This window comes from Emys orbicularis, chromosome 20 (assembly GCF_028017835.1).
Source record: "Emys orbicularis isolate rEmyOrb1 chromosome 20, rEmyOrb1.hap1, whole genome shotgun sequence".
NCBI classification, from domain to species: Eukaryota; Metazoa; Chordata; order Testudines; family Emydidae; genus Emys; species Emys orbicularis.
The window spans coordinates 16,822,642-16,938,386 of NC_088702.1; the positions used below are offsets into that span (position 1 = coordinate 16,822,642).

The 115,745-nt window shown below is 60.3% G+C and overlaps 3 protein-coding genes across 4 annotated transcripts; 2 read left to right on the forward strand and 1 right to left on the reverse strand.

Moving 5' to 3' along the window:
- The first annotated feature begins 29,315 nt into the window (after positions 1–29,315).
- On the forward strand, positions 29,316–70,098 carry LOC135892199 (alpha-tectorin-like). The gene is made up of 20 exons (XM_065419911.1): positions 29,316–29,475; positions 29,926–30,524; positions 31,321–31,885; positions 32,093–32,691; positions 34,230–34,794; positions 35,846–36,045; positions 37,303–37,695; positions 43,687–43,973; positions 45,257–45,545; positions 46,396–46,498; positions 47,078–47,262; positions 48,060–48,223; positions 49,811–50,059; positions 50,334–50,496; positions 51,100–51,260; positions 66,831–66,898; positions 67,402–67,425; positions 68,926–69,000; positions 69,741–69,779; positions 70,085–70,098. Exons 1-20 carry the CDS (start codon positions 29,316–29,318, stop codon positions 70,096–70,098), a joined length of 4,902 nt encoding a protein of 1,633 aa, XP_065275983.1.
- Positions 70,099–74,310: 4,212 nt separating this feature from the next.
- Positions 74,311–82,820, reverse strand: LOC135892771 (leucine-rich glioma-inactivated protein 1-like). 2 transcript variants are annotated; one of them, XM_065420568.1, is made up of 9 exons: positions 82,633–82,820; positions 80,248–80,319; positions 79,526–79,597; positions 79,332–79,403; positions 78,695–78,766; positions 78,297–78,466; positions 77,618–77,782; positions 75,217–75,728; positions 74,311–74,616 (listed from the first exon to the last, which is right to left on the reverse strand). In XM_065420568.1, the coding sequence occupies exons 1-9, from the start codon at positions 82,818–82,820 to the stop codon at positions 74,311–74,313; spliced, it is 1,629 nt and encodes a 542-aa protein (XP_065276640.1). The 2 variants fall into 2 exon arrangements, with proteins under 2 accessions (XP_065276640.1, XP_065276639.1); XM_065420567.1 differs by having other exon boundaries at positions 78,183–78,466.
- A 4,580-nt stretch (positions 82,821–87,400) lies between these two features.
- On the forward strand, positions 87,401–98,916 carry FXYD1 (FXYD domain containing ion transport regulator 1). Its single transcript, XM_065420583.1, has 8 exons — positions 87,401–87,487; positions 91,668–91,732; positions 93,680–93,712; positions 94,016–94,090; positions 94,698–94,734; positions 94,925–94,974; positions 96,947–96,985; positions 97,523–98,916. The coding sequence occupies exons 2-7, from the start codon at positions 91,675–91,677 to the stop codon at positions 96,967–96,969; spliced, it is 276 nt and encodes a 91-aa protein (XP_065276655.1). The 5' UTR covers positions 87,401–87,487; positions 91,668–91,674; the 3' UTR covers positions 96,970–96,985; positions 97,523–98,916.
- Positions 98,917–115,745: the final 16,829 nt, after the last annotated feature.

A 115,745-nucleotide genomic window follows, 5' to 3' on the forward strand; every position in this document is an offset into this window, starting at 1 on the left:
ATCCCTCCCCCATATAGTCCAGTTTCCTAACTTTAGATACAAAAATGATACATGCATACAAGTAGGCTAATCATATTCAGTAACTCAGAACCTTTCCAATGATATCTCACAAGACCCATCTTGCATAAAATACATCTTAGATCTGCTATAATCATATTATAACAATATTTCTATGAAGAATATGGGGCGTAGTGTCACAATCATCTCTGGTTATAAAAAGGAACAAAGGGCCTGATCCTGTCCTCAGTAACCCTGTTACAGTCAATGCAGTGACACTGATGTAAAATCAGTCCACCTGAGGTCAGAGCGAGGCCCAGGGAACGTGGGGTAGGGGCTGGTGTAATGATCCTTCACCACTGTAAAATCCCCCTGCACTGGGGTGATTCTCTTGAGACCATCTGCACTGACTGATGGGCCATTTTGTGGCACAAATACAGTGCCGCCCAGGATCCAGTTACTCTGTATTTCCTAGCGGTGTCATTGTTACGGGGCTCTGAATGGGTTTGGAGTTCAGGGCCAGCACAGAGATCTGTCAAACACAATTTCATACACTATCGCCACGTGTTGGACGAAGATTCACAAACCCCTCAGTGCTTAGCTGATGCAGCAGCAGGTACCAGCTTAGAGAAGCAAAGTGCCTAACTGGGTAGGAAACGAATTTTGCCTTTATGTCTCAGGTTAATGGGCTACGGACTCGCTTACCAGCACATCTGGGCACTGTTGCCAAAGTCCTGAGACTGAAGAACCAGCTAACAGTGAGAGCAAAGGGCAGCCTGGAGATCCAGTTTAATGGTGCCAGTAGCTTGTTTGTCCGTGTGGGCCCGGAGTATCGGAAGCAGCTATGTGGGATGTGTGGGAATTTCAATGGCAATCCCATGGATGATAAGGTCCTGCCCAGCGGAGAGAGAGCCGGGAACAACACACAGTTCGGGAATGCCTGGATTTCTGACACCAGCCCTCCCGGGTATGTTTGTTTATCCCCTAGCCACTTTTTCTACAGAAAGGGAAAATACCAGCATCCTGGCAGAGACCTGAAGGGTTCCTGGAGGGGTTGGAAAATCTAAGGCTTTGTCTTCACTACCCGCCGATCCGGCGGGTAGCAATCGGTTTTTCGGGGATCGACTTACCGCGTCTAGTGAAGCCGCGGTAAAATCGATCCCTGATCGCTCTGCCGTCGACTCCGGAAATCCACCTCGGCAAGAGGCGGCAGCGGAGTCAGCGGCAGCGCGGCAGCGGTCGACTTTCCCGCGTCCTCACCGCCAGGTAAGCCGACCTAAAATACGCAACTTCAGCTACGGTATTCACGTAGCTGAAGTTGCGTATCTTAGGTCGGACCCCCGCTGCAGTGTAGACCTAGCCTCAGAATAGCTCAGCAAGCTGAGATTTGGTATTCGGGGCTAGGAGCTGGGGATGGGGCTGGACCAGAGCTGGGGGCAGAGCGGGGCTGGGTGGTGCTCCCTCCCTTCCCCCCATGAGGGCTGGACTGGGTCCCGCTGCACCCCCCTGAACATTCCTCCGCGCCCCCTAGGGGGTGTGACCCACAGTTTGGGGACCACTGGTCTAACTAGACAAGATAGACACAGGGCAGAGGAAAGGGGTCGAACACACAAGCAGAGGAGAAAATGTGATGTTAGCAAACAGCCTGTTAGTTTCATGATATTCTTGGGGGTATGGAGGTGGGTTTAGTTAGGAGGGGATTAGCTAAAAATGAAAGGAAGAGAGTGAGAGGGACAGGGCAGGGGAGGAGAAGTAGGAGGGGCAGGTGTGGAGTGAAGCTGAGGTGAAGAGACCTTGAGGGTGTGGGAGGGTTGGACCAAACAGCCCATCAGCATAGAGCACAAAATGTGGAGGCAAAGCTGTAGACAGTTCTGAGTGTCCACATGACCAGATGTCCCTGCTTTGGATGCTTCTGGTGCTGCTTCTCCTACTGGCTGGAGTCTCCGGCCTACAAGTGGCCTGTTCCCTCGGGCTTCTGGGAACACAGTTTCCATATTTCCCTCCTGTTGTTTGTAGAGCACAAGGAGAGTGTGGGCCCCATTACACTGGATCATGACCCAAAACCCAGGCACCAGAATATTTCAAAGGCTTGTGTGGTGGCTCTGGCCCATTGGAGCTGCCTGAGCTCAGCTCCATGCTCTGTGCACTACAGCCTAGGGGTCACAGCTCTGGTAAGGTTTGCCAGGGTGCACTGAGGAGGGGCTGGCTGGCTCACATTTGTCGGAGTCGTGCCCTGACCTGGTGTGTGTGGGCACTGCACCACTCTTTGAGACATGACATGACAGAGGGGCGGCTGGGCCAAACCTGAGTGGTGGCGCAACCCCAGAAGTCACAAAGCCCGGAGTAGAGAGTCCAGCTCAGACAGCCCCATTGGACTGGAGGAGTTGGTGCTGCAGTGTCAGTGTGGGGGGAGGGGCTAAAAACCCCCACAGGGCCTCCCCCTACATCCCTGGAGGGGAAGAACCCAGCTTCCCCTCCACAGCCTGTTTACTGGATTGTGATAGGCCATCAACATTTACACATGAGTCTGGAGCCCCAAAAGGTTGAGAACCACAGCTGTGGAATTCATGAGCTGGTTGCTTGTAAGAACAGCCACACTGGGTCAGACCAATGGTCCATGTAGCCCAGCATCCTATTTTCCAACAGTTCAATGCCAGATGCTTCTGAGGGAATGAGCAGAAGAGGCAACCATTGAGTGATCCATCCCATCGTCCACTCCCAGTATCTGGCACTCAGAGGCTTAGCCATCTTGGCTAATAGCCATTGATGGACCTATCCTCCAATGAAAGTGGAAGAAGGTTCCTTTGGTTCCATGTCAATGGGCAGAACTCCCAGGAATTCAGTGGTGCAGGGTCAGGCCCTTGGTTATGTTAGGTTCCCTTTGCTTCAAGAGGCAGAGGATTAGAGTTCAGACTTCCCAGGGTCCCTGCAGCATCTGGCAAAATCTGAGGCACTCGCCCTGCAGGTGAATTTCACACTGGACTCTACTATTCACAATGTCAGTTTCTGATGAACAGCGAAAATCAAATGAATGAAGAACTCACTAAAAATGTGAATGCGGAATGCATCAACCTTCTATATCAGGGACTGGCCTGTGCGCCCGGGTGCATCCTGACTCTTTAGCAAGATGAGAGGAAAAGCCTAGTAACCATTATTCACATGACTCTTCCAGGTGTACGAATGACACCGGCAACCTTGTGCCTTGTCCAAAATTACACGTGTTCCAGCAGCTGTGTGGGATCCTAACGAACCGCTCGGGACCTTTCTCTGAATGTCACTGGCACGAGAGCCCAGCCCCTTACTACGAGTCCTGTGTCTACGACCTTTGTCAGTATGGCCTGGGCAATCGCATGCTGTGCACAGCTATCGAATCTTATGATGAGATGTGCACCATTGTCGGTGTGAAAATGGCAAACTGGAGACGGCGGATGGGATGCAGTAAGTGATAAGGGCCTTGGCTTTTATTTAAAATGGCTATTCCCGGTCTATGATATCCCAGCTCTACAATGACCTATTTACTGTGTGAAATTGATAGTGTTCTCTAAAGTCAGGTCCCTGACACACCAGCAGTGCAAAACACAAGCAGCATTTCCACAATGTGCACGTGCAACACAATTGTCACAGCTTCCCCCATTCCAACGTAAAGAGCAGGGAAGGAACAATGCCAGACTACGTCAGTCATTCCCACAGGCGGATACACTTTCTTGTCTGATACCAAATCCAAAGGTTTACTTCTCATGGGACTAGGAAGTGGGTGCAGAAGATGGGATCAGAACTGTCCCTTTTCCACTCTAGGTATTCCATCCATGCCACTTCTCTCTGTTTTCTTGCCTGATAGTCATACAAATATATTTGAAGAGTAATACTCCCCAGAGGGCAGATTCTGTTTGTAGTGAATCCACAAGTGCGGACGGTTTCTCTTGCTCTGATTTTAGCCCTGGCTGGGACTCAAGTGAAGATGAACAACACTTTCAGATGAAAAATGGGGAAAAGATAGTTAGGGCTTGTGCATCAGCCCGGGGCTCTTTCTGAAGTGCTGGCAAGGAATTCATGCACAGGTCTCTCTTGATTCTTCTAGGTTTCACTTGCCCAGCCAAGAATTATTTTGATTTCTGTGGCCCTGCCTGCCCTGCCACTTGTGCCAACCTTAGTGCACCCCTGCTCTGCAAAAAGCCCTGCGTGGCGGGGTGCTTCTGTAGGGAAGGGTATGTGCTGGACGCTGGACGCTGTGTGCCTGTGAGCCGGTGCGGTTGCACGTTGAATGGTCAGTATCACCAGCTGGGAGAGGAGGTGATCCTGACAGGCACCTGCAGCAGGAAATGCAGCTGCCAGCAGCCTGCCCATCCCATGCAGTGCCAGGATCATGCCTGTGGGGCTCTGGAGACATGCAGCGTTGTGGATGGTGTCCGAGGCTGTTACCCTGTGACGTTCGGCACTTGCTGGGTGTTCGGCCACTCCCACTACACCACGTTTGATGGAGTCATATTTGATTATCAAGGAGCCTGCAAATACACCCTAAGCAAGTACTGTGGCCCCCCTGGGAACCTCCCAGACTTCGCTGTCAACGTGAAGAATGAGCACAAAGGATCCATCGCTGTGTCCTGGACGCGCCTGGTGGAGCTAGATGTCTATGGAGAGCATATCACTATAGTGGCGGGACAGTATGGTCAAGTGCAGGTAAGAGCATTTCACAGATTTGAAGAAATTGATCTCATCTGTGCTGAACAGAGTTAGGGGAGGAAATGTAGGTCCAGGAAAATCATGACTGGGAGAAGCCTTAAATATGCTCCTCTTCCATGTAAGTAGGTGTCAAGAACCTGCTACCAAGGTAAGCCAGTGGTTCAGTCTTGCTCTAAATTTTGTCAGGTTGTCTTCGGAACCTCATTTACTAATGACCTGGAGGAACAAACTGCCAAGCTGGCCATAGTTCTGGTTTGCAAAGGGGATGGAATATAGAGCAGGGCAGAAAAACAAATACCCAAAACGTACATAACGATTCTAGGATACAGACAATAAAAGTGATGTGAAATTGCTAGAAATGCGGGCTGCCTGTAGGCATGACAATGAATGCACCAGGCTTGGGGCGAGGGGATTAATTCACACACTTGTCTCGCTTTCTCCCTAGGTGAACGGATCCCTGGTCAATCTGCCCATGGTCCTTGCATCAGGCAAACTCTACGCCTATTTCAGCGGCTCGTCTGCTGTGCTTCAGACGGATTTTGGCCTCTCTGTGTCCTACGACTGGTCCCACTCTGTGTCGGTTTCTGTTTCTGAGATCTACTTTGGGTCACTGTGTGGACTCGGTGGGGATTTCAATGGGAACCAGAGCGATGATTTCCGGACCCCAAACGGTTCTGTGGTTCCTGATGCCGTCCCCTTTGGCAACAGCTGGAAGGATGCTGACTCCCCTTTTCACTGCACGGCTGTTGGGCTCCCAGCCCAATGTAACGAAGTGGAACTAGCCCAGTACAGATCTCAGCGCTACTGCGGGGACATTGCAGACACTGCTGGGCCTTTTAAAGAGTGTAACCAGGCGGTTGCTGCTCAGATCCATTTGGAGAGCTGCGTGAGGGATGTATGTGTGACTCGGGGCAGCCGCGAGACCCTGTGTCAAGTGCTTCGCAGTTATGCCCAGCGGTGCCAAAGTCGTGGCATTGCCATTGAGCCATGGAGACAGCGGGCTGCGTGCGGTAAGCAGACGAGTCCTAATATATGGAGAGTGTTACCTCAGACTCCCCAGGTCTTCTTTGTTTCCTTGGTCTGATCCACAGTCCACTGAAATCAAGGGAGTTTTTCCACTGATTTCAATCAGATTTGGCTCCAGCCCCATTGAATCACAGGAGCATGTTGGGCCAACGCCCATGAGCAGTGGGTATAAGAGGATTGGGGAGGCTAACCTCCAAAGGGAGGTGCACCACATCTGGCATTTCTTGCCCCGTTTGGGGACGCTTAGACCCACCGCATTTGGAGTGCCGCTGCCAGAAGCTACCAAGAAGTTGGGGTCTACTGGCACCCGGACTATGGCCCGACCCATGCTCCATCGCAAAACCCTGCCCCTGCTTGGCCTCTTCTCCCCTTTTCCCCGCCCCCGCTCTACTTCTTCCCGCCCTCGCTGCACCTCTTCCCCCGAACCCCTCCCATCTGCCGCTCATTCCTCTCCTCCCCCGCCCCATCTTTCACCCTTACGGCAGGAGGGGGCAGAAAGGAATGAGCAGCAGGTGGATGGGGAGGGTCTTGGGGGCGCAGAGGAGCAAGCAGCAGACAGGGGAGTCTCGGGGGAGGGGGCAAAGTGGAGCAGGTGAGGGGGCCTCGGGGGAAGGGGCAAAGCAGAGCGGGTGGGAGATGCCTTGGGGCTCGGGGGGGGGGGGGGGGGGACATGGTCCGGGCGCCGGTTGCCCCTCCCACTTCTATGGTTCTTCCAACACTCGTAGCCAGCCTCCCCAAACGCAAGAGTCATGTGCCGCCTATGGCGACGCCGCTTCCTGTTTCTGCAACCAATCTCTTTGTAAGAGTGAAAGGGGGTGAGTGTTATGAAGCTGCTTTGGTGCCAGTGAGAATTTTAAAGCTGAAATGAAACAAACTAGATTTGCCAATTGGATAAGTGTTGTAATCAGAATTGGAATTGGAAATGAATTAGGGTAACCCCTTTTTATTGAGTCCAGAGAGCATTAGTCTACTAGCATTTACCCTCGGTTCCTTTCTTACCAGCTTGTACCTTGAACAGTATTTCTCAGGTCACGATGCTCAGGTTATTCTTAACCAATCAACAAGTGACTGATTCACCCAGAACCACTTCAGTATGCAGTCAGCAGTTCACCAATCAAGGGTAGACACAACCAATGTTCTGAATCCACCACTTCAGCCTTACAAGCAATTGTCATAGACCAGGGGTTCTCAAACTGGGGGTCGGGACCCCTCAGGGGGTCACGAAGTTATTACTGGGGGGTCGTGAGCTGTCAGCCTCCACCCCAAACCCCGCTTTGCCTCCAGCATTTATAATGGTGTTCAATATATAAAAAAGTGTTTTTAATTTATAAGGGGGGTCACATTCAGAGGCTTGCTATGTGAAAGGGGTCACCAGTACAAAAGTTTGAGAACCACTGTCATAGACTACGGTTGAGGCCAAATCACCAAGGTTTCTTATTAAATGTACTTATGATCATCAATTGTTTAGTACTTTTAATACATTTATTACACTTCTAGTGCCTCTCCAAGGAGCAAGGATACACATGTCTTAAAGGCACTTTCAGGAGTGTGGTCCCTGCTATTTGAATGGTTTGGTGCGAAAAGGACAACTTTAAAGTATCAAAAGTAATTTCTTAAAGTTATTGTTTTAAATATATTTAAGCCAGTTTGCTTGGACTTATCAAGGAGAGCTGGCATATAGCATTAGTCAGTTAAAATCCAAAAGAGGGTTCCTCGGTGTCTCACTGAAGTCTCGACTCATTCTAGACTTCACTCATTTCTATTAAAGAATAGAAGGAGAAATCCAATCTTTGAAATGAAATCTCACTGCTTCTTCTTGTCCTCTTAACCCTGGACTAAGAGAGACTCCTTTCCACATGGCTGCAAAACTGCACTTCTGGATTCAGCTGCTTATTTGGGGGTTCAGTCAGCTCTTCTTGGCCTTCTGACCCAATCTGGACAAGAGGAGATGTTGTCCACAGGGGTTCAGCAAGCTCTGGGGTCAAAGGTGCCGACTTCATGGGTGTTCTGGGGCTGGAGCACTCATGGGGAAAAAAATAATAGGTGCTCAGCACCCACCAGCCACAGCGGTTTGTCAGCGCTGCCGCCGATCAGCTGTTTGGCGGCGCCCCTGATGAGCTAATCAGGGGTGGAAAGGATGAGCTAATCGGGGCGCCACCAAATATCTGTTCTGCGACACCACCAAACAGCTGATTTGCGGCTGGGTGGGAGGGTGGAGAGCAGCGAGCGGCGGGCAGGCGGGGGCCTACAGGAGAGGGTGGAGTGGGGGTGGGAAGAGGCAGAACAAGGGCAAGGCCTCGGGGGAGGGGTCGGAGCCGGGGCAGGAAGATGCGGAGCGAGGGTGGTGTTAGGGGGCTTATTCCTTCACCCTCTGACTTCCCTGGTCCTTCTCGCATGAACAGAGAGCAACAATACCCGAAGTTCAAAGGCGCAAACAATTCGATGTTTATTGGGGTGAACTTCCAGCAAGCATGATTTCCTTCCTCAGTGTCCCCCTTCCCAGCTCTGACACCACAGAGCCTTGCCTGTCTCCCTGTTTCCATTCCCTGTTCCCATCCCCCCCACCCTTAGCAAAACATGATTCCAGTTCCCCCACCCCCAGTTCCTGTTCCCATTCTCCCCCCCCCACTTCCTGATTGACTGCAGACTATATAGTAAAACTTGAGTTCTGCTTAGCTATACCTCAACCAATTATTTTACTGAAATTTAACTAACCAATCCTGACACATTGTAACACGGTTATTTAACCAATTATATCCCACCACCTTAATTGGTTTACACCCAACAAAATTAATTATACAGCAGACAGAAACAATCACAGAACCAGACAGAGACCATGCAAATAAACATACAAAACAATACAGAAGCGAGGATTTCACAAATACATCTATACAGACTTAAGGGTTTTCCAGCTGTGTCTATTGATAAGTGCGTTCTTGCCAGACAGGATGCTATTAAACTAAGTTTCCTTTTACATCTTCTAGGCTCTTCCCTTTCTCTGGAGGTGACAGGAATATCAGGACAGGATTGTATTCCTAACAGCCCAATAACACCTTGTTTTAATGTGACTAGTTTGGAATGTGAGGATGTGACCGTTCACTTCTCAGCTTATGGCTACCTTTGCTGCTTAGCCTAAGAACAGAGCCTCAGACTGTCACAGTACGAGAAGGCCCTTACACAGACAAACAGTGATTTTAATTCTTTCTTTTATACCTCTATAACTAGCTAAGTGATAAGAATACATGTAAATTCTTAAAAGTATAGGCCTTTACAGACAGGCCTGAATATCTATATCCTAACAGGTGGGACTTTGGGGGAAGGGGTGGTGTGGGGTTAGGGCCTCAGGGTGGAGCGGGGGGTGGAGCACTCTAGGGAAAACTAGACATCGGCACCTATGTCTGGGGTCACAGACGGTGGGCAGTGGCCTCAGGGTTGTATGCTCTTTTAATTGAAGTTAGCGGGAGGGTTGCCACCCTGCGGATTCTATTGGCCATAATTGCTCTCAGCTTTCAGCTCCCAGTCTCTCTGCTACTTCCATTGGAATCCAGTAGATGGCGGGGGGGGTGTAATGTATTTCGTCAATGCTTCCTTTAGTTGGAGCATTTGAGTCATTTCATGGACTGTATTTTAGTATTTGCCCCAACTATGAATTGGGATCACCCCTTTTTAAGACACTTCTCTTAATATTCCAGAGTTATACCCTGGTTAGGTGCTAATATCATTCAACATTCTTTTTTTCCTTCCACTACTATACAATTCCTATCACTTCTACAGTGTAATAATTTACAAAAAAACCCAAACAAAATCCCTTAATGTCTTCTAAATCTAGTGGACATGCTTCATGTGTTCTTGGACTATACCTAATACTTTTCACATCACATCTTTCAAGCTTATTGTAGGATAGAAGACATTACATTGGAAGAATAAAACAGCTTATTCATGAGGAGAGTTGTAACACTGATTCCCGAGGTAGACAAATAGCATTAGTCAGTGCTGTCTCACTGAAGAACATACGCTCAATAAGCTAACCCTCATTTATTCATAGAATTATAGAACCACCGGGTTAGATGGGACCACAAGGGTCATCTAGGCTAGCCCCCTGTCAAAATGCAGGATTTGTTGTGTCTAAACCATCCCAGACAGATGGCTCCAACCTCCTTTTGAAAACCTCCAGTGAATGAGGTTCCCCAACCTCCCAAGGCCATTCCATTGTCCTACTGTTCTTCCAAGTAGGAAGTTTTTCCTGAGATTTAATGTAAATCTCTATGCTGTAGTTTGAATCCATTGCCTGTTGCCCTGCCCTCTGTGGCAAAAGAGCACTTTTCTCCATCCTTTTTATAGCAGCCTTTTGAGTATTTAAAGACCGCTATCATGTCCCCTCTAATCGCCTCGTTTCCAAACTAAACATACCCAGTTCCTTCAGCCTTTGCTCCTGTGACTTGCATCCCTTTGATCATCTTTGTCACTCACCTCTGGACCCTTTCCAGTTTCTCTATGTCCTTTCCAGGGGTGGAAGTAAGATAAAAGACTTACTGGTATGGGGGCCGCGGAGCCCACTTTCACCTCTGATCCTTTCTATACATTGGTGACCAAAATTGGACACAGTACTCCAGCTGAGGCCAGCCAGCACTGAGCAGAGAGGTACTATCACCTCCCCTGACTTGCATGCTATGCCTCTGGTAATGCAACCTAAAATTGCATTTGCTTCTTTTGCAACCGCATGGCATTACTGACTCATGTTGAGGTTGTGATCCACCACAACTCCCAGATCCTTCTCAGCGGTGCTGCTGCCAAGCCAGTTATCCCCCATTCCATATTTGTGCATTTTAGCACCTTACATTTGTCTTTGTTGAATTTCATTTTGTTGTCTAGAGCCCAGTTCTCCAATTTATCGAGATCCCTCTGAATTTTAGCTCTATCCCTCCATAGTGTTGGCAACCCCCTCTAGATTTCTGTCATCTGCAAATTGGATCAATCTGCTCTCTAGTACTACATCTAAGTCATTAATAAAGGTGGGGGGATAGCTCAGTGGTTTGAGCATTGGCCTGCTAAACCCAGGGTTGTGAGTTCAATCCTTGAGGGGGCCACTTAGGGATCTGGGGCAAAAATCAGTACTTGGTCCTGCTAGTGAAGGCAGGGGGCGGGACTTGATGACCTTTCAAGGTCCCTTCCAGTTCTAGGAGATAGGATATCTTCATTCATTAATTAATTTAAATTTTTATGTTAAACAACACCAGATCCAGAACAGATCCCTGTGGGAGCCCACTTGAGACCTCCCTCCAATCCGACATCATTCCATTCATAGTGACTCTTTGTTTGTGGTTGTTTAACCAGTTATGTGTCCACGTAATGGTAGTTCCGCCAAGCCCACATTTCTCCAGCTTACCTATGAGAATGTCAGGTGGGACTGTGTCAAAAGCCTCGCTGAAGTCCAGGTATATTATGTCCGCCGCATTCCCCCCATCCACCAAACCAGTTACCCTATCAAAGAAGGAAATCAAGCTGGTTTGGCATGATTTGTTCTTGATAAATCCATGCTGGCTGCTAGTGATCACCCCTTCATCCCCCAGGTATTCGCAAATAGAATGTTTCCTACATTGCTCTAGTATCTTCCCGGGTATTGAGGTCAGGGTGACTGGTCTATAGTTCCCTGATGTCACGGTGTCACCGGGCGATGCTCTGGAACTACTCTATACGAAGCCAGTCAGGACTCTGGGGGAGCCTCCTCTCTCGGAGCATTCTGTCTCCAGGGCAAGAAGCTTCCACAGCTTCCACCTTCCTGGGTCTGACCTTGGAGCATTCAGCATCCCCTTCCACACCATGCACTTCCTGCAGTGAGTCTGCCCAGGCAAGGCTCTTGGGGAAGCCAGAGGGCCCTGCACCCCAACTCCTGCAGTCATCAGTGACTCTCAGCCAGCCGGTAAAACAAGGTTTATTAATTGACAGGAACACAGCGTAGAACAGAGCTTGCTATCACAGAAATAAGTGACTTTCAGCCAAGTCCATTTTGGGAAGTCCTGGGCCGGACGGCTTGGACTCCCCCTCTTCCAGTCCCCCAAACAGACTGCCAGCTTCTAGCGACCCGACCTCAGACACCCCTGTTGCTCCTCCTCCTCCTCCTCTCTGTCCTGCTTCCACCGCAAAAGGTGTCACCTGGTCGCACCCCCCTTCTGGGTCTCAGGTTACGAAGGGCACGGCCATAGCATACGTGCAGACCCTGACCACTGGGCAACCTCACCAGCCCCGAGGGCCTCAGCAAAAATCACACACCCCATTCCCACCACCGAAATATTGGTGCAGTACACAGAGAAACGGAGGTACACATAGTATTAGTATAGACAGTAAGACTCACATGCAACATAACCAGATGAATAAAGCCCCACTTTGTTACACCTGGCTTCTCCTTTTTCCCTTTTTTAAAGATGGGCACTGCATTAGCCCTTCTCCAGTGTTCCAGGACCTCTCCTGTCATCCATGAGTCTGCAAATATTATTGCCAGTGGCTAGGAGATTTCTTCAGCTAATTCCTTCACCACCCTCGGGCGAATAGCATCTGTCCCCACTAATTTGAATTCATTCAAATTGGTCAGAAGATCTGACATGTTCTTTACTTATTCTGATCCGCATCCCTTCCCCTTACTGACTGTGGTAACTTTGCTAGTTGTCCAGTCACATGTTATATTTTGGGCAAAGACTGAAGCAACATAAGCATTGAGCAGCTCTGCCGTCCTCTCATCTGCTGTTACCAGCTCACCTTCTCCATTAAGCACACCATCCTCGATCCTTCTTTTTGTCTGACATTTTAAAGAACCCCTTCTTGATGTCTCTTTTCTATATTAGCGAATAGAAGGCGCAATCTAATCTTTGAAATGAAATCTCACTGCTTCTTTTTATACCCTTAACCATGCAATAAGGGAGACTCCTGGCCACACTGCTGGTCCTTGCATCAGTTGCACTTCTGGATTCAGCAGCTTATTTGGAGGGTTCCGTCAGCTCTTCTGGGCCTTGTGACCTGACCTGGACAAGGGGAGAGGTTGTCCACGCGGGTTCAGCAATCTCTGGGGTCACAGACGGTGTGCAGTGGCCTGAGGTGTATATACTCTGGTTTGAGGTTAGCTGGAGGGTGGCTACTCTGTTTCTGTTGGCCATTTGCAGCTTCTGGTTTCTCTGCTATTTCCATCAGTGTCCAGTAGATGGGGGTGGTATATAGCAAATTTCTTCGATGCGTCCTTAGTTGGAGCATTTCAGTCATTTCCTGGATTATATTTTACCGTACGTCTACACTTGAAAAGCTGCATCAGCACAGCTACACCGAAGTAATTCTGTAGTGTAGACCTGCCCTTAGCATCTGCCCCAACGGTAAACTGGCATCCCCCGTTTTTAAGGCAATGTGTATACTACGGCTTATATCCGCATAACTTCTGTCCCTCAGGGGTGTGAATAAACCAACACTGACATAACTGCTGGTGTGGACAGCACAATGTTGGCAGGAGAGTTTCTCCCACTGACACAGCTATTGCCTCTTGCAGAGGTGATTTTATTATGCTGACGGGAGAGCTCTCTCCCATTGGCATAGAGCGTCTCAGCCAGACGTGGGGCAGCTGTGCTGCTATAGCGCTTCTAGTGTAGACAAGCCCTCACACATTTCTCTTAATATTCCAGCGTTATACCCTGGCTTGGTGCTTGTATCATTCAACATTCTTTTTTTCCTTCTAGTGCCATACAATTCCTATCGCTTCTACGGGGCAACAATAATTTATATAGAAAGCAAACAAAATTCCTTGTCTTCTAAATCTAGCGGACATGCTCCATACATTCTTGCACTATATCTAATACTTTTCACATCCCATCTTCCAGGCTTATCATAGGATAGGAGACATTACACTGGAAGAACAAGGCCGATTATTCATGAGGAGAGTTGCAAATCTGATTCCCAAGGCAGACAAATGTACAATTTGGGGTGGAGGCCAGATGGTTTGGATTTCTTGGGGTAACAGTTTGCTCCATTTGACCTTCAGTTTTCTGAGTCTCACAGCAAGCTATTTCTAACTTACATTTTCTACACTTATCTCTGGTTCATAGTTAACATATTTGAGCCAACAGGGTCCTCTGCACAGGAAAAAAGAAAGTTATTCTTCTTTCTGGCCTGGCAGGGGTTCTCTTGGGGCTTTGTCTACACTGGATTTTCGTCCATTCAGGGGTGTGGCAAAAAAAACACACACACGCAAACGACAAAATGTTTACTGACGAAAAGCACCGGCGTGAACAGCGCTTTATTGGCGGGAGAGCTCTCCTGCTGACAAAGCTACAGCCTCTCGTTGGGGGTGGAATTTTTTGTCAGCGGGAGAGCTTTCTCCCACCGACAAAGAGCAGCTACATTGCGCACCTTTTAGTGGCACGGCTGTAGCGGGACAGCTGTGTCGCTAAAAGCTGCATAGTGTAGACATAGCCTTAGACTAAGGGCTTGTCTACACTTACAGTGCTGCAGCAGCACTGTAGCGCCTAATGAAGATGCTACCTACACCAGCTGGAGAGCGTCTCCCGTTGGCTTAGGTACTCCACCTCTCTGAGAGGTGGTAGCAGTGTCTTCCATTGACTTAGCACTGTCTACAGCAGGAGTTCAGTCACTATAACGGTGTCTCTCGGGTATGGATTTTCCACACCCCCAAGCGACATAGTTATACCCGAATAAATTTGTACTGTAGACCAGAGCTAAGAGAGGTGGAGGTTGACAGTATGGTCTGATCTACACTATAGATTCACGTCAGTATAACGACACCGCTCAGGGCGAATCCACCCCCCTGAGCGGAGCAGTTATACCAACCTAACCCCAGGTGTAGACAGTGCTATGTCTGTTGATGTAGCTACCGCCTCTCGGGGAGGTGGATTCGCTATGCCAGCAGGAGAGATCTCTACCGTCAGCATAGGATTGTCTTCATTAAAGCTCTACAGACAGCAGCATTTTAAGTGTAGACCTCCCCTATGTAAACTATGCAGGGCCGGCTCTGGCTTTTTTGCCACCCCAGGCAAAAAAGCCTCCCGCCGCCCCCGGCGGGGAGCGCAGCAGGGGAGGGCACCAAGCCCGGCCGCGGCCCCGCTCTCCCCGACCGGCCGGAGCGCTGGGGGAGGGCGGCCCCGCTCTCCCCAGCCAGCCGGAGCGCCAGGGGGAGCGGGGCGGCGAGCCCGCCGCGGCCCCGCTCTCCCCGGCCGGCCAGAGCGCTGGGGGAGGGCGGCCCCACTCTTCCCTGCCGGCCGGAGCGCCGGGGGGAGGGCGGCGAGCCCGGCCGGGGCCCCGCTCTCCCCGACTGGCCGGAGCGCCGGGGGAGGGTGGCCCCGCTCTTCCCTGCCGGCCGGAGCGCCGGGGGGAGGGCGGCGAGCCCGGCCGCGGCTCCGCTCTCCCCAGCCGGCCAGAGCGCCGGGGGAGGGCGGCCCCGCTCTTCCCTGCCGGCCGGAGCGCCGGGGGAGGGCGGCGAGCCCGCCACCCGGCCCCGCTCTCCCCAGGTGAGCGCCGCCCCCCTCCAGGTGCAGCCCCAAGCACATGCTTGGAGGGCTGGTGCCTGGAGCCGGCCCTGAAACTATGGGAGACTTTGGTATGAGATGTTAACAACAGTTGGAAGATTCCTTATCAGGCATCTCCTTCCTTATCAGGCATCTCCCTTCTTATCAGGCTTTCCTTTCCTGGGAACTGTGTATTTTAACTTGAGCTTAGTTAATATCCCCAGACAAAATGCCCCACCGGTTGTGATGGGCAATAGATTCTCATTGTCTTTAGCTTTGAGAAGAAGCTAAACGTTTCAAATAAGCATAAGGGTGATTGTGACCGGCTAGTTAAAAGGACAGAGGGAGAAGAATTACATTAACTGTACGGTGTGTACAGGTTAAAATATACTTTGAAAATATATAAACTACAGTTACCAGCTCTCTGAAGCAGGATCTCAAGGTCTATCTTTCTCGTCCACCTTCCATTCCTGGTCTCACAAAGTGTCACACAATGCAAGGAGTTAAATACCAGCCCGACAGGATTCCACATGCAAATAGAGAGCACTAAAAATAGATAACAAACCAGATCCAGATTTCACTGAGCAACCTAATCGCAGCTAGGATGTTTGTTTCTCTCTCACTCTTAGGACCTTTTAGTGCTAAGGCCAGTCTGTCACCTTAATGGGTGCGCTGGGAAATGGTACTTAGTGCAGCATCCCTCCCTAGGACTGTCTGCAGGGTCATCCTTGTGTATGAATCCAGGGGAGGGGAGGGACTTTGACGGGTATCTTTCTGGCCCAGAGTAGAAGCCACTGCTGGTGCTGTAGTGACATACTGATATTTATTGGCTAGGCTGTTAGCTGTGCCTGGAACTCCCGCCTAAGAGAAGAGTGTTGCTTGTAAGGAGAAACCCTAGATTTTTAGCATGAAAATTATTTCTTAGGAAATGACGGATTTGTCCTGCTCTTTGTATATTAAGTTTTTCCTGTGATCTCCATTTTCATTCTTTGTCCTGGATTTTCTGTCTGGGAGGATTCCCTGGAGCGTTCCTTCTGTATTTAACACTGCTCTTCACGTCCCTTTCAGAGCTAACCTGCCCCGCCAACAGCCACTATGAGCTCTGTGGACCTTCCTGCCCGGCCTCTTGTGCCCACCCAGCTGTGCCCTCCCGCTGCCGGACTGCGTGTGAAGAAGGGTGCCAGTGTGACCCTGGCTTTGTGCTGAGTGGCACCGACTGTGTGCCTCGGGAGCAGTGCGGCTGCACCCACAATGGCAGATACCACCTGGCAGGGGAAAGCTTCTGGGAAGGAGAAAATTGCCAGAGATTGTGCAGATGTGACGGCTCCTCCCACGCTGTCCAGTGCTCCCGCTCTGCCTGTGCCCCGGGGGAATTCTGTGGCACTCGAAAGGGGGTTTATGGATGCCACGAACGAACCAACGGCATCTGCTGGGCTTCTGGGCTGCCCCATTACACTACGTTTGATGGGAAGCGATACAATTCCCAGGGCACCTGCAGATATGTCTTTGCTGAACTGTGTGGGGCATCACAGTCCTTACCCTTCTTCAGAGTGGATGTGAAGAACAGAAACCTGCCCCATGCTCCTGTGGCTGTGACCTCGGAGGTGTTTGTCCTTGTGAACAGGACTGAGATCCATCTGCAGAGAGGGCAGCACGGGACAGTCAAGGTAATTCCCTGGCACTAGCGCTCTCTGGGAAAGCACTTAACTGAAGAAATGAAATTGGGGAAAAAGTCATTTCCCAGTAGTGGTTGGTTTTTGCCCACTTTCCCGAATACACCAGACACTGCCTAAGTTCCCTCTAAGCTGCGAAGGCTGTCAAGGACTGCGCAAGCAGGGAGAGGTGCCCCTAACCCGGCCCAGCCCAGCTGGAGCTGCCACAGCCAGGGAAAGCCACCCTTCCCCAAGCCCGGCCCAGCTGGACCTGCCGTGGCTGGAGAGAGGTGTCCCTCCCCCAGTCCGGCCCAGCCAGAGCTGCCCTGGCCGGGGATTGGAGCCCCTCCCCTGGCCTGGCCCCGAGCTGCTGTGGCAAGGGAGGGCTTGGGGGAGTCCTCTCTCCCCACCACAGCCCCAGGACAGCCTGCACCCCAAACCCCTCATCCCCGGCCCCACCCCAGAGCCCGCACCCCCAGCCGGAGCCCTCACCGCCCTGCACCCCAACCCTCTGCCCCAGCCCTGAGCCCCCTCCTGCACCCCAAACCTCTTATCCCTGGCCCCACTCCAGAGCTCGCACCCCCGGCAAGAGCCCTTACCGCCCTGCACCCCAACCCTCTGCCCCACCCTGAGCCCCCTCCCACACTCCAAACCCCTCGGCCCCACATCACCTCCATATTGGTGCACATACAATTAATTCTGCACATGCATGTAAAAAATTAGAGGGAACAGTGCCATTATTTCCCCTACAGCAGACTGTTCAGCACTTTGTGACTAAGCCATAATACCCAGGACAGGTTTAGGTTTAGCTCAGATCTCATGTGCACACTAGTTATTGTTTGTGTGCATGTTGGTGCTGGATGCAAGGTAATCTCAACCTAGTCAGCTTATCAAAGGAAAGGTTAAGCACTGTCTTGATCAGGTCTGTAAGTAGGTAGAAGAGAACTGATTTTAGAGGTTCTTCAGCTAGCAGAGAAAGGAATAACAGTGGCTGAAAGTTGGGAGTTAGGATAATTCAAATTGCAGACAAGAGGAAACGTTTTCACAGCGAGTAATGAACCAAGTCGTTTTCCCAGAGAAGTGGTTCACTCATCCTCACGTGGAATATTCAAATTGAGATTGTCGTCTTCTTACAAGACGTGCTGTAGTTCAACCACAAGGTGTCATGGATTCTCAGGGTCTGTGTGATCGCCCCGGCCTGTATAGCCTCTTTGGAAAGCACCCTTAGCTTTCCCAGGGCTGTGGGTTTAGCTTTTTCACAAGAAACAGCTGCGTGGCTTCCTGAGACCAGACTCCTCCTCAGAGAGCAGTGCAACCAGAAAAATATCTGCATTGCTGCAGGGCAGCCTTTTCAAAGCCAGGCAACATTTACTAGTCATCAGGACTACAGCATCAGAGAGACATTAGGTCAGCATGGAGAAGCAAACCTTCAGTCAGAGTCCATCTGTCCTGCTTCCCAGAGACTCCTCCAGTCTGTCTCCATCTCTGTTTCCTTGTCCCATTGGGAGCCTCCTTTGGGTGTGCTCAGTTCTGCTGTTCTCCTGCTGGGACTTTTAGTCCCCTCCCCTGCTGAGAGTTGGGGATGGGGAATTAACTTGCTCTGGGCCCGCAGTTGTTAGGTGTGAATGTCCTGGTCCTTGGCTCTTCCATTGTCAATGCAGGGCCCTCTATTCAGACCTGCTGACCCCATTCAGTTCTTGATAGCACATCTGGATCCAACTCAGGCAGCCTGACCCAAATAGCCCATCCCGCCCCCTCTTCCATGGAAAGCAATTTAACTCCTATACACGAATACAGGCAGTGTGTAAACTGAGATACAGATATGGATCATAAACATATTACCAAAAATTCCCACATTCATCACATTGGGTATTGGGCTCGCTGGTCTCATTCATGCAGTAGAGAAGAATTATTCCCTCCAGTGCAGGAATTACTGAGTGAAGTTTTCTGGCCGGGGTCATGCAAGGGCCTCCGAGTAAATGACCAGAATGGTCCCTATCTCTGACTGCATAAATTCCTGCCTTGATCTCTTTGGTGCTATTTTCCCTCACTCAGATTGATGGGGTGACTCTGACTCTCCCGGTGCGTCTCCAGAGAAGAGGAATCGTCGTTTATCGGGATGGGTTTCATACCGTTGTGCAAGCCGACTCTGGGCTGAGTGTGAGCTACGACCTGGCCCACAGCCTCTTTGTCAGCCTCCCCCCTGAGTACCGAGGCCACACCTGTGGGCTGTGCGTGAACCTCAATGGAGCGGCTGAGGATGATTTTGTGATGCAGAACGTCTCCCATGGGAAGGACGCCTTCCACTTGGCTTTGGCTGGGAAGTCGGAGGATGTCCCTGGCTGTGACGATGGCTGCCCTGATTCCTGCCCTTTGTGTGAAGAGGAGGAAAGTCTGGTGCAGTCCAAGTCCCGGTGCTGGGTGATCCAGGACCCTGATGGGCCGTTCTCCGCTTGCCACTCCCAGATTGACCCAGGCCACTATCTGTCTGATTGCATCTTTGACCTGTGTGTGTCAGGAGGGGAGAGCCGTGCCCTGTGCGAGTCCATTCAGACATACGCAGCCGCCTGCCAGAGAGCGAATGTCTCCATCTCACCTTGGAGGAACGAGTCTTTCTGTGGTAAGGCAGCACTGTGTAACTGTGCTATTGGACTGTGTGCACCGCGGTGGTGGTCTGGCTTTCCTTACGTGATACTCTGAGGTAAAATGATAGTCCACCAACACTGGCAAAAGCTGCTCACCTTTGGCTGAAACCTAGGCTCTCAAAATCATCTGCCAAAGGGATCCCAGACCCCTCAGAGAAACCATCCTCTCTGTCTTCTGTGGTAGGTTTTCCAGATCTACCCAGCACAAGGACATCCTGAGCACTGTAGAAGGGCTGCAGACCCATCAGTGCCCAGTTCTCCTCATGATTCACAGTGGGCGTGCTGATCTTCTGGCATCAGGTCAGGAGAACCGGAATCTTAATTTATAAACCAATTGTTCAGATCAGCTAATAATCGGGGCTGGTGGAAAATGTTCCATCCAAACTGGTTAGAGATGGAAAATGGGGTTGTCACCAAAATGAAATTTTTCATGAAAAGTGTTTGGTTTGCACAGAACAATTTTTCATTTTAATTAAACAGAATATGTCAATTTAGAAACGCTGCTGGACCCCCTCTCTCCTGGACCCCCTCTCTCCTCATGTACCATTTCCAGGCAATCCATAATGCACTATTCCTCCCCTGCCCCCAGAAAGGGAAGAGATTGCATCATGGGTGATGTAGTCTGACCAGTGAGCCCGACCAATAGAGGAGAATGGGAGCAGGAGGTACCTGAAGTACAATTCCCATGAGGCACTGAAATATTTTTGAATTCCTGCCAAAAAGAATTGGATTTTTCCACAGAATGAAACCCCATTTTTCTTCCAGTTCTCTGGATAAATAACGCTGCTCAGAGAGACAGCCTGAAAAGCCCAGTCTGTGGAACAAATGGAGACAGACGGAGCTCAGACTTCCATCGTGTTGTTGGGGCTAGTGGCCCTCCTGTCGCTCACTGCTTTAAAAGCTTGTTTGTCAACTTGATCGCCATAGTTGGGATCTTTCCCAGTGCTTCAATTGGCAAGAGATTGGGTGTTTGTTATGCTTCCTCTAATGGATAGAGTAGGGATCTGCCGCCTGCTATTGGTTCAGTCTCTCTAGGGGTCCCAGCTTTCTCCTGAGTGGTCCACTTCAATTCATCTGCAATTAGACCACTGTAGGTGGTTTCTGTGGTATAGTGGTTATTATGTTTATCTAACATGCAGAAGGTATCTGGTTCAAAACCAGTCAGGTGCATTGGTGCTTCTTGACACTAAACTGGGAGGAGTGGTAGATACGCTGGAGGGTAGGGATCGGATACAGAGGGACCTAGACAAATTAGAGGATTGGGCCAAAAGAAACCTGATGAGGTTCAATAAGGACAAGTGCAGAGTCCTGCACTTAGGACGGAAGAATCCCATCACTGCTACAGACTAGGGACCGAATGGCTAGGAAGCAGTTCTGCAGAAAAGGACCTAGGGGTTACAGTGGACGAGAAGCTGGATATGAGTCAACAGTGTGCCCTTGTTGCCAAGAAGGCTAACGGCATTTTGGGCTGTATAAGTAGGGGCATTGCCAGCAGATCGAGGGACGTGATCATTCCCCTCTATTCGACATTGGTGAGGCCTCATCTGGAGTACTGTGTCCAGTTTTGGGCCCCACACTACAAGAAGGATGTGGAAAAATTGGAAAGAGTTCAGCGGAGGGCAACAAAAATGTTTAGGGGGCTGGAGCACATGACTTATGAGGAGAGGCTGAGGGAACTGGGATTCTTTAGTCTGCAGAAGAGAAGAATGAGGCGGGATTTGATAGCTGCTTTCAACTACCTGAAAGGGGGTTCCAAAGAGGATGGATCTAGACTGTTCTCAGTGGTACCAGATGACAGAACAAGGAGTAATGGTCTCAAGTAGCAGTGGGGGAGATTTAGGTTGGATATTAGGAAAAACTTTTTCACTAGGAGGCTGGTGAAGCACTGGAATGGGTTCCCTAGGGAGGTGTTGGAATCTCCTTCCTTAGAGATTTTTAAGGTCAGGCTTGACAAAGCCTTGGCTGGGATGATTTAGTTGGGAATTGGCCCTGCTTTGAGCAGGGGGTTGGACTAGATGACCTCCTGAGGTCCCTTCCAACCCTGAGATTCTATGATTCTATGATAAGTTATATTGAGTGTGAGGGTTTATCAGCCCAGGGCTTGGAGTCTCCTTTTGTCTCCCTGCTGGTTTCTCAGAGGCAGCCTGGCTTGGGGCCATTGCCCCTCTGCTATCCCAGGCCGTTCTGCCTCCCCTTCTCTCTCCATTCCCCTGCTTTAGAGCTGGGCTTGTTTTCTCGCTTGGTCCCAGCTGTGGGTGCCCGTGTCCATGACTGGCAGTACTGGCAGCTGCAGAGGGTGTGATCAGCCTGCTTCCCTGTAAGCAGGGAAGATTCTCCTCTCCATTGTGCCCATGCTCTGTAGGGGGTTTGTCAACCCTGTTACCGGATCATGCAAGTGTATCTAATGTGGCCGATTAACTGGGCCTGTAGGGCACGGGTACGAGAGGGTCTCAGTCTTTTCCCTCTGGTGTCTTGGGCCTGCTGATCTCTGCAGAATGCCCTGTCCAATCCTCCAACCTTCTAACTAAGAGCTAAGCATTTTAAACTGAGGCTGAGTTAAACATCCAAGACGGGTTTCAGAGTAGCAGCCGTGTTAGTCTGTATCCGCAAAAAGAACAGGAGTCCTTGTGGCACCTTAGAGACTAACACATTTATTTGAGCATAAGCTTTCAAGATGGGTGCCATGGGCCTGCTGCTCAGGGGGTCAAGGGCAATTTCAATCCCCATGTGTGTTTCCATTTTATTGATACTAGAACTCCCTCCTCTTTCACAGACCCTGGGTGCCCAGTGAATAGCCACTACAAGCTGTGTGAGCGTCCCTGCCAGGACCTGTGTGCCAGCTCCTGGCCTCCGCATCTGTGCAGCTCCCTGTGCTCCGAAGGGTGTTTCTGTAATGACGGGTACCTGTGGAGCGGGGATCAGTGTGTCCTGCCAGAGCACTGCGGCTGTGAGCACGACGGACACTACTACGGGGTGAGTTGCAACTTCATTCTCTGGACAATGCTGAGGAAACATGGCTGGATGGGCAAGTATAGACTCATTTTTCCCACTCAAGGAGCAAAGAGTCTCCTTTGTATCTAACTCTCGGGCCCTGCAGTGTGTGTTTCCACTTGAGGAGTCAAGCTTCTGCTTTCTTTCCCTCCCTCTCGCTTTCTTTTTATTATTGTTGTTCTTCTTTGTATTCTGATAGCACCCGGAGCCTAGTCACACAATAGGGCACCCTTGAAATAGGCACAGAACAAAGAGATGGTCCCTGGCCAAAACAGCTTACACCTTATATATAACGCAAGAGTCAACAAGGAGAGACAGACCAGGGAACACAAAGAAATAATCAGACAATTCTGTTTGCATAAGTGCCCTCCTCCTGCCTAAGCATGTTTTCTGGACTCAGGGCATGTCCCAGAGCTAAAGAGCCCTGATAAATCTCGCATTTCCTTCTGTGTGTCTCTATCCCATTTGCTCGAGTGGTTTGTTTTTGTGACATTTTGCTGATGATGACCATTTCCCTCTCTCTCTCTCTCTCTCCATCCCAGGTTGGGGACTTTCTCTGGCTCTCTGATTGCACCCAAAGGTGCAGCTGTGACGCCTCTTCTACTTTCTGGTGTGTCCCCGCCAGCTGTCACCCCGGCCAGCAGTGTGCTGTGAAGGACGGGAAGTTGGGCTGCCAGAGCCAGCTGACCACCTGCACGGTGACAGGCGACCCTCACTACTTCACCTTCGATGGGGCTGTGGCCCATTTCCAGGGCACGTGCGCCTACGAGATCTCACACACCTGCAACTCCTCCCTCGACTTCTCCTTCCGGGTGGTGGCCGCAAACAGGAATTTCCGGAATCCCCGGGTCTCCTTCATTTACCGAGTGGAACTTTGGCTCAGAACTGGCCACTTTAATTCCCACGTCGTTCTGGAGCGAGGCAAAGACGTTCTGGTGAGTTGAGCACTTTGACCCATTAGCAGAAAGGACAAAGGAGAAACAGCCACAACTATCCATCTCTCATAGGTGTTTATCTGGCTCCCATCGCCATAGGATCCGAGCGCCTCCTGTTCTTGAAATCATTTAACCTCACAACCCTCCTGTGAGGCATGGAAGTGCTATTATCCCCATTTCACAGATGGGGAAACTGAGGTGCAGATTTCAAGATCTTCTATGATTTCTGTAGGAGTTAGGTACCTACGTACCTTTGAGTATCAGCACTAGAGAGACTAAGCTGCTAATAGCTGCCCAATGGGTTTTTCAGAGCACCAAGGCACTTATGAAAACCCCATTAGTGTCTATCTGCTTCTTTAGGGGCTGACATACCTTTTGAAAATCTGGCCTTAAGGGACTTGCCCAAGGTCACACACTGTCTGTGGCAGACCCAGGACTTGAACCCTGGCCTCCTAGCAGCCAGCCCATTCAATTTCTACCCTACCACAAGGCAAATAATGGGAGACATTTTTGTTAAGGTCATTTGTCCAAGGGGAAGCAGGGCTTCGGTTGGGATTGTCCTGAGAGCGCCTCTCCCTCTAGCCGTGCGCTGGGACTCACCTTGGATAACCACCTGCCCCCTCTGGATTTATTGGCCTTCAGCTTCTGCTCTTTGTCAGCTTTGTGCCTGGACTCAGCGCCTCCTCCCTGGGGAGAGGTCATTTCACCTTGGTGATTTACAAAGGCATGAGGCAGCCCTGTGCTTCCCGGTGCAGACTGTCTGCATCGGAGGTGGGGAGGTCACAGCATGGCTGGGGAGAGCAGGCTCTGGAGATGCTACCCCATCCCAGCGCGTACAGGCAGGCAGGGGTGAGGAATGGGTGTAGCCTTGACAGCGCTCCCAGCGCACTGGCCAGGAGAGCTAAGCTGTACAGAGAGATGACGGGTATAGACTGACAGCGGATTGCTTCCCCCTTTGCTCCCGGCAGTAGATCAGTTGTGCCTCTGAGAGTCACCAGCCACTGCGTGGTCAGTCCCCGTACTGGCATAGCCCCTTACTCTGGCCAGACTGTGAGATTCCAGTCCTTGTAAAAAGTTACAGCACACGGACTTTGTCTGCTGCTTGCCTCTTCTTGTGTCCTTTTGAGATCGATATTTGATAGATCTAGCGCCTCAGATACCAGGGCTGCCACTGTCCAGCAACTTCCATGTGGTTTTATGGCTGGAAATATTCTTTATCGTGCTGCAATGGAAAATCCCCTCTGTAATTCCTTGGGAATCGTTCTGTTACCTAGTCAGGAGCATACTCCCCAGTCCCAGCCCACCTCCCGTCCTGTTTCAGGTTGATGGCACAAAGACCCCTTTACCGGCCCAGCTGGGACCCGTGGCCAACATCACCAGGGTGAAAAACATGGTGACTCTGAAAGCAGGCGCCAACGTGGAGATCCAGTTTAATGGCCGCCATGCCTTGTTTGTCCGTGTGGGCCCGGAGTATCGGGAGCAGCTGTGCGGGATGTGTGGGAACTTCAATGGGGATCGCAGGGATGATATAATCCTGCCCAATGGGGAGAGAGCTTCGAACGACGCAGAGTTTGGGAATGCCTGGACCTCTGACATCAGCCCACCAAGGTGTGTTTGTTATCTGTTGATCTTCCCTGCTTTGTTGGTGACTGCCTGTTTCCATGGCCACATCTGTTCTTCTCCCTACGCTTTGTTGCTCTAGATTATCGTCTCTTTCTCTGTTCAGTATATTGTCATGGCAGCATCTCCCCTTCCATTCCCATCTGGCAAGCATAGAACACATGCCTTTGTCAATAAATTATTGATCTCTGTTTCTTTATACTCTACTCATTGTTCTTTACTCAGGGAGAAAATATCTTTACCTGAGAAAGGTTTAAAGGGTCCCTATTGAAGCTGAGATGGTTAAATGTTACCCTGGAAAAGGTCCAGAGAAGGGCAATGAAAAAGATTAGGGCTGTTCCCATATGAGGGGAGATTAAAACCAGGGATTGTTCCACTTAGAAAAGAGACGGCTAAAGGGGAATATGAAAATCATGAATGGTATGGAGAAAATGAATAGGGACCTGTTATTTATCCCTTCACATAACAAGAACTAGGGTTCACCTGATGAAATTAATGTGTCAGGTTTAAAAAAAAAAAAAAAAAGGAGGTACTTTTTCACACAACACGCAGGGTTTGTTGTGAAGGCCAGAAGTATAACTGGATTGAAAAATTAATTAGATAAGTTCCTGGAGGATAAGTCAGCAAGTTAAAGAAGTATGAATTGGATGAATGGACAATAGGGTGAATAGAAAGCTGGCTAGATCGCTGGGCTCAACAGGTAGTGATCAACGGCTCGATGTCTAGTTGGCAGCCGGTATCAAGCAGAGTGCCCCAAGGGTCGGTCCTGGGGCCGGTTTTGTTCAACATCTTCATTAATGATCTGGATGTTGGGATGGATTACACCCTCAGCAAGTTCGTGGATGACACTAAAATGGGGAATAGGTAGATATGCTGGAGGGTAGGGATAAGGTCCAGGTTAACCTAGACAAATTGGAGGATTGGACCAAAATAAATCTGATGAGGTTCAACAAGGACAAGTGCAGAGTCCTCCACTTAGGAAGGAAGAATCCCAGACACTGCTACAGGCTGGGGACCCAGACACTGCTACAGAATCCCAGACACTGCTACAGGCTGGGGACCGACTGGCTAAGCGGCAGTTCTGCAGAAAAGGACCTAGGGGTTACAGTGGACGAGAAGCTGGCTATGAGTCAGCAGTGTGCCCTTGTTGCCAAGAAGGCCAACGGCATATTGGGCTGCATTAGTAGGAGCATTGCCAGCAGATCGAGGGAAGAGAAGGATGTGGAAAAATTGGAAAAAGTCCAGCAGAGGGCAACAAAAATGCTTAGGGGGCTGGAGCACATTATTTATGAGGAGAGGCTGAGGGAACTGGGCTTATTTAGTCTGCAGAAGAGAAGAGTGAGGGGGGATTTGATAGCAGCTTTCAACTGTCTGAAGGGAGGTTCCAAAGAGGATGGAGCTCGGCTGTTCTCAGTGGTGGCAGATGACAGAACAAGGAGCAATGGTCTCAAGTTGCAGTGGGGGAGGTTTAGGTTGGATATTAGGAAAAACTATTTCACTACGAGGGTGGTGAAGCACTGGAATGGGTTATCTAGGGAGGTGGTGGAATCTCCATCCTTAGATGTTTTTAAGGCCCGGCTTGAAAAAGCCCTGGCTGGGATGATTTAGTTGAGATCGGTCCTGCTTTGAGGAGGGGGTTGGACTAGATACCTCCTGAGGTCTCTTCCAACCCTGATATTCTATGATTCTATAATAAATCCATCCATGGCTAATAACCAAGATAGTTAGGGATGCAACCCCATGCTCTGGGTGTCCCTCAACCTCCAACTGTCAGATGCTGGTACTGGACGACCGGGGATCACTCGATAATTGCCCTGTTCTGTTCACTCCCTCTGAAGCATCTGTCACTGGCCCCTGTCAGAAAGGATCCTTGGCTAGATGGACCATTGGTCTGACCCATTATGGCCGTTCTACAGGACAATACTTGGTGCTCCGGATTATAAGTGCATATCTCACCTACCCTCCGCCATCCCTGTCTGCTCCCCTCTTGTGTCAGGCACAGCATTACTCTACAGACGAATGCTGCTCTCACAAAACTTCAGAGAACAGCATTTGTTCCTATTCTCATGTCTTGGCTGTTTATGATGGTGAAGCAAAGGAAAGGTCTCTTGTTCTGCAAGATTCCCCCTCACTGCAAGAGGACTTCCAATGTCCCCTGCAAGATATCACAGGCTTCCACCAGTTCCCCCTGCAGGGGAATTGCACTTTTGTGGCAGGAACCCCCGTTTCCCTTTAAGAGCCCAATTCAGAAATGAGCCCTGTCAGCTGGTTGAAAAGAGCAGGTCTGTGGATCAGGAACAGCTTGTATTAGGGAAACTCCCATAGATTCATAGATTCTAGGACTGGAAGGGACCTCGAGAGGTCATCGAGTCCAGTCCCCTGCCCTCATGGCAGGACCAAATACTGTCTAGACCATCCCTGACAGACATTTATCTAACCTACTCTTAAATATCTCCAGAGATGCAGATTCCACAACCTCCCTAGGCAGTTTATTCCAGTGTTTAACCACCCTGACTGTTAGGAACTTTTTCCTAATGTCCAACCTAAACCTCCCTTGCTGCAATTTAAGCCCATTGCTTCTTGTTCTATCCTTAGAGGCTAAGATGAACAAGTTTTCTCCCTCCTCCTTATGACACCCTTTTAGATACCTGAAAACTGCTATCATGTCCCCTCTCAGTCTTCTCTTCTCCAGACTAAACAAACCCAATTCTTTCAGCCTTCCTTCATAGGTCATGTTCTCTAGACGTTTAATCATTCTTGTTGCTCTTCTCTGGACCCTCTCCAATTTCTCCACATCTTTCTTGAAATGCGGTGCCCAGAACTGGACACAATACTCCAGTTGAGGCCTAACCAGCACAGAGTAGAGCGGAAGAATGACTTCTCGTGTCTTGCTCACAACACACCTGTTAATGCATCCCAGAATGATTGCTTTTTTTGCAACAGGATCACATTGTTGACTCATATTTAGCTTGTGGCACAGTTCTCCTTTTCCTTCCCCCCTGAACCGAATCTGCTCCCCCACATCACAGGTGGGAGCCACAGAGAGAGGAACTGATGCAGTAAGACAAGGACAATTGTCAGGAATTTGCCTCTGTGCATGTCCTGACTCTTTAGCAAAATGCCTCTTGATAAACTGCCGTGTAACTGTTATTGATGTGACACTTCCAGGTGTAAGAATGACACTGGCTTCACTGAGCCCTGTCCAGAATTGTACGAGGTTGAGCAAGTGTGTGGGATCCTAACGAACCGCACCGGCCCGTTTGCTGAGTGTCACTGGCACGAGAGCCCAGCCCCTTACTACGAGGCCTGTGTCTACGACCTCTGCCAGTACGGATGGGGCAATCGCATGCTGTGCGCAGCCGTCGACTCCTATGAAGAGACGTGCGCTATTCACGGCGTGAAGACAGGTCCCTGGGGAGAAGCGACTGGATGTGGTAAGCAATAAGGGGCTTTGCTTGTATTCAGCATTAGTTACACTCTTCCGAACAGCCTGGAACAGACAAGATCTAGAATGAGCTACTTATTCTATCCATGCAATGCAGGGGGCAGCATAATTGGTCCCCCGGTGCCTCTGCCTGAGGTTACGGGGCAGCTAATTTGAATGCCAGGATGGAGTCTGTCTTCACACCCCAACATTATGGGGCCGCAGGAGCCCAAACCGCACAACATGGAGCAGCACAAAGAGAAGCCCCACGCAGCCCGTGTGCAACGCAAATGTACTAATCCCACAATTCCGCAGATAAGAGCGTGGGGAAAAGACCTTCCCAGTCCCAAATCAGAGTTTTTATACAGAGTGAGCTAAAGAATGGCCCTGTGAGCCAGTGGCCTGGGGTAGCAGCCATTAATCTGGGGCTGTAGAGGTTGCTGTTATGCCTGGGTACGGCAGAGGCCGGCATAACACAGCAGGGCAGTGGGGGACTTGCTGCAAGTGAACAGGAGACATGGTGTGCACGGCCCCAGTATCTGGTCCTGCCATGCGGGCAGGGGACTGGACTCGATGACCTCTCGAGGTCCCTCCCAGTCCTAGAGTCTATGTGTCTATGAATCTCAGTGGTATAGAAGGGAGAGGCTCCAGCCCAGCAGAAGGGTTCTCTACGGGGCACAGGGCATAGGCAGCGGCGCTGGCTCGCTCCTTCCCTGCCCTCTCTGGGAGACGTTCACCCCCATGTGATGGACCAGCCCAAGGCCTAGACCCGACTTGTGTCCCACTGACACCTTCAAAATAGGATTTAACTCAGTGGTGCCCAAACGTTTCCTCTTGCCAGTACCGGAATGTGCCGGCGCTCCCGCAGCTCGGGAGCGGAGTCGCGGCCAGGCCGGGGGCTGCGGCCGGAGGGGCAGGGGCCAGGAGCTGGTGACCGAGCCACAGCCAAGAACAGAGCCATGGCTGCAGCTACGGTCGGCAGCTCGGGCCGAGGCCCCAGCCGAGCTGGTGGCAGAGCGTGCTGGTGGCACTCCCTCCCCGCTCCTCCGTGGGGGCTGGCCCGTGCCCCCCCGATGTTGCTCCGCACCCCGCTAGCAGGGCGCACCCTGCAGTTTGGGGACGACTGATTTAAGTGCTTGGGTGACCCCCGCACAGGGGCCAGTTTCACCCGGAGAGGACGGGGGCAAGGTGTTGGCTGCCTCCCCCTTAAAGCATCAGCATTCTGTGTCTCCTACGCCAATGACTCCGTCTTCATAGTCGGAAGGTGGAGATGCAAACCCTGCAGCCGCCTGAGCGCCCATCTCGTGTTCCTGGGTCACAGCGGCTTTTTACATCTAGAAGGCGGTTGCCAATACAGGGGTGGAAGTTCCCAAACCCTGTGCACTAGGGATTAACCCTAGCAAATGGGACAAGAGTCTTCTGCATTGTCTTCTGGTGACTCTTTTCCCTCTATCCTAGACACCACCTGCCAAGCCAGTAATTATTATGACTTCTGTGGCCCTGCCTGCCCTGCCTCTTGTGCCAACCTTAGTGCACCCCTGCTCTGCACCAAGCCCTGCGTGGCGGGATGCTTCTGTAGGGAAGGGTATGTTCTGGACGCTGGACGCTGTGTGCCTGTGAGCCAGTGCGGCTGCACGTTGAATGGTCAGTATCACCAGCTGGGAGAGGAGGTGATCCTGACAGACACCTGCAGCAGGAAATGCAGCTGCCGGCAGCCTGCCCAGCCCATGCAGTGCCAGGATCATGCCTGTGGGGCTCTGGAGATATGTAAAGTTGTGGATGGCGTCCGAGGCTGTTACCCTGTGAAGTTTGGCACCTTATGGGTGTTCGGCCACCCACACTACACCACGTTTGACGGAGTCATGTTTGATTATCAAGGAGCCTGCAAGTACACCCTGAGCAAGTACTGTGGCCCCCCGGGGAGCCTCCCCGACTTCACCATCAAAGTGGTGAACGAGCCGAAAAGCTCCATTGCAGTGTCCTGGGCGCGCCTGGTGGAGCTCAACGTCTACGGGGAGCGTATTGCTATAGCTGGGGGACAGTACGGCCAGGTGCAGGTAAGAGCATTTCATAGCTCAGCCCAGAAATGATCAGGTGAGAAAGCAAAAGCCCTGGACAGTCTTGTGGGGGGAGAAGACCCGCGCACTGTCCCCTTAGATGTGTTTGGGGGGAAAGCAGGATGTTGAGGTGTCTTACCTCCCACTGTGACTTTGAGATGCTGTCCAAGTGAAGCGGGGTCAGTGTCCCAAAGCCGTTAGTAGGGCAGCAACTTTGATCAAAGCCATATGGGGCCGCGCAGGTGAACCCTGCATCCACGCTGCCCCCCGCCACATCTCGCACGCTGCCATGAACGTCGGGCCTCATTGCCACGGGAGAGACCGGCAGGCAGTTCATGGACAGCTTGAAAGGTAAAGGCCCAGTGAGGCATCAATTCTCACTGACCCCCAGGTGTGCAGGAACACAGACCCAGATGTGATGTGACACAGTGTGTGCAGTGACTAAGGATGCCTAGAGATGTACAGCAAAATAGGAAACCTTGCACTGCCATCACCAGGGACTCTAAACCGACCCCTCGGGGACCCGGGGCGGCTGCCTAGAGAGAACCAGAGCTTCCCTGTCAGCTGCAGGCAACTTTGTGCTTTTTCAGGTAATTCCCCAGCCTACAGTCAGAGAAATTCTGAAGGTCTGAATGCCAAGCTCAGCCAGGCAAACAGTGCAGCCAAACCCCATGTCCCAGTCACACTTAGATCCAAGGGCTCAGACCACAGGCCAGCTGGGAAATAGCTCTGAGCCAGAAATGCACAGTGGGGTTTGGCATGACAGCGAATGGCCCATGTCTCGCTTTCTCCCTAGGTGAACGGATCCCTGGTCAATCTGCCTCTGGTCCTTGCATCAGGCAAACTCTACGCCTATTTCAGCGGCTCGTCTGCTGTGCTCCAGACGGATTTTGGCCTCTCTGTGTCCTACGACTGGTCCCACTCTGTGTCGGTTTCTGTTTCTGAGATCTACTTTGGGTCACTGTGTGGACTCGGTGGGGATTTCAATGGGAACCAGAGCGATGATTTCCGGACCCCAAACGGTTCTGTGGTTCCTGATGCCGTCACCTTTGGCAACAGCTGGAAGGATGCTGACTCCCCTTTTCACTGCACGGCTGTTGGGCTCCCAGCCCAATGTAATGAAGTGGAACTAGCCCAGTACAGATCTCAGCGCTACTGTGGGGTCATCACAGATACTACTGGGCCTTTTAAAGAGTGTAACCAGCCGGTTGATGCTCAGGTCCTCCTGGAGAGCTGCGTGAGGGATGTGTGTGTGACTCGGAGCAGCCGTGAGACCCTGTGTCAAGTGCTTCGCAGTTATGCCCAGCGGTGCCAAAGTCGTGGCATTGCCATTGAGCCATGGAGACAGCAGGCTGGGTGCGGTAAGTAGATGATTCCAAATACTAGGAGAATCTTTGTTAGTTTTAGCCCCCATATCTTTCTCCTTTATGTACCCACTCAAGCACTGGGCTGGGCCTTAGTGGTCTGGCCACTCTCTGTTCTTATCTTTCCTCCATTTTTATTCCTGCCTAGGAAGATCCCCTGCAGTGTTTCTCCCGTATTTCTAAACACTCCTTTCTTTCTTTCAGAGCTAACCTGCCCCGCCAACAGCCACTATGAGCTCTGTGGACCTTCCTGCCCGGCCTCTTGTGCCCACCCAGCTGTGCCCTCCCGCTGCCGGACTGCGTGTGAAGAAGGGTGCCAGTGTGACCCTGGCTTTGTGCTGAGTGGCACTGACTGTGTGCCTCGGGAGCAGTGCGGCTGCACCCACAATGGCAGATACCACCTGGCAGGGGAAAGCTTCTGGGAAGGAGAAAATTGCCAGAGATTGTGCAGATGTGATGGCTCCTCCCACGCTGTCCAGTGCTCCCGCTCTGCCTGTGCACTGGGGGAATTCTGTGGCACTCGAAAGGGGGTTTATGGATGCCACGAACGAACCAACGGCATCTGCTGGGCTTCTGGGCTGCCCCATTACACTACGTTTGATGGGAAGCGATACGATTTCCAGGGCACCTGCAGATATGTCTTTGCTGAAGTGTGTGGGGCATCCCAGTCCTTACCCTTCTTCAGAGTGGAAGTGAAGAACGGAAACCTGCCCCATGCTCCTGTGGCTGTGACCTCGGAGGTGTTTGTCCTTGTGAACAGGACTGAGATCCATCTGCAGAGAGGGCAGCACGGGACAGTCAAGGTAATTCCATGGGGCTAGCGCTCTCTGGGAAAGCACTGTATCACCATCTGTGGAGATTTAACCAGCACTATCACTCAGAACTTCCTGAAACTGTCACAATTCATGCCATGTCTACACTCGTGAGCTTACCGCGACACAGCGGTACCGATGCAACTGCTCTGTGCCGACAGGAAAGCTCTCTCCCATCGAAATAATTAAACTACCCCCAACCAGCGGCAGTAGCTATGTCGGCATGAGAAGCTCTCCCACCGACATAGCGCTGTCCTCACCAGCGCTTATGTCAGTGTAACTTATGTCAGTCTGGGAGGAGGTTTTTTCACACCCCTGAGTGAGACAAGTTTTTCCGACATAAGTGGTTGTATAGACATAGCTTCAGGCTGAGATATTCCATGCCTGTCTCTGCCGGAGGAAACTGCTGGTGTAACATTTGATCTGAAAAAGTTTAGCTATTTATTCAAACAAGAAAAATGAACCCCCCCCCCCAAGAATTTTCCTATTACAAACAGTTATTTCAGAGCTGATTTGAGCATGTCTAGTGTCAAAGCAGCTGGGGAGAGAACAGTGAAATTGACCTGGGCACTAGTCACCATTAAGGAGAATTGTCTTTGAGAGTACTGATGAAATTAGCTCTTTAGCTGTCTGAAAATCGCACCTCACCCACATTCAGTACCTGCGGGATGATTTTTGCTCCTTTATCAATGCCCCAAATGAAGGAAAGTTGTGCTGTGCATGGATCTTAGCTGTATAGCATTCAGAGGAGTGCAGTCTAAACCACTGCACACTTGCCAAGGTGCAAACAACAGTGCCACCTGCTAGGGTGCGCATGGACTGGATTGTGCTAGGTCTTCTTCAAGCAACCTCGGAAAGCAGGGCTGAGGGGGGAAAGGAAAGAGGCCAGTGCTCAGTTTGACTCACTGCACACCTGGTGTAGGAATGACTTTCATGGACCCCGTCTGGCACACAAAGGTCAGTACGCTGCGGGAGAGGATGGCCACATGTGGAGGTTCGGAAATTGAATGATGAGAAGTAGTGATTAAAGGCTGTATGAACAGGCACATGCCCGGGGGAGTGTAGTTTGGCTTGCGCATACACCCTGAAGCTTAGCACTTCCTGACATGTCAGTGCCTTGCTGTGCATGCTTCCCCACCCTCGCTGGTTTTATGCAATAGAAATTAAAGAGGGAGGGGAAAGACGTCTTCATTATTCGTCTTGCTTTGGGCCTAGAAGCCCTCGTCATGTTGTGCTCGGTGCTATACAAACACAAAACAAAAAGACGTCCAAGCTTAATTCTCCTACCTACGCCCTCCCTGCCCACACACCCCTTCAAATGCTCCGGGGTTGTTTCTTACAGCAAATTGTCCTATGCAGCTACAGGGAGAAGATGGGTTTAATAGCTCTCTGCTGGTCAGATTACAGTGGGATTTCCCCTAAACTCCTCACCCATCACCAACTCTGCCTGCCACTGCCCTGTTGTTTTACGGTGTGTGAGGGATCCACCCCCTGGATTAATCTCTTTGGTGCTGTTTTCCCCCAATCAGATCGCTGGAGTGACTGTGACCCTCCCGGTGAATGTTAAAACACTAGGAGTTGCCATTTATCAGCATGGGCTGTACACGGTGCTGCAGACTCCCTTTGGGCTCAGGGTGAGCTACGACCTGGCCCACAGCCTCTTCGTCGGCCTCCCCCCCGAGTACCGAGGCCAGACCTGTGGGCTGTGCGGGAACTTCAATGGGGCTGCTGAGGATGATTTTGTGACGCGTAACGGCTCCCTAGGGAAGGATGCCTTCCACTTCGCTGCAGACTGGAAGTCGGAGGATGTCCCTGGCTGTGACGACGGCTGCTCTGATTCCTGCCCTGGGTGTGAAGAGGAGGAAAGTCTGGTGCAGTCCAAGTCCCGGTGCTGGGTGATCCAGGACCCTGATGGGCCGTTCTCCGCTTGCCACTCCCAGATTGACCCAGGCCACTATCTGTCTGATTGCATCTTTGACCTGTGTGTGTCAGGAGGGGAGAGCAGTGCCCTGTGCGAGTCCATTCAGACATACGCAGCCGCCTGCCAGAGAGCGAATGTCTCCATCTCACCTTGGAGGAGCGAGTCTTTCTGTGGTAAGCAGAGACCATGTTTGTGTCTTGCTTTTTAAATGGAAAGTGTCTCATTTGTGACTTGAGATGTGGCCACAAACAATGGCCGGTGATGTCACCTGTCAGGAGCCACTGGCTCCTAAGAACATACAGGTCGAGTGCTTGTTCCTCAAACATCTGAGCACAGCAGTGAATGCCCAGTGGTCACCAGCTTCACATCCCAGCTTAGCTTGAACATCCGTTAACAGAACGACCCAACTTGGGTCAGTTTCACTCACCTGCTGCCTGAGAAAAATGGCACCAAAGCTATTTGCCAGGGGAGGAGGAGAGGCAGGAGCGCCCCTCGCCAAGGAGACGTGAGTTGAGGAAGAGGAGAAAGAAAAGGGTGGGGATAGCTCAGTGGTTGGAGCATTGGCTTACTAAACCCAGGGTTGTAAGCCCAATCCCTAAGGGGGCCACCTAGGGATCTGGGGCAAAAAATCAGTACTTAGTCCTGCTAATGAAGGCAGGGGGCTGCACTCAGTGACCTTTCAGGGTCCCTTCCATCTCTATGAGATAGGTATAGCTCCATATTATTTTTTATTATTAAAGAGAGGGAGCGAGAGCGCGCTCCCCTTCTCCTTTCCAGCAGTCTGCAAGGGAGGCTTCACATTTATCAGATGCCAATGGCAGCAGCTGCTACAAAAAGATGGAGCCCACAGACAGCCCCCTGGTAGGAATCCCAGCTCCCTTTCCCAGCAGGTGGGGGATGGTTTCCTACTAGGGTGTTGCCCTGGCGCCTTGCAGTGGTGGGTGGGGGGAGAATGGGATGCTTCTTTTGTACCTACAAGCTGGTTTAGCCCCCCCGGCTGGTAGGTGTCTGGCAAAGTTCTCCCGCCCTGTCCTAGTGGCTTTGCTCACTTCAGCTCCCGGAAACATCCTGAACTGGGCAGGACTGCCAAGGCCCTCTATCCCCTGCTGTGAATTCTGGGCTCGCCAGCTGGTGCCTTTTCATACCTTGTTCTGGAAATGCCAAGCGCCTCTCCCCGGGATTAACACTGGATCTTTTCCCTTCCTGCTCCTTTCTCTTTGCCAGCCCCAGGATGCCCAGCAAACAGTCACTACGAGCTCTGCGAGCCCCCCTGCCGGGACTCCTGTGCACGCCGCTTGATCCAGGCTCACTGCAGCCGTCTGTGTGCCGAAGGCTGTTTCTGCAACGACGGGTACCTGCGCAGCGGGGCCAGCTGCGTTCCAGAGAAGCAGTGCGGCTGCGTGCACAACGGGCTGCACTACCCGGTGAGTTTCCTGGCGGGCGCTTTCCTGGCTCCAGTGTACTGAGGAGACCTTTTGGCAAAACAGTTTTTTCCATCAGAAAATGCAATTTTCACCTTTTAGTGTCAAAATCAAAATGTTTTGTCGGAACATGTCGATTTCAACAAAACTGCGTTGGTTACGTCATCATTTGGTTCATTTCATTTTGACATACATTAAACTATTTCCTTGAATGTCTTCACGGTTCTAATATTGAATGTGCTATAAATATTGTGGTAAATATATTATGATGTTTTACATGATCTAAACAAAATTACCTTAGTGAAACAAAACAATTTGACATGACCTAAACAAAACATTTTGATGGCTCCAAATCCATTTTTCTGGAATCTTCATTTTGCAGGAAACTTCAGCATTTAGTTCAGTTTGGAATGAAAACTAAGTTCCAAATGTTGGACGTTCGCATGGAACGGAAATCCCGTTTTCCGACCAGCTCTGCTACTGAGCCCCGTGGGAGGTGTCCAATTGACAGGGAAAGCCACAGAGAAACCTGGATAAACTCTCTGTTACTTCACTCACCTCTGTGGCTGCTTCGGTCACATCACCAGAGCTTTTAACCAGGGGATAGATCCTACATCTGCATGGCCTAAGTGCACCCTTGTAGAGCAATGGGATTCCATGTGGATGTGCTAATCTACCCATGTCCCTGGGCCAGCCAACTCTCATGCACCCCCTCGTGGTCTAGGGTCATGCTACAGGCAGCCTGCCTCAGTTTCCCCTCTTGTTCCAATAAAACTTCCCTTCAGGTTTTTGCTTGGTCAAAAATTCCCCTCCTTGGGGACTAGGTTTATTAATGTAAAAGAACCACAAATAAAACTCAAAATCCCAAACAGAATCCACAATGCAGGGTTTCTCCTCCTCCCTCAAGGCCTTACTGCGTGGGGCCTTTGCAGGCTCTCCCCTGCTTGGTCAGGGTCTCTCCCAGACTCCCCTGGTCTCAGGGTCTTCCTGGTAGGTGCCTTTCCTCACTCTCTGCAGACTCTCTCACAGCCACGGCTGCCCTTCCTAGGGAATTACCGATTCACTCCTGGTGGGGCTCGTTCTGTCGCTAGGGCTGGCTAGCCCCAGCCCTTAAGGGGCAAGTCACCTGTCACCTGCAGCACCTTCTTGGACTGGGAACTAATCTCTGATTTAGGATTTGGGGTATTTCCCTTCTTTCCACCCCATCCTTCCTTCTACAGCTACGCTCTGCTGACTGGTTTCTGTCTGTTACCCCTGCAGGTTGGGGACCGGGTCTGGCTCTCTGGTTGCCAGGAAAGGTGCAGCTGTGACGGCCATTTCCATTTTCATTGCGTCCCCGCCAGCTGTCACCCCGGCCAGCAGTGTGCTGTGAAGGACGGGAAGTTGGGCTGCCAAAGCCAGCTGACCACCTGCACGGTGACAGGGGACCCTCACTACTTCACCTTCGATGGGGCTGTGGCCCATTTCCAGGGCACGTGCGCCTACGAGATCTCACACACCTGCAACTCCTCCCTCGACTTCTCCTTCCGGGTGGTGGCCGCAAACAGGCACCGCAGGAATCGCCGGGTCTCTTTCGTGTCTCGGGTGGACGTCTGGCTCGAGAGAGGGGAGCAGAATGCGCACGTTGTCCTAGGGGACAGCAAGGTTGCTGAGGTGAGCGTGGAGATATTTGAAATGAGCTCCAGCCCCAGAGAGCCCTCCCTGTCCGACCCCAGCACAGCCCGCTAATGAACGCTGCTCCCCAGGGGATCCCAGCCCCCCACCCCTCCGACCCCAGCACAGACCCTGCTAGTGAATGCTGCTCCCCAGGGGATCCCAGTCCCCCACCCCTCTGATCCCAGCACAGACCCTGCTAGTGAACGCTGCTCCCCAGGGGATCCCAGCCCCCCCCACCCCTCCGACCCCAGCACAGCCCCTGCTAGTGAATGCTGCTCCCCAGGGGATCCCAGCCCCCCCCCTCCGACCCCAGCACAGCCCCTACTAGTGAACGCTGCTCCCCAGGGGATCCCAGCTCCCCACCCCTCTGATCCCAGCACAGACCCTGCTAGTGAACGCTGCTCCCCAGGGGATCCCAGCCCCCCACCCCTCTGATCCCAGCACAGACACTGCTAGTGAACGCTGCTCCCCAGGGGATCCCAGCTCCCCACCCCTCTGATCCCAGCACAGCCCGCTAATGAACGCTGCTCCCCAGGGGATCCCAGCCCCCCACCCCTCTGATCCCAGCACAGACCCTGCTAGTGAACGCTGCTCCCCAGGGGATCCCAGCCCCCCACCCCTCCGACCCCAGCACAGCCCCTGCTAGTGAACGCTGCTCCCCAGGGGATCCCAGCCCCCCACCCCTCCGACCCCAGCACAGCCCCTGCTAGTGAACACTGCTCCCCAGGGGATCCCAGCCCCCCACCCCCCACCCCTCCGACCCCAGCACAGCCCCTACTAGTGAACGCTGCTCCCCAGGGGATCACAGCCCCTCACCCCTCTGATCCCAGCACAGACCCTGCTAGTGAACGCTGCTCCCCAGGGGATCCCAGCCCCCACCCCTCTGATCCCAGCACAGACCCTGCTAGTGAACGCTGCTCCCCAGGGGATCCCAGCCCCCCACCCCCCACCCCTCCGACCCCAGCACAGCCCCTACTAGTGAACGCGGCTCCCCAGGGGATCACAGCCCCTCACCCCTCTGATCCCAGCACAGACCCTGCTAGTGAACGCTGCTCCCCAGGGGATCCCAGCCCCCCCCTCACCCCTCCGACCCCAGCACAGCCCCTGCTAGTGAACGCTGCTCCCCAGGGGATCCCAGCCCCTCACCCCTCTGATCCCAGCACAGCCCCTGCTAGTGAACGCTGCTCCCCAGGGGATCCCAGCTCCCCACCCCTCTGATCCCAGCACAGCCCCTGCTAGTGAACGCTGCTCCCCAGGGGATCCCAGCCCACCCCACCCCTCCGACCCCAGCACAGCCCCTGCTAGTGAACGCTGCTCCCCAGGGGATCCCAGCCCCTCACCCCTCCGAAACCAGCACAGCCCCTACTAGTGAACGCTGCTCCCCAGGGGATCACAGCCCCTCACCCCTCTGATCCCAGCACAGACCCTGCTAGTGAACGCTGCTCCCCAGGGGATCCCAGCCCCCCACCCCTCTGATCCCAGCACAGCCCCTGCTAGTGAACGCTGCTCCCCAGGGGATCCCAGCCCCCCACCCCTCTGATCCCAGCACAGACCCTGCTAGTGAACGCTGCTCCCCAGGGGATCCCAGCCCCCCACCCCTCCGACCCCAGCACAGCCCCTGCTAGTGAACGCTGCTCCCCAGGGGATCCCAGCCCCCCCTCACCCGTCCGACCCCAGCACAGCCCCTACTAGTGAACGCTGCTCCCCAGGGGATCCCAGCTCCCCACCCCTCTGATCCCAGCACAGCCCCTGCTAGTGAACGCTGCTCCCCAGGGGATCCCAGCCCCCCACCCCTCTGATCCCAGCACAGCCCCTGCTAGTGAACGCTGCTCCCCAGGGGATCCCAGCCCCCCACCCCTCTGATCCCAGCACAGCCCCTGCTAGTGAACGCTGCTCCCCAGGGGATCCCAGCCCCCCACCCCTCCGATCCCAGCACAGCCCCTGCTAGTGAACGCTGCTCCCCAGGGGATCCCAGCACCTCACCCCTCTGATCCCAGCACAGCCCCTGCTAGTGAACGCTGCTCCCCAGGGGATCCCAGCCCCTCTCCTCTCCGACCCCAGCACAGCCCCTACTAGTGAACGCTGCTCCCCAGGGGATCCCAGCCCCCCACCCCTCTGATCCCAGCACAGCCCCTGCTAGTGAACGCTGCTCCCCAGGGGATCCCAGCCCCCCCCTCACCCCTCCGACCCCAGCACAGCCCCTGCTAGTGAACGCTGCTCCCCAGGGGATCCCAGCCCCTCACCCCTCTGATCCCAGCACAGCCCCTGCTAGTGAACGCTGCTCCCCAGGGGATCCCAGCTCCCCACCCCTCTGATCCCAGCACAGCCCCTGCTAGTGAACGCTGCTCCCCAGGGGATCCCAGCCCACCCCACCCCTCCGACCCCAGCACAGCCCCTGCTAGTGAACGCTGCTCCCCAGGGGATCCCAGCCCCTCACCCCTCCGAAACCAGCACAGCCCCTACTAGTGAACGCTGCTCCCCAGGGGATCACAGCCCCTCACCCCTCTGATCCCAGCACAGACCCTGCTAGTGAACGCTGCTCCCCAGGGGATCCCAGCCCCCCACCCCTCTGATCCCAGCACAGCCCCTGCTAGTGAACGCTGCTCCCCAGGGGATCCCAGCCCCCCACCCCTCTGATCCCAGCACAGACCCTGCTAGTGAACGCTGCTCCCCAGGGGATCCCAGCCCCCCACCCCTCCGACCCCAGCACAGCCCCTGCTAGTGAACGCTGCTCCCCAGGGGATCCCAGCCCCCCCCTCACCCGTCCGACCCCAGCACAGCCCCTACTAGTGAACGCTGCTCCCCAGGGGATCCCAGCTCCCCACCCCTCTGATCCCAGCACAGCCCCTGCTAGTGAACGCTGCTCCCCAGGGGATCCCAGCCCCCCACCCCTCTGATCCCAGCACAGCCCCTGCTAGTGAACGCTGCTCCCCAGGGGATCCCAGCCCCCCACCCCTCTGATCCCAGCACAGCCCCTGCTAGTGAACGCTGCTCCCCAGGGGATCCCAGCCCCCCACCCCTCCGATCCCAGCACAGCCCCTGCTAGTGAACGCTGCTCCCCAGGGGATCCCAGCACCTCATCCCTCTGATCCCAGCACAGCCCCTGCTAGTGAACGCTGCTCCCCAGGGGATCCCAGCCCCTCTCCTCTCCGACCCCAGCACAGCCCCTACTAGTGAACGCTGCTCCCCAGGGGATCCCAGCTCCCCACCCCTCTGATCCCAGCACAGCCCCTGCTAGTGAACGCTGCTCCCCAGGGGATCCCAGCCCCCCACCTCTCTGATCCCAGCACAGACCCTGCTAGTGAATGCTGCTCCCCAGGGGATCCCAGCCCCCCCCCCACCCCTCCGACCCCAGCACAGCCCCTGCTAGTGAACGCTGCTCCCCAGGGGATCCCAGCCCCCCCCCACCCCTCCGACCCCAGCACAGCCCCTGCTAGTGAATGCTGCTCCCCAGGGGATCCCAGCCCCCCACCCCTCCGACCCCAGCACAGCCCCTGCTAGTGAACGCTGCTCCCCAGGGGATCCCAGCCCCCCACCCCTCCGACCCCAGCACAGCCCCTGCTAGTGAACACTGCTTCCCAGGGGATCCCAGCCCCCCACCCCCCACCCCTCCGACCCCAGCACAGCCCCTACTAGTGAACGCTGCTCCCCAGGGGATCACAGCCCCTCACCCCTCTGATCCCAGCACAGACCCTGCTAGTGAACGCTGCTCCCCAGGGGATCCCAGCCCCCACCCCTCTGATCCCAGCACAGACCCTGCTAGTGAACGCTGCTCCCCAGGGGATCCCAGCCCCCCACCCCCCACCCCTCCGACCCCAGCACAGCCCCTACTAGTGAACGCGGCTCCCCAGGGGATCACAGCCCCTCACCCCTCTGATCCCAGCACAGACCCTGCTAGTGAACGCTGCTCCCCAGGGGATCCCAGCCCCCCACCCCTCCGATCCCAGCACAGCCCCTGCTAGTGAACGCTGCTCCCCAGGGGATCCCAGCCCCTCACCCCTCCGACCCCAGCACAGCCCCTGCTAGTGAACGCTGCTCCCCAGGGGATCCCAGCCCCCCACCCCTCTGATCCCAGCACAGACCCTGCTAGTGAACGCTGCTCCCCAGGGGATCCCAGCCCCTCACCCCTCCGACCCCAGCACAGCCCCTGCTAGTGAACGCTGCTCCCCAGGGGATCCCAGCCCCTCACCCCTCCGACCCCAGCATAGCCCCTGCTAGTGAACGCTGCTCCCCAGGGGATCCCAGCCCCCCACCCCTCTGATCCCAGCACAGCCCCTGCTAGTGAACGCTGCTCCCCAGGGGATCCCAGCCCCCCACCCCTCTGATCCCAGCACAGACCCTGCTAGTGAACGCTGCTCCCCAGGGGATCCCAGCCCCTCACCCCTCTGATCCCAGCACGGACCCTGCTAGTGAACGCTGCTCCCCAGGGGATCCGAGCCCCTCACCCCTCCAACCCCAGCACAGCCCCTGCTAGTGAACGCTGCTCCCCAGGGGATCCCAGCCCCCCACCCCTCTGATCCCAGCACAGCCCCTGCTAGTGAACGCTGCTCCCCAGGGGATCCCAGCCCCCCACCCCTCTGATCCCAGCACGGACCCTGCTAGTGAACACTGCCCCCTGAACCACCACCCCCGTTCCAGCGCCCCTTGTCTGTGGCGCTAAGACTTCTGGGCATGTCCCATGGCCCTTAGCCTAAGCGCTGCAATAAACTGAGCCGCTCCATGAATTCGTTCCCAGTGCACGGCAGGAGAGCGTCTGTCCTTCCTGGGCAGGGCTGGGGGGGTGTTGGGAAGGCACTGAAGTGACACTAGTTGGCATCCAGATTTCAGGGGGGTGATGAATTGTGCTCGCTCAGGGTTTGGCCTCTTCTCCCTCTCAGGCCAGGCAACATGAGGTCAAAGCCCTGCGAGCCTCGCATGCAGGGTGTGAGACCAGGACTCCAGGCGGGCGCTAGGCCAGGCCTTAGCTCTGCTGGGAAGAGACGGCTCTCAGAGCAGGGGCTGTTTGGTTGTGCGGCTGGGAAGAGACGGCTCTCAGAGCAGGGGCTGTTCGGTTGTGCGGCTGGGAAGACACGGCTCTCAGAGCAGGGGCTGTTCGGTTGTGCGGCTGGGAAGAGACGGCTCTCAGAGCAGGGGCTGTTCGGTTGTGCGGCTGGGAAGACACGGCTCTCAGAGCAGGGGCTGTTCGGTTGTGCGGCTGGGAAGAGACGGCTCTTGAGCAGGGGCTGTTCGGTTGTGCGGCTGGGAAGAGACAGCTCTCAGAGCAGGGGCTGTTCAGTTCTGCGGCTGGGATGAGACGGCTCTCAGAGCAGGGGCTGTTCGGTTGTGCGGCTGGGAAGAGACGGCTCTCAGAGCAGGGGCTGTTCGGTTGTGCGGCTGGGAAGAGACGGCTCTTGAGCAGGGGCTGTTCGGTTGTGCGGCTGGGAAGAGACGGCTCTCAGAGCAGGGGCTGTTCGGTTGTGCGGCTGGGAAGAGACGGCTCTCAGAGCAGGGGCTGTTCGGTTGTGCGGCTGGGAAGAGACGGCTCTCAGAGCAGGGGCTGTTCGGTTGTGCGGCTGGGAAGAGACGGCTCTCAGAGCAGGGGCTGTTCGGTTGTGCGGCTGGAAAGAGACGGCTCTCAGAGCAGGGGCTGTTCGGTTGTGCGGCTGGGAAGAGACGGCTCTTGAGCAGGGGCTGTTTGGTTGTGCGGCTCTGAGCGCAGTGGGGTCCTGGCCTGTGACTGGGCTCAAAGGCGCCCCTACAATATAAATAAATATTGAGGAGGGAAATCAGCTTTCGGGGCCTCAACCTAGAACCCGCTGAACATCTCTGCTTCCCAGCCCCCGCCCCCCTTCAGCTCAGCCCTGGTGGCCTGGTGCCCCCAGGGCTGTTCCAGGCCTGGGGCTCCATGATTGCGGAGGGCGAGGCTTTGGCCTCCCCCCCCGGGGGAATCGCGCCTGGCAGGTGGTGTCCCAGGCGGCGCTCACTGCCCTGCGTCCTCTGCTCTTTCAGGTTAACGGGGCGAGGGTGAGCCTGCCGCACGCCCTGGGCCCTCTGGGCAGCGTGTCCAGGATCAGAAACCTGCTGACCATCCAGACCCCAGCCAACGTGGAGATCCAGTTCAACGGGCGCCACACGTTGTTCGTCCGCGTGGGGCCGGAGTATCGGGGGCGGCTGTGCGGGATGTGCGGGAACTTCAATGGCATTCGCAGGGACGATAAAGTCCTGCCCAGCGGGGAGAGAGCCCGGAGTGACGCAGAGTTTGGGAACGCCTGGAAGGCTGAGCCCAGCCCGGCCAGGTTTGTGGGATCCTGGTGGACCAGCGGGATCCCGGTGGACCAGCGGGATCCCTGGGGATGTTTGGTAGCTGTTTACCGGAGAAATTAACCGAGGCTTTCGCGTTGGGATAGGTCATTGTAGGAGTGGAAGCTGCTGGACTGGGCTGGGAGGCAGAGCTCATAAATGAGGCTCTGGAAATTAGCAGTGATGAGACAGCTGCTTGGTGACTTGTTTGGGTCTCAGGCCTGTTCCTCGTGGTACGGCAGATGAATGGAGTGGAGGGAGGGGGGAGAGCTGGGTGAACAGATGAATGGAGCAGGTGGGGGGAGAGAGAGAAGGTGACAAACTCTTATTCCATAACTTTTTAAAAACGAATTATTTCCTGTTCACTTCACTGTAGGTTGAGGACAGGACCTGTGCACGCGCGTGTCTGTGTGTGTGCGTGTGTCTGTGTGTGTGCGTGTGTCTGTATGCACGTCTGTGTGCATTCGCCTGTCTGTGTGCGTGTCTGCACACGCGTCTGCGCGTGCGCGTCTGTGTGTGTGTGCATTCGCCTGTCTGTGTGCGTGTCTGCACACGCGTCTGTGAGTGTCTGTGTGTGTGCATGTCTGTGTGTGTGTGCATTCGCCTGTGTCTGTGTGCATGTCTGCACACGCATCTGTGTGTGTCTGTGTGCGCGCGTCTGTGCGTGTGTGCATTCGCCTGTGTCTGTGTGCGTGTCTGTGTGTGCGCGTCTGTATGTGTGTGCATTCTCCTGTGTGCATGTCTGCACACGCGTCTGTGTGTGCGCGTCTGTGCGTGTGTGCATTCGCCTGTGTCTGTGTGCGTGTCTGCACACGCGTCTGTGTGTATGTGTCTGTGTGTGCGCGTCTGTGTGTGTGTGCATTCGCCTGTGTGCATGTCTGCACACGCGTCTGTGTGTGCGCGTCTGTGCGTATGTGCATTCGCCTGTGTCTGTGTGCGTCTGCACACGTGTCTGTGTGTGTCTGTGTGTGTGCAGGCATGTTGTGACAGGCTCCTCTTTCCCCTCCCCTACCTCTCACCCGAGTCTCATCCCCTCCCCTTCCCCCGAAGCACGCTGGGCCTCATTTATTTGTGTGCATGAGAAATCACAAGCTGGAGCGGCCCTGGGAGATGTGCTGTAGGCTGGCACAATGCATGTTGCTGGGAGGCAGAGTTTAATACAGAGCTCAGAAGGGCCCCTGGTGGGAGTGTGGGGAGGGTCAGACACTCCCTAGGTGATACTAGAGAGAGCCACTCCCTTTGCCGTGCCCCAGGTACTGCTAACTTCCCTTTGTTCCAGGTGTTCGGATGACACCGACTCCCCGGAGCCCTGCAGCGACCCCCTGGAGTTTGAAGAGCTCTGCGGGACCCTGACTAGCCAATCGGGACCGTTTGCCGAGTGCCACTGGCATGTGGACCCTGCCCCATATTACTCCTCCTGCCTGTACGACATGTGCCACTACGGGACGGCCAATGGGATGCTGTGCATGGCCATCGCCTCCTACGAAGAGCTGTGCAGCCTTCAGGGGATACGCGTTGGCGCCTGGAGATCGTCTGTGCAGTGCCGTGAGCACCAGTTCCACCTGCAGGCCCGGGGACAGAGCACTGGGTTGGGGAATTTGGGAGTGTTGAGATTGAGCCTGAAATCTTGGAGGAGCCATAAAGCCAATGACCTGATCCCCCGTAGTCATTAAAACCCTTTGGGGGGCATCCGGTGTCCTAGTCACATCCCCATTTGGGTATTTACATTCTTCCTCCTCCATTCTCAAATGAGGATTCTCCTCCACTTCCTGCCACAACACACTGTGCAGTGTTCCTGTAGGCTGCGCCTCTCCCCAGGGGTGGCTGCATTTCAGCACTGTGTGAACAATCCCTCTACGGTATTTGTGTGGCTGCTAAAACAGCCGCTGGGTCCCACTCCTGAACTGGCTGCATTGCGGCACCGGCAGAGCAGTGTTGCTCTGTGACTGCTAACCTGCTGTTGGGGCCCACCCCAGAAGTGGCCACGTTTCAGCCCCACTGAGCTATTAATCTGCTGCCTGGGCCCAGCCCAGAGGCGGCCGTATTCCGGTGTGAGGTGAGGGAACGCTGTGATTTGCCAAGTGCTTTGTGTTGCATTGAACTGGAAAGGCTCGAGAAATGTACAAGTTGCCCTTAGAAATACAGGGGGTTGGGTAGCTCAGAGAACAGCCGCAGGTACAATCAGCAGGTCGGCTGGAGCAGGCCCCTCCTTGCTGCTACTAAACTCTGATTCACTCTGCAGCCGAGCGTGACCCGTGTGTCGGTCTGGCCTGCGGGGAGGACGAGTGGTGCGGCGAGCAGGCAGGGAGATGGGGCTGTTACTGCTACAGGGCTTCTGAGCCCATCCAAGTGGCTGACTATGGTAAAGAGCCATTTCTGATCCCTTCCTCTCACTCCTGGTTTCCTCTGGCACTCTAGGCACGGAAATCTATCCGTGCTTTCCACGGCAAACGGCCTCTGCTGGGCTATGTCTGCCGCGAATGCCTTGGCTCCGGGAACGGGGGGCAGCAGATTTCCCAAGGTTACGTCTCTCATCATCACACAGTGCGAGGGGCAGTGATTAGAGGCAAGGAGCTTGGCACAGGGTTATGCTGGGGAAAGAGTTGGCAACAAAGACGACTCTGGGCTCTAATTCTGGCTCAGGCACCAGCTCCCCATGTGTCTCTTAAATGTCCTGAGCCTTTATCGTGCCAGACGGAAATGTGGGTAAAAGGCTAGGCTGCTCGGGGGAGGGGAGGAGACGGGACCTCCAGATTCAGACGGGGAGCCAGCTGTCTCCCACTCCAAGCCCCCGTCATCTGCCTGCTCCCTCTCTGCCTCCAAGGCAGCTGGCTCCCAACCCCGGCCATCAGGGGTCTGGCTGCAGTGCCCAGCACGTGCGTGGCCTCTCGGCCGACAGTGGGCAAGTTCTCAGAGCTCTCGTTGAAGGAAGGGTTACCAGGCCCATGGAGTGGGCAAAGGAGCCCAGTGTCCCATGGGCTTGCAGCTCCACAGCGCCGGTGGGCTCTGCTTGCATGCCAGGAACCAGGGCACAGCCCTGCGCCTGGAGAGGCCCCATGCGACGGACTCTGTCCTCTACCAGGTCTCACTTCCCTTCCAGACTATCAGCTGACCTGCAGTGGCGGTAACAGCTCAGTGTCCCTGTCCCGCTGCCTGCTCTTCACCGACGGCTTCCCCGCAGAGGCCTTGCACCTGGCCGACCCCAGCTGCACCGGCAGCCTCCTCAGGGGGAGACTCGTCTTCTACTTCGACAGCACACGACAGAGCTGCGGGACCACGGTGAAGGTGAGGAGGAGGCTGCACCTGGCGATTGGTCGCAGCCAACGTGGCCATATCCATGCCCAACACACCCTTACCAGCGCATGGCCACGTGCGCACCCGCACACCTCTACCAGCGCACGGCCACATGCGCACCTACGCACCCCTACCAGCGCACAGCCACGTGCGCACCCACGCACCCCTACCAGCACGCCCCTACCAGCGCACAGCCACGTGCGCACCCACGCACCCCTACCAGCGCACAGCCACATGCGCACCCACGCACCCCTACCAGCGCACAGCCACGTGCGCACCCACGCACCCCTACCAGCACGCCCCTACCAGCGCACAGCCACGTGCGCACCCACGCACCCCTACCAGCGCACAGCCACATGCGCACCCGCGCACCCCTACCAGCGCACAGCCACGTGCGCACCCACGCACCCCTACCAGCACGCCCCTACCAGCGCACAGCCACGTGCGCACCCGCGCACCCCTACCAGCACGCCCCTACCAGCGCATGGCCACGTGCGCACCCGCGCACCCCTACCAGCGCATGGCCACGTGCGCACCTGTGCACCTCTTCAAACATGAGTCAACACGCTGCCCCCCCTGCTCTGGCACGCACCCCCCTGCAGGCCAATGGTCTCTCACCAGGCGGGTCTGAGCGAGAAGGGCGGTGACAAGAGACGTGTGTTCTGTGCGAAAGGAGTGGGCCAGGGCCATGGCGGGAAGGGGAGCTCTGCCCCGACAGCATTGATGTGGATCCTGGGCAGGGAGAGACTCGGCTCTCACCACCACTGCTGCTTCTGTGCCCCCCACAGGTCAACGCCACCCACGCCACTTACTCCAACCAGGTGCAGGGCCGGGTGGGCAACACCTATGGAGGGGTCATCAGCCGGGACAGGCTCCTCTTCTTGCACTTCTCCTGCGCCCAGCCACTGAGCATCAACCTGTCCATCCCAATGGCCATCCAGTCCATACAGGAGTGAGTAGGGCCCCTCCTCAGTGCCACCTGCTGCTGCTGATTTCTGGAGCCCCCTGCAGCCTTTGGGACCCCAAAGCTCCCAGAGCAGCTGGCCCTCAGTGCCCCATCTCCCTGCCCGCAGGGCTGCTTCCACTTCACAGGATTCCTTGCACAGCACCACTTCCTGTGACCCCTGGGTCCCGCCCCCTTGCGCTGCGCCGGTTCCCACGACCCCTGGGTCCCGCCCCCTTGTGCCACTTCCCACGACCTCTGGGTCCCACTCCCTTGCGCTGTGCTGGTACCCACGACCCCTGGGTCCCGCCCCCTTGCGCTGCGCCGGTTCTCAGGACCCCTGGGTCCTGCCCCCTTGTGCCACTTCCCACGACCCCTGGGTCCCACTCCCTTGCGCTGTGCCGGTACCCACGACCCCTGGGTCCCGCCCCCTTGTGCCACTTCCCACAACCCCTGGGTCCCGCTCCCTTGCGCTGTGCCGGTACCCACGACCCATGGGTCCCGTCCCCTTGCGCTGTGCTGGTTCCCACGACCCTTGGGTCCCGCTCCCTTGCGCTGCACCGGTTCCCATGACCCCTGGGTCCCACCCCCTTGTGCCAGTTCCTGCAACCCCCTAGGTCCCATCCCCCTTGCGCTGCGCCGGTTCCCACGACCCCTGGGTCCCTCCCCCTCGTGCCACTTCCCGCGACCCCTGGGTCCTGCCCCCTTGCGCTGCGCCGGTTCCCACGACCCCTGGGTCCCGCCCCCTCGTGCCAATTCCCGCGACCCCTGGGTCCTGACCCCTTGCGCTGCGCCGGTTCCCACGACCCCTGGGTCCCGCCCCCTCGTGCCAATTCCCGTTACTCCTGGGTCCCGCTCCCTTGCGCTGCGCTGGTTCCCATGACCCCTGGGTCCCGCCCCCTTGTGCCAATTCCCATGACCCCTGGGTCCCACCCCTTTGCGCTGCACTGGTTCCCACGACCCCTGGGTCCCGCCCCCCTTGCATCACGCTGGTTCCCATGACCCCTGGGTCCCGCCCCCCCTTGTGTTGCACTGGTTCCCATGACCCCTGGGTCCCACCCCCATGTGCCACTTCCTGCAACCCCCTGGGTCCCACCCCCCTTGCGTCACACTGGTTCCATGACCCCCTTGTGCTGCGCCAGTTCCCACGACCCCTGAATCCACCTGTCTTGCAGCACGCCATTCCTGTGACCTCTGGGTGCACCTGCCTTGCACTGTGCCATTCCTATGACTCTTGGTCCCACGTCCCCTTGAACCACTCTGGTTCACATGCCCCCTTGTTCCCACATCCCCTTGCTCCGCACTGGTCCCTGTGACCTCTGGTTCCCACCTCCCCTAGCACCCGGCTGATTCCCATGTACCCTTGAACCATGCTGGTTCCAGTGACCCCTTGTTCCCCTGCCCGTTTGCACCATGCTGGTTCCTGCCCCCCGTTCCTTGCGGCTCCTGGCACTTCATCAGTTCCCACAACCCCTTAAAGTCGCCTTTGCCCACTGGTGTCCCTAATGCCCCACCCCCTGCTGCAGACACATGACTTTTCTGCTCCAGCCTCCATCGAGTGTTGTGTCTCTCTTCTGTTCTCACCTTCTTCCACAGTGTCGTTAACACAACCCTCCCCTCCGGCCAAGGGAGCTACCTGACCACCATGGTCCTGTACCAAGACCCTCAATACAGCAAACTCTTCACCCAGAGCCCCATCCCACTCACTGTCAACCACAGGGTCTACGTGGGCATCAGGGTTTCGGGGTTGGACCCCAGCCACTTCGTGCTGACCTTGTCATCATGCTGGGCGACTCCGGACCGAGACCCCTCCTCCAGCATCCGATGGGATCTCATCACCAACCAGTGAGCAGCTGGTCCTTCTGCTTCACATCACCTAGGGGGGGGGGGGACAGAACAGGGGGGCTGGGCAACAGGACGCCTGGGTTCTATCCCTGGCTCTGGGTGGGGAGTGGGGCATGGTGGGTTAGAGTCGGGGGGCTGGAAGTCCGGACTCCTGGGTTCTAACACGATGCTGGACAGGGAGGCAGCTGCAGTAGCCAGGTAGAGCTGGCTAAGTGTCTAACCTGCTGCCTGCTGCTTAGTGCCATGTCTGGCTGACCCCCTGTCCCTCACCCAGGTGCCCCAGCCTGCGAGATGGCACAGTGACAATCGAGGAGGACGGCGTCTCCTCCATCAGCCGCTTCTCCTTCAATGTCTTCCTGTTCATCCCAGACTTGGAGCTGGTGTATCTGCATTGCCGCGTCCGGCTCTGCAGCCCCCAGGTGGCCACGTGCACCATGGTGAGTGAGCACGTGGGAACTGGGACCCTCCCCTTCCACACCAGGGAGGAGATCTGCTCTGAGACTCCTTGGGAAACTGGCAGCAGCCTCCCTTCCTGCTGGCTGGACATAGGGCAGCCCTGGGTGGGCAAGAGGCCGTGCTCTCAGCCAGGCCCACATGCAGCACCAAGGGACGGACCCAGGCCAGGGCCCTGTCCAGCTGTGGGGCTGCGTGTGACAGTGGAAACCCCCTCGGTGTAGGGGGGAGCAGCTCCTGCCAGGTCCTCCTTGTCTGGTAGCATGGGGCCTGCAGTGCATCCCCGTGCCTTGTGAGCCATCCCTGTGCAGCACTAGCATGCTGCAGTGCCTCAACTGCGCCACCCCAGGGCTGGCTGCATCTCAGTGCTGGGCAAACTGTCCCCAGCAGCGTTGCCATGTGGCTGTGACCTAGCTGCCCCTCCCCAGAGGTGGCTGCATTCCCACATAAATGTGCTTTGCAGTGCTGTCTGAGCCACTGGGCGGATCATACCCTGTGCCAAGCAGCCTCTTGCTACCTCCGTGCTGGGTGACTCCAGAGTGCCCCCTAGTGCTGAGCGCTGACAAGGCTCTGTCCTCCCCCTGCAGCACTGCGCCAGGCCGGGCCCTGCTGTGTGGGGCAGGAAGCCTCCGTCAGGGGTCGTGTCCGCTGGCCCTTTCCTGAAGTACGACGAAGCTGCCGACCAAGGTGATTTGCAGCTGGCGCTGGCTCTGGTGCTGCTGGATGCCATCTGGGTGGGACGCTCAGGGTCTCCCTGGGGCTGGTAGCATCCAGCTAAGTGGGCAAAGGCCAGCTGCTCAGTGAGTTTACCTGCAGTCCCAGGAAGCACCACTAGAGGGCAGGGGACACACGCTTTGGGCATCGCTGTGCCAGCTTTTCGGCCCCAATCAGAGCAGGAGCCTTGGGGTCTGCCCCAGGGCCAGGAGCCCCCATTTGTCCATGTGTCGGACCGGCCAATTGGCTGGTCTCTGCTCCGGAGAGACCCAAGTGCTGGCACCACAGAGCCTTGCTGAATGGCACCCAGACATGGAATGATGGGAGTGATCAGTCTGGGGATTGAGGGGCACCAGCGGAGCTGTGTGGGGGAGGGAGGCAGTCTGGGGCTGGGATAGCAGGGGGCTGTAGGTCAGAAGGGAGGGGCACGAGCCAAGTTGTTATGGGGAACCCCAGGGCTGGGCTAGCAGGGGGCTGCGGGTCGGGAGTGAGGGGCACCGTCTGAGCTGCTGGGGGAAACCTCGGGGCTGCGGGTCGGGAGTGAGGAGCACAAGCCGAGCTGTTGTGGGAAACCCAGGGCTGGGCTAGCAGGGGGCTGCGGGTCGGGAGTGAGGGGCACCGCCCGAGCTGCTGAGGGAAACCTCGGGGCTGTGGGTCGGGAGAGAGGGGCACAAGCCGAGCTGTTGTGGGAAACCCAGGGCTGGGTAGCAGGGGCTGCGGGTCGGGAGTGAGGTGTACCAGCCATGCTGGGTCTCGTTACCTCCCTACCCTTGGGCCAAGCGCCTTATGGGCCTGGCTTTTTTCCCCTCTCTCTGATCCACACCTCCGCCCCAGTGGGCAAGGCCTTTGCTGGGACCCCAGCCCCGGGGGGACTCTGCCCCTCACAGCGCCCCCACCTGCTGAGGTGAAATGACATCTCTGCCTCTCTCTTCGCAGGTCTGCAGCTGGCCAGCAGGAGCCCTCGCTCACCCACCTGCTCCCCACTGCTGCTACTGCTACTCAGCACCTCCTGCCTGCTCCTTGCCGGAGCCCCCTGAGCCAGGCCTGGGCAGGGGCTTCCTTGGGGATCCCGCACCCCACCTGCTGCAGAACAGGCTGCTGGGTGCAAGGCCTCAGCGAGCGCTGGGGGGGGGGTGGCCGGGGAGGCAATCAGCCAGTCAGCGCTCTGGGAAGAGGGGCTGAGCTGGGTGGCCGGAGCCTGCGATTGTGGATTCCCCCTCCTCTGCTGCTCCCCTGCCCCCCAGCACCCTCCCGGGGACACAGCGAGGCCACACCCCTAGTGGGCGGGGCATAAACTCCTAGCAGGTGAAGGGGGAGCCTGGGAGAACCAAGGGAATCCCACTGCCCCCAACCTTCCCGCTCCCGCTACGGCACCAGGCAAATAAAGTGAGTGCGGAGAATCCCTGGGCTGTGACTGAAGCCTGCCGTCGCCACAACAGGGCAGGGGTCTGGCCTGGGGGGCTGGGAGCCAGGACTCCTGGGTTCGATTTCCAGCTCTGGGAGGGGAGCGGGTCTGACGGTCAGAGCAGGGGGGGCGCTAGGACCCAGGATTCCTGGGTTCTGATCCCAGCTCTGGCTGTGACCTTGGTCATGTCCTTTCCCCTCAGTGCCTCACTGCCCCTCTGTAAAATGAGAATGATGGAACTGACCCATCTTGGGGGGGGGGCTCTGCTGCTGCTGAATTAATCCCGGCCTGTGACTGGCCGTGGGCCCCCTCTCCTGCCCTGGGAGCAGGGCTCGGCCTGTCAGTCACGCACCAGCACCCTTGTGAGCAGGGGTGGCCGGGGGCTCCACGACTGAACGTCCCTGCACTGTGTGCCCTGGCCTCAGTGCTTAGCCACCAGGCGCTCCACAACAAACCCACCTGCCAGCTGCTCTACAGTAACAAACCCGTCCCCCAACAACAACAAACCTGCCTGCCAATAGCCATACAACAACAAACCTGCCCCCTGACGGCACCCTACAATAACAAACCCCTCCCCCAGCAACAACAAACCTGCCTCCCAGCAGCCCTACAATAACAAACTCACCTGCCTCAGAAGTCCCCCACTAACAAATCGACCCACCTTGGCAACCCTATAATAGCAGACCACCTGCCAGCAACCCTACAATAACAAACCCGCATGCACAGCCCTACAATGACCAACAAGTGCAGCCTCACCATGTGTGACTGGCCCTACAATAACAAGCCAGTGCCCGTACCCCCATGCACCCAAATGACCCTACAACACACTGGTGTGTGCAGGATCTGTGTCAAGCCGCCTGCATCAACAACCCATGTGTTCAGGAGCCCCCAGCCCCAGGAACACGGCAGCAGGCCTGGCCCCCTGCTCGAGCTGGGAAATATACCAGGGTGGGGGATGGGGGGGTCATTCGGCCCAAGGCCTGTGTGTGTGAGCTGGGCCCAGAGCCCAGCCCAGAGTTCAGGCCGGGGACAGGCAAAGAGGGACACAGCTTGTGCTCGGGTGTTGAGCAAGAGCGGGGGGGCGGGGGCTGCGTCAGGACCAGCGAACCCCCCGCCCCGCAGCGGCTGTGGGAGCCGAGCAGGGTGGGGTTAGCCAGGTTGCTTGTTCCCCGGGATGGGGGGAGAGTCGACTTTCTGGTGCAGACCCCAGGTCCAGGCCCTGGTGGCACCTGCACCTCTGCTGTCCCAGTGCCCTCCCGAAAGGGCTTGATGCCCAGACACCAAGACAGCCCGTGGGCCCCGCCCACCTTGGGATCGTGGCCTTGCCTGCCCCGCGGAGCCCTGGCCAAGCTCCCAGCTCCTCCCCACGGATCCGGCTCCACCTTCCCCGCCCCCACACAGCAACCTGGCCAGCTGGAAACTATGGGAGAGTGCTGGGAAAGCACAGCTGTGCTGGTGCTCCACACTCCCAACCCGCAGCCCACCCCCACCCACCAGCTCTATCAATGCCCCACAAATCCTGCTATCCCAGCCATGGGCTTCCCCATACCCACACCCACACACACTGCCCGGCCCATGCCCCAGCACAGGGTAGGAGCTGAATACATTTGATAGATGCTAATTCAAGTCAGCTAGGAGGGGGAATCACTCACCCCACAGAGGGAAACTGAGGCACAAAGGGGCTAAGATTTGCCCAATATGGCATTGGGTCAATGTCTGTGGTGGGAAGAATCATAGAAGATCAGGGTTGGAAGAGACCTAAGGAGGTCATCTAGTCCAACCCCCTGCTCAAAGCCGGACCAATCTCCAGACAGATTTTTGCCCCAGATCCCTAAGTGGCCCCCTCAAGGATTGAGCTCACAACCCTGCGTTTAGCAGGCCAATGCTCAAACCACTGAGTTATCCCTCTCCATCTCTAAGCCACTAGACTAGACTAGACTCCCCCCCCCGGATTCTCCTCTCTCAGCCGGGGCTAGAACCCAGGAATCCTGGCTCCCAGGAGCGGCGCCAAGGTTTTTGGCGCCCTAGGCGGGGGTCCTTCCGCGCTCCCAGAGCGAGTGAAGGACCCGCCACAGAATTGCTGCCGAAGACCCGGAGCGCGGAAGGACCCCCCGCTGCCGAATTGCCGCCGACGGCGGCAAAATGCCGCCCCCCCAAATCCTGGTGCTCTAAGCAACCGCCTAGCTCGCCTAAATGGAAGCGCCGGCCCTGCTGGCTCCCAACCCCCACCAGCTCCCCCGGCTTTCCTGTGCAGTACCCACATGGCAGGAATGCCATGAGCTGCCCCCAGAGTGGGCACAGGGGGGCAAAGTGCGGGGGCAGCACAGTACCCGGTCATTGAACTCCGGGTGCCCTGGCCTCCCAGCTGGGTCCGTGGGGGGCCTGAATGGCGGCATTCCAGGCTCAGGGCTGGGCGCCTCCCCCCTGCATGGGGGCGGGGAGAACTAGGCCGGGAAGCCGCACAACCACGTCCTGTGCTCAGAGCAGCCAGCACAGTGTGCCCCCAGTGTGACCAAGAGACGGGGGGAGTCACGGGACCCCAAAGTACTGGGGGAACTGAGGCATGAGACAGGAGGGTTCTGACCCAGGTCACACAGGACAGAACCCAGGAGTCCTGACCTCCCCCCGCCCCCCACTCTAACCACTAGAGCCCACTCCCCTCAATGTGTCGTCCACCCTCAAGACACCTAACTGGCTGCCATGTCCTGTTGCCAGGAAGGTGCTGGGGCTCAGAGAGCAGAGCCCAAGGAGTGGGTGAGCTCCTCCCACACGATCTGCCCCAGCTGTGCCCTGGAGGGGCCCCTCTGGGGGGGGGGGGGGGAGCCGCCCCCCATGAACCAGCCCAGTCACTGTTAACATGGGACCCACTGAGCTCAGAGCAAAATCATGGGCCCAGCCAGGACCTGGATCAGATCCGGCACCCCCTAGAGGGGAAAGCCCCGTGCCCCACCCCCGAGCCCGCCAGGCCCCGCCCTGGCCTGTTCTCCTTGGGGCTGGTGGCTCTGTGTGGGGCAGGCGGGTCCCGGGGCAGGGAGGGGCCCCACATTGTTGCCAGGTTTTATCATCGGCTCCCAGAATTTCCTGTGGAGGCAGAACAAAGGCTGGGCCGGAGCCTCCCCTCCCCCAACCCCAGCCTGGCTTTCAATGGAGCCTTGTGCGGCCGCCAGCGCTGGACAATGGGCCTCTGTGCGCGGCTGGGCCAGGGGAGCCCCACGGGGCCGGGGTCAGCGGAAACCAGCCTGTGCCCGGGATGGGGACAGGGCAGCAGCCATGAGAGCCAGGATTCCCCACTGCCCCCCAGCCCAGCCCCCCTGCAGGGCCCCTGCCCCCTCCCCCCCCAGCCCAGTCCCCCTGCAGGGCCCCTGCCCCCTTCCTCCACAGCCCAGCCCCCCAGATGCTGATATCTGCAGACAATTTTTGCAGATCGGATGCGGATATGTATTTTCATATCCGCGCAGGGCTCTGCCAACCCGCAGCCCCCCTGCTAGCCCAGCCCTGCCCTGCCCCCCCCCCCAGCTCTGCCTGGTGCCCCCACTGCTGACCCACAGCCCCCTGCTAGCCCAGCCCTGCCCTGCCCCCCCCCCCAGCTCTGCCTGGAGCCCCCACTGCTGACCCACAGCCCCCTGCTAGCCCAGCCCTGCCCTGCCCCCCCCCAGCTCTGCCTGGAGCCCCCACTGCTGACCCACAGCCCACTGCTAGCCCTGCCCTGCCCCCCCCCAGCTCTGCCTGGAGCCCCCACTGCTGACCCACAGCCCCCTGCTAGCCCAGCCCTGCCCTGCCCCCCCCCCCAGCTCTGCCTGGAGCCCCCACTGCTGACCCACAGCCCACTGCTAGCCCAGCCCTGCCCTGCCCCCCCCCCCAGCTCTGCCTGGTGCCCCCACTGCTGACCCACAGCCCCCTGCTAGCCCAGCCCTGCCCTGCCCCCCCCCAGCTCTGCCTGGAGCCCCCACTGCTGACCCACAGCCCCCTGCTAGCCCAGCCCTGCCCTGCCCCCCCAGCTCTGCCTGGAGCCCCCACTGCTGACCCACAGCCCACTGCTAGCCCAGCCCTGCCCTGCCCCCCCCCCAGCTCTGCCTGGAGCCCCCACTGCTGACCCACAGCCCACTGCTAGCCCAGCCCTGCCCCCCCCCCAAGCTCTGCCTGGTGCCCCCACTGCTGACCCACAGCCCACTGCTAGCCCAGCCCTGCCCCCCCAGCTCTGCCCGGTGCCCCCACTGCTGACCCACAGCCCCCTGCTAGCCGAGCCCTGGGCTTCCCCCCTTCCCCAAGCTGTGCCCAGTGCCTCAGAGGAGTGCAGCCGGACAGGCAGATGGCCAAAGGGGGTCTGAGGCTCTGTGCTGCTCCTGGTTTTACAGTAAGTTGGTGAAAGGAAGCAACTGAGGGGTGAAAGTCATCCAGGTCCCAAGTGTGGGGGAGGCCGAAGGCCCAGCACAGCTCCTGCCCCCACCAGCAGGGGGTGGCGGCGCCTGGGGGGGGGGGGGTCTCCTCTGATCTCCCTGCAGGGGGCTCTGTGGGAGCTGTCAGGGCAGGACCTGTTCCGGGCTCTGCCTCTAAATGTTGAGCTGTTCCCACAGTGCAGAGCCAGGCAGGGCAGCCAGGGCTGGCACTGAACCCAGATTCCTGCCCGGGCACCACGCGAGTCCCACTGTGCTTCCCCAAGGGACTGGCACCAGCCCCACTCCCCCCGCAGCAAAGGGGCCTCAAGCAGGCAGCCAAGAGCCTCTGAGGAGGGGCAAAGCCTGGCCAGCGGCTTCCACTGAATGGCTGCATGGGCAGGGATGGCGTGCCCGGCGCTGGGATGCAGCCACCTCTGGTGGAGCAGCTGGGAAACAGCTGCACATAATGCCACAAAAGTTCAGGCCAGGAAGTGAGGAATCCAGCTGCAGCTGATGGGGATTTGCACAAGCTGCAGTTTAGACATGACACAGATACACTGCCTGGGGCAATCCGTCTTCAGTGTCCCCACAGCCCAGCGCCCCTTACTGAGCCCCTGCCCCACTCCCCGCAGCCCAGGGTCCTCTGCTGAGCCTCCACCCCACTCCCCACAGCCCAGCGCCCCTTACTGAGCCCCTGCCCCACTCCCCGCAGCCCAGTGTCCTCTGCTGAGCCCCCACCCCACTCCCCGCAGCCCAGCGCCCCTTACTGAGCCCCTGCCCCGCTCCCTGCAGCCCAGCACCCCCGTTAACCCCCTGCCCCACTCCCCGCAGCCCAGCGCCCCTTACTGAGCCCCTGCCCCACTCCCCGCAGCCCAGGGTCCTCTGCTGAGCCTCCACCCCACTCCCCGCAGCCCAGCGCCCCTTACTGAGCCCCCTGCCCCGCTCCCTGCAGCCCAGCACCCCTTACTGAGCCCCCTGCCCCGCTCCCTGCAGCCCAGCACCCCTTACTGAGCCCCCTGCCCCGCTCCCTGCAGCCCAGCACCCCCGTTAACCCCCTGCCCCACTCCCCGCAGCCCAGCGCCCCTTACTGAGCCCCCGCCCCACTCCCCGCAGCCCAGTGTCCTCTGCTGAGCCCCCACCCCACTCCCCGCAGCCCAGGGTCCTCTGCTGAGCCCCCACCCCACTCCCCGCAGCCCAGTGTCCTCTGCTGAGCCCCCACCCCACTCCCCGCAGCCCAGGGTCCTCTGCTGAGCCCCCACCCCACTCCCCGCAGCCCAGGGTCCTCTGCTGAGCCCCCACCCCACTCCCCACAGCCCAGCGCCCCTTACTGAGCCCCTGCCCCACTCCCCGCAGCCCAGCGCCCCTTACTGAGCCCCCGCCCCACTCCCCGCAGCACAGCGCCCCTTACTGAGCCCCCGCCCCACTCCCCGCAGCCCAGTGTCCTCTGCTGAGCCCCCACCCCACTCCCCACAGCCCAGCGCCCCTTACTGAGCCCCTGCCCCACTCCCCGCAGCCCAGTGTCCTCTGCTGAGCCCCCACCCCGCTCCTTGCAGCACAGCGCCCCCTGCTAACCCCGTGCCCCACTCCCCGCAGCACAGCGCCCCCTGCTAACCCCCTGCCCCGCTCCTTGCAGCCCAGCGCCCGCTGCTAACCCCCTGCCCCACTCCCCGCAGCACAGCGCCCCCTGCTGAGCCCCCGCCCCACTCCCTGCAGCCCAGCGCCCCCTGCTGAGCCCCTGCCCCGCTCCCTGCAGCCCAGCACCCCCGTTAACCCCCTGCCCCACTCCCTGCAGGCCAGCGCCCCCGTTAATCCCCTGCCCCACTCCCCGCAGCCCAGCGCCCCCTGCTAACCCCCGCCCCGCTCCCTGCAGCCCAGCACCACCTGCTAACCTCCTGCCCCGCTCCTTGCAGCCCAGCGCCCCCCGTTAACCCCCTGCCCCACTCCTTGCAGCCCAGCGCCCCCGTTAACCCCCTGCCCCCCTCCCCGCAGCCCAGCACCCCCTGCTAACCCCCTGCCCCGCTCCTTGCAGCACAGGGCCCCCTGCTAACCCCCTGCCCCACTCCCCGCAGCACAGCGCCCCCTGCTAACCTCCTGCCCCACTCCCCGCAGCACAGCGCCCCCTGCTGAACCCCCGCCCTGCTCCCTGCAGCCCAGCGCCCCCTGCTAACCCCCTGCCCCGCTCCCTGCAGCCCAGCACCACCTGCTAACCCCCTGCCCCGCTCCTTGCAGCCCAGTGCCCCCGTTAACCCCCTGCCCCGCTCCTTGCAGCCCAGCGCCCCCGTTAACCCCCTGCCCCCCTCCCCGCAGCCCAGCACCCCCTGCTAACCCCCTGCCCCGCTCCTTGCAGCACAGGGCCCCCTGCTAACCCCCTGCCCCACTCCCCGCAGCACAGCGCCCCCTGCTGAACCCCCGCCCTGCTCCCTGCAGCCCAGCACCCCCTGCTAACCCCCTGCAGCACAGCGCCCCCTGCTAACCTCCTGCCCCACTCCCCGCAGCCCAGCGCCCCTGCTAACCCCCTGCCCCGCTCCTTGCAGCCCAGGGCCCCCTGCTAACCCCCTGCCCCCCCTCCCCGCAGCCCAGCACCCCCTGCTAACCCCCTGCCCCCCTCCCCGCAGCCCAGCGCCCCCTAACCCCCTGCCCCACTCCCCGCAGCCCAGTGTCCTCTGCTGAGCCCCCGCCCCACTCCCCGCAGCACAGCGCCCCCTGCTGAGCCCCCGCCCCGCTCCCTGCAGCCCAGCGCCCCCTGCTAACCCCCTGCCCCGCTCCTTGCAGCCCAGCGCCCCCTGCCGAGCCCCCGCCCGCTCCCTGCAGCCCAGCGCCCCCTGCTAACCCCCTGCCCCGCTCCTTGCAGCCCAGCGCCCCCTGCTAACCCCCTGCCCCGCTCCTTGCAGCACAGTGCCCCCTGCTAACCCCCTGCCCCACTCCCTGCAGCTAGGGTGACCAGATGTCCTGATTTTATAGGGACAGTCCCGATTTTTGGGTCTTTTTCTTATATAGGCTCCTATTATCCCCCACCCCCGTCCCGATTTTTCACATTTGCTGTCTGGTCACCCTACCTGCAGCCCAGCGCCCCCTGCTAACCCCCGCCCCACTCCCCGCAGCACAGCGCCCCCGTTAACCCCCTGCCCCACTCCCCACAGCACAGCGCCCCCTGCTGAGCCCTCCCCGCTCCCCACAGCCCAGCGCCCCCTGCTAAGCCTGGGTTCTCCTGCCAGCTGTGGAAGGGGAGTTGGGCTCTAGTGTTTAGAGCCAGGACTCCAGCTGCCCCTGCTCTAACTACTAGGCCCCAGGGCGCTGGAATAATGTGTATCGTGGGGGAGCTGAGAGCCATTGAACCAAACTGTAAACCCTGGATAACATGGAAACCACTTCAAGCCAGGGGGTGCTGGAGCATCCCCTGCACCCCAAGTTCCACTCCCCGCCCTGAGCTGGGGAGAGACCCCAGGAGTCTGGGCTCCCAGCTGATGATCCATCCTGCCCACACCAGGTCCCGCTGTTAAAGTGAATGGAGGTCCCCAGTCCTGCTGCTGGCGCCCCCATGGCAGGGCTGGAGGTGCCCATCACCGGCTCTTTAACCTTTCCCAGCGTCAGCTGCAGCACTGCCCCCCCCCCTTTATCTCCAGGTGCCAGGCTGTGCCAGGGCTCTTGCTGCTGGGCAACGTCAGCGTCCGGGAACGGCAAATACGGAGCTGGGAGGGAATGTCCTGAACATACAGACAAGTGGGACCTGCTCCCAGCCTTGGGCTCCCTGCTGGTGCCCCTCACTCCCGACCCGCAGCCCCCGCCGGCCCCCGTCACTCCCACCCCAGAGCCTCTGCTGGCCCCCCTCACTCCCGCCCCACAGCTCCACCGGCCCAGTCCCGCCAGCCCCCCTCACTCCTACCCCGCAGCCCCTGCCAGCCCCCCTCACTCCCGCCCCACAGCTCCACCGGCCCAGCCCTGCCGGCCCCCCTCACTCCTACCCCGCAGCCCCTGCCAGCCCCCCTCACTCCCGCCCCACAGCTCCACCGGCCCAGCCCTGCCGGCCCCCCTCGCTCCCGCCCCACAGCCCCTGCCAGCCCAGCCCTGCTGGTGTCCCTCACTCCCACCTCGCAGCCCCTGCCAGCCCCCCTCACTCCCGCCCCACAGCTCCACCAGCCCAGCCCTGCCGGCCCCCCTCACTCCTACCCCGCAGCCCCTGCCAGCCCCCCTCACTCCCGCCCCACAGCTCCACCGGCCCAGCCCTGCCGGCCCCCCTCGCTCCCACCCCGGAGCCTCTGCTGGCCCCCCTCACTCCCGCCCCACCGGCCCAGTCCCGCCAGCCCCCCTCGCTCCCACCCCACAGCCTCTGCCAGCCCAGCCCTGCTGGTGTCCCTCACTCCCACCTCGCAGCCCCTGCCGGCCCCCCTCACTCCCGCCCCACAGCTCCACCAGCCCAGTCCCGCCAGCCCCCCTCGCTCCCACCCCACAGCCTCTGCCAGCCCAGCCCTGCTGGTGTCCCTCACTCCCACCCCGGAGCCTCTGCTGGCCCCCCTCACTCCCGCCCCACAGCCCCACCGGCCCAGTCCCGCCAGCCCCCCTCACTCCTACCCCGCAGCCCCTGCCAGCCCAGCCCTGCCGGCCCCCCTCGCTCCCACCCCACAGCCTCTGCCAGCTCAGCCCTGCCGGCCCCCCTCACTCCCGCCCCACAGCTCCACCAGCCCAGCCCTGCCAGCCCCCCTCGCTCCCACCCCGGAGCCCCTGCCGGCCCCCCTCACTCCTACCCCGCAGCTCCACCGGCCCAGCCCTGCCGGTGTCCCTCACTCCCACCTTGCAGCCCCTCCAGCCCAGCCCTGCCAGCCCCCCTCGCTCCCACCTCGCAGCCCCTGCCAGCCCCCCTCACAGCTCCACCAGCCCAGCCCTGCCGGCCCCCCTCACTCCCACCCCACAGCCCCTGATGGTGTCCCTCACTCCCAGCCCTCAGCCCCTGCCGGCCCAGCCCTGCCCTGCCAGCGCTCCTCACTCCCAACCTGCAGCCATTGCTTGCCCAGGAATCCCTCATTGAATGTTGACTTCTAGCACGCTGCATAATCCTGCAATTCTGTTACCCACAACCAGCCAGGAACTCAGGGCCCCCCGACCCCACTCCCCTCACAGAGCTGGGGAGAGAACCCAGGAGTCCCAGCCGCCCCTGCTCTAACCCACCAGACCCCACTCCCCTCCCAGAGCTGGGGAGAGAACCCAGGAGTCCTGGCTCCCAGCCTGCCTGCTCTAACCCACCAGACCCCACTCCCCTCACAGAGTTGGGAGAGAACCCAGGAGTCCTGGCTCCCACTCTGACACTTTGCAGCACTGACACACGAGAGGGGACCACGCAGAGACCTCCACACTCGTCTCCCTGGTGCCTGGCCCCCGAGGAGCTGCCAGATCCCTGCTGCGGTGCCCAGACTGGCTCCTTGCTGGCTGAGGCTGAGAATCTAGGCTCAACCCTTCCTCCCGCCCCCAGCCCAGGCAGCCAGACCTGTCCCCACCTGCCTGGGTGTGGTCTGGGCCCTGCCCTACTTAACCAGCTGAGCCAGGGGAGGGCTGAGTTGTGTTGCCTGTGCCTAGCTGCTCTGCCCTGGGTAAGTCGCCTGGTGCTGCCCTCACTGGGCTGGGGGATCCTGGCCCTGGTGTGGAGTTGCTACCCATAGCTGTGCTGCTGGGGGCAGATTGTCTGGGTGTGGGACAGGCTGCCTTGGGAGTGGGCGTTAGGGTGAATGCGCTGAGTGCCTGAATGCCTGGCTTCTATTCCTGGCTTGGCTGCTGGCACCCCAGGCTGGCCTTGCTCTGTGCCTCAGTTTCCCCATCTGTAAAGTGGGGAGGATAATCTGCCCTCTATCAAGTTACAATGGTACAGGATGGCTGCTGATCTCAGGGGAGGAAGTCTGTGTGGTGTCTGGTGGGGAGGGGGGCCCTGATCTGGGGGGGAGGGGTCTGTGCGGGGCCTGGCGGGGAAGAGGGGGGCCCAGGTCTGGTGGAGGGGGAGGGGTCTGTGTGGTGCCTGGTGCGGAGGAGGGGGGGCCCTGATCTGGGTGGAGGGGGAGGGGTCTGTGCGGGGCCTGGTGGGGAGGGGGGCCCTGATCTGGGTGGAGGGGGAGGGGTCTGTGCGGGGCCTGGCGGGGAGGAGGGGGGCCCAGGTCTGGTGGAGGGGGAGGGGTCTGTGTGGTGCCTGGTGCGGAGGAGGGGGGGCCCTGATCTGGGTGGAGGGGGAGGGGTCTGTGTGGTGCCTGGTGCGGAGGAGGGGGGGCCCTGATCTGGGTGGAGGGGGAGGGGTCTGTGCGGGGCCTGGTGGGGAGGGGGGCCCTGATCTGGGGAGGGAGGGGTCTGTGCGGGGCCTGGCGGGGAGGAGGGGGGCCCAGATCTGGTGGAGGGGGAGGGGTCTGTGTGGTGCCTGGTGCGGAGGAGGGGGGGGCCCTGATCTGGGTGGAGGGGGAGGGGTCTGTGCGGGGCCTGGTGGGGAGGGGGGCCCTGATCTGGGTGGAGGGGGAGGGGGGGCCCTGATCTAGGGGGAGGGGTCTGTGCGGGGCCTGGTGGGGGCCAGAGAGGGTGCAGTATTTCCCATTATGTCCTCAGAAGATCCTGGGGGCTGGGGCTGCCCCTCCCCCAAGTCAGTGGCTGTTCTGGGCAGCTCTGGGGTCCCGGTGGGCAGGCGCCTGGCACTTGGGTAACAACGCCTGGTACCGGCTGAGGGGGTCGCGCTGCAGCGTGAAAATGACCCCAGCCAGGCCCGGTTCACTGGGATTGTTACTGGAGTAATAAACACATCCCCCCCCCCCCCCCCCCCCCGCAGCTAGGGGTAACCGGTCGGTGCTCTAGGGGCTCACCTAGAAACACGATTAGCCCTCAGCCTCCCAGCTCCTGCCAGCAATGGGGAGAGAACCCAGGCGTCCTGGCTCCCAGCCAGCCTCCTGTCCTCCCCTCCCCTCCTCAGGGCAGAGCTGTGGTAGGCGGGACCCTTTGCTGCCCCAGGCATCTCTGGGGCAGGGCAGAAAGAGGGGACCCTGGGAGGTCGGTTTCTATGGGCCGCACCCTGGCCTGGCTCCCTGTGCAGCGGGCTCAGCCAGCTTTGCTGAGGCCCTAGGCTGGGGAGGCGCCCGAACCCTGGAATCCGCCCCGGGGAATCCTGCCAGCCCAGGCCTGGGCTCCCTCCCACAGCCCCAGCTGGGAGCGTTCTGGAGGGAGGGTTTAGTGGGCATGTGGTGGGGGGAGAGGGGGCTGGGAGCCAGAAGTGAGTGGGGTCAACTGGTTAGAACAGGGAGGTGCTGGGAGCCAGGACTCCTGGGTTCTATCCCTGGCTCTGGGAGGGGCGTGGGGCTGAGTGGTTGTCGGGGGGGGCTGGGAGCCAGGACTCCTGGGTTCTGTCTCTGGGAGGGCAGTGGGGCTGAGTGGTTGTGGGGGGGGGGCTGGGAGCCAGGACTCCTGGGTTTTGTCTCTGGGAGGGCAGTGGGGCTGAGTGGTTGTGGGGGGGCTGGGAGCCAGGACTCCTGGGTTCTATCCCTGGCTCTGGGAGGGGCGTGGGGCTGAGTGGTTGTCGGGGGGGCTGGGAGCCAGGACTCCTGGGTTCTATCTCTGGGAGGTCAGTGGGGCTGAGTGGTTGTCGGGGGGGCTGGGAGCCAGGACTCCTGGGTTCTATCCCTGTCTCTGGGAGGGGAGGAGATAGCTGAGCGCAGCAGGCCCCCTTGCCCAGCAGACAGAGGCTGAGCGGGAGCTGACAGCTGGTGGATGAAACCAGACAAATCCAGATTTGCCAGAGGATCCGGGAGAGGAATTCACCTTTGGCACAACGGCCCCAGGGGCGGGGTGGGTTCTCCCTCGCTTGGAGACAGGGCTGCCTAGTGGGTAGCTTGGAATGAGTCCTGGCTCTTCTCTGTGCCTCAGTTTCCCCAGTTGTACTGGGAGATCGTGATATCGGCCTTCTCAGAGCCCTACTGATGAGACGCGCTAGGTGGTGGCTGGGGGCCATCCTGACACCCAGGCTGGGCAGCTGGGGCTTGAGTCCCTGGGACGTCCTACTGGGGTGACTTGACCGGGGCAGTTTAATGGCTCCAGCTGTCCCAGCCCTGCCCGGGGGGGGGCACCCTGGCCATGCGACGCTGGTGGGGCAGGGCTCAATCCTGGCCCAGTTCAGGGGTGTTGGACTGTGTCCTCTGTTGGGGTGACCCCTGGTCCTCCCCTCTGCGCCCTATCCCAATGGTACGGACCCGACCCTGGCTGCAGCTCTGCCAGCAGGTATAGCACCCCTAGGAGAGGGGGCGAGGTTAAGGATGGGGGGCGGAGTTAAGGACATTCCAGCTCTGCCAGCTGCTATGACATCCTTGAGAGAAGGGGGTAGGTTAAGGACATCCCTCAGCCAAGCATCTCTCTTGTCCTGGAGGGGGCTGGGTGGGTGGCCTAGTCTCTGGGGCAGCAGGGCTAAGGGGCCCTGGGTGTCTGGTTTGGGGGGAGGGGCGTGTTGAGCTGGAGGAGGAGCTCCCTGTCCCATTGCCAGTACTAGCCTATTTTCCACCATGTGGCGCAGGCACTAAGCAGCCAGGGTTGGGGCTGCCACCCCTTGGACCCCCGCCTTGCTGTGATGGGGGCATGTGTGCCCTGGCCCTGCTCGGGCTTGGCACTGCCCCCCTGAGGGGAGAGACACCCCCCTGCCCCCATCTGAGCACAGGGGACATCAGCCCAAGGGCCACCCGGAGCAGAAGGGGAGGATGCTGACCAGGGACGTGCAGCAAGACAGTGGCACAACCAGGATGGAACCCAGGTGTCCTAGCTCCCCTCCCACCCTCCGCTCTAACCACTGGACCCCACTCCCCTCCCAGAGCCAGGGACAGAACCCAGGAGTCCTGATCCAGCCCTGGCTACGCTCCCCACCTCCCCACAGGCTTTGTGGACAGTCTCTGGCCAGTTGCATTGGCCCTTCAGGGAGTCCACTCGCTCTGGGCCCCCGGGGCCTCCACGCCCAGAGGGAGCAAAGCAACCCCGGTCTCTAGCCTGCAGTGACTCAGCCAGGGTAACACAGGAGGGTTTATTGAGCGTCTGAACCCAGCACAGGCAGTTCTCTGGGCCTCCGGCCTGGCCTCCCTCAGCACAGCACATCCCAGTCTCCCCTGCATCCAGGTGGGCTCTGCCTGCTCCCCCTCTCCAGCCCAGAGCCCCCCTGCTTCCCAGCTGGGCATCCGATATCCCCTCCCCCAACAGCTCCTACCCCGTCCTTTGTCCTCCATCCCAGGTGAACAGGTCACTGGGTCCCTCTCTCTTCTGTCCTTTGTTCCCCTCTGGCTGGAACCGGCTGGTCAGGTCACGGGGTCCTCTCTCCTCAGCCCATTGTCCTCCCATGGGCCGGAACCGGCTGACTGGGCTGGGCCACCTGGTCACTGGTTGCTAGGATACCCCATCTCCAGGCTGTTCTCTGGGGATCCCGGCTGCGAGGGGGCGTCCCAGGCAGGGCCCCTGTGTGCTCGGCTGACTGACCTCGGCAGGTTATGAACCCACGGCCCCAGCTGGGAACAGCCAGAGCTGACGGGGGAGAGAGCGAGCGCCCTCAACTGACAGCAAAATCTGCCTAGGGGGCACCGGCTCTGATCTGTCCCCAGGGCGGGGGCTGGCTGGGGTGGGGGCAGGGGGCAATGGGGCCTTTTACCTCTTGGGGGCACTGGTTCTGATCTGGCCCCAGGGTGGGGGCTGGCTGCTGGTTGGGGGGGTGGGGGTGGGAAATGTGACACGGGGGCCCAGGCAGGTGTTGGTTTAATGTCGGGGAGTGAGGTGTAGGGGGGACCCAGGAGTCCTGGTACTGGCCACGTCTCGGCTCTCACTGCCCTGTCTCTCTCTGTAGGGACCCGCCACCCAGTTTCAGTTCCAGGATGCAGCCAGTCACCACCGGCCTCCTGCTGCTCTTGGCAGGTGAGACGCTCCCCACAGTGCCCCCTGCTGGAAGAGGCTGGGGCTGGTGTAGTCAGGAGCTGCCCCCTCTGCCAGCTCTCCTGCCCTGCCCCCCACAGCGCCCCCTGCTGGGAGTCCAATGCTATTTTCTCTTTCAGCGGCGTTTCCTGTCCTGAAAGCTGAACACCCCATGGGTGAGTTCACCCTCCTCCGCTCTACTGCTGCCAGCATGGTCCCGAGCTGCCCTGGGAGGCGGGAGGGAGCAGAGGGGACTCACGGGGGGGGGCACTTCAGCCTGGCTGTCACTCCTCTGATGGGGTGGGAAGAGTAGAGGCCTAGGGGGAATGGAGCAGCTGGGGGAAGGATATCGGCCTGGAGTGGTCCAAGGAACCCAGGAGTCCTGACACCCAGCCCCCACTCCTGCTCTAACCCACTGGAGACCCCACTCCCCTGCCAGAGCTGGGGGTAGAATGCAGGAGTCCTGGCCTCACGGCTCTAACTCTTTCTTTTCTGCCCCACGCCAGATCCAGCAAGCCCCTTCTATTACGGTAAGTGCCACTCCTGCCATCTCCCTCCGCTGGCATCTCCCCGGGGCAGGACCCTGCCGGCGGAGCCTGGCACAGACAGGGAGGGGCTGGACCGGCCAGGCCAGTCTCCTGCCCTCTCATGGGGAGCTGGGCAGTAGCCAGGGCTGGGCTGTGGAGAGCCCGCACTGGACCAAGGGGGGAGGGAGGGAGGGAGGATGGATTGGGCTGTGGGAGGAGGATAGGGGTGGAGGGATTTGGGGATCTGGCTGGGGGTTCTGGGTGTGGGAGGACGGGGGAGTCTGGGATGGGAGGGATTCAGGGGACATGGTGTTGGGTGGGGGGGATTTGAGAGGCGTGGTGTTGGGTGGGATTTGGGGGTGGGGTCTGGGGGATGGGGAGATTCGGGGGATGTGGTGTTGGGTGGGGGGATTTGGGGAGGTCTGGGGGATTTGGGGGATGTGGGGGGGGTCTGGGGGATGGGGAGATTCGGGGGATGTGGTGTTGGGCGGGGGGATTTGGGGAGGTCTGGGGGATTTGGGGGATGTGGGGGGGGTCTGGGGGATGGGGAGATTCGGGGGATGTGGTGTTGGGCGGGGGGATTTGGGGAGGTCTGGGGGATTTGGGGGATGTGGTGTTGGGTGGGGGGGGTCTGGGGGATGGGGAGATTCGGGGGATGTGGTGTTGGGTGGGATTTGGGGGTGGGGTCTGGGGGATGGGAAGATTCAGGGAATGTGGTGTTGGGCGGGGGAATTTGGGGAGGTCTGGGGGATTTGGGGGATGGAGAGATTCGGGGGACGTGGTGTTGGGCGGGGGGGATTTGGGGAGGTCTGGGGGATTTGGGGGATGTGGTGTTGGGTGGGGGGGTCTGGGGGATTTGGGGGATGTGGGGGGATTTGGGGGACGTGGTGTTGGGCAGGGGGATTTGGGGAGGTCTGGGGGATTTGGGGGATGCGGTGTTGGGTGGGGCGGGTCTGGGGGATGGGGGATTTGGGGAGGTCTGGGGGATTTGGGGGATGTGGTGTTGGGTGGGGCGGGTCTGGGGGATGGGGGGATTTGGGGAGGTTTGGGGGATGTGGGGGGATTTGGGGGATGGAGAGATTCGGGGGATGTGGTGTTGGGCGGGGGGATTTGGGGAGGTCTGGGGGATTTGGGGATGTGGTGTTGGGTGGGGGGGTCTGGGGGATGGGGAGATTCGGGGGATGTGGTGTTGGGCGGGGGGATTTGGGGAGGTCTGGGGGATTTGGGGGATGTGGTGTTGGGTGGGGGGGGTCTGGGGGATGGGGAGATTCGGGGGATGTGGTGTTGGGCGGGGGGGATTTGGGGAGGTCTGGGGGATTTGGGGGATGGAGAGATTCAGGGGACGTGGTGTTGGGTGGGGTCTGGGGGATGTGGTGTTGGGTGGGGGGGTCGGGGGGGTGAATCTGGGAGCATGGGGGTGGGGGCATAGCCCCTCTGCAGCAGAGGGAGCTGCTTTAGAGGTCCCCTTAGGCCAGGCTCTTACGGCTCCTCTTCCCCCCCCAGACTGGCACCGCCTGCGGCTCGGAGGGCTGATCGCCGCCGGCATTCTCTGTGCCCTGGGGATCATTGTGCTACTCAGTGAGTGGGGTGGGGGCAGGGACTGGGGAGGGGGTCTCAGCACCCAGCAGGTGAGGGTTGGATGGGGGTGTCCCAGGGCCCTAGGAAGGTAGGGGCCTCAGAACTGGGAGGGTGTCCCAGTGTCTGTGAGGTGATGGGGAGGGGGTGTCCCTGTGCCCTGGGGGTGTCTCGGCAGCTGAAGGGTGGAGGTGGGGTGGGGTTGTCCTGGCACCTGAAGAGATTGGGGGTGTCTGCACTGAGCATCTGTCACTAGCTGTGGGGGGGGGGGGCAGTGATTGGGGGGGGGAGACTGTTCCCAGGCCCTGATCCCATGGGGGGGCTGGCAGCTCCTGGGTGGGGGGGATTGCTGCTCCTCCCCCAAGTTTGTGTCTAATCTTCCTCCCACCCTTTTTATTTTATTTATTTATTTATTTCCCCCCCCCCCCCAGGTGGAAAATGCAAATGCAAATTTAACCGCAAAGCCAGGTAGGGGGTGGGGTCTAGGGAGTGCAAGGGAGGGGTTATGCTACACTTTGGAAGAGGTGGGGGGGTCATGTTGTGGATGCTGGGGGCATGTGGTGTGAATTGGGGAAACAGTGGGGGTGGGGCAGTGAGGATGGGGCATGGGGTGTGTGTGTGGAGGGGGGGTCATGCTGGAGGGGGGAATGGAGGCGCAAGGCTGGCGCGGTGGGAGGTTGTGGTGTTGGACGCGGGGGGGGGTCACGTTCCCCATGCTCATAACCCTCCCTCTCCCTCCTCAGCCGGCGGCCGAATGAGCCCCCTTCACCTCGTCACCCCCGGTAAGTCCCCCAACCCCTTTCCTGGTCGGACCGGGGGGGATGCTTTGGAGTCTGGGGGGAGGGGAGGGGGGTCTCTAAACTTGTCACCCTGACCCTTGTGGGGCCCTTCTCCCTTCCCTGTGTCGCCCCCTAGTGGCTGCTGGTGGGAGAGACCTCTCAGCGCTGCAGAGGGGAAGGGACCCTATGTGGGGCTAGTGGGTTGCGTGTTGTTCCCCCCCCCCCCCCCCCCCCCCCCAGCTCCACAGATGGCTCCCATGGCTTCTCTGTAAGCGGGTCTGTTCCCTTCCCCTCTTATCTCGCCGCAGGGCACTGCCAGTAACTGCTGAACCACAATGGTCCCGGTGCCAGGTCTCGCCCAGGGCGCTGGCTCCTTGCTGGGACGTCCCGTCCCCCCCATCCCCCGATCTGGGGAAGCAGAAGGGGGAGAAGTTTTTTAACTGAACTTTCCACTCTGTGGAATAAAAGTCTCCTGACCTTGAAACTCTGAGTGAGTCATGGGTGCCTTTCCCCTCTAGGGGGCGCCAGCTCCCATCCAGCCCTGGCAGGGACAGGACTGGCTGACTTGAGGGCAAGCAGGGAATGGGACAAGGGGCCTTTCCCCTCTAGGGGGTGCCGTCTACCTCCCTGCCCTGGGCCTGGATGGGAGCTAAGTGGCCTCTCCCTCTCTAGGGGGGCGCTGGCTCTGGTGTAGGTAAGGCCACAGTGGCTGAGGGGCAGATAACCAGCAGGAGAACCCCTGGAAATGTCCTGGTTCCAGCAGAGTGCGAGGAACCTGCATTGTCCCGTGAAAACACGATGAGTTGGCCGAACTCTTAGTGAAGCCCCGGCTGGGCTGGCCAGAAGCCCGGGGGCCAGGCCCTGCGCTCAGCGAGCACCTAACCACTGGCCAAGCAAGGCCCAAGGGGCCCCTGGTTTGGGGGCTGGGCATGGGATGAACCATGGGCATCCTGCCCCCACTCAGCTGATCTGTGCCAACTCCCGCCTCAAGATGGGCCCTGCCCGCTGCTCGCAGTGCTGTTCCAGCAAGCGCTCCCCGAGCCAAGCAGCCTGCCCTCCATGTAACCCTGTGGGCAGGGCACTCCACTGGCCCTGGGGAGCCTGGGTCCAATCCCCCCGTGCCGCAGGGGAAGACGGGGTTGGGAGAGGGGTTTCCAGCTCTTGGAGGCTCTCCTCACTGCCCTCTAGCGTCCTTTTCTCGCAGCCCTGGCGAACTCGCCTGGGTCCCACTAGATGGGGCGCCAGGGGCTAGCCACCAGTGCTCTTGGGAGCCTAGCTCCCTACGCCACACAGCAGCCCGGGCTAAATGGTGGCTGCCCTGTCTCTGGGGCTGCCTGGGTTAAACTGCCCTTGCCCTGCCATCACAGCTTCCCTCACAGCTGCCCCAGATGGTCACGGCGCCTGCCCACGGATGGGTACCCAGCGGGTAGCTGGGCAACACCTGTGCACATCCTTTCTCCCTAGCTGCAGGCTGCAGGGAACCTGCTCTACCCTGGCCCAGCTGCCTGCTGGAGCCACAGGGCTGAAGGGGGGGGGGGGGGGAGACAGGCCCTGTCCTGGTGGGGGGACTGCTGGCAGAGCCGCTGGGCCAAGGGGAATGTTCTGGAACTGTAGGGAGCCTGTATGCCATAGTTTCTCTCTCTCTCTCCTTTGCATTGTTCCCTCAGGGGTGCGAAACGGTTAACGCTGCGCCAGAAGCCAAGAACCCGCGGTCTGTGTCCCAAAGCTGGGGGGCGGGAACCTGAATGGGACTAGCTGAAACCAGGCCCCTCAAGGGCGGAGTCAGAAGGCCCATGGGAGCCTGAGGGTGCCATCAAGCACCCCCCACACACAGGGGAAGGTGATTTTGTCCCCCACCTCTCAGCAAGGGGAGCAGCGCTGGCGAACAAAGGGAGCGGGACTAAGGGCTGCCCTAGGAAGAGGCACAGGGGACTCAGCCAGATGGCATCAGCCAACAGCCCCCGGGCACCGCTCTCCTTGCCAGCCGCACCCCTCTTCTCAGCACTTCCTATTGGCTACTTTAGGCTCCTCTCCACTCAGCCTGCTGGCTCTTGTGGGGCTCAGCCAGTGCCTGAGGTGCCAAACGTGCGGTCAGGGGCAGTGGGGGGGCCGCTGGCAAGGTCGGTGCTGCCGTACTCAGCATTGTAACAGCTAAATCACTTTGGCCCAGGAGTCCTGGCTCCCAGCCCTGCTCTAACCACTAGATGCTGCTCCCCTGCCAGGGATAGATCCCAGAAGTCCTGGCTCCGAGCCCTGCCTTGCTCTAACCTCTAGACCCCACCCCCTCCCCGAGCTGGAGGTAGAACTGAGGAGGCCTGGCTGTCTCCCCCCTTTCTCGTCTTTACTCTAACTCCCCCCCCCCCCCCCCCCCCCCCCCCATCACAGCAGCCCAGGGACAATATACGGTGTTATTTACAGAGCTCTGGCTGGGGTAATGGGGGCATTGGGCGTGTCTGGGGGAGGGGGACAGAGGAATGCTGATTTTTCAGCAGCTGCCTCCAACCTGTGTGCCCCCCCCCCCCCAATCCCAACATGGGCAGTAGCTCCGCAGGCACCCCCGAGGTCCCTACTGCCCCCAGGTGGGGGGGATGGGGCGCCTGTCACTGAAACTGCTGGTTATTGACCAGCAGGGGAGGCAAAGGTTAAAATTCACCAGCCCGCTGAGGTTGAGGCCTATTGGACTGTCAAGTCTTGAGTTACCCCCACCCCAGAGTGGGCCTAGCTAGCCCCATAGCCTCCCTTCCCCCGGAGCAGCCTCGGCAGCCCGGCCCCTCTCATCTGCCCCATGGGCCCATCTACCTTGGCATCCTGTTGCCCTGGTTCAGCCCCGGGGGGCCAGCAGCTAAGAATCCAGCCCATGAGCCACCTTGGGGGGGGGGCCTTGATCACAATTTTATTTTAAAAACAAAATTAAAAACCGAGGACAAATTAATTTGAAAAAAGTAAATAAAATTCCAACTTAATGGGGAAAAAGGCAAACAAAACCAAACCTCCATTCGAATGACGGGCCAGGCCAGGCCCCCGTTTGAACTGACCCCCTTAAACGGGAACTAAAACAAAGAGCAATTGGGGCGGGGGCGCCTGAATTTTCCATTTACTGTTTTTTAAAAAGGAAAGAAACAATGGAATGAAAACAGAGCAAATGTCGGTACAGAGAAAAGTGACAGAATCAAAGCAACAGGGCATTATCTGGGGGGGAGGGGTGTCAAAAGAGTAAATAAAATTAACTTGAATTTTAAAAATGAGACCAAATGACTCAGTAACTGAACCCAAACATTTAATTTATGGGCGATGGGAACAAAGGTTTAAAGGCTAAAAATGAAATGAAATAAAAAACGTGAAATGAATAAAAAAGGCAGCAAATGTTTTTCTTTAACGACTCTGTGAATGACTCATCGGTTTAAAAGCAGGACCTGACTGAAAATTGAAATTTTTTTAGTTAAGGAGGATTGTAAATGAATAAAAATTTGAAAAAGACACAATTGAAATGGAAACTCCAACGCTGAAAAAGCCACAGGACGCTGGCTCTTAACCAGAACCCTTTGTAAAGGGGTGGGGAAAAAACAAGTCTCTTAAATCCATTTTTAAAAATGTAGCAGGGGGAAATGGCTCTTAACCAACGCCAGAAACGATTTTAAAAGGTGTGTGTGTGTGGGGGGGGGGGTTTGGCATCAAAATAGGATTGAAAAGTCGGTCCCTGGTGCTGTCCCCCCCCCGGCATGCCCTCCTGCTCCCTTCCCCCTTGTCAGCATCCCATTCTGCACCCCCATTGTCGGCATCCCTGGTGGCCATGGCTGGTGCTGCACCCCCATTGTCTGTGTCCAGTTCTGTTCCCCGCCATGGCCTATGCTGCACCCCCATTGTCTGCATCCTGTTCTGCGCCCCTGGTGACCCTGGCTGGTGCTGCACCCCCTTTGTCTGAAGCCAGTTCTGCGCCCCGGTGGCTGTGGCCCAGTGTTGCACCCCCCCACTATCTGCGTCCTGGTCTGTGCCCCCAGTGGCTGTGGCCGGTACTGCACCCCCATTGTCTGTGTCCCATTCTGTGCCCCCCCCCCGGTGGCCGTGCCCAGTGCTGCACCCCCCATTGTCTGTGTCCCATTCTGTGCCCCCCCCAGTGGCCATGCCCGGTGCTGCACCCCCCATTGTGTCCCATTGTGTGCCCCCAGTGGTCGGTGCTGCACCCCCCAATGTCTGCATCCCATTCTGTGCCCCCCCAGTGGCCATGCCTGGTGCTGCACCCTGCATTGTCTGCGTCCCGTTCTGTGCCCCCAGTGGCCGGTGCTGCACCCTCCATTGTCTGCATCCCGTTCTCTGCCCCCAGTGGCTGGTGCTGCACCCCGCATTGTCTGCGTCCCGTTCTGCGCCCCCAGTGGCCGGTGCTGCACCCCGCATTGTCTGCGTCCCGTTCTCCGCCCCCAGTGGCTGGTGCTGCACCCCGCATTGTCTGCGTCCCGTTCTGTGCCCCCGGTGGCCGGTGCTGCACCCCGCATTGTCTGCGTCCCGTTCTGCGCCCCCCTCTGCCCCGGCGCGGGGCTCAAGCACTCAGGTCGATGGTGATGTGCCGGTAGATCTGCGTGTCTCCCTTGAAGCTGGCGGCGAAGACAAAGTCCCGCTGGTGGACGGCCAGGTGGGCGAAAGAGCGGGGCGCCTGGGTGTTCAGCTCCTGGAAGCGGACGAAGAGGCCCGAGCGGGCATCGTAGCGGTACACCTGGCTGAAGGAATAGTCGTTGCCCAGCACTGCATAGCGGTGGCTCCCAATGCCCAGTGGCTGGAAGACCATGGAGCCGCGTGATGGCATGTGCTGGACGTCCCGGAACATGGAGCCCTCCCAGCGCATCACCTGAGGAGGCAGAGAGGATTGTGGGTTATGCCAGAACTGCCAGCAGGGCAGAGAGGCTGCGGATTACAGTGGATGAGAAGCCTGGCTGGGATGATTGAGTTGGGGTTGGTCCTGCTTTGAGCAGGGGGTTGGACTAGATGACCTCCTGAGGTCCCTTCCAACCCTGATATTCTATGGGTAATGCCGGCCTGGAGGCAGGGGGCATCATGGGGAACAGAGAGCATGCCAAGAGAAGAGCATGATGGGAGTGGCTGAGTGGGAGCAGCACATGATGGGAGCATATTGGGGGCAGAGGCAAAGTCAAGAGTATGCTGGGAGCAGCTGAGCAGAGACAGAGAGCATTATGGGAGCAGAGCATGCTTGGACCAGTTGGAGCATGCTGGGAGCAGGGCATTCTGGGAGCACTGTTAGCAGGGTACACTAGGGGCATTTTGGGGGCACGCTGGGAGTATGCTGGATGCATGCAGGGCATGCTGGGAACAGGGGGTGCATGCCGGGTGCAGGGTATGCTGGCACTGGGGGCACGCTGGGCGTAGGGCAGGCTGGGAACAGGAGGTACATGCTGGGCGCAGGGCACGCTGGGGCACACCGGGCGCTGACCTTAGAGTCACCAATGAAGCGGGTCAGACAGACGTAGACGTCCCCGCGCAGGCGGAAGTGCTTAACGGCGTAGACGTCGTCCATGTCAGGGATATCTGTGTGGCGTAGGAAGGCGCGGCCGGGCCGGCTCCACTGGTAGACAACGGGGCGCTGGGAGCTGCTGGCCAAGATGAGGCTGGGCCGGCCGGAGAGCTCCAGGAACTCCACGTGGGTGTCGCGGTGCCAGGCGTGCAGGGCCTGGTGAGCGTAGAAGCCGCGCCCGCCCCAGCGGAAGAGCGTGGTGGCGCCCGCCTTGGAGCTGTCGGCCACGGCCAGGAACCAGTCGCCGTCCACCCGGAAGCTGGCCAGGGCGTTGGGCTTGCGGATGCGCTGCGGGCCCAGCTCCTGCAGCCGCACGAAGCGCCCCGAGGCCTCCTCCCGGCGCCACACATGGGAACCCCCGGCCAGCTGCGCCAACACCACCAGCAGCCGCCCCTCCACCACCAGCGGCTTGCAGGCCACAGGCGACGAGCCTGTGGGGGCAGGGGTGAGGGGGTAGGGATCAAGGGGCTGCCCAAGGGGGACAGACATCAGGGGGGCTGCCAAGGGGGCAGGGAGGTTGTCCAAGGGAGCAGGGATTGGGGGGGCTGCCCAAGGGGGCAGGGATCAGAGGGCTTCCCAAGGGGGTCAGAGGTTAGAAAGAAAGGGGGAGGGAAGGAGAGGGGTTCAGGGAGGCTGCACAGGGGGAGGGTTTTTGGGGGGAGGCTGTCCCTGGGGTGGGGAGATGGGTTAAGGAGTGTCAGGGGATCTGCCCAGCGGGCAGAAAAGGGGCAGCTGGGGGCTAGTCTGAAGGTAGGGGTGCCTGGGGTGGGTGATCTCGGTGGGGGGAGGGGGCTGTCTGGGGATGTGGTCTCCAGGGTGTCTGGTCTCTGGGCTGCCGGGGGTATCTGGCAGTGTGTGTGGGGTGGGGTGGGGACATCTGTCAATCACCGCTGATGGAGGTGTCAGTGGGGGCACTGGAGGTATCTCCGTGGGTGGGGTGCAGGAGGCGCTGTGGGGGCATGGTGGGGGGCAGAGCAGGGGGCTGTGCGGGTATCACCGGGGGCAGGGCTCAGGGGGGCTGTGAGGGTATCCCTGTAGGTGGGGTGCAGGGAGCACTGTGAGGGGGATGGTGGGGAGCAGAGTGGGGGGCTCTGGGGTATTCTCAGGGGCAGGGCTCAGGGGGCTTTGAGGGTATCCCCGCAGGTGGGGTGCTGGGGGGGCAGAGCACATGGTGGGGGGGAGGAGCACAGGGGGGCTCTGGGGTATCCCCGGGGGCAGGGCTCACGGGGGCTGTGAGAGTATCCCCGCAGGTGGGGTGCGGGGGCGCTGGGGGGCATGGTGGGAGGTGGAGCACAGGGGGGTATCCCTGGGGGCAGGGCTCAGGGGGCCTGTGAGGGTATCCCCGCAGGTTGGGTGCAGGGGGCGCTGGGGGGCGCAGAGCACATGGTGGGGGGGGGGAGCACAGGGGGGCTCTGGGGTATCCCCGGGGGCAGGGCTCACGGGGGCTGTGAGAGTATCCCCCCAGGTGGGGTGCAGGGGGCACTGTGAGGGGGATGGTGGGGAGCAGAGTAGGGGGGCTGTGAGGGTATCCCTGCGGATGGTGTGCAGGGGGCGCTGGGGGGCATGGTGGGAGGTGGAGCACAGGGGGGTATCCCTGGGGGCAGGGCACAGGGGGCCTGTGAGGGTATCCCCGCAGGTTGGGTGCAGGGGGCGCTGGGGGGCGCAGAGCACATGGTGGGGGGGAGGAGCACAGGGGGGCTCTGGGATATCCCCGGGGGCAGGGCTCACGGGGGCTGTGAGGGTATCCCCGCAGGTGGGGTGCAGGGGGCACTGTGAGGGGGATGGTGGGGAGCAGAGTAGGGGGGCTGTGAGGGTATCCCTGCGGATGGTGTGCAGGGGGCGCTGGGGGGCATGGTGGGAGGTGGAGCACAGGGGGGCTCCGGGGTATCCCTGGGGGCAGGGCTCACGGGGGCTGTGAGAGTATCCCCGCAGGTGGGGTGCGGGGGCGCTGGGGGGCATGGTGGGAGGTGGAGCACAGGGGGGTATCCCTGGGGGCAGGGCTCAGGGGGCCTGTGAGGGTATCCCCGCAGGTTGGGTGCAGGGGGCGCTGGGGGGCGCAGAGCACATGGTGGGGGGGAGGAGCACAGGGGGGCTCTGGGATATCCCCGGGGGCAGGGCTCACGGGGGCTGTGAGGGTATCCCCGCAGGTGGGGTGCAGGGGGCACTGTGAGGGGGATGGTGGGGAGCAGAGTAGGGGGGCTGTGAGGGTATCCCTGCGGATGGTGTGCAGGGGGCGCTGGGGGGCATGGTGGGAGGTGGAGCACAGGGGGGCTCCGGGGTATCCCTGGGGGCACGCAGGGGGGCCGGGGCCCTCGCTCACCGTTGATGGAGGCGTAGGCCCGGAAGGCCCCATCCAGGTGGTCCCACTCAAGCAGGCTGCAGCGCCCGGCGAAGGGCTGGGTGATGGCCACATGCTGCTCCCCCTGGTACCAGAACGGCTCCACCGACAGCGCCTGGAAGGGCAGCGACTGGAACAGCGCCAGCGCTGGTGGGGGGTGAAGGTTAGACCGGGGCTGGGGGGCAGCTGGGTGCTTGGATTCATCCCCAGCTCTGCCCTCACCTCTGCTTCCTATGCCAGCCTTGAGACAATAGAACCCAGGAGTCCTGGCTCCCAGCCCCCCGCCTGTTCTAACCACTAGACCTCCCTCCCTTCCTGGGTCTGGGGATAGAACCCAGGAGTCCTGAGGCTTCTCACACAGCCAGCTCCAGGGGCTGCGTATGGAGCAGTTTGTGTCTCACCAGGAATTGGGTTGAGATGTAGCGAGGGCCATGAGCTAAGAAGCATTTTCCCTTCCAATGGGTTCACCCGGCGCTGAGATGCAGCCACCTCTGGGGCGGGGCAGCTGGGGAACAGCCGCACATAATGTCACACAGGGACGGCTCACCCGGCGCTGAGATGCAGCCACTTCTGGGGTGGGGCAGCTGGGGAACAGCCGCATATAACACCGCATGGGGCTTGCTACCCGGGGCTGGGTGCGGCTGGCTCAGGGGTCCCGTACCGGTGGTAATGCAGTCAAAGTCCTGGAGCTGCAGCTGGCTCAGCCGGGTGCCGTTGAGCTCGGCTGGGCCCTGGCACTCGCCCAGCTCTGTGCTGGCATTGGTGCTGCTCAGCCACTCCACCAGCCACTTGATCCGGCAGTCGCAGTGGAAGGGGTTCCCCCGCAGGTCCCTGGTGGGAGAATCGCCCCGTGTGGGGCCGTGTGGGGCTGGGGCACATGGGGCAGGGGGGCCGGAGCCAGGCAGCAAGGCCTTCCTCTGCCCCTCCCCTGCTCCTGCCCCCTCCTCACATCTCATTTCTTCCCTCTCCTCATTTCTGCCCATCTCTACCCCCCACCCCTCCTCCCCATCACCTCCCCCACTCCTGACCCCCAGTCCCACCTCTGCCCCCCCCACTCACACATGGGTGAGGGCGTCCAGGCCCCGGAACAGGTGGCGCGGCAGCGTCTCCAGCTGGTTGTGTGCCAGGCTCCTGGAGGGGGGGAGATGTCAGAGATGGGGAGGGCCCTTGGGGAGCGCTCGCTCCCATCCGGCCACAGGGCAGGGGGCAGGGTGGTCCCAGTGTGTGTGGGGATGGGCTGGGGGGTTCCACTGGAGCGGGGCTGTCGGTGGGTTGGGATGGGTTCCCTTGGGGGTTGTCCAATTGGGGGGACTCATTTTAGGGGTGACAGGAGTGTCAGGGGGAGGGGTCCCCTTGGGGGGTCACATCAGGCTGATGTTGGGGTCTCGGGGGGGGGGTGTTAGTGCCAAGGGATTGTGACCTCTGGTGTCAGGGATCACAGGGGGATATCAGGGCTGGATGTCAGGGGGTTCCTGGGGGGGTCTGTCAGTGTTGGGGTGGGAGTGTTGTGGGGCCGAGGGGGTCAGAGTCACAGGGGTCTCTGGGGTCTGGTGTTGGGGTGCTGGGGGGGTCACTGTTGTCTGTCGGTGCTGGGGGGCTGGTGAGGTCCCCAGGGTCCATTGGTTTCCAGGGACTAGGGGGGTCACTGGGGTCTGTTGATGCTGGGGGGCCAGTGGCCATGGGGGGGGTCACTCACAGATGCACAAGTCCCTTGAGGCCCCGCAGTGCGTTCTTGGAAATGGAGCCGACTTTGTTGTTCTCGATGAACCTGTAGGGGGCGGGAGGGGAGACTCTGTCAGTGGGTCACCCCTTGTGTGCCCGCTGCTCCCCTCCCCCCACAAAGTCCCCTGTGCAGACTCCCCCTTGCACCCCCACCCCTCGCACACTCACAGATACTCCAGGTGCAGGAGTCCCACGAAGGCATCGTCCCTGATCAGCCCCAGGGTGCTGGACGTGAACAAGCTGGGGAGAGAGGGGGAGTCAGCGCCCGCCGAGAGCCCGAACTATTGACCCCCCTCAGTCCCACCCCACAGCCTCCGCTTCCCACAGACAGCCTTGTCATGGCTCCAGAAGGGGAGTGGGGCCTTATGTTTAGAGCGGGCAGGGACTGGGAACCAGGACTCCTGGGTTCTCTTGCTCGCTCCGCCACAGATCTGCTGGGTGAATCTGGGCAACTCATTTCCCTGCTCCGTGCCTCAGTTTCCCCTTGCCCCCTGTGTCTGTGTAGATGGTGAGCTCTGTAGGGCAGGGCCCGTCTCTCACTGTGTCTGGGCGGCACCCGGCCAACAGGGCCCCAATCCCAGCTGGGGACTGTGAGCATTCCTGGGATAATGGTGAGCGCCTGCCCCCCCCCCAGACTGCCCCCTCTGAGCAGCACACAGCCATTTGCACACTCACCTTCCCATGTGCACTGGCTAGAGCACATCCATGTGCACACTCATCTTCCAATGTGCACTGGCTGACACATACCCCTTTGCACACTCACCTCCCCGTGCACACTGACCAGCACACACCCATTTTCATGCGTATACTCTCCCCGCACCCATGGGCTGCCATGCACAGACGTGGCTCTCTCTTGCACACTAGTGAGTTGGGGGTGTTGGTCTCCTTACAGCAGCTGCAGGGACGGCGTCTGCAGGAAACTTCCCTCTCGGAGCTCAGTGAATCCGGATCGCACCAGGGACCTGGGGAGGGGAGACGGGGCGTGAGGGGGCTACGGGTCAGAACCGGCACCAGCACTGGTGCTGTACCCATCACCAGGACTCCCACAGAGAGAGCACAGCACCACGGGCAGCTCCAGAGCCAGGAGAGGAACCAAGTCCAGAACCAGCACCATCAGACCAGCACCAGCACCACCAGTCCAGAATCAGAACCATCAGACCAGCACCAGCACCACCAGTCCAGAACTAGCTCCATCAGACCAGCACCAGCACCAACATCAGACCAGCACCACCAGTCCAGAACTAGCTCCATCAGACCAGCACCAGCACCAACATCAGACCAGCACCACCAGTCCAGAACCAGCTCCATCAGACCAGCACCAGCACCAACATCAGACCAGCATCACCAGTCCAGAATCAGAACCATCAGACCAGCACCAGCACCACCAGTCCAGAACTAGCTCCATCAGACCAGCACCAGCACCAACATCAGACCAGCATCACCAGTCCAGAATCAGAACCATCAGACCAGCACCGGCACCACCAGTCCAGAACCAGCACCAACTTTTGACCACAACCAACACCGCCATCAGGAACAGAACCAGCACTAACAGGAGACCAGAACCGACTTCAAACCAGTCCCAACAGCAAACCCAAAGCTGATCCAGAGCCAACACCGAACCAGAACCGACCATAAACCAGAACCAGCACCAGCCTCCTGCCAAGACCCAGGTTCAACAGCACCATTGAGAGGCGGAGCCTGGAGGCCTGAGCTAAAACCAGCTGGGAGGACGATGTTAATCAGAAAAAGGTGGCTGATAATTGGACTCATTTCAGAGCCCCGGATAGACCCTGAGGCACCGGCATGTCACGGGGTGGAGGAAGGCTACGCTGGTTACAAAACCAACCCGCTTTAGAGGGGCCATGAAGGCGGGTCTATAACCTATATAGCGACTGGACGGAAGGAAGGGGATTGATGAGTATCAATCGGGGGTGGGTTTATGTTTCCCTCCACGTTGTTGGTGATAATGTTGAAGAGCATCATTTATCTTTCTCCATTGCCTTGGGGCTCCTGGGACACATAAACAGAGGAATCTCGAGTAGGGCCAGAGAGGTTACTGGACCCTGGTGTGAACACGGCTGGACTCCTGTATCCAGTTCAAGAAGGAGGTTGATAAATTGCAGCGGGGTCAGAGAAGAGCCAGGAGGATGATTAAAAGCTCAGAAAAATCCAGGAGCTCCATCACTGCACAGAGCAGGTCCAGGGGTGACGTGATCCCCAGCTAGAATAGAGAGTTAGTAACCGGCTCCTCAGTCCAGCCGAGGAAAATCTAACACGGTCCAAGGGCTGGGAGTCGAAATTAGACAATTTCAGACTAGAAACAAGGTGTAAATTGTTAATGGCGAGAGCAATTAACCATGGGAGCAATTAGCCACCAAGGGTCGGGGATTCTCCCTCGCTGGCCATGTTTAAGCCATGATTGGACATTGTCGAACAGCTCTGCTCTAGGGATAACTTGGGGCCGTTCTCCGGCCCGGGAGTCCCATGAGATGCTCACAATTGTCCCTCCTGCCTTGGAATCTGGGACTCAAGCCAGAACCAGGAGCCTCCCGGCACTGAGCCAGCACCACTATCAAAGCATGACTAGTACCAGCGCCAGCCCCAGAGCCTTCCCAAGGGGACACCATGAGCAAGGCCACCAGCACCATCCAACCCAAACCAGCCGCAGCCCAAATGCCCACCCCAGGTGCAGAGTTGTAGTGGAGCTAGTGAATGGCCCAGCACCTTAACCAGAACAGCCAGCAACCTCAAACCAGAACCAATACCTGAACCAGCACCAACATCAAATCAGAACTGCTCCCAGAACCAGAACCAGAACCAATATCAAATGAGAACCAATAACAGAACCAGAATCAGCACCAGTGTCAAACCAGAATCTCTATGAGAACCGGAACCAATACCAGAATCAGCATTAATGTCAAACCAGAACCAGCACCAACATCCAAGTGGCAGAAATACCAGCAGTGACATTGAACCAGTACCAGAACCAATGGCAGAATCGGCTTCTCACCAGGCCCCATACCAGGGCTGACACCAGTGTCCCACCCGACACAGTGCAGTCACCCGCCCCAGCCTCAGCAGCTGCCAAGCAGGTAAATAGACCAGAACTAGCCACAGCAACAGAACTGGCACCAATGACCAACAAACCCAGCGCCATTGAATCAGAACCAGAATCGAATCACAACCCCAGCTGCAAGTAACAAGGGATTGTGTGACAGGGCAGGGCGGTGAGGAGGAGGGTGCAGGGGTGGCAGAGGGCTGCTGGGGGATCTTACAGGGAGGTGATGTCGGGGGGCAGTCCTCGGGGGACCCCGTCTGTCCTGTCACATAGTGCGTTGTCCTGGGTGCAGCTGCAGACGATGGGGCATTTCCGCCTGGGGGCCCGGTGCCGCTCACCCCCCGCAGCTGCCAGCAGCAGCAGCACAAACAGGGGGGCACAGGCCCATGGTCCCCCCCAGCCCATTGTCTGGCCCAGGGGTCGTGGGCTGCTCCCCCCTATTCAGCCCTGGGACCCTCTCCACACTGGGATCCTTCTACCTATCCCTGAATTCCTGATTCTTGCTATGCAGCTCTGTGCCACCCCTGTATCTATCCCTCTATCCACCCCGTATCTCTCCCTCTATCTACCCTTCTATCCACCCCTGTATCTATCCATCTATCTACCCCTCTATCCACCCCTGTATCTATCCATCTACCCCTGTATCTATCCCTCTATCCACCCCTGTATCTATCCATCTACCCCTGTATCTATCTCTCTATCTACCCCTGTATCTATCCAGCTACCCCCCGTATCTACCCCTCTATCCACCCCTGGATCTATCCTCTATCTACCCCTGTATCTACCCCTGTATCTATCCAGCTACCCCTGTATCTATCCAGCTACCCCTGTATCTATCCTGTATCTACCCCTCTATCTGCCCTTTTATTTTTCTGTCTAACCCTGTATCTACCCCTCTATCTCTCCATCCGTCCCTGGTTCTGTCCCGCTGTCCCCCTGCGATCTGGGTCAGTCCGCCTGTCCGTGCTCCCCCGTCCCGCTGTTCCTGTGGCCGTCCCTTCCTCTGTGAGTGGCAGTGCTGCCAGCCAATAGCTAGCCGGAGATGAGGAACACTGGGGAGGGGAGTGTTGACCAGGGGCGGGGCCATAAGTAAAGAAAAGGCGGGGGGCAGCTCAGCCCAGGGGCTGGGAGGAGGGGCCGGGCACTAGGACTCCTGGGTTCTATCTCAGCTCTGGGAGGGCAGTGGGGTCTAGTGGCTGAGAGCCAGGACTCCTGGGTTCTATCCCAGCTCTGGGAGTGGGAGAGGGCCTAGCGAGTTAGAGCAGGGCTGGGCGCCAGGACTCCTGGGTTCTAGTCTGGCCATGGGAGGGCTCAGCAGCTGCCCCCTGGGCCATTCACTGTTTGTGCCAAAAAGTGAAGTACTGCGTGTCATGGAAACAAACCATGGCGCTGGAGTGAGGAGGTAGGGGTCACCCTGGGGTGAGGGTGGGGGCAGATTTGTATAATTTTTGGTGGTGCCCAGAACGGGTCAAAGTCCTGTCGTCCGTCCCCTGTCTCCCCCCCACACACACACACACCTGCCTAAGGCTCTGGGAGGGAGTTGGGGTGCAGGAGGGGTGTGGGCTCTGGGAGGGAGTTTGGGTGCTGGGTGCAGGCTCTGGGCTGAGGCAGGGGTTTGGGGTGCAGGAGGGGGTGTGGGCTCTGGGAGGGAGTTTGGGTGCGGGCTATGGGCCGGGGGTTGGGGTGTAGGAGGGAGTGCGGGGGGGCGGGCTCTGAGTGGCACGCCGCATGGAGCGAGGATGGGCAGGAAGTCGCTTTAGCCCCGCTGCGCTGCTGCTGGTGGCAGCAGAGGCCCCCGGGCCTTTTAAAATCGCCCAGGGTGGCAGGCAGGGCCGGGGGAGAGACCTGGCCCCAAACATTGGTGGAGCCAGGCCCCCGGGCCCTGAATATTCCTGGAGCCCAGGCACCATGGGCCCATATAACTCACCGCCTCTGGGGGGGGAGTTAGCTGGTGAGGCAACGTGGCCTACAGTACCCCTCGAAGAGAGTCACTCCCCCCCACCAACTAACCACATACCCCACCCAGCACCATCAAGCTACACTCACAGATACAGGCTCCACCCACAACCCCAGGTCACTGCCATTACAAAGAGCTAACGGGTGGTGTCAGTAGGGTTCAGAGTGAACATCCATGTGCTTGATGACCAGGCCCCTGTCAGGGCTGGGACTGCATGGCCCCATCCTACACCTGCTGTTAACCCTCTGCTGGCTGCAAAGCAGGATAATGATCTGCCATTGCCGCCAGTTACCAGAGTTACCCTGTACCCCCGGGACCATAGGACCCCACTCCCCTCCCAGAGCCGGGGAAAGAACCCAGGAATCCTGACTCCCAGCCTCTCCTGCTTTGATCCCTGGAGTTGCACCAGACACAAAGAAAGCCTCATAGATGGCGGGACCTGGGGGTTGCAGGATTGTCGCAACCCCTAGTGTAGACAGGGCCCGTGTCTGTCTGCCCAGAGAAGGCAGGGCTCATGGCTGGTTAACCTCCCCCGGCCCACATCCCATCCCCTGCTCCAGGCAGGGAATAGGACATGGGCCTTTCCCCTCTAGGGGGCACCAGCTCTGGGAGGGCAGTTGGGGCTTGTTGTTAGAACGGGGAGGGGCACAGGGAGCCAGGACTCCTGGGTTCTATCCCTGGCTCTGGGAGGAGAGTGGGGTCTAGTGTTTGGTGTGGGGCTGGGAGTCAGGACTCCTGGGTTCTTTCCCCAACTCTGCCTTCCCCCTCCCAGGCTGGTTCCTAATCTTCCTGGTATTACAGCTGCGCCCCCTCACCCAGAAATGCCTGCTCAGATGCTCAGCGCCAGGGGTGGATTGGGGGGAGCCGGGGGACAATGGGCCCAGCTGTCTGGCTGCCCGCCAGTCCCTGGGAGTGGGATCCCAGCCCGGAGCTGGCATTTCCCCTCACACAGGGGCCTTTGTCCTGTGATGTGTGTGTGTGTGTGAGGGGGGAATCTGGGGGGTGGAAACACTCCCTGCAGGGAGATGCCGGGGGCACTGGGGGGTGAGGGGGAAGGAGGCTGCAGCTGGGCAGGGGGATTGGAGGTGTGAGCATGGTTGGGGGGATGGGCCCTGACAATGGGACCCACAGCTGGATGGGCGGGGCAGGCTGGAGTGAGGCTGAAACAGTGTGTGTGTGTGTGTGTGTGTGTTTGTGTCCCTGCTGCCCCCTGCTGGAGGGGACAAGCCCTGCTGGGCAGGGGTGGGGGAGGTGGCACCCTGTGCTTTCTTCCTGAGTGGGGTTGAGATCAGTAACCAAGAGTCCTGACTCCCAGCCCCCCCTGCTGTAACCACTAGACCCCACTCCCCTCCCAGAGTCTGAGCTCACATGTAACTTGGCTGTGCTAAGCTAGTCAGTGACTCTGTGTGTGCGTGTGTGTGTAGGAATGGCAGGAATCTTGTTAGGTTTAATGACCACCTGACTCCTCTCCTTCCTGATCAGGATCCCAGAGCTCCAGGACATTAACATTATAACATCGTCCGTCCCCCTGCCCCAGAAACACGACCTCTCCCCTCCTTGGAAACTGCTGGATTTTGTGCTTTGAATGGATTTATGATTCCACATACGCAGCCACCTCTGGAGCAGGGCAGCTGGGGAAAAGACACACATAACGCTGCATGGGGATGGCTCGTCCGCCCTGAGATGCAGCCACCGCTGAGTCGGGGCAGCTGGGGAACAGCCATTTAGGACAGGAAGTCCTAACCAAGCTGTGTCAACCAGGAGCTAGAACAGAGGCAGTGTGAACTGGGCTCTGACCCAGACGCTGGGGTTCACACTGCAGCTTGGCCTATCAAACTGCCGTCATGCCTTGGGATCTTTACTGGCCATGAAGGGGCAGCGTTCAGCATCTGTCCCAGCCCTGGAGGGGGGTTCATGGAATAGGAGGGACGATCCTGGCCAGTGGCCACCTGCAGTTCGATTCCACATGGGGGCAGCAGTGGGACTCAGAGGGAGGGAGCTGTCCCGCAGCAGCGCCTTCTCCCCCCAGGGCCTGCCCCAGCCCCCAGCCCCCCGCCCCGGTTTAATGACCCCCAGCTCCTCCCTGGCCAGCCCGCAACCAGGAAACAGAATCCACCTGGCCAGGCTATGCACAGGGACACGTCACCACCCCAGTCACACCCTGACACACTGTCACCCGACCCGCCACACCGATACCCCGACAAACAGACACACTCTCACCCTGACAGCCACACTGATACCCCGACAGCCATAGCAATACCCCAGCACACTGACAGGCTGTCACCCTTACAGCCACCGATACCCCAACCCACTAAAACGCTGTCACCCTGAAAGCCACACCAATACTCTGACACACTGACATGTTGTCACCCCAACAGCCACACCAATATCCCTACACACTGACATGCTGTCACCCTGACAGCCACACTGATATTCTGACAGCCACACCAATATCCCAACACACTAACACTGGCACCTGACAGCCACACTGATACCCTGACACACTAACACGCTGTCACCCTGACAGCCACACTGATACCCCAACAGCCATAGCAATACCCCGACACACTGACAAACTGTCACACCCTGTCAGCCAAACTGATACCCTGACACACTGTCATCCCGACAGCCACACTGATACCCTCATACACAGTCACCCAATAGCCACACCAACACAGTCACCTCAACACACAGCCACACCGATACCCCAACACACTGACATTGTCACCCTGACAGCCCCACGGATACTCCAATACACCAAGCCAAGTCAAGTCCCACACAGCCCCACCCACACACCATCACACGCCACACAGCCACATGGACACACTGACACAGGGGCACCAACACACTGACAGAACCACACCCACCCTCCACGGGCTGCTTCGTCCCACCCCACCTAGATCCCGCTATGGGGGACAGTTACGAAATTCTGCCTGAATTGACACCCCCCGCCCCCTTTCTCCAGACCCACCCCCACTGCCCCCACCCACTGCCTGGTCCCCTCCCCCATTCCCTCAGTCCCACCCCACCCCCGCCCCGCTCCGGGCCGGGCGCTCCCCGCTGTCCGGTCCCGCACTCTGCGTTCGGCCGGGCTGACAGCTGCGAGGGGAGCGGGGTAAGGGGCGGCCAGGGGGCTTGGGGGAGACGAGGCAGGGGGAGGGGGAAAGTCCCGTGCGGGGAAAGGGGCGGATCGGCTGGGATCTGGGCAACGGGAGAGGGGGCTCTGCCCCCCAGGGAGGGGGGTCTAACTACGGGGGGTCTAACGGGGAGGCACTGCCCCCCAGGGAGGGGGGGTCTAACCACGGGGGGGTCTAACCGGGAGGGCTCTGCCCCCCAGGGATGGGGGTCTAACCACAGGGGTCTAGGGTTTAACCCCGGGGAGGTCTAATGGGGGGGGCATTGCCCCGCAGGGGGGGGGGGGGTTAACCAGGGGGGTTCTAACGGGGGGGGCACTGCCTCGGGGATCTGCCCCCAGGGAGCTGGGTCTAACCCCGGAGGGGTCTAACAGGGGGGTCTAACCCCGGGGAGCGGGTTTAACCAGGAGGTGTGTCTAGCAGGGGGCTCTGCCCCCAGGGTTGAGCCTCTAACCACGGGGGGTCTAATGGGGGGCTCTGTCCCCAAGAGAGGGGAACCTAACCATGGGGGGGTCTAACAGGGGGTCTCTGCCCCCCAGGGAGGGGTTTTAACCTCAGAGGGAGGGGGCTTAAAAGGTGGGCTCTGACCCTAGGGACGGAAGACTAACCATGGAGGGGTCTAATTGGGGGGGCTCTGCCCCCCAGGGACAGGGGTCTAATCACAGGGAGGTCTAATGGGGAGGTTCTTCCCCCCAGGGAGGGAGGTCTAACCCCGGGGAGGTCTAACAGGGGGGCACTGCCCCCCAGAGAGGGGGTTTTAACCAGGGGGTTCTAACGGGGGGGGGCACTGCCTGGGGGAATCTGCCCCCAGGGAGGGAGGTCGAACCCTGGGGAGGTCTAACGGGAGGCTCTGCCCCCCAGGGAGGGGGGGGTCTAACCACAGGAGGTTCTAATGGGGGGATGTCTAACCCAGGGGAGGGTTGGTGTGATGCCTGGGGGGGGGGATATTTTGCGGGGGGAGAGGTTAGGGATGTACCAGCACCTCAGGGGAGTGTTTGGGGTGCTCAGGTGCCCCCGACTCTGCCCCAGGGGCTCATCTGACAGGCCTGGTCCAGAGGCAGTTGTGCCTGTGGGAGGGTCCATCCCCCCCTGCAGTGGGAGGCAGCTCCCCCTCCTGGATCTCGGGGTCTCCCCATGGCCAAGTCCAGCCATGACACCAGCTCCCTCCCCACCGGGCCTGTGGTGCCCAGTGGCAGTGAGTTCCACAGGCCAATGGTGGGACAAATGGCCCCATGTCCTTGGGCCAAGAGACTGGTGGGGAGACCCCATGGCCTGTCCTGTCCCACTGACATGGCCCCACTCCCCCAGTGCCTCCCTTGGGGCTTCTTTCCAGGTGGCAACCAACACCTGGTGACATCTGTGTGGACAAGGGGGCAGTGGCGGGGGAAGGATTCAGGGAGAGGGATGGGGTGAAGGGGGTTGTGGGCGCAGTAATGGGGTAGGGATGAGGAGAAGGGGCAGGTATGTGGCACCAGGGTCAGGGGTCCCAATGCTGGGTCGGGGGACCCTCCTTCCCTCCTGAGCCGTGTCCCAGCCTGGCACAGAGCTGCCGTGCAGCTGGTGGGGGAGTTGGAGGTGAGATCCAGCCGCCCTGGTGTCCCCACCGGCCCCAGAACCCCTGCCCCAGGCCTGCCTCGGGACAGTCACACGTGGCAGGACTCTAGGGCCAGGGTCTCAGCCCAGGCCGGGTGCCCCCCTGGGGCTGGTGGTGGCCTGGGCTCAGCTGAGATGTGAGCCAAGCCGTGGGTGCTGCATGCCAGGCCAGCTGAGTCAGGGGTATTTATACTCCAGCACCGTGGGGCCTGGGTATATTTAGACAGGCTGCCGGGGAGCGCAGAGACCCACCAATCCCAGCCAGGGCTAGAGGGGGTGTCTGGCAGCTCTCCTCAGAGAGGGGGCACGACAGAAGGTGAGTAGGGGCCCTACTTTAACCACTAAACCCCCTCCGCTCCCAGAGCCGGGAGAGAACCCAGGCGTCCTGGATCCCAGCCTCCCCTGCTAGTCACACCACGCAGGTCCCTTATCGAGAGCTCCCATCCTGTCCGGGGCTTGTCAGGCAGCCAACCCAGCCGAATTTAGCTGCCTTAATCTCTGCCCCTGAGCCAGTCCCCGCGGCCCACGATAACGCCCTGTCCTACCCAGCCGCCAGCGAGAGGCCCAGGCCCGAGCCCAGGGGTAGGTGCAGGGAGCTGTGGGTCGGGACTGAGGGGCACCGGCAGAGCTGTGGGTGAGGGCAGCCCAGGGCTGGGATAGCAGGGGCTGTGGGTCGGGACTGAGGGGCACCGGCAGAGCTGTGGGTGGGGACAGCCCGGGGCTGGGATAGCTGGGGCTGTGGGTCGGGACTGAGGAGCACCGGCAGAGCTGTGGGTGGGGCCCAGGGCTGGGATAGCAGGCGCTGTGGGTCGGGACTGAGGGGCACCGGCAGAGCTGTGGGTGGGGACAGCCCGGGGCTGGGATAGCTGGGGCTGTGGGTCGGTGCTGAGGGGCACCGGCAGAGCTGTGGGTGAGGGCAGCCCAGGGCTGGGATAGCAGGCGCTGTGGGTCGGGACTGAGGGGCACCGGCAGAGCCGTGGGTGGGGGCAGCCCAGGGCTGGGATAGCAGGGGGCTGCGTGTTGGGAGTGAGGGGCACAGGTAGAGCTTGGGGGAAGGAGGGCTAGGATAACGGGGGTGCAGGTTGGGAGTGAGAGGCACCAGTAAGCTTGGGGGGGCAGGGCTAGGGTAACAGGGGCTGCGGGTCGGGAGTGAGGGGCGCCGGCAGAACGGGGGTGCTGCGGGGTCCGGGCAGAGGCAGGCCCCAGGGGTGCTGACATGTAGTGGCTGTGGGGCATGCAGGCTGGAATGTTCTCTTCTCTGTGGGGAGTGGCGGGGGGGGGGAGGGTGGCGTGCAGCGTTGGGGGGGCCAAGGCGTAACTCGGGGTTACGGGTGCCCAGTGCCAGGGATTAGGCTGGCAAATGCAAATCCCCGGGGTTAACCCTTTATTGGCTGCAGACAAAGCAGGGACAGAGGGGAGGTGGGTAATTACACCCCCCCCCCATATCTCAGAAGGGGGTCCTCTATCTGGGGGGGGGGTAGAGACCACAGAGTGGGGGAGGGCAAGGATGTGTAGCTGCAGGCTGAGCAGTGCTGGGCGGGGAGATGAGGGGGAGCCACCCCCACCCCCCCAAGCGCAGAGGGAGCAGAACCCCGGGCAAGGCTGGTGGGACTCAGGCCAGGGCCAGGGTCCTCTCTCCTGCCCCCTCCTCCCACCCTGGGGTCTCCTGGCTTGGGGTGGGGGGCAAGGTTATCATCCGCAAACACTGCCTAGCAGGCGGGGGGGGGGGGGCACAAGGCCACATCTCTATGGTAACAGACCTTTGGCCCCCAGCAGACCCACCAGGCCGGGGCTGGGTGTGAATGACCCTGGCCCCGCCCCCAACCCTGCCATGGGTTGTACCCCTGCCATAGCCCCACCCCCAGTACCTTCCATCCCATCCCCCCAGACTCCCCCCATCCCTGCCACAGCTCCACCCCGCCCCCCACTACCTCCCACCCTGGCCCTGCCACGGCCTCACCCACCAGCCCTGTTTCTCCCCCCCAGTACCTCTCACCCCAACCCCTTCCATGGCCCCACCCCACCCCCAGTGTCCCCCTACCCCAGCCCTGCCCCCCAGTACCCCACCCCCATTACCTCCCACCCTGGCCCTGCCACGGCCCCACCCACCAGTCCTGTTTCTCCCCCCCCCAGTACCTCTCACCCCAGCCCCTGCCCCCTGTACCTCCCCACCCCTTCCATGGCCCCATCCCACCCCCAGTGTCCCCCCCACCGCAGCCCTGCCCCCCAGAACCCCACCCCCACTACCTCCCACCCTGGCCCGGCCCGGCCCCACCCTGTCCCTGCCCCTCAATACACCCCCACCCCTGCCACAGCCCCACCCCCCAGTACCTCCCATCCCGGCCCTGCCCCCCAGTAAATCCCCACCCGGGTCCCTCCCCACGCGCCATGGCCTCACTGTACCCCCTCCGCCCCCATGATCCACAGTCCCTCCCTTTGCTTCCCCCCTCCTGTGCCCTGCCAGGGCCTCACCCTCCCCTCTTGTCCCTCCCTGGCTGTTCCTTTGTTCCCCTCCCTTCTCCCCCACAGCGGGTGGTGCTGACCCTCTGTCCCTTGGTGTCTCAGCAGGACAGACATGGGGACGTGGATCCTGCTGCTGTTCTGCTGGGCCCTGCTGGGAGCAGCCAGCGCTGGTGAGTGCCGGGGGCATGAGAACGCAGCGGAGCTCCCAGAACCCGGACCCCAACCCCAGGGCCTATGGCATGTCACTGGGGACATCAGGCTGCCAACCCTCCAGGATTGTTCTGGAGTTGCCAGGCATTAAAGATAATGTCATGTGATGAAACTTCCAGGAATTCATCCAACCAGAGTTGGCAACCGTATGGGAGAGAACCCAGGAGTCCTGGCTCCCAGCCTCCTGCTCTAACCACTAGACCCCTCTCCCCTTGAGGAGAGCACCCAGGATAGCTCCAGCCCCGCTCCAAGCGGTGGATCAGGAACTCTGGGTGCAGGGGTGTGGCCACACCCCGGCTTGCAGTGGTTTCCCTCACGCACAGGGTTTGCAGTTTGGTTCAGGGCCCCTGCCCCCCCCGTCCCCGCCCCATCCAGCACTGCTGGGGTCCAGCTGCTCCCTGGGTCCTCAGTGCTCGGACATCACCGCTGCCCCCCCCCGGCAGGCTGTGCCCGCCTCGCCCCCTTCTCCCAGGCTCTGGGTCACTGGGAGGGGCTGGGGCTTTTGTGCACCAACCAGCTCGCAGCTTGGAGGGAGCCCAAATTGCAGAGATTCAAAAAGCTCCATCCACCCACTCAGCGGGGGGCGGGGGGGGGGGGACATGGGAAGCCACCAGTGTGGGGAGCCAGCAGCGGGGTGGGGGGGGGGGGGGGAGTGTGGAATCCCAGCAGTGGGGGAGGGGGCAGCAGGGCCCGTGGGGAGGGGAGGAGTCAAAGAAGTGGGGAAGTCCCAGAAGCAGGGAAGGGACAGTGGGGTGAGGGGGGGGGAGGAATCCCAGCAGTGGGGGGGGGAGGAATCCCAGCAGCGGGGGAGGGGGCAAGCGGGGGAGGGGGAGGGGGAGGAATCCCGGCAGCGGGGGAGGGGGCAAGCGGGGGGGGGGGGAAGAATCCCAGCAGCGGGGGAGGAGGCAAGGGGGGGGAGGGGGAGGAATCCCAGCAGAGGGGGAGGGGGGAGTGGGGGGGGAGGGGGGAGGAATCCCAGCAGAGGGGGAGGAGGCAGCGGGGGGAGGGGGAGGAATCCCAGCAGAGGGGGAGGAGGCAGCGGGGGGGAGGGGGAGGAATCCCAGCAGTGGGGGAGGGGGCAGCGGGGGGGAGGGGGAGGAATCCCAGCAGAGGGGGGAGGAGGCAGCGGGGGGGGAGGGGGGAGGAATCCTGGCAGCAGGGGGAGGGGGAGATATAATCCCAGCAGTGGGGGGGGGGGGTGGCCTGGGGAGGTCTAATGGTTACAGCAGTGAACTAGGATTCAGGACCCCTGGGTTCCAATCCCAGCTCTGCCCCAGACACCCTGTGGGACCCTGGCACCCATTCCCTGCCCCCTGGGCCAGCCAGTCCCCCACCCTGGGGCTGGATGGGAGCAAGCAACCCCTGAAGGGCCCCAGGAGGTGAGGGGAGTAGGCTCAGCATGTCAGGGCAGATGCTCACTGCGGTGCCCACGGGGCTCCCTGGTCAGCGTGGGGGGGACCCCGTCAACAAGCAGTCACTGGGCAAGGGAAGAGTTGGCCCGTCTGCCTAGCGCTGGCTGCACCAGGCTGGGGTCAGCTTCACTGCAGCTTTCGGGGGGGGGGGGGGGGGTCTTTTACACCCCTCAGAAATGTAGCTACTCCCAGGGAAGTGTTCACGTTAGACCAGCCCTAGGGGCAGGACTCTCTGTCCATGGCTTGGGAGTGGGGTCTAGGGGTTAGAGGAAGGGGAGGGGATTGCTGGGCGCCAGGAATCCTGGGTTCTGTCCCCAGCTCTGGGAGGGGGTGTGTGGGATCAGGACTCCTGGGTTCTTTCTTTGGCAGTAGGAGGGGACGGGGGCCTAGGGGTTAGAGCAGGGGGGGCAGAGAGGTTAGAGTGCACTCCGTGTCTCTAGCATCTCTGAATCCCAGGACAGAGAGATCCTTAATGCCTCTCTCTCTCTCTCGCAGAGCCTCCCAAGGAGCACGACCCCTTTAACTACGGTGAGTTGGAGGGTCCCAGGGCGGGCGGCTGCTGAGCTAGGCCAGGTGCTGGCACCTGCTGGGAGGGGTGGGGGGTGTCTGTCTGGTGCACTGAGATTAGGTCTCTCTTCGGGGCCAGCTGCAGCAACTCAGGTCTGACAGCAGGGAGCAGTGCATGTCCGCACTGACACACACACAGAGCAGGGCCCAGCCCCTCCAGCAGGGGGCGGCAGGGACACGCACATGTACAATGGTTGTGTATCAGTGTGTCTCTTTTTGGGGGGGGCAGGTCCCTTCTCCCCCTGAGCCCGTCTCTCCCCCCAGACTATCAATCCCTGAGAATTGGAGGCCTCATATTCGCCGTCATCCTCTTTCTGCTGGGAATCCTCATCATCCTCAGTGAGTATCCAGCGTCCCCTGGAGGGGAAAGGCCCCATGTCCCATCCCCCTGAGCGAGCCAGAGAGGAGGGGGAGTTTTGGGGGGCTGGTTCCTCTAGGTGCTGCCCGGACACCAGATCCCTTCAGCCCCATAAATCCAGAGCTTTCGCTCCATCTGTATCTGCCGGGGGGGAGAGGGGGGGAGATGGCTAACCCCCACTGTTCCCCCAGCCCTGTATCATTAACCCCTTGTTGCCCAGGCTGCTGCTACTCAGCACCCCCAACCTGCCAGCCTCCTCTCCCCTCCTGGAGCCGGGATAGAACCCAGGAGGCCTGGCTCCCAGCCCCCCTGCCCCAACCCACCAGCCCCCCTCTCCCCTCCTGGAGCCGGGATAGAACCCAGGAGGCCTGGCTCCCAGCCCCCTGCCCCAACCCGCCAGTCCCCTCTCCCCTCCAGGTGCTGGGATAGAACCCAGGAGGCCTGGCTCCCAGCCCCCTGCCCCAACCCACCAGCCCCCTCTCCCCTCCTGGAGCCGGGATAGAACCCAGGAGGCCTGGCCTCCCCTCTCGCTGCCCCCTGCCCCGCCATCTCGCTGCCAGGGGGTATTTACTGTTTTATCTTTTCTAGGTCGACGCTGCCGTTGCAAATTTAACCAGCAACAAAGGTAAATTACCCCCCCACCTCCCCAGCCAGCAACGCACCCTAGGGCTGGGACAGCAGGGGGCTGCAGATCAAGAGGGAGGGGCTCTGGCAGAGCGGTGGGGGAGGGGAGCCCGTTGCTGGGTTGGGAGTGAGAGGCACGGGCTGTGGGGGCTGAGAGCACAGGGACCCATGTAATGCTGCTGTCCCCCCAGGACTGGTGAGCCGGACGAGGAGGAAGGGCCTCTCCGAAGCTCCATTCGCCGTAAGTACCAGGCACCCCACAGCCTCCCCCAGTGTCGGATTAACACATGGGCCCACGGGGCCTGTGCCCAGAGGCCCTGGTCAATTTGGGGGCTCCGGCAGGAGCGCCGGAACCTGTGTAGAAGGGGGGGCCCACCAGTACCTGAAGTGTGGCCCTGCCCCCTGCTCCTCCTCTTCCGCCTGGGGCCCCGCCCCCTGGCCAGGCCATTAGCCGGAGCTTCCCGGGGAGCCTGGGTTGCTTGTGGGGAGTCCTGGACCCTCCACCTGCCCTGGGTGGGGGGACCCGAGAGCAGCCCCCGGCCTGCCCCCATGGGGAGCACCACCCAGGGCAGGTGGAGGGTCTGGGGCTTCCCACAGTGGCTCGGACTCCCTCGGCGGCTCCAGGGCCAGCCTTAGGGGTGGGCCACCCAGGGCGCCTCAGTCAGGGGGTGCCCTGCAGCTGTGCAGAGGTGCGTACTGCTGGCTGGCAGAGGCGATGGGGGGGGCACCCAGATTTCTCCCTGCTCTGGGGTGGGGGGGGGGAGTGGTGATGCCCAGATACCGCTCACTCCCCACAGCCGCCCTCCAGGCCCCCTAGGGGGTTGGGGCGGGGAGGAGCAACACAAACGCTCCGTGTCCAGGTCACTTTCCCCACCTGGGCTGTGCTGCGAGGCATCAGGACCTGCTGATGGGGAGCCCTGACGTTGCTCCTCGTTCCCCCCTTCACAGCCCTCTAGGGGCCCCGAGGAGCAACGTTGGAGGGGGGAGGGAGCAGCATTGCCAGACGCTCGGTGCAACCAGCTCAGTTTCCCCATGTGGGCGCAGAAGGGAGTGCGGGGGTTGGGGACGCGGGGGGGGGGCACAGGGCAGGGGTTAGGGGGGCGGAGGGGAGTGCAGGGGTTGGGGGCACAGGGCAGAGATGGGGACATGGGGGGGCACAGGGCAGGGGTGCGGGGGCACAGGGCCGGGGTTGGGGGCGCAGGAGGGGAGTGCAGCGGTTAGGGGCACGGGGGGCACAGGGCCAGGGTGGGGGGGACACAGGGCTAGGGCGGGGGTTGAGGGTGCGGGGGGCACAGGGCCAGGGTGGGGGTTGGGGGCGCAGGGGGGCACAGGGCAGCACAAAGTAAGGGTGGCAATATACCATATACCAGCCATCCTTACTTCTCCGCTGCTGGCGGCGGCGTTGTCTTTAGAGAGTGGTTCTCAAACGTTCATACTGGTGACCCCTTTCACACAGCAAGCCTCTGAGTGCGACCCCCCCCACCCTTATACATTAAAAACACTTTTTTATATATTGAACACCATTCTAAATGCTGGAGGCAAAGCTCGGTTTGGGGTGGAGGCTGACAACTCGCGACCCCCCATGTAATGACCTCGCGACCCCCTGAGGGGTCCCGACCCCCAGTTTGAGAACCCTTGGATAGAGCCAGCAGCCGCTGTGCCTGGCCAGTGCTTAACTTTGTTCTGGGGCTGAGCCCGGAACCTCTTTCAATACAAATTAAGCACTGGGGGGAGACAGCGGGGCCCTGGGGGGTGGGGAGACCATGGGGGCCAGGGATGATGGGGGGTGGGGAACCTGTGGGGCCATGGGCAATGTGGGGGGCAACATGCCCACAGGGGCCAGGGGCACCATTTCCCCTAAGGTCAGCCCTGGGCGGCTCTTACCAGGGCCTGGCTCCAGCTTCTGGCCTGGCTTGGCCTGGCGGGGGGGAAGGGGCGAGGGTGGGGGAGAGGAGGAGCAGGGGGTGGGGCCCCAGGGTGACGGGGAGGCAGTGTGGGGGACCCAAAAGTTCTTTGTGCCAAGGGCCCCAATAAATCTTAATTCACCTCTGCCACCCCTGTTTGACACACGCTGGGGGAGGGCGTGGCCAGGATGCCGGGATCCTCTCCCCCCCCCCCCCCCCCGCAGGGCTGGTCTGTCTAGGATCTGACCCCAGATCCCCCCCAGGCAGAACCCCGCCCCAGGCACCTGACTCCTTGACTCTTCTCTACAGGTTTGTCCACCCGGATGAGATAGGCGGGCCCAGAGGCTGGTGAGTGGGGCAGGGGGAATGGATGGGACATGGGGCCCTTTACCCCAAGGGAGCACTAGCAGTGCTCAATTTGTGCCAGGGCTGAGCCCCGGCACCTCCGGGCTGGGCCGTTGAGAGCCCCGGCACCTCCGGGCTGGCTGCATTAGTTATGAGTGTTAAAAAATGACTTGAGCCCTGGCACCTCTTTCACTCCAGATTAAAGACTGGGCGCTGGCTCTCATCTGGCCCTGGGGGAGGGGGATGGGACTGGCTGGCTTAGGGAGGTGGGGAATGGGGCATGGGGTTTTCCCCTCTAGAGGGTGCTGGCTCCTATGAGTTCTGTGGGTCCGAATTCCCACTGTGGCAGTCATCCACATTACATAGAGACCAAGGTTGGGAGCCAGGACGCCTGGGTTCTATCCCCTGCTCTGGGGGGAGAGTGGGGTCGAGGGGGTTAGAGCAGGGGGGCTGGGAGCCAGGACTCCTGGATTCTCCCTTGGGTGGGGCAGTGTTGCTCATTGTCCATACATAATCCCTTCCCGTTTGCTCTCTGTGCAGGTCTCCCCAAGGCGCAGACCCCTCCCTGGATATGAAGAGTGACCCCCTCTTCCCCCGTCCCATGCTGCATAGCCGTAGCACTTAGCCTAGACCAGGCCCCCGCGCTCTGATCGCAGCCTGCAGAATCTGAGCCAGCCAGCAGGGGGCAGTAGGGACACACACCCCCAACAGGTCTGATCCCCTCCAACAGGGGGCAGAAGGGACACACACACACACACACACACACATACACACACACACACACACAGAGCGCAGGGCTTGTCCCCTCCAGCAGGGGGCAGTAGGGACATACACACACGCGCAGCAGGTCTGATCCCCTCCAACAGGGGGCAGTAGGGACACACACACACACACACACACACACACACAGAGCGCGCAGGGCTTGTCCCCTCCAGCAGGGGGCAGTAGGGACATACACACACGCGCAGCAGGTCTGATCCCCTCCAACAGGGGACAGTAGGGACACACACACACACACACACACACACACAGAGCGCGCAGGGCTTGTCCCCTCCAGCAGGGGGCAGTAGGGACATACACACACGCGCAGCAGGTCTGATCCCCTCCAACAGGGGGTAGTAGGAACACACACACACACGGCAGGTCTGATCCCCTCCAACAGGGGGCAGTAGGGACACGTACACACACACACACACAAACACACACGGCAGGTCTCATCCCCTCCAACAGGGGGCCTCCGAGAGACACACACAGCACAGGACTTGTCCCCTCCAACAGGGGGCAGTAGGGACACACACACACACACACACACACTCACTCACAGCAGGTCTGAGCCCCTCCAACAGGGGGCAGCCAGGACACACACACACACACAGAGTGCAGGGCTTGTCCCCTCCAGCAGGGGGTGGCAGGGATGGACAGACAGACACACACCTGGCAGGTCTGATCTCCTCCAGCAGGGACACACAGAGCAGGGCCTGTCCCCAGCAGCAGGGGGACCCCCCCACACTCTAGGGGTGCTGCCTTTGTGGGCTCTGGGCAGCGGTGCCAAGAGCCCTGTGTGTGAGGGGTGCAGGGAGGGGTGACTGTGGGGGGCGGCTAGGGTGACCAGATGTCCCGATTTTATAGGGACAGTCCCGATTTTGGGGTCTTTTTCTTATATAGGCTCCTATTACCCCCCCAGCCCCTGTCCCGATTTTTCACATTTGCTGTCTGGTCGCCCTAGGGGTGGCAGTCGGGGTCCCTGTTGAAGTGTCCATCATGGGGCTGTGGTGGGAACAGCTGGCTTCCACCCCTGGGTCAGGGCTGATCCCCTCCAGCAGGGGTCAGCAGAAACCCCCCCAGCCTCTGCAAGTGTCCCTGTGTCCAGCCGGGGGCGCTGTCTGTAGTCGCTGGCCGGAGACGGCTTCCCAATAAACGCTACCTGCCCCCCATCTGCCTCCTGGCAATTACTGCCTGGGGCGGGAGTCACTGCGTCAGGCACTGAACCCCTCCCCACCCCTGGCCTGCACTCACCACCCCCACCCCCGCTGCCAAGCTTGCTCCCCAGCCCTGGGCTCCCCCCCAGCTCTGCCGGTACCCCTCACCCGCAGCCTGCTGCCATCCCAGCCCTGCTGCCCCCCAGCTCTGCCGGTACCCCTCACCCGCAGCCTGCTGCCATCCCAGCCCTGCTGCCCCCCAGCTCTGCCGGTACCCCTCACCCGCAGCCTGCTGCCATCCCAGCCCTGCTGCCCCCCAGCTCTGCCGGTACCCCTCACCCGCAGCCTGCTGCCATCCCAGCCCTGGGCTCCCCCCAGCTCTGCCGGTACCCCTCACTCCTGACCTGACCTGCAGCACCCCCTCTCCCCTCCCTGGTTCCAGGTTACCGGTGCATGGTCTGTGATCACGGACAGGCCATTCCAAGGGTGCCGTGGGGCAGGGGCTGGGCCAGCTAGAGAAGCTGCCCCAAGAATCGTGCACTGGGGGCAGGTCCTGTCCCAATAACTGGCTCGGGTTTGGTGGGATCCTGGCCTGTGGCTGAGCTGGTGCTTTCTGCATGTGTGTGTGTGTGTGCTTGTGTGTGTGTGTGTGTGTGTGTGTGTGTGGTGCGGGGGGGGGGGGGGGGGGGGGAAGGACCCTGATCCCTGGGAGGTGCATGAGCAGACACAAAGCAGGTTTGATCCCCTCCAGCAGGGGGCAGCAGGACACATGAGCACACACACACACACACAAAGTTTGTTAGGTCTCAGCTCCCATGTTGCTAGTCCTTGACCCAGCAGAGGGGTCCATGTGCCCCAGGCCCTGGCGCTGCCCTGTGACCCCCCCAGCACGAACGCCCATGCCCCATTGCACATGAGGACTGTCTCCCTCCTTCTGGCCAGTGGGGGGCAGTATCCCCTTGAGATTTTACCCACAATCCCCCAGAGCTCTTGGCCCAGCCCTGCTCAGGCTAGGGACAGCCAAAGGCCTCTCTGGATTAGGCTGAAATGAATGCAGATATACAAATGAGCCCAGGTAGTGATTTGCATACATTTATATCCCCCGCCCCCCATAGCCTTCACCCAGTTTGGCCTGTCAACTCCTGTGGCTGGTGGATCAGAAAACCGCCAAAGGCCCTTTCCCACTTGCCTCAGTTTCCCCTCCCCCACTGTGGCTGTTTAAACCGAGTGCTGTGGGGCAGGGACTGTCTCAGGGAAGGTCTTCACCAGCAACGTTAAAGCGCTGTGTAGTTAACGTGGCTGTGTAGTCACGGCACCAGCGCTCTCGCTGTAAAAGCCCCACCCCCATGAGGGGAGTAGCGCCCTGCGCTGGTGCACTGTCTACACTGACACTTTACAGCGCTGAAGCTTGCAGTGCTCAGGGGGGTGTTTTTTCACACACACACACACACACCCCCGAGCGAGAAAGTTGCAGCGCTGTAAAGTGCCAGTGTAGACAAGGCCTCACTGGGTCTGTGCAGTGTGTGTGTGTGTGGGGGGGCTATATGCACACAAAAGAAGGCAACTTCTCTGATGAGGTTATTCCATGTTTGTCCGAGGGAGGGGGGTGTCTGTGCATCTTTGACTGATCCCAGCACTGGGAGAGGTGGGATACCTAACCCAGGTTGATGGGCACATGGGGCGGCTCTGAGATGGTGGGGCAGGGGAGTATGTGGGGCCGGTGGCTGCATCTCAGTGCTGGATGAGCTATCTCACTGTGGCTTTATGTGCAGCTGTTCACCAGCTGCCCTGCCCCAGAGGTGGCTGCATCTCAGTGCCAGGCGAGCTGTCCCTCTGTGGTATGGGTGGCTGTTCCCTGGCTGCCCTGCCCCAGAAGTGGCTGCATATCAGCGCAGGGTGCACCGTCCCTCTGTGCTGATATGTGCGGCTGTTCCCCAGCTGCCCCACCCCAGAGGTGGCTGCATCTCAGGGCCAGGAGAGCCATCCCTGGATATCCTGCTCGGAAAGCCCTGTAGAGAGTAGCGGTAGCTGTGGGTGACGGGGGGGGGGGCGGGGGGGGGGAGCACGGCAGGGCCGGCTTGAGACGTTGCCCCCCCCCCTCCACAGCCAGGCAGCTCCCCCCGCCCCCCAGGAGCCGAGCCGCGTCTGACTCCCATTGGCCGCCTCCCTCCTCCATGCGCAGCAGAAAAAAAAAAAAAGCCGCTTCCCTCCCTCTCGGACTCTGCCGCATTCGCTCCTGCGACGGGAGAGACCCACGGCTGCAGCATGGCCACCCCCACCGAAGCACCTAGGCACGGTGAGCCCCCCCCCCCCTCCCCCGGCCACCCGCACCAGGGGGCCTGAATCCCACAGCGCCCAGATCCTCCCTGCGCCCACGGTGCCCGATTCCCCTGCGCCCATGGTGCCCGATTCCCCTCTGCCCACGGTGCCTGATTCCCCTCGGCCCACAGTGCCAAATTCCCCTGCACCCACGGTGCCCGATTACCCCTGCTCCCACAGTGCCTGATTATCCTCCGCCTACAGTGCCCGATTCCCCTGTGCCCACAGCGCCCAGTTCCTCCCTGCGCCCACGGTGCCCGATTCCCCTCGGCCCACAGTGCCCAATTCCCCTGCACCCACGGTGCCCGATTACCCCTGCTCCCACAGTGCCTGATTATCCTCCGCCCACAGTGCCCGATTCCCCTGTGCCCACAGCACCCAGTTCCTCCCTGCGCCCACGGTGCCCGATTCCCCTCGGCCCACAGTGCCCAATTCCCCTGCACCCACGGTGCCCGATTACCCCTGCTCCCACAGTGCCTGATTATCCTTCGCCCACAGTGCCCGATTACCCTGCGCCCACAGTGCCCGATTCCCCTCTGCCCACGGTGCCTGATTCCTCTGCACCCACAGTGCCTGACTCCCTCTGCTTCCATGGTGCCCGATTCCCCTGCGCCCGTGGTGCCCCATTTCCCTCTGCTCACGGTGCCCGATTCCCTTCTGCCCACAGTGCCCAATTCCCCTGCACCCACGGTGCCTGATTACCCCTGCTCCCACAGTGCCTGATTATCCTCCTCCCACAGTGCCCCATTCTCCTCTGCCCACAGTGCCCGATTACCTCTGCGCCCATGGTGCTCAATTCCCCTCTGCCCACGGTGCTCGCTTCCCCTGCACCCACGGTGCCTGACTCCCTCTGCTTCTGTGGTGCCCGATTCCCCTGCGCCCAGGGTGCCCGATTCCCCTCTGCTCACGGTGCCCGATTCCCCTGCACCCACAGTGCTCGATTCCCCTCTGCTCCCATGGTGTCTGATTCCCCGGCGCCCACAGTGCTCGATTCCTCTGCTCTCACAGTGCCTGATTCCCCAAGCCCATGGTACCTGATTCCCCTCTGCCCATAGTGCTTGATTCTCCTGCTCCCACGGTGCCCAATTCCTCTCCGCCCACAGTGCCCAATTCCCCTGCACCCACGGTGCCCGATTACCCCTGCTCCCACAGTGCCTGATTATCCTCTGCCCACAGTGCCCCATTCCCCTCTGCCCGCAGTGCCCGATTACCCCTGTGCCCATGGTGCTCAATTCCCCTCTGCTCACTTCCCCTGCACCCACTGTGCCTGACTCCCTCTGCTCCCGTGGTACTCGATTCCCCTTTGCCCATGGTGCTTGATTCCCCTGCTCCTACTGTGCTCGATTCCCCCTGCTCCCACGGTGCTCGATTCTCCTGTGCCCACGGTGCTCGATTCCTCCTGCTCCCACGGTGCCCGATTCCCCCTGCTCCCACGGTGCTCGATTCCCCCTGCTCCCACGGTGCCCGATTCCCCCTGTGCCCACGGTGCCCGATTCCCCCTGCTCCCACGGTGCCCGATTCCCCTGCTCCCCCGGTGCCCGATTCCCCCTGCTCCCACGGTGCTCGATTCCCCTGTGCCCACGGTGCCCGATTCCCCCTGCTCCCTCTGCGCCAGCGGTGCCCAACCCCTGGCATCCCACCCCCCTCTCCCTCAAGAGCCCCCCCCACCACACCATGTCAGACTCAACCCCCAATGTCCAGGATGCCAGGCTGCTGCCCAAGCCCCCCCGCCATCCTCGCCATGACAGCTCCCTGCCCAGGTGAGCTGCTCTGCCCCAAGGGGGTGATGGACAGAGGGAAGGTGTGTGCCAAGGAGGGACGGAGGGATAGAGGGCTGGACAGAGGGAGGGCTGGATTCAGGGCTGGCTGGAGGGATGGACGGAAGGTGGAATGGAGGGCTGGCTGGAGGGAAGGATGGAGGGAGGGATGAGGGATGGATTCAGGGCTGGCTGGAGGGAAGGGTGGAGGGATGGATACAGGGTTGGATGGAGGGATAGAGGGAGGGATGGAGGGATGGATTCAGGGTGGAGGAAGGGCGGGATGGAGGGATGGATTCTGGGTTGGCTGGAGGGAAGGATGGAGGGATGGATACAGGCTTGGACAGGGGGAGGGATGGATACAAGGCTGGCTGGCTGGAGGGATGGATTCAGGGCTGGACGGAGGGAGGGATGGATAAAGGCTGGCTAGATGGAGGGATGGATTCAGGGCTGGATGGAGGGATGGATTCAGGGCTGGCTGGCTCTGGGACGCTCACAGCTCCAGACATAGCTGGGAAGCAGCTGCCACGCACAGGAAGCGAGAGGGGCCCCAGATCAGCTCCGGGGAGGTGGAGGCAGCGGGGGTGTCCGGAGGGAGCTATGGGTCAGGAGGGAGTCGGGGAGGCCTGGGGGACCAGGGAGCTGTGGGGTGGGGTGGGGGGTCGGGAAGGGGCCTGGGGGAGCAGGGAGCTGTGGGGTGGGGGGGTCGAGAGGGGGCCTGGGGGAGCAAGGAGCTTTGGGGTGGGGGATCAGGAAGGGGCCTGGGGGAGCAGGGAGCTGTGGGGTGGGGGGTTCAGAAAGGGGCCTGGGGGAGCAGGGAGCTGGGGGTGGGGGGGTCTGGGGGAGCTGTGGGGTGGGATCTCTCACTAGGGTTAGGCTATGAGTCCCGGCTCCCCCTTTGCTGACCGGGAGCAGGGACGGGAACTGGGACCCCTCATGCAGGTGTGTGTTTGGTACAGTATGTGTGTGGTGCGTGTGACAGTGCACACTGTGTGTGTCCCCCATGTGTTGCGGTGCAATGTGTTTAGAGGCATAAGGTGTATGTTGTGTTAGTGTATATGGTGCAAATGTGTGTGTGTGTGTTGTGTCAATGTATATGGTGTAAGATTGTGTAGGGAAGTGCACTCTGTCTGTCCCTTTCCCCTGCAGTCCCCATGGAGTTACTGCAGATAGGGTGGGCTGTGTGTGTGAGTGCAGGTGTGTGTGTGTGTGAGTGCAGGTTGTGTGTGTGTGTGTGTGTGCATGCACTTGTTCAAGGTGTGATTGAGCATGGGGTGGTTCCCATCATACAGCACATTACTCTCACTGCAGCCTTAGTCTGTGTGTGTGTGTGTGTGTGTGATGATGGTGTTGTCTCAGGATGCAATGGTGTGTAATTGTCAGGCTGTTAAAGAATCTCTCGCTACCCCTTATCCTTCAGCAGGGTGTGTGTGTGTGTGCGTGCAGGTGTGTGTGTGCGTTCGTGCGCACACACACGCTGTGGGATGTTTGTGTGACTCAGTGTTGGGTTGCGAGGCCTGAACATTTGTGTGTGTGTGTGTGAATTTTTGCAAGGGTATGGCAGTGTGTATGCTGGGTCACAATGAGTGTGGCCAAGTAAGGTTGTGATTATGTGTATGTTTGGGGGGGTATTGGGTTGTGAGGGGGTGACAGTGTAAGTGCTTGTGTGTGTGTGTGTGTGTGTGAGGCTGCCTAGGGGCAGCAGTTTGCCTGAGTCCAGGGGAATGGCTTTTAGGTGTTGTCTGGTGGTACAGTGTACCTGCCATCCCCCGGCCCCTCGGCAGGTGTGTCTTGGGCTGTTGCGTTGAGGTTATGTGTGTGTGTTGTTCTGTTGGGACTCTGTGCATTTGTGTGTGTACGCGCAGTGGGGTGTTGTGCAAGGGGGATACGCATGCTGAAGGAGTTGTGTGGGCTGTGTAGCATAGGGTCTTGTGTAGCGCATTGTCTGGTGTGTGCACTGTGGTGTGTAGCCACTCTCCCCCTGTGGGTGTGGGATCGAGGGCTTCCCCAGGGGGAGGGAGCGAAGGGGGGGGCAGTGGGTGTGTACTGCGAGTGTGCACTGGGTGTCTGTGCTGGGCAGCGGGTGCCTAGGGGAGTTGTGTGTCGAGAGGGAGGGGGAGGGGCACCGGTCTTTGGCGCGGTGTGTTCGTGCTGGCTGGGCCGTGGCTCTGCGGCTGGCTGCACTGCCAAGAAATACCCCCCACCCCAGTCAGCACAGGGATTCGGGAACTGTCTGCGTCCGGCTGTGTGTGTGTCTGTGTGTGTGTGTGTGTCTGTGCAGTGTGTGTGTTAGGGATGTAAATATCATTTAAAAGTTAACCATTTAAATGACTAAAATTATTGTTTAAACGGTTAACTGATTAAAAGGAGAGGGGCTGGGGTCAGGCAACTGGCTGGTGCTACTGAGGTCGGTGGGCCAAGCGGCTGGCATGGAGCTGCTGGGGGTGGGGGCTGCTGGGGTCGGCGGGCCAGTCAGCTGGCACGGGGCTGCTGGGGGGCAGCTGCTGGGGTCGGTGGGCCGGTCGGCTGGCACGGGGCTGCAGGGGGTGGGGGCTGCTGGGGTCGGTGGGCCGAGCGGCTGGCATGGAGCTGCTGGGGGTGGGGGCTGCTGGGGTCGGCGGGCCGGTCAGCTGGCACGGGGCTGCTGGGGGGCAGCTGCTGGGGTTGGCAGGCCGGTCGACTGGCATGGGGCTGCTGGGGGGCAGCTGCTGGGGTTGGCAGGCCGGTCGACTGGCATGGGGCTGCTCGGGGTGGTGGCTGCTGTGTGTGGGGGTGGCTGCTGGGGTTGGCGGGCCGGTCGGCTGACTCAGGGCTGCTGGGGGGCAGCTGCTGCGGTCGGTGGGCCGGTCAGCTGGCACGGGGCTGCTGTGTGTGGGGGCTGCTGGGGTTGGCGGTCCAGCCAGCCCCGGGGTTAATGGTTAAGGCGGGTTAACCTGTTAACATTTTACATCCCTAGTGTGCGTATTCCACTCTATGCAGTGTGTTTGTGTGTGTGCTCTGTGCAGGGTGTATGTGTGGTCTGTGCAGGGGTGTGTGTGTGCACTCTGTTCTGTGCCGTGTGTGTTGCGCCCAGTGTAGATGTGCTCTGTCTGTGAGCTCTGCGTGCTTTGAATCTGTTGTGCAGTTCTAATTAACAGTACAGCTCTATTGCAGCTATAGTTAGTGTTGATTTTACACACACACTCACACACACACATTCAGACTGCCCCAGGAGAGCATCAACCCTGCACTCACACACACTACACACCCTCACTGTGACCCCAGCAGCCTCTCCAGCCTCTCACACTCACCCCCTCCAGTTGTGCACTGATAAGCCAGCTCAGCACTGTGAGTGTTGTGTGTGTATATCTGTGCAAGCTGTGTGTGTGTTGCAGCTGAGCAGCACGGGGCTCTGTGGGCATCTACACTGTTGTCACTAGGCTTCAGGATTAACATCCTTTTGAGATGAACAGAAGAGTCCATCCCTCTCCCAGCAATGGGTGTAGGCTCTCGGCAGACTCAGGCAGCATTGCTGGATCAGTCGTACTGGGGGGCAGCTCCTCCCTCTCCCAGCGACAGGCGAAAGCTCTCTGGCAGCATCTGGGCTGAGGGAGCTCGCCTGGAGGCTGACCTGCCACTGGGCGAGTGTGGCTGGTTTGCTTGCAGAGCCCGGAGCGGGAAGGGGAATCCCAGGGAGGGTTGGAGCTGCCTAGTGACCTGGACATGGGCCAGATCTGGGCTCTGACTCAGCCAGACGTGAGTCAGAGCACCCGGCTAAAGGGCAGTCGGGGCCAGCCCCTCCCCCCCCCAGGTCCTGAGCCTGCTGCCTAAACTGGGGCAGCAGTTAGATGGGAGCAAACAGGAAACCCCACTGAGCCACAATGGGGGGACAGGGAATTACCCCTGGCAGTCAGTGCTCACCCCAATGGCCCAGCGCTGTGCTAGAGAGCACCATGCTGTGGGGAGCGGGGCGGGGGGCTCAGCAGGGGGCGCCGTGCTGCAGGGAGCAGTGGGGGCTCAGCAGGGGGCGCTGTGCTGCAGGGAGCGGGGGGGGCTCAGCAGCGGGGGCTGTGCTGCAGGGAGCGGGGGGGGGGGCTCAGCAGGGGGCGCTGGGCTGCAGGGAGCGGGGGGGGCTCAGCAGGGGGCGCTGGGCTGCAGGGAGCGGGGGGGGGCTCAGCAGGGGGCGCTGGGCTGCAGGGAGCGGGGGGGGCTCAGCAGGGGGCGCTGGGCTGCAGGGAGCGGGGGGGGGCTCAGCAGGGGGCGCCGTGCTGCAGGGAGCGGGGGGGGGCTCAGCAGGGGGCGCCGTGCTGCAGGGAGCGGGGGGGGGCTCAGCAGGGGGCGCCGTGCTGCAGGGAGCAGGGCGGGGGCTCAGCAGGGGGCGCTGTGCTGCAAGGAGCGGGGGGGGGGGCTCAGCAGGGGGTCCTGTGCTGCAGGGAGCAGGGGGGGGCTCAGCAGGGGGCACCGTGCTGCAGGGAGCGGGGGGGGGGCTCAGCAGGGGGCGCTGGGCTGCAGGGAGCAGGGGGGGGCTCAGCAGGGGGCACCGTGCTGCAGGGAGCGGGGGGGGGGGGGGCTCAGCAGGGGGCGCTGGGCTGCAGGGATGTTCTCCCCTGACATTCAGTGCTGAGCTCATGGATCCAGGGGTGGGGGTGACGTGGGGAGAGTCAACCCATGGCTAGGAGATGGGAAGGGGTAGGGGTGGGGGAAGAGACCCAGCCGTGGGGTGGGGAGTGGGGCACAGCAAAGGGGGCCCAGGGTTGGGGGGCAGGGCTCAGACCCTCCCAGGGGTGGGCAGAGCCATGGCCAGTCTCTATCTTACCCCCATCCTGAGGCTGAACCCTAATATTGGGGGGGGTGGATGTGCTCTCTGCCCCCCCATCCTGGTTGCTAGTACACAGCCCACGCAGGGGTTGGGGGACCAGAAGGGCAGAGCCAGGCTCCCAGGAACTCCCCTCCACACCCAGCGCCAGGCACCCGCTCGGACTCATCACCCCACTCCGAGGCAGGGCCCGGACTCCGGGGTTCCCTGCAGCCACCGTCCTGGCGCTGGAGTATGTGTGTGTCCGGGGGCACTCCCTGTCTGGCTCCATCTGTCTGTCTATGCCCAGCCCTCGCTCCGTCTGCCACTGATTCCCTGGCCAGGGACCAGAGCTGGGAACCTCCACAGGTACCCCCACGCGGAACCCTCTGCCGGGGGACCCAGGGCTGGGAGAGCAGGGGGCTGTGGGTCGGGAGTGAGGCACACCAGCAGAGCTGGGGCTTGGTGGGGAGCCCAGGGCTGGGAGAGCAGGGGCTGCGGGTCGGGAGTGAGGCGCACCAGCAGAGCTGGGGCTTGGTGGGGAGCCCAGGGCTGGGAGAGCAGGGGCTGCGGGTCGGGAGTGAGGGGCACCGGCAGAGCTGGGGCTTGGTGGGGAGCCCAGGGCTGGGAGAGCAGGGGCTGCGGGTCGGGAGTGAGGGGCACCGGCAGAGCTGGGGCTTGGTGGGGAGCCCAGGGCTGGGAGAGCAGGGGGCTGCGGGTCGGGAGTGAGGCGCACCAGCAGAGCTGGGGCTTGGTGGGGAGCCCAGGGCTGGGAGAGCAGGGGCTGTGGGTCGGGAGTGAGGCGCACCAGCAGAGCTGTGCCAGGGCTGGTTTCTGCATGTGGTGGCCGGTTGCCAGGTCCCTGACTCCCTCCCCTTTCCCGCCCCCGCCCTGGCAGCCAGCTGAGGATGCAGAGACTCCTGATGTGCTTGTTTCCATGGCAACCCCCCATGCCCTCCATGGGGGTTTGCATTATTCATCCCTGCAGGGCCACCCCATCAGACAGGCCTGCAGGGAGTGGGGTGAGGGGATCTCTGGGAGCGCTGTGTTGCAGGAAGCAGGGTGGGGGCTGAGCAGGGGGCGCTGTGATGTGGGGAGCAGGGCAGGGGGCTCCCTAGGGGCGCTGTGCTGAGGGGAACCAGGTGGTGGGGGTCTCAGCAGGGGGTGCTGTGCTGTGGGGAGCAGGGAGAGGTCTCAGCAGGGGGCGCTGTGCTGCAGGGAGCAGGGCGGGGGCTCAGCAGGGGGTGCTGTGCTGCAGGGAGGGGGGCTCAGCAGGGGGCGCTGTGCTGCAGGGAGGGGGGCTCAGCAGGGGGCGCTGTGCTGCGGGGAGCAGGGCGGGGGCTCAGCAGGGGGCGCTGTGCTGCGGGGAGCAGGGCGGGGGCTCAGCAGGGGGCGCTGTGCTGCGGGGAGCAGGGCGGGGGCTCAGCAGGGGGTGCTGTGCTGCAGGGAGGGGGGCTCAGCAGGGGGTGCTGTGCTGCAGGGAGCAGGGCGGGGGCTCAGCAGGGGGTGCTGTGCTGCAGGGAGGGGGGCTGAGCAGGGGGCGCTGTGCTGCAGGGAGCGGTGGGGGCTCAGCAGGGGGGCGCTGTGCTGTGGGGAGCGGGGTGGGGGCTCAGCAGGGGGCGCTGTGCTGTGGGGAGCGGGGCGGGGGCTCAGCAGGGGGCACTGTGCTGCGGGGCAGGGGGTTCAGCAGGGGGCGCTGTGCTGTGGGGAGGAGGGCAGGGGGCTCAGCAGGGGGCGCTGTGCTGTGGGGAGGAGGGCAGGGGGCTCAGCAGGGGGCGCTGTGCTGCAGGGAGCAGGGCGGGGGCTCAGCAGGGGGCGCCGTGCTGCAGGGAGCAGGCGGGGGCTCAGCAGGGAGCGCTGTGCTGCGGGGAGCGGTGGGGGTTCAGCAGAGGGGGCTGTGCTGTGGGGCGCAGGGCAGGGGGCTCACAGGGGGCGCTGTGCTGTGGGGAGTGAGGTGGGGGCTCAGCAGTCGGTGCTGTGCTGTGGGGAGCAAGGCAGGTGGCTCACGGGGGGCGCTGGGATGTGGGGCGCAGGGAGCAGGGGGGCTCAGCAGGGGGCGCTGTGCTGTGGGGAGCAGGGCAGGGGGTTCATGGGGGGCATTGTGCTGTGGGGAGCAGGGAGCAGGGGGGCTCAGCAGGGGGCGTTGTGCTGTGGGGCGCAGGGCAGGGAGCTCACGGGGACGCTGGGATGTGGGGAGCGGGGCAGGGGGCTCATGGGAGGCGCTGTGCTGTGGGGAGTGAGGTGGGGGCTCAGCAGTCGGTGCTGTGCTGTGGGGCGCAGGGCAGGGGGTTCATGGGGGGCATTGTGCTGTGGGGAGCAGGGCGGGGGCTCAGCAGTCGGTGCTGTGCTGTGGGGCGCAGGGCAGGGGGTTCATGGGGGGCATTGTGCTGTGGGGAGCAGGGCAGGGGGCTCAGCAGGGGGCATTGTGCTGTGGGGAGCAGGGCGGGGGGCTCATGGGCATTGTGCTGTGGGGCGCAGGGAGCAGGGGGGCTCAGCATGGGGCGCTGTGCTGTGGGGAGCAGGGCGGGGGCTCAGCAGGGGGCGCTGTGCTGTGGGGAGCAGGGCAGGGGGCTCATGGGCATTGTGCTGTGGGGTGCAGGGAGCAGGGGGGCTCAGCATGGGGCGCTGTGCTGTGGGGAGCAGGGCGGGGGCTCAGCAGGGGGCGCTGTGCTGTGGGGAGCAGGGCAGGGGGCTCAGCAGGGGGCGCTGTGCTGTGGGGAGCGGGGTGGGGGCTCAGCAGGGGGCGCTGTGCTGTGGGGAGCGGGGCAGGGGCTCAGCAGGGGGCGCTGTGATGTGGGGAGCGGGGCGGGGGCTCAGCAGGGGGCGCTGTGCTGTGGGGAGCAGGGCAGGGGGTTCAGCAGAGGGTGCTGTGCTGTGGGGAGCGGGGCAGGGAGCTCACGGGGGGCGCTGTGCTGTGGGGAGCAGGGCAGGGGGCGCTGTGCTGTGGGGAGCAGGGCAGGGAGCTCACGGGGGGCGCTGTGCTGTGGGGAGCGGGGCGGGGGCTCAGCAGGGGGCGCTGTGCTGTGGGGAGCAGGGAGCAGGGGGCTCAGCAGGGGGCGCTGTGCTGTGGGGAGCGGGGTGGGGGCTCAGCAGGGGGCGCTGTGCTGTGGGGAGCGGGGCAGGGGCTCAGCAGGGGGCGCTGTGATGTGGGGAGCAGGGCGGGGGCTCAGCAGGGGGCGCTGTGCTGTGGGGAGCAGGGCAGGGGGTTCAGCAGAGGGTGCTGTGCTGTGGGGAGCGGGGCAGGGAGCTCACGGGGGGCGCTGTGCTGTGGGGAGCAGGGCAGGGGGCTCAGCAGGGGGCGCTGTGCTGTGGGGAGCAGGGCAGGGGGCTCAGCAGGGGGCGCTGTGCTGTGGGGAGCAGGGCAGGGAGCTCACGGGGGGCGCTGTGCTGTGGGGAGCGGGGCGGGGGCTCAGCAGGGGGCGCTGTGCTGTGGGGAGCAGGGCAGGGAGCTCACGGGGGGCGCTGTGCTGTGGGGAGCAGGGCAGGGGGCTCAGCAGGGGGCGCTGTGATGTGGGGAGCAGGGCGGGGGCTCAGCAGGGGGCGCTGTGCTGTGGGGAGCGGGGCAGGGGGTTCAGCAGAGGGTGCTGTGCTGTGGGGAGCAGGGCAGGGAGTTCACGGGGGGCGCTGTGCTGTGGGGAGCGGGGCAGGGGCTCAGCAGAGGGTGCTGTGCTGTGGGGAGCAGGGCAGGGAGCTCACGGGGGGCGCTGGGTTGCTGACCTGTCCTGGATTCTTGATGACTTCACTCAGTGCAGGACATTCTCACCAAGGCTGGGGGAGGCGGGTGCGAACCAGGGTGTGAACCCTGTCCCAGGTTAATGGCTTCACCAGGGGCTTCCCTCTCCCCGGCAGTAATGATCCTGCTGCTGTGAATGACATGGGAGTCTCTGTCCTTCCCTATCCCAAACTCCTGCATGGTGTTATGTGTGGCTGTTCCCAAGCTGCCCCACCCCAGAGGTGGCTGCATCTCAGGGCCGGGGAGCCCTCTCTGGGGCTGGGGTAGCTCAGGGGTTCGTCTCTCTCTCTTCTCTCTCCAGATGGCCGTGGACACCAGGATCCCTTCTCCTATGGTGAGTGGGGCCACTCGTGTGGCTGCCCCATGGGCTGTCTCTGCGCTGCTCGGAGGGGGCCGGAGTTGTCCCCGTTTGCGGCTCCACGGTTGGGCACCCCCTGTTGGGGAGGGGGCATTGCCTAGCAGGGATCCCCCCGGCGCCCCCTGGCCCAGCTCCCAGCTGGGGTGTTTGCTGGAAAATGGGGCCTCACTAGAGCTGGAGGGAGCTGGGGGGCAGGGGGTAGCGGGCTGGGGGGGGGCTGTGGGGCTGTCTGTCTCTGACCCCCCTCTCCTCCCAGACTATGACACCCTGCGCGTGGTCGGCCTCGTCCTGGCCATTGTCATGTTCGTGCTGGGCATCCTGACAGCGCTGAGTGAGTGACCTTCCGGCGGGCCCCTCAACCCTCCCAAACTCCCCCGGATGGCCCCATAACTCCCCTAAACCCCTCAGCAGGCCCCAGAATCCTCCTGAACCCCCCCAGCTGGCTCCTCAACCCCGCAGCAGGCCCCTCAACCCCCCCAAACTTCCCCAGCTGGCCCCATATCCCCCCAAACCGCCCAGAAGGCCCCCAAACTCCCCCCGGCTGGCCCCTGAACCCCCCGAGCCCCACAGCAGGCCCCCAACCCCCCAAAACCTCCCAGCACGGTCACCAACCCCCCCCAGCCGCCCCCATAACCCCCCCAAACTCCCACAGCTGGCCCCCGAACCCACCAGCAGGCCCCCAATCCCCCAAACTCCCCCGGCCATCCCCATAACCCCCAAACTCCCCTGGCTGACCTCCAAACCTCCCAACAGACCCCCAACACTCCAAGCCCCCTGAGTGACCCCTAAACTGCCAGCCAGTCCCCACCCCCGAATCCTGCCAGCCAGTCCCACAAACCCCTGAACCCCAACCCCCCAGCTGGCCCCTCAATCCCCCTGAATCCCTCCAGCTGACCCCCTATCTCCCGGCCAGACCCCAAGCCCAACCCCCGGCCCGGCTGGCCCTCCAACCACCCGAGCTCCCGGCTGGCTCCTAACCCCCCCAAGCCAACCCTCCACCTCCGAACTTCCCTGGCCAGGCCCCCAACCCTCCCAAGTGCCCTGGCTGGCCCCTAAAACCCTCAGCCAGACTCAAATCCCAAACCCCGCCAGCCAGCCCTCTGCCCCCAAACTCCCCCGGCTGGACCCCTAGCTCCTCTAACCTCTGGCCGCCCCCCTCAAATCCTCAAACACCAAAACTCCCCAGCCGGCCCCTCGAACTCCTCTGAACACTGAAACCCCCCGGCTGGCCACTCGAACCCCCTAAACATGGAACCCCGCCGTCCAGTCCACCAACCCCGTCCCTGAGCTTCCTGGCCAGCCCCTAAAACCCCCAGCCAGCCCCCCACCCCAAATCCCAGTGGCCGGCTCCCCGCCCCCCGACCCTTGAACTCCCCGGCCAGCCCCTCCGACTCCCTGGCCAGCTCCCCACCCCCAAACTTCCCTGGCTGGTCCCCCAACCCCCCCAAATCCCTGGCCAGCCCCTAAACCCCCCCGTCCCAAACTTCACCAGCTGCCCCCCAAACCCTCCTGAACCCCCTCGGCCAGCGCCCCAATCCCCCATGAACCCTGAACCCTCTCAGCCGGCCCTAAACCCCCTGGCCAGTCCCCCGCCCTCTGAACCCCTCTGATTAGCCTCCCAAACCTCCCAGAACCCCCCTGGCCGGGCCCTTGCACCCCAAACTCCCCGGCTGGTCCCTCTGCCCAGCCCCCTGCCCCCCAAACCTCCCTGGTCGGGCCCCCTGTGCCCCAGAGCCACCCCCCAGCCAGCCCCTTCCCTGCCCCCCTGACCTTCACCCTCTCCCACACAACTGCTCCCTCCACCCCTTCCCTTTTGGCCTCCCGCCCCATCTGCCCCCAAATCCCCCCTGTCCCCCCTCACTCTCTCTCTCTCTTCCCTGCAGGTAAGAAATTCAAATGTAAAAAGTCCGACTCCAGGTAGGTGCTGCCCCCCCCCGCTATAACTGCCCCCCTTTGCCCCGACCTCCTGGGCAGCCCCCCCACTGCCTCCTGCCCTAACTACCCCCCAGGAGCAGCTGCCCCCACTGTAACTGCCCCCCTTTGCCCCCCGGGGCAGCTCCCCCAATTGTAACTGCCCCCCTTTGCTCCCGGCCCCCTGGGAAAGACCCCCACTGTCCGCCAGGGGAGACTCCCCCACTCTAACTGCCTCCCAACCCCCTGGGGCAGCCCCCCACTTCCCCCCACTCTAGCTGCCCCCCACAGCCCCACCAGCCCTCCTTGACCCCCCCCACCCCCGACTTACCTGTCCCCCCCTTTGTGTCCCCCCTCAGCCTATCGGAGGCCAGGCAACCGGGAAAGACCCCAAGTAAGTGACCCAGAAGGTTGGGGGGCTGTACGGGGGTGGGGGGTGTCTCTGCTGCCCCCCGCTGGCTGGCATCAGACTGCCCTGTGAAGGGAGGGGTTGTCCCTCTGTTGGGGGAGGCCAAGGGGGGGGCAGGTGAGGCTCCCCCACCCAGCTGCTCCTTTGTCTCCACTGAAGACAGATGTTGCCAGGGCTGGGGGGGGGTACCATGGCAACGCCATGGCAACGCCCTCCTGCAGCTGCTGAAGCATCTTCCCCGCTGGGGGTGGAGGTGGGGAGGACGCTCCCGGACTCCGGGGTCCCCTCAGGCCCTGATCTCTCACTGCCCGCCCCCCCGTCTCTCTTGCAGCTCCAGCAGGCAGCGCGTAGGCCTGGTGCCTGGGATGTAGCGCCCCCCTCTGGCTGGGGGGTGCAGACCCTGCTGCCCCCCCCCTCGCCCAGGACGGCTCCAAGACCTCGGCTCCAGCGCCCGGCGACATCCGTGGGGGCAGGGAAGGGGAAGCCCTGTTATCTGAGCCCCCGTCTTTTAGAACCTCTGCCTCCAATTGGCTGGCGAGCCCATTGCATGCTGGGAGCAGGCACCATATGCAGGGAGGGGGGGGGTCCCTTAGTCTCACTTGGCCCCCCCATCTTGTTCCACTGGGTCCCCTTCACTTCCTGTCCTCCCCAGCGCATGTGACCCCCCCATGCCATTACTGCTTTGCTTACGGCACCCCCCTCCCCGCTGCATCGGGGGGGTGCTCCATGTGGGGGGAACGGCCACACACCACCAACACCCCCCCCCCCAGGCCCAGACACGGGCCCCACCTGGGCAGGGGGCCCTGGGCCAGCAGCTGGATGCTGACAAGGTGCTGCTTTCGTGACGTGTTTTCAGCTGCCCCCAGGGGGCGCCACCCTGTGGCTGCCCCCCCACCCCCATGTACGGGGCAGAGCAGACCCAGCGCTCAATAAACATAGGGTTGTTTCTTACTGGGCTCCGACTCTGTTATTCGCCCCCATCCCCACCCCCGGTGACAATGCCCCTCACGCCCAACTTGCAGCCCCCTGCTAGCCCAGGCTTGGGCTCCCCCACCCCCGGGCTCCCCCACCCCCAGGTCTGCTGGTGCCCCTCACTCATGACCCAGTGCCGAGGTGGGAATCCCCAGCAGCCATTGGCAGTACAGGGTTTATGACACACAGAACAGGACTGATCCCCTCCAGCAGAGGGCAGCAGGGAAAAACACACACACACACACAAGATGGTGCAGTTCTCTTATCTTTTCCACGGTGTGGGGTGCTCTTGCCCTGGGGCAGCCTGTCTTCCACATGATGCCCACTCCCTGCGCTAGGTGCTGTATTTTCATCCTCCACATCTCGGTTCTGTATGTTCAGGACCATGCAAAGAAAGAGCTGAGAAAGAACAGCGCAGCCACCATGGCAGACTGGGAACAGTCACACGTAACATTGCACAGGGATGGCTTGGCCGGCGCTGAAGTGCAGCCACCTCTGGGGCGGGGCAGCAGGGGAACAGCCGCATATAACACCACACAGGGATGGCTTGCCCGGCGCTGAAGTGCAGCCACCCATGGGCGGTGGGTTAATCCTCCATCGGGGAGGCTAGT

What these genes read in the sequence shown, in the direction of transcription:
- LOC135892199 (XM_065419911.1), top strand. Translation starts at nt 29,316, where the DNA reads ATGTGCCGGCGCTCCCGCAGCTCGGGAGCGGAGTCGCGGCCAGGCCGG. An exon ending in GAGACAGCAGGCTGGGTGCG is followed by an intron (nt 31,886 to 32,092) that starts GTAAGTAGATGA and finishes TCTTTCTTTCAG; the next exon opens with AGCTAACCTGCCCCGCCAAC. An exon ending in CCTCCTGCTGCTCTTGGCAG is followed by an intron (nt 66,899 to 67,401) that starts GTGAGACGCTCC and finishes GCCCCACGCCAG; the next exon opens with ATCCAGCAAGCCCCTTCTAT.
- LOC135892771 (XM_065420567.1), bottom strand. Translation starts at nt 82,820, where the DNA reads ATGGGCTGGGGGGGACCATGGGCCTGTGCCCCCCTGTTTGTGCTGCTG. An exon ending in CTCCTGCACCTGGAGTATCT is followed by an intron (nt 79,404 to 79,525) that starts GTGAGTGTGCGA and finishes CGCCCCCTACAG; the next exon opens with GTTCATCGAGAACAACAAAG. An exon ending in CTGGACGCCCTCACCCATGT is followed by an intron (nt 78,467 to 78,694) that starts GTGAGTGGGGGG and finishes TTCTCCCACCAG; the next exon opens with GGACCTGCGGGGGAACCCCT.
- FXYD1 (XM_065420583.1), top strand. Translation starts at nt 91,675, where the DNA reads ATGGGGACGTGGATCCTGCTGCTGTTCTGCTGGGCCCTGCTGGGAGCA. An exon ending in GGGAATCCTCATCATCCTCA is followed by an intron (nt 94,091 to 94,697) that starts GTGAGTATCCAG and finishes TATCTTTTCTAG; the next exon opens with GTCGACGCTGCCGTTGCAAA. An exon ending in TCTCCGAAGCTCCATTCGCC is followed by an intron (nt 94,975 to 96,946) that starts GTAAGTACCAGG and finishes TCTTCTCTACAG; the next exon opens with GTTTGTCCACCCGGATGAGA.